Here is a 127,822-nt window from a genome sequence, read left to right on the forward strand (position 1 = left end):
GGAACTTCTTTTTAAGGAATGCAATTTTAATACATTGAACCACAGCTCAAATCAGAAACAAAGACACAGAAAGGAACTGCTAAGGGAAATGAATGTTAATGAAAAAAAAAAAAGACTAGGCCTCCATTATGTAATCACACATTGCAAACTAAAAATATTTTTTTAAACGCACAAGCCCTATTTACTGGAATTAGAAATAGAATCAAAAGCTCTAATTTGTACTGAATAGTGATCGTGTTACTCCGCACCACATCTGAATCTCCTGACACTGGAGGGACTAGATCAATGCGGTTTTATTGAATGTTAATGCATCCGCCCCCCAAAAAAACCCTCCAGAACAAAAGCAAAATGGTTGAGCACCTACTGTGTGCAGTGCATTGTACTGGGAGAAAGAACAAAGGCCGCAGTACTTCTTCTGACAGCATAGGAGACCCCTGCCAAGGGAGCAGGACAGACTGTATGTTCTCTAGAAGGACACGGGCTTTGGAGAGGCTTAACTAGTTAGACGAGAACAGAGCAGGGCCTGCCAGGATGGTGGAATTCAGCAAATGGGAGTGGTGGGGTCCTGGAAGAATGTTCCATGGGGGCTCTTCAGTCCATCTTAGTAGACAGCGTCTGAGGACCAGTCTGCATGGAAATTAGACCGATGAAGTTCTGCCCAGGCCGTAAGAGGTGCCTTGACCCTCCCCGTATTTCTAAGGGTCACCTCCTCCTCTGGCTGGCCTCCACTGACTCAGTTTACCATCTAAAAGCTGTGAGGACCCAGGATGCGCCCTGGACCCTCTGAACCTTCCTGTTTCCTGTGGATAGAGGTTGTCGTATAGAATCAAGCACAGCTGACCCTGCCTGGTACACGAGTGTCTGCTCTGGAGTGGGGAATCTCTAGAACCTGCATGGGTGTGGGTGTGTGTTACATGGACCACGCTCCGTTAGGAAGGAGATGGTGATCGGAACCCCACGGAAGGTGCTGTGGGGCTGAGGGCGAAGCAGGTAGGCCCACCCTCAGAGACTGACTCCCTTCGTACACACTTATCCACCAGGAAAGCCAAACAAAACGGACGGCAAGGAAAAGCCAGGTGATACCCTTCTAACAATAGGCCACTGTTGATTTCTTTCCTGTCTGCTGCCTTGTCAGCCCTGGTTGGTTATAGGGCCAAAGGCAGCTTTTCACAGTTGGCCCCGTCCGAGGTCTGGTCACCATGGTTGGTGGAGACCTCTCTGCCCCTGCCTGCCCGGGGCTGTGGTGTGCCCCTCACCGGGCAGGGGTGCCACGCTCCGTCTGCGGCCGGCGGAGTCTCTGGGCTGGGCTGTCCAGAGTCACTTTAGAAAGAGATGCTAACTAGCACAGTGGTGGTCCTGGCTGGCCATCCCGCTGTCATCCAGGGGACACGTGTGCCCACCCCACTGCCAACGGCACTTAGCTTGACCTCCAGGCCAACCGAGCGTGTGTTTTCTCTCCTGGGACTAAGACACAAGCTGAGTGCCCAGCTCCCGTCCTCTGGCCCTGCCCCATCTGCTGGGGTCCTGATGCGGCCCTCCTAGGATGCAGTTCTAGAACTCGGTGCCGGGGGCCAGAGCCGGCAGATGGGTGAGCAGCTGTGCTTGGTGGCAGGTTCGTGTCGGGAGGAGCTTTTCCGCGTGCCGCTTGTGGGCCCCGGCTGCCTCGCTGATGAACTAGCTGTCCTTCCCATCTCGTAGGCCGGTCACGACAGTGGGATGAAGCAGTGACGAGGTGAAAGTGCTTTGAAGTGGGGCTGCTTATGTTTTTTGCAGCCCAGTGGTTTCCATCCATTCATCAAGTTGGGCTTAATTAACCGTTTGCTTCGTAGGTCATCTAACAGGTCCACATGGTGTGGGCTCAGGCCTGGGTGCCTTTTAACAGGGTGGCCGCACGGCCCAGTTAGGGGCCTGAGGCTTAGCTGGCGACCTATATTCCGGAACTCTCTGGCCCGCCGAAGCAAGACCCTCAGCTGGCAGTGGGAAGAGTCGGGCTGCCTGGGACCTTAGGGAGCCTGGACTCTGCTTCCATCCAGAGCAGCCTGGAGACACCCACAAATCTAGTGAGAATCTGAAGGCTGGTCGTCTTCAGGAAGCCGTCCACAGTGGGTCCTGTTGTTCAGAGCTTCTGCCCTCCCTTTGCAAATATTTGCCCAGGCGTGGGGAGAGTGGATGTAACCACGGATAGGAAAGGATGGAGGATGCTGGGAGTCAGGGAGCGCGGATGTGTGTGGTCAGACACCCGTGGGCTTCAGTTGGTGTCAATACAGTCAGTTCTCATTCCCAGAGAGCCTCCCATGTACGGAGCCCTGAGCTGCGAGATGGGGCCAATGTTACCATCCTTCACTTAGAAGTGAGGAACTGAGAAGCTAAGCAACTCGCTCAAGGTCACACAGCCGGTCAGCGTAGAATCAATCCAAGCACGGGCGCTGGGACAGCAGAGCCCCCGCTCTTAAGAGGGTCAGCCATGCAGCACTGGTGATGCTCCTTCATGCGGATGGAGCTCTTTGCCGTGTACACAGCCGTCCGTGCTCTGCTTTGCAATCTTTACGGCAGTGAGTGAGCATTATGCTGGGGACTATATACCTGACGGTGCATAGTAAATGAAATTACGACTGAGGAGACAGTTGGGAAATTGTACAATGCTCTACAAATATGGAATAATTGTTGACTCCAATTTACAGGTGAGGAAAATAAAGTCAGAGAGGTTCACTGGCTTGCCTGGGGACACATAGGTGACAAAGGGCAGAGTAGGGATGCCAGCGCGGGTCCTAGGACCTCCTAACTGGTGCTATTTGTTTCCTTGACATCATCAGGGAGACTGGTTCTGAGTTTATCTGTCCCTTCTCCGTCCCCGTCTCTCCTTCCTGCCCGCCACCACCAAATTGGCACCATATGAAAATTAGGCAGAGAATCTAAAGGAGACTAAGCTCGCTTTCCTTAGCTGGCTTCCTTGTCCTAAGTGAAAAGGAGAGTGAAGTTAGGGGTGGAGCTGGGGAGGGTATCTGTCAGCAGGGGGACGGGGGGCGGGATGCAGGAGCTGCACGGAGGGATCCTCTGTGTGCTGCTACCTCCTAGTTGGCGGAAGAGCCCTGGGAAGGGGTGGGCAGGACAGGCCATTTTGCCCCCGTGGATGGGCCAGCACGTATTTTATGATCTCATGAAACTGTGAACACAAATTTATTTTAAAATTGTGAGTTAAGCTGGAATCCAGGGTCTATCCCTGGGGCTTGTGTGTTCACATGCAGTATTTATAAAATAAAGAAATCATAAATATTTTGTCTGAAAGATCTTAGGCTTGCTACTGAAAAGATGAAAAGAAAACTTCTGAAGCATCAGCTCTCCAGTGCAGCCTTTTACGACGTGGAAAACTGCTAGAGTTCTACCTCACACTTGAAGCAGAGGGAGGGATTCCTTCTTGCCAACAACATCTTATTTACTTGCTTGTTTATTAATTTTTGAAAAGATAAGAAATGAACATTTATTTCACACCTTCTAAACTGACAAAATTAGGAGAGGAAAAAGCAATCCAATGGAGGTCAGCCCTCTGGACCTAGAAGCCCACGCTGTACCTAGAGGCTTCTGGGAGCGCCCCGAACAGCTCGTGAGATACCTCATGGAGGAGCAGTCCTGGCGTGGCTCACCCAGCGGAGACTTGTTCTGTCCAGCACCCACCCACCGAGGACGTGATGCCAGAAGGAGCATTGACCAAACAGGAGGAGGAGATTTTCAGGAGCCATTTTATCTCTGAGAGTTTCCAGGCCGGATGTAGAGAGGACCACTGAGCCCAAGGCAGCCTCCACCTCTCCTCCGCCTTTGCCGCCTCGAACCCCTCCATCCTCTTGATCCCACTTCTGAATAACTTAGCATCCACTCACCTGTCCCTGCTCACCTGCTCCGCCCTGGCCAGGACACACCAGCGTTCGTCTGGACTGTGACATTCCCCTAACGGGTCTCAGTGTGTCCACGCCCCCTCCTCCCCCTCCTAAGTTCATTCCCACAAGGAGCCCAAGTCGCCTTTTAAAAATGCACGTCAGATCCTGTCTCTTGCAGCCTTTGGGTGTAGCTTCAGTGATTTCTCACGGCTGTGTGGGTGGAGTCCCAGGTCAGCATTAAAGTCAGAGATCTCATCCCAGAGAACAAAGCTTAATCCTGCCACTTCCCTGATACCAGAGGAAGGTGGGCCTGCATCTCCCTTAGGGGCCAGGAAAACATTTCCAGGGTCCCTCCCACGAAGCCCGTCTCCTATCTCAGTGGCCAGCGGGGGATCAGAAACCCACCCCCACCACCCTCTGGCAAGGGCCCGCACTTGCTTTGACTGGATGGGGCCGTGAGCTGAGCAGGTCGCTTATTACCCTGAGTGATGACCAAAATTGGAATCTTTTTGGAAAGGAGGAAGGGAAAAATGAGTGATATTAGGCAGGCAACCGGGGTCTGCTACAAAACCTGACCAGACCGCAGCTGGTAGCTGATTTCAGAAGTGCCAGGAGGAAAGTTAAGAGGCTTCCAGGGCGTCCTCTGTCCTGAGATCTATAATGAGTTACTTGAAGCCAAACTGAGGACACCTTCCCTCTGTGTGTTCTGCTGGCAGGTCCCGCCCTGACCACAGCTGCCCTTCAGGAGACTGGCCTGGAGCCACGGTCGGGCCACTGGGCTGCTTGTCAAGGGTGGGGCAGTGGCGACTTGCCGCCTTGCCTCGTCAGCCCGGCCTGGGGCTCCACCTGGCACTCGGTGCGGCCACGGAGAGAGCTCCAGGAGGAGCCCCGGCGCAGCAGGACCCCGGAGACCGGGATCCAGAAGGAACCGCAGGAGAGACCAGTCAAGGTGAGCTGTCCCCACCCCTGCCCACCCCGCGCGTGTAGCTGGACACGAGGCTTCTTATGGTGAGAATCAGAGGTTCCTAGAGGCAGGTATGGTACGAGCAGCCACCTGCAGGGAGGCTGGGCCGAACGAGCAGAGGTTCTGAATGATGCCACAGGAAACAGTATCTCTCGTCTTCTGTAGCCCCTCTTCAAAACTGTTGGTCAGCTTACCAAAGTGGACTCCCAGACCATGTGGCCCTTGTGTTTGCTGCGCGCCGGGTTTGTGGAGGGCTGCAGAAAAGGCTCACTGTCCCTCCAGGGCCTGCCTCTCTGAACAGAAAAAGGAAGTGCGTGAGCAACCAACGTGAGAGCCTTCGCTCAAGGGTGGCAGATGAATGTCACAGACAACAGTGGGCCTCCGCGGTGGGCTAGAAGTTTGAGTTCCAGGCCAGGAGCAGGGGTGACAGCTTCTAGACGTTGTCTGCTAGCCTGACATTCTAGTTTCCCCAGTTCTTCGGCCAAAAGGAAATACAGTAGAACGTGGAGTCCGGATGGCAGCACAGTGGGGTTGAGTTACGGGTGACCTACGTAGCGTCCGCTGGGGGCTGAAGTCATGCTTGTTTGGCCCCTGTGATGTGTGTTGTTACGTTCTATGTGTCTGTCTCAAATCTTCAGATTGTCGACTCCTTGAGGGCAGTCACAGAATACTCTGCTTCTCTTATATTCTTCACGGGGTCGGCACTCAGTAATTGCGTACTGTTTGATTGTTCGCCGTATACCTATGCGATAAAACGTGGTCGGTCAGGGCATAGAATTTTCATTCATTGGGCAGAGTCGCCATCAGCATCTCCTGAGCACCTCCTGAGGTGGGAGAACATCAGATGCCTTGGCCACTAGCGCTGGCCTGAGTGTATTCATCCCTTAGGGCTGCCCTAATGAGTGCCGCACACCGGGTGATTTAAAACAGCAGAAATGTGTCGTCTCACGGTTCTGGAGGATGGAAGTCCAAAGCCAAGGTGTCGGCAGGGCCCTGCTCCCTCTCCGACCTGCAGGGGAAGTCCTTCCTGGCTTCCTCCTTGTTCTGGCAGTCGGTCGGCAATCTTGAGCGTTTCTTGCTAGGCTTGCAGCCGCGTAATCCACGCCGTGCCAGCGTTTTCAAACGAGTTATCCCCGTGTGTCTCTGTCTTCACGTGACTGTCTTCTTCTGAGGACCCCGGTCATATCGGGCTACCTTCTGAGGTCCTGGGATTTAGGACTTCACTGTGCCTTTTCTTGGATCGTAATTCAACCTGGGACACTAAGCGAGCGATTTTCAGTGACAAGACTAGGACGTACCCGGGGCCGGGGTGAATAGTTACTGTGTCCCTTCGTGCAGGTGGAAGGAACAGGGAGATGAATCAGTGGGCCGTGTCCTCTGTTCTCTCGGCGTCCTTCAGGGAACGTGGCTGGGCCCAGTGGAGCACACATGACGCTCTGGCCAGTGGAGGGACACCACGCTCCTATCGCTGCACCTTTTTTATAGGACAAGTCAGGGAGAGGCCTCAACAGAAGGGAGCAAACAGACCGTCTGCGTTCCGGTCAGCCTTAACTTTGGAGGAAGGTGGAGAAACCCAAGCTCAGAAGGGGGTGGAGAGCGGCACACCCTTCTCCTGGGAGAACAGGAGCTCCTGGGCCCAACCAGCTCATTGCCAGGCAACCCAGAGGGTGTTCCAGATGCCAGATTTGAACAACCTGCTGGTCTTCAAACCCAATACAACTTGGACCCCTTGCTGCCAACTTTCTGCCTCCCGGTCGGGACCCCTTAGTGCAGAGGTTGTAAAGCTGAGGCCAACAGGCCATGTGTAGCCTGTAGATGTGTGGTGTTCACAGTGGCTGGTGTTCACATTGTTTTTATATTATTTTTGGAGTAAGTGCTATATTCACATAGCTCAAAAATCAAATCATTATAGAAAGATATCTAGTGACCTCTTATACCAGCCTCCATATGCCCATCCTGCCCCCTCCCCAGTAACCATTTTTATTTGTTTCTTATTCACCCTTCTAGACTTTCTTATTGCAAAGAAGAAGCAGTACAAACATACATTCTCCCTCCATCCCATTCTTTCGTACATAATTATAGCATACACACTCTACTCGCTGTTTCACCTCTCTTTTTTCGCTTCACTGATCTTGGCGATCTTTCCCTATCAGTGAACCAAGAGCTTTCTCCTTCTTCTTCACAGGGGTGTAGTATTCTGTTATATGTATCGCTATGAACTTCCCTCCAAGAGCTGCTGCATCCCATAGAGGCAGCAGTGTTTTGTATGGTGGTGAGTGTTCTGTTGTAGGGATGCACCGTCATTGATTCAACCAATCCTTGCTGATGGACACAAGCTGTTTATAGCTGTCTGGTGTTTATTACAAGTAACGTTGCAGTGAATAAAACTGTATTTCGTCCTGTACCTGAACATGTACAACATTTTAAAATTTGGAAATATCTTTGAATGATCCAAAGGGCTGGAAACACTGGGTTCTAATGACTGTATGTTGACAGCTGGTTGGAGCGAGTGGCAGCTGTCTCTAAGGGTCCCTAACTGGGGACCAGCCTGCCCACATCCAACGTTTTCTCCACCCCCTCTCTGTCTCTTCCACTAAGGCTAAGTGTTGACTTTCACGGAGCACATGAGGGTGCTGCTTTTCTCATAGTAGATTAAGAAGGAAGGGAAATTGCTCTCGTCCTAATGTCTCTTCAAAATAGAAAATGAAAGCCAGGGAGGCTGTCTTTTTCCAGAAGAAAGGGAAGGGCAGACGTCTGCGTGGATGTGATTCTGCTTCATTTGCACCTGATGGGTCGGCCCCTGTGTGTTATCGTCTGAGCGCTTGAGTGCACCCCTGCCTTGCCAGGCCCCGGCCTTCTTCTCATCTCAGAGTAGGAGGGAAGGAGCTCTGCTCACTGGTTGCTTTTGCTCTGCTTGGAGAACTTTAGCTGCTCAGAGACCAGCAGTAAAAACGAACACGACAGTCAAGAGTACTGTTCGATGACATATATCATCTCACCAGAACCCCACGAGGACACGGTATTCCTACTCCTGTTTTATAGACAAGAGAACAGTAACGGAGTGAAGTCACTCGGCCAAGGTTCATAACTTGTACACGGCAGACCTAGGACCTGACCCAAGAATTTCAGGCTCTAGAACCTGTTGTTTTAGCCGATATATTATGCTGCCTCCAAAGTCTTAAAAAAGAGGTGTGGTTCACGGTTACACCTCTCACCTCTGTGACTGTTGTCAGTGGCGGCATGGTGAGGACGGTCATGACAAAGAGAACATCTCTGAAAATGGGTGAGATGGCGACGTGCCCCAAAGAAGGCACATAAGGAGGACACCATTTCGTTCTCCTGACAAAGGCGGTGGCTCATCCTTTGTGGTCTGTCACATTGTGTAGAGAGGAATTGGCTTCGTTGCCCCCGAGGGTCTTTTATACCTTTTATACGCTCCACAAGGAGCGCCTTGTGCGCAGGCCCTGTGCCTGGCGTGAGAGACGAGACGAAAGAGCCACGTCCTGGTCGGAGGGGCCGAGTGAGGACATGTGGACCGAAAGCTGCAGTGCCACCTGGTACACGGACGTGTCAGGCTGGGTCCTGAATTTCTTGACAAAAGAAACAAATTCAGTGTGGAGCAACGAGGTGGGTGGTTTCCTGTCTTGGGTCCGCCGTTGCCTGATGAAGGAAGGAAGCAGGGCCCGGAAGTGGAGGCTGTGAGTTCAGGTGTTGAGCCACCCTTCTGCCCGCAGCCTTCGGGGAGGCTGTCGGTCCTCCTCTCCGGAGGCCGTGGGCTCCTTGAGATGGCCTCGGCCGGGGTTGAGAGGCGGCCGGAAGGAAGCCTCCTTTCCCCTCTCTGTCCCGCAGCTCAGCTTTTCTCCTTCCTGGTCATCTGTTGAGCAGCTGAGCTGGGCTTACCTCCCTGTGAGGCACTGACTCTCTTCCCCAGTGAAGGACCGGCTCGGCCAGCCTGGGGGCGGGGATGGGGCCGGGAGGGCACAGTTCGCAGGCCGCCATCTGGGACTTGTGAAATCACACCCCAGCAGAAGGATCTGCAGGCCGGGGCTTCTTGTCGCTGAGACGCGCCTTCCTTGGTTTTTTATTGTCACTGTCTGTCTTTCATCTCCTGCAGGTTTGCAGCATCTGTCATCTCTGTGGTTATCTTAGAACAACGGGCTGGGGGTTGCTTTCTATTTATTCTTTCTCGAGTGTGACTCTAACCACAAGGGCCTACAGGCAGGGGGAGGGGGAGGGATCCAGTGCCTCTTCAAACCCTGTGGTCCTCCGTGCAGCTGGGGCTGGTGGTGAAACTGACAAGACCGAGCTGGTATATGTGCCCCAGTGACCGTGAGGGTGGGGGGGATGTGGCCTGTGCTTCTGTGGACGAGCAAAGGGAGCAAGTTGCTTTCTGGGTACAAAGGAGAATTTGGAGTCCAGAGGGAATACAGACAGCAGGCATTTCTAGGGCCACAGTTGTGTGGGCTTCTCCGTGCTGGCAGTCGGGTGGACATTCAAGAGAAGAGTCTTGTGTCCTTCTTGTCCTCAAGGAACTTAGTGACAAGGAGAGGAGATAAATAACAAGGATTTACCGTAGAGCCCAGGGAACTATATTCAATATCTTGTAATGGAAAAGAATCGAAGAAAAAAGAACATAGATATATACATATATACGTGTATATGTATAACTGAATCCCTTTGCTATACACCTGAAACTAACACAATACTGTAAATCAAGTAATACTTCAATTGGAAGAAAACAAAAAGAGGAGCAGGATGTACAGCTGACGTGCGCTCTTGGGCCCGTTTTCTCATTGGAGAAGTGAATGAGGTTGACGTTGGTGAGGATCCCTAATGGGGTCGGTGGAGTAGTGCCTCGCTGGGTTCCGTGAGTGGATGAATCACCTGGGGGTCTCCTTATAAAAGGAACATTCTGATGCGGTAGGTCTAGTCCAAGGCTGAAGATCCTGCATGGCCAACAGACTCCCAGGTGCTACTGCTTGTCCCAGGACCACAGTGCTTTGAGTGTTGAAGCCCCGCAGGGCATTCTGGAAGTCTGTGGGGTGGCTTTGAACTGCCATGAGACTAAGAGATGCCCTTGGCATTGACTGGGTGCGGGTTAAGGTTAGGGTTAGGGTTAGGGTTAGGGTACAGGTTAGGGTTTAGGGTTAGGGTACAGGTTAGGGTTTGGGTTAGTGTACAGGTACGGGTTAGGGTACGGGTACGGGTTAGGGTGCAGGTTAGGGTTAGGGTACGGGTTAGGGTTAGATTTAGGGTTAGGGTTAGGGTACGGGTTAGGGTACGAGTTAGGGTTAGGGTATGGTTTAGGGTACAGGTTAGGGTTAGGGTACGGGTTAGGGTTAGGGTTAGGGTACGGGTATGGGTTAGGGTTAGGGTGCAGGTTAGGGTTAGGGTACAGGTTAGGGTTTGGGTTAGGGTACGGGTATGAGTTAGGGTTTGGGTACGGGTTAGGGTGCAGGTTAGGGTTAGGGTACAGGTTAGGATTAGGGTTAGATTTAGCGTTAGGGTACGGGTTAGGGTACGAGTTAGGGTTAGGGTACGGTTTAGGGTACAGGTTAGGGTTAGGGTACAGGTTAGGGTACGGGTACGGGTACGGGTTAGGGTATGGGTTAGGGTTAGGGTTAGGGTTAGGGATACTCCTTGTGGTTCCACGTGCAAATCGACCCCATCAGTGAAGAATTGTTACCTGCCCTGCCAAACTCAATCCAACACAAAGAGAAATCAGTTAGTACCTTTGACATAGTACTGTGAAACATTTTCAAAGAAGTTATGCGCAAAGCCCAGTGATTTAGGAGCTGGTTGTTTTGGGACGAGAAGCCTAAATGGAATAACGGCAGAGTCCTGCGGTTATTGTATAATTTCCCCACTCCACGCGTTCTGTCTAGTTTAGAGCATTTCCAAACATACATTTAACTAAAAAGGGTTTCAGTGCAATGTGGAGTTACTGCAAAGGCAAGGAAGCCTTTGTAACAGGAGATTCGAGACTCCGTCTTACAGACACAGACATAGGGCAGCACATTATTGAATTAGCAGGCACCTGAGATGCCACCATCTCAGTGAACTTCTTTATAGAAGCTGTTTTTGAAATAGTTTATAGTCTACTGTATGTATATGTATAATCTAATCTATCTATCTGTATACATATATATAGGGAGTTCAATGATAAGAAACCTCTTGCAAAATTTATACATTACAGTGATTTTCTTTGGGGTTGCCTGTGTGTTTCACTCTGACTCTGATGTTCTCACTAGAGATCTACCAAACAACTTTTTCCAATCCATCTTCCTCTCCCCTCTCCCTAAAGGAAAAGGATAATGTTTCCAAGGCTTTTTTAATGCTAAAGACTGAACAATGGGATTGACATATATACACTAATATGTATAAGATGGATAACTAATAAGAACCTGCTGTATAAAAAAATAAAAAATAATAATAATAAAAAAAAGACTGAATATGTGTGCCTACCCCCCTCCATGGGTGGAGTTTCCAGGTTAGAGACTTGCTCTCCATGATACTTCGTTCCATGTCTCAGCACGCTAAAGTATATTACATCATACTTGTATATAAGGCTTAGCTCAGTCACAAGAATAATTTACTTCTTTGTTTTCTCTATTTCCACACTTGTAATTTAATTTCACAGTGAGGTGATTTCCTTCCTGTTATCAGATGCAGACAGGTAAACGGGTTTGTTACTTCTCATCCTGACATGTCTTATTCTGTCGTCCTCTGCTCTTTTATTTCCTTGTGGTCCTTATATGGATGGTTCAGCCTAACCTCACCCGTCACGAGTAGGTATAAGCCTTGTCTGCCTCATTCTGGGTTCCAGGGCATGAGTACTTCCTTACTGGAAAAGTTATCATTTTGTTGTAAATGGCATTCCCTCTTCTCCTTCAGATTACAATTAGAGCTCAATGATGCATATGGCTCAACTGATTTATCTAGGAGTTTCATTTCTGGTGGCGAAGGGGGCGTTTCCAAATATTTGTTATAAAAATGGGGTGTAGATTGGAGGGGGCGGGGCACCATGGACGAAATGATCTCAGAGGTCTCTGACCTTCTTTGTGCAACATTGAATAAACAATAGATGACAGGCAGTGTGATTTGTGAGTAAACTGAAAACCATCCTCTCAGTGAAAGCTGGTGTCACCCATGATGTCTGCTTGGATGGGAGGCTGTGAGTCCTCGAGCCTGGGAAACTCTAAGGCCTTGTTCCCCTCCCCGACCCCACTCATCACACTTTGACCCCACTCGGGACCATGTGAAACTGTCCCCAGATGATTCTAATGTACTGAGAGGTTCTGGCTGTCCCAACTACCAGAACCTATGAATGTGAGCCTATCAGCAAAAGGTTTTTGCAGATGTCATTCAGCTACAGATCTCCGGGTGAGACCATCCCGATGATCCAGATGGGCCCTAAATTCAATGGCAGGTGTCCTTATAAGAGGCACACGGAGAGACGCAGAGAGGACAAGGCCGTGTGAAGACAGAGGCAGAGCCTCTCGTGATGGAACCACAAGCCAAGGGACACCGGGAGGTGCCAGGAGCCAGAAGAAGTAAGGAAAGGACTCTCCCTAGAGCCTTCGGAGGGAGCATGGCCCTGTGGACACCTTGATTTAGGACTTCCGGCTTCTAGAACTATGAGAGAATACATTTCTGTTGTTTTAAGATACCTAGTTGTTTCTTTTTTAACATCTTTATTGGAGTACAATTGCTTTACAATTGTTGGTTTCTGCTTTATAACAACGTGAATCAGTTATACATATACATATATCCCTATATCTCTTCCCTCTTGCGTCTCCCTCCCACCCTCCCTATCCCACCCCTCTAGGTGGTCACAAAGCACCGAGCTGATCTCCCTGTGCCATGCGGCTGCTTCCCACTAGCTATCTATTTTACATTTGGTAGTGTATATATGATACTGAGTTTTTTTTTTTTTTTTTTTTTTTTTTTTGCGGTATGCGGGCCTCTCACTTTTGTGGCCTCTCCCGCCGCGGAGCACAGGCTCCGGACGCGCAGGCTCAGCGGCCATGGCTCACGGGCCCAGCCGCTCCGCGGCATGTGGGATCTTCCCAAACTGGGGCACGAACCCGCATCCCCTGCATTGGCAGGCGGACTCTCAACCACTGTGCCACCAGGGAAGCCCGATACTGAGTTTTTGATCATTTGTTTCGGCAGCCCCAGCAAACGAATGCTCTGCCTATAGGGTGGATAAAATTTGGCGAGATGGGGACTTCCCTGGTGGCACAGTGGTTAAGAATCCTCCTGCCAATGCAGGGGACATGGGTTCAATCCCTGGTCCGGGAAGATCCCATATGCTGAGGAGCAACTAAGCCTATGCGCCACAACTACTGAGCCTGTGCTCTAGAGCCTGCGAGCCACAACTACTCAGCCCGCACGCTACAACTGCTGAAGCCCGCATATGCCTAGAGCCCATGCTCCACAACAAGAGAAGCCACCGCAATGAGAAGCTCACGCGTTGCAACAAAGACCCAATGCAGCCAAAATTAAAGTAAATTAAATAAATAATTTTTTTAAAAAAAGAACCATTTAAAAAAATTTTGGTGAGATGGAGGGAGTAAAGGAGTTTTTCAGAAATGGAAGCAAAATGAATGAAATTGAGAAGGCACGGCCAGAGGTAGAATAGAGGCAGAGTGGCTACCACAGAGGGCTGTTCCCAAGACGAGTGGGCACTCCTCTGTACAGAGCCCCCCCAGAGCACCCCAGAAGTTGACGATGCCTTTCCTCTCCACCTCTCCTGGCATATTTCAGGGAATTGGCTTTGCCACACCTCCTTGGAGCACAAAAGGCCCAGGAACCTGGGAAGTGAGTTTGAACTTCCTTCCACAAGCATGGGGGCTACCGAGGGATGCTGAGGAGGGAGCAATGTGGCGATGTTTGGAGGCCTGCCTGCCTGGCCTGGGGTTGCACGTCTCAACACTGGGTCCCTTCTGCTCTCCGCCCCTCCTTGCATTGGGGGTGGGTGGGTGGGGAACCTCTTTCCATGGCGGCTTCGTGAGTTTGAGTGAAGCATTTGTTTCCTAGCCCGGGAGGTCTGGGTGACTTCACCAACATCAGCGGGTGGATCTGCCGACGTCTTAGAAGTTGATCCCTTCTGCAGACCCCTAGATAAAGCTCCGTCCCTTCTGATGAACCCCAGAGGGACCGTCCTCAGCCCACCGCATTGGAATGAGAGCAGCCGGCTTCCAAGCACGCACAATGCCAACTGTACTTTGTTAATAACCAGCCAGTTATCTTTTGGAGGCATCTCGTGGGCACTGCGTTGAAACCCAGACCCAAACCCTACTTTCTGCCAACACAAGCAAGGGAAGCGTTCTTTATGGAGCCTGGGAAACCAGAGTCCTCCCTGACTCTCTGGCCAGCCCAGCGGGAGCTGACGGGTGAGAGTGTTTGTACTGGAGCTCACTAATCACGTGACTGGATCGCGGGTGTGCATTTCCCAGGCATCGTTTTGAATAGCAGACTCAGAAAGGACCAGTGGCACGGGAGCAGAGAGGTCACCCTAAGAATGATTGCCTTAGGGGTGGAGAAGCGATTAAATGCTGCCTGGCAGGAGCTATCTAGGGACTACAGTGCCCTGAACTGGGGGTGGGCAAGGGGGCCTGGATGGGATGCAGAGAGAAGCAGAAACAAGGGAGCAGCAACCCATCAGCCGTGTTGGGGATTTAATGTCACCTGGTGTCCCAGATATGAAGGAAGGACACAGGAACACCTTCATTTGATTTTGTGGGGATGAATGTCTTTAAAGAAAGCAGGTCGGGCTTCCTTGGTGACGCAGTGGTTGAGAGTCCGCCTGCCGATGCAGGGGACACGGGTTCGTGCCCCGGTCTGGGAAGATCCCACATGCCGCGGAGCGGCTGCGCCCGTGAGCTATGGCCGCTGAACCTGCGCGTCTGGAGCCTGTGCTCCGCAACGGGAGAGGCCACAACAGTGAGAGGCCCGCGTACCGCAAAAAAAAAAAAAAAAAGAAAGCAGGTCACTTCCTCCATGGACACCGCCTTTGACACTGTGAGGTCAGTGGCTTCTGTTTTAATGCCAAGGGCAAGGCTGCAGAATGCTGGGTGCAGGTCGGAAGGCAGCTGCTGACCCGAGGTGCAATGTTGGGGTCCCCTGGATAGGATGCTCTGGTAGAGGTCATTCTGGGCATCCTCCCGCTTCCAGGACCCCCTGCCCATTATGGATTGTGAAAAAGAAGGGCATCTTCAAGTGAGCGTGATGCTGAAGCCGGGGACGGAGGACCACTGCTGCCGCTAAGCCTCCCGGGTGCTGAGCTGCCCCCTCTCGAGCCTTCCTCTCACTCTGATCCTGAGAGAGGGCACCAGTGGAGATGTTTTCAGTCAAGCAGCAGAGTATTCTGAACGCAGACACACAGATTGCTTCAAAGCCTCCACCTCCGATGTCGTCCTATTGGCAAGAAAACCGGAGGGATTTTCCCGGGGTGGGTGGAGATCACCCACCGATCTGACACTAACTGGCCCCCTGAGCTGTGGGGAGAAACTGGACCCCAGGGAGTCATGCCTCCCGGAGAATCCCTGCTGTGATGGGATGTCTAGGCCTGGCTGCCTTCCCACAGGTGGGGACAACCCGGAGAAGGGCGGCCCCAAGACCAGCCACAGGTCCGTTCAGTGGACAGACACGGGGTGCGGCCTCGTGCTCAGCACTCAGGACAGGCGAGGGTGCTGCTGGGAACAGGCCACGCCGCCCGTGGGGAGCTTAGGTCCCGCAGGAGAGAGAGAGGTTAACTGACGTTACACATTGTTACGATGGGCATACACGCTAGAGAGGGGTCGAGGTCCCTGAGAACCTGCAACAGTAAACCTAGTCTGAGGGTCTTAAGGGGCATCTGCCCCTTTGAGATCTGCCCTGTTTACAGATGGACCCTCCCCATTACAGATGAGGAAACTGGCTCCCAATTCTGTGTCCACCTCGGCCGGGGGAGTTCATGTCTGCTGTGGTCGGGGCCAGTTTGACGGACATTGTCGGGACAGTGTCGAGGTCCAGGAAGTCGTAAAGCCCAGCGGTGGATGGGGGAGTGGCAGGGGTGCCTGCAGCCCGGGCTGGCGTGGGGCTCTTTCCACAGGCCCTATTTCTGAGAGGCGGGAGCTCTTCCAAGGGATGGGTGAGTCCCTGTGGAGCTGTTTGTCCCTGAGTTGACATCAGAAATAACAGCATGCTTGGGAGGCAGCCGAGACAGGATCTGTGCTCAGGTGTCAGCACTGCCTCCAGGCTCCCTCCAGCCTCTCCCTCCCCTCCCTTCCCCTCCCCACCCCTCTCCTCCCCATGCTGAGCCACTGGGCCAGCCCAGGTCACCACAGCCCCTCGCTGCTCTAGTCTCCTTGTTTCTACGAGGTTTCTGTCTGACTCCGTCCTCCACACTGTCTTCAAACTGTCCTGGTTCTCTTACCCTTGGCTGTATGACCTCAGGCAGGTGACTTGACCTTTCTGAGCCTCGTGTGTAAACGAGGGCGGTCGACATCACACACGGTTGTAAGTGGGATCAGTTAGGACAATGTCCTTGCACCCAGCACAGCGCCTGGCATGTGCGTAAGTTTCTGCAACCCATGATAAGTCCTTATCACCGACGAAATAAAGAATGACCCCCTTAGCATTCAACTCATCCAAGAAGCTTCTGTGGACTCCTGTTCTGTGCTAGTGGTTGTGCTAGTGCTATGGCTACAGAATGAGTGAGCCGGGATCCCTGACCTCCAGGAGCTAAAAATTTAGTGGGGGGATAGATTTGAATAGAACCCAGCGTAACGCAGTGTGATGAGTGATGTACTAACAGCAAACACCAAGGGCGATAGGAGTACAGAATAAGCAACTGAGTCCGTTTGGCCTGGCCTCCCAGGCTCCCAGGCCCCCAGTCCTCGACGTGAATGCCCAGGCATAGTCTCCTCGTGCTCATTACCCCAAATCGGCCTCCCCCTGCTGCAGCCTGGTGGGCCATTTCATGCTGGCCCCTTTGCCTGGAATCTCCTCCCCTCGTTTCCTCCCTGCCCAATTCTCCCTATCCTGTAGGGCCTATGTAGGTACCCCATCCTCTGCAAAGTCTTCACTTCTCACCAGATCACACATATGTTTATCCTAAGAAGAAAGATCTGAGAATGTAGCAACCAGTAAAGAAGAGAAAAAAATCACCCGTAAACCCAATAAACAGAGATAATCACTAGTAACATTGGGGTATATTTCCTTCCCATCTTTCTTTTTTCAGTACACACTCACACACACACACGCACACACACTTATTACCTTGCCCCGTTCTACCTCATGTTTTAGGTTGTCACATGCATCTGTCTGCGTTTGACGGTGAGCTTTCTGCGGGCCCAGCTGACGTGTCACTCACTTTTTATCCCTGTCCCCTAACCCAGCATCTTGCACTAGGGGCCTCTGTAAATGTTAGCCCACGAGAACTGCCGGGTGAATTCATTTGGCCTTGGGATGCAGCACGTGATTATTCTGAGGAGGCAGATGTGCTGTCCTGGGCTCTGCTGGTTGGTTAACACTCACGTGCGTTCCTCAAGCACCGGCCACTGCTGGCCCGTCAGGCGCTCTGCTGGGTGGCCGGGAAAGGGGATGAGAATCCGTAACGATTCAGCGGCTGCAACACGGGTGGGTGATTAAGTGCGGTCTGCGTCGCACATCGGGTTGAGTTGAGAGCAGCTCTACTCCTGCTATTCGATGGAGGTCCTTTTCTTGCGTTAGAATGACACAGTTGATTCTGGCCAATCCTTTATTCTCTCTGATCAAAAATAGTGTCGGCGCGTCACCCGGGAAGGTGGGAGTGAGATTTTTCTTGTCTGAGATATCAGTTTTGGCTCTAAAATACCTTTGCTCAGATAAAACTCAAGAGACTCTTGACCTGGGGTTGGAAGTAGAAATGACAGATGCTTCCAAGAAGCTCGGTTTTGAGGGAGGTGGGTGGCGGCAAGTCAGGAGGAGACCAGAGGGGAAAGTGGAGCAGAGCAGAGCACGCCGGAAGGTTTCACGGGAACAGAGGCAGCAGAAAAATGTTCACGGAACATCAGGACCCCTTCAAGGCGTACGTGGAGACCATGGGCGGCTGGAGGCGTATTGACTACCTTCCTTCTGGGGAATAAAATGTAGGCCCTTCATCGGTAAAAATGGCAACCGAACAGGAAGAACAGATATAAGGGCGACAGACCCACTTGCCTTCTGAGACTTGTATGTGAACGTGGCAGGATGCTTGTTATTTAGATGTCCTTTTTCTTTCAAGGAGATGTGGCAGAGCAGAGGCTGTTTCTAGAATCAAATACCTCTGAGGGAATTTCATGCCAAGATCGAGGAAAAAGTCTACAAGGTTTTGGCTTCTGATGAAAAGTATTGAAACCCAAGTGAAATGAAAGGGAACCTTAAGCTAACACATTACGGATATGGGTGACGTGAAGGCATCTCAGCCAGAGAGGCTCTTTGGGAGCCAAAGCGTGGAGAGGAGAGCATGGAAATATTTAGGGCTCAGGCTAAACGCCAGGATGAGACGTGAAATTGAGGGGCCCTGGTGGCTGCAAAAGGGGCGCTCAGGAGCCCGAGGCCCAAAGCCAGGACACTGGTGGTGCTGGAAGGGAACGTGCTTTGTGAGGAAGTCCAAACTCTAGTTTTCTTTCTCTACTCTGCATTGCTGTGGGTGGTAAAGGGATTTAGTAGGAAGAACGTAGGTTTGGGATGCACTGGATTTTGCCGTTTGGGGATACGGATACGTTCTTAATATTTTCCTCAGACTCAGCGTACTCCTGTGTATGACTCCCAAACTGCCCCCGCCTCCTCCAGCTGACCTCCAGCTCTGAAAGCTCTCCTCCAGGCCTCACACCTCCCTGTGCTCATGCATTCAGGGCCTGTCCCGGGGGGCTGGGGACGCAGCAGTGGACCAGAGCGACAGAGCCTCGGCTTCATGGAGCTCGTGTTCCAGATCAGGACCGTGCAGCCGAAGTATATGTGAGCACACGAACTTTCTAATATTCTAGTTGCCACTGACGAAATTAACTGTATTAACATTTTCTTTAACCTAATATACTCCAAGGTTATCATTTCAGCATGTAGTCAACCTAAAACTTTATTAATAGACATCGCACATTCCTTTTTTGGGAACTAGGTTATTCTTACAGCGCATCTCGTTTTGGACCGGCCACATTTCCAGTGCTGGACAGCCTGGTGTGCCTCGTGGTGACTGTGCCGAGCAGTGTGGCTCTGGGGCTCAGGGGTGACAGTCCGCCATCCCCACCAGCCATGGAAAGAGAGGGAAGCGTTTGACTGCAGGCCCCGCTGCTCGCAGGAGGACGCTGCCAGCCGGGAAAGGGGGACCCCTTCCCTGGGTGCTCTGCCCCTCCCCCCCGCTGCTGATTTCATCCAGAGAGAGGAAGATGCCATGCCCCAGGGTGCTGCCCTAGTCTGTGGGTTCAGGTGAGGGAATGACACTGAGCTCTCCTCTCTCTAATAATAATAATAGTAATAATATAACTAGTACTTAATGAGTACTAAGCATAGGCCAGGCCCTGGGCTAAGCACTGTATCTTTTTTTTTTTTTTTTTTTTGCAGTACGCGGGCCTCTCACCGTTGTGGCCTCTCCCGTTGCGGAGCACAGGCTCCGGACGCGCAGGCTCAGCGGCCATGGCTCATGGACCCAGCCACTCCGCAGCATGTGGGATCTTCCCGGACCGGGGCACGAACCCGTGTCCCCTGCATCGGCAGGCGGACTCCCAACCGCTGCGCCACCAGGGAAGCCCTGTTATCCGTGTTTAACAGAGGAAAGTGGCTCAGAGAAGCTAGGAGCTTGCTGAGGGTCACACATGTTGCAAGTAACAGACCCGGGGCTTGAACCCAGGGCTTCCTAAAGCCAAAGCCTGATGCTCTTAACACAGAGAGAGCGCAGAATGAGACCCCGGATGAACCCAGCTTCTCCGGCCTCCGCTGAAGGCTCTCTTCCTCTGCTCGCAGGCCTTGGAGATGAAGGTTTCCCCACGGGTGACTCAGTGTCCCAAGGAGAGGTAGACGGGAGACGTCCAGCACCCCGGGCCTGGCCCTCCACCAGCTGTTGTCCAGAAGCCATAACCGCTGGCATGTTCTTATGACAACTAAGACAGCACGAGCTTCGGGTGCTATACAGTCATGTCTGTGTTACAAATACGATGTTGGCCGTTAGGCTTAGATGACAGACATCTTTGTTGACTCTGAAGCGCCGTACGCAGCTTGCTGTCATTGTTGTGTGGTTATCACCGTTGTTAGGGGTGAGTCTGTGTGGCTGGCTCACTTACCGTAGCCCCGATCACCGCAGCAGTGCCTGTAATGTCAAATGGCAACCAACACGCCTTGAGTTGTCTGCTCCGGTGGGTCCCAGCACCTGGCGGTCCGGTAGTTCGCTCATGCGTGTATCGCAGTAGAATCCGCTGTGCAGGTGACCTAGTTAGCCAGGTGTTCCCAGCATTTGCCAGCTCGCCCTGTGCTGAAATCTTCTTTACGTTCAGCCTGGGGTGGCTAGCAGCATGTCTGGCTCTTCAGAGCAGAGCGGGAGAGACACTTAAAAACCCTCTGACGTGCTGGAGCGTCCGGGAAGCCAGCCACCAACGTCTGGAGGAGGAAGGGCCCACAGGCTGTGCTGGGGGTTTTCCGGGCATCCTCGTGGTCTTGCTGAATGGGATGACCTTGAGGAACATCCAGATCCCATCCACTCTCTGAGGCCCACTTTAAATGTCCCCTCCTACCCTGAAGACTTTCTTCCTTGTTCAGCCCCTCCCATCCTGTCCCATCTCTAGTGTCCTGTAGTGCTGAAGGCCTGGACCCTCACTTAGATCTTGCATTGTTAGCTACACGTTTTCTGTATGGCCGTGCCCCTTCTTTCTGTGGCTTCTCCCAGTGACGATCACGAATTGACTTGTGACATCCCTGGTGATCTGGTTGGTAAATTCTGCTTTGCTCCAGAGAGGGTTCCAGGGCCTGTTCCATCGCTGTGAGTGCCCGTGCTGACCCCCCCCTTTTTTTTTTTACTTTTCGGCCGTGCCACACAGCATACGGGATTTTAGCTCCCTGACCAGGGACCGAACCCACTCCACCTGCAGTGAAAGTGCGAAGTCTCAACCACTGGACCGCCAGGGAGGTTTCCCCACGCTGCCCGTCATTAAGTTTTCATCCGGCTTTGTGCGCTGCCTCTCCATCCAGAATACACATCCTTTGAGAGCTGTGCTCTTGTGGTCTTGGCCTCCAATTAGGATGTCTGCCTGCCTTAGACTCAGTGATAATGTATTGCTCCATATGGAGGAAGGGCGAGTGCCCCGATCCAAACAGCTTCCTCTGATGCTGATCATTTGCATAATACCCTTTACTTTTATTTCACTGCAATGACCATGATCTGTGGTATATATTCACTAATTTGGTAAAACCTCTCTCCTGCACTGGACACCTTTTCGGCTCTGCACTGTATCCCAAGACCCAGTTCAATACCCCTAGAACCTGGCAGGAGCTTGGGGAAGACTATAGTTTAATAACGTGTGGATGAGTCAATCAGCTTGGTCACTGCAGGAGAGGCAAAGGCGGTGGTGGGGAGAGGAGCCGGAGCTGGGGTGCTCAGCGGCTTTTGGAGGGCTTCAGCTGTAAAGAGAAGTGAGGTCAGTTACAGAAGGACAGGTGGAATAACAGAAAACACATTGGCCTTGAAGTCAGGGCCCTGAGGGTCAGGCATTTTCCTGTACTGAAGTTTATTTTCTATGTAACCTTGAGAAAGTCTTGTGAGGGTCGAAGGAGGTATTTATTGTGAAATTGCTTTGTAAACCGTAAAGTGGCCTGGAAGGATATTACTCATCACCCTAAGATCTGGTCCGTGCCTACCTGTCCAAACATATTTCTTATTCATTTGCTTTAGCTAGAATAATCTTCTCATTTAAAAAAAATATATGTTTTTTCCTTTATTGCAAAAATAACACATTGAAATTACAAAAATATTAGAAAATTCAGTGAGGTACCACCTCACACCGGTCAGAATGGCCATCATTAAAAAATCTACAAATAACAAATGCTGGAGAGGGTGTGGAGAAAAGGGAACCCTCCTACACTGTTGGTGGGAATGTAAATTGGTGGAGCAACTATGGAAAACAGTATGGAGGTTCCTTAAAAAACTAAAAATAGAGTTACCATATGACCCAGCAATCCCACTCCTGGGCATATATCTGGAGAAAACTATAATTCGAAAAGATACATGCACCCAAATGTTCATAGCAGCACTATTCACAATAGCCAAGACATGGAAGCAACCTAAATGTCCATCAACAGATGAATGGATAAAGAAGATGTGGTATATATATATATACAGTGGAATACTACTCAGCCATAAAAAAGAATGCCATTTGCAGCAATATGGATGGACCTAGAGATTATCATACTAAGTGAAGTAAGTCAGACAGAGAAAGACAAATACCATATATCACTTATATGTGGAATCTAACATATGACACAAATGAACCTACTTACAAACAGAAACAGACTCACAGGCATAGAAAACAAACTTATGATTACCGAAGGGGAAAGGGAAGGGGGAGGGATAAATTAGGAGTTTGGGATTAGCAGATACAAACTACTATATATAACCTAGAAACTGTCATACAGTGAAGTAAGTCAGAAAGAGAAAAACAAATATCGTATAATATCACTTATATGTGGAATCTAGAAAAATGGTACAGATGAACTTATTTGCAAAGCAGAAATAGAGACACAGATGTAGAGAACAAACTTATGGCTACCAAGGGGGGAACGGAGGGTGGGATTAATTGGGAGATTGGGATTGACAAGTATACGCTACTATGAACAAAATAGATAACTAATGAGAACCTACTGTATAGCACAGGGAACTCAACTCAGTGCTCTGTGGTGACCTAAATGGGAAGGAAATCCAAAAAAGAGGGAATATATGTATATGTACATAGCTGATTCACTTTACTGTACAGCAGAAACTAACACTGTAAAGCAACCATACTCCAATAAAAATGTTAAAAACAAAATAAAATAGGTAATCAACAAGGTCTTACTGTACAGCACAGGAAACTATATTCAGTATCCTGTGCTAAACCATAATGGAAAAGAATATGAAAAAGAATGTGTGTGTCTGTGTGTGTGTGTGTGTGTGTGTGTGTGTATAATGGAATCACTTTGCTATACACCTGAAACTAATACAACATTGTAAGTCAACTACACTTCAGTTAAAAAAAAAGAAAATTCAGAAGAAAATCAAACATCTCTTAAGGTTATCATCTAGATCTAACACTATTAACCTCTTATATACAGCCTCAATGAGTTTTTTTCGGAATACATGTGACCGAAGTTTGCCAGGTGTCAGCAGCTGGGAGCAGACACGGCGACACTCCTGTGTCCTCCCAGTGCCCTGACTTTGCTGACGGCTCTGCCTGGGAAACCACTAGAAGGAGGAGCCTCCCCAGTCTGCTTTCTTCCAGCATCCCGGGGGGCAGAGCTGGCAGCAGTGCCAGTGAGGGTTGTAGAGGGGTGCTCTAGGGATAGGCTTATCTTCCTCCAGCACTTTCTATCATCTGAAAATGCTGACTGGGTTTAGAGATTTACTGTTTGCCTCTCTCCACTGGAATATAAGCTCCACGAGGTCCAGAGCGTGCTGGGTTTGCCTGTTGCTGCCTCTTTGGCACCTAAAACAGTGCCTGCCCAGAGTAAATATTCATTGAATGAATGAATGAGTGAGCACCCACATGCTGTACAGAATAAGAAGGATTTGCTTCGGATGAATTGTGCATATTTTGAGCTGAGCAGAGGCCACAGTCACTGGGGACACCCATCTGGTCTGCAGTTGCGGCTGTGGCTGGAGCTTCGGCCGGGTGTGGCAGATCACCCTCGCCCCCTTGGCCATCACCACTGCCTAACACTGTAAGCAGCCATCCTCCAATAAAAATTGTAAAGTCAGTCATTCCAAGCATGCCACAGACCCTGTGACTTAGCACGTGGCCAAGGCATTCTGCCAAGTCCCTCTCCAGGTTCACGGTCTTAGCATCCCCAAGCTGCCCCAGGCCAGGAGCCCCATCCTCTCCCTGTCCCAAAGCCTGGTCCTCCCCCAGCATCCTCAGCTGGCTCTCCTCCTGGGGCCATTGTGCTCCTCTGACAAACACTCTGCACGTCTCACTTAGGTAGGGATGCCACAAGTCTGCATCTCAGTCTTCAAGGCTGAGCTTCAGTGATGCAGACGACATTTGTGGGTTGCATGCACAGAGCTTCACAGCTGAGAGCTGGGGCTTCTGCAGGGGATGTCTAGTTTGCCCTGAGGCCACCCCCTTCTCACGCACAAGGGTCTGCCCTCACTGGCCTGGGGACAGTCTCCAGACTCCCGTGGCTAAGCAGACAGCCCACTGCTACCCTCGTCCTCACCTCCTCGTCCCCCAAACCTGGAAGAGGATAGGGCTGAGTCCGTTTTCTTCTGAGACATTGCAGCCCTATCAGGAGGGGCTTTTTCTGCCAGTTTTCTCTAAATCGTCGTAAAATTGCGGCCCCAGTGGAAAGTAAGGCGTTCTCATCTCTGTGTGTTTCCTAGGTGGGATTTGAGTCACCGGTAGCAAAATTGTCCCCCAGATGTGAGGGTTTACCCATCCTCTGAAGAGCCAGGACCTTCATCCACATCCCACAGCCCTCAACACCAGGCCCTGTGCTGGTGCCTCTGATGCTGTGTTTAATATTCATGAGGATCGTCTGTGGACGCTTAGACTGGAGAAACCAAGTTCATCAGAGTAGCCATTTCTTCCAAGCTTTCTTGAGCACAGCTTCTTTCTCTCTTTATTCCCCCAGCTTTGTTAAGGTGTAATTGACATATATAACATTATAGAAGTTTAGGGCGTACAACATAATGGTTTGGTGTATGTTTGTGAATATATGTGAAATGAATCCCACACTTACTTAAGTTAACATCCATCACCTCACGTAGTTATAATTTTTTCTTGTGATGAGAACTTTTAAGATCTGTTCTCTTAGCAACTTTTAAATATGCAATAGAGTGTGATTAACTAGTCACGCTGCTGTACATTACATCCTCAGGACTTATTTATCTTATAAGGGGAAGTCTGTACCATTTGACCCCCTGCACCCATCTCCCCACCTCCTACTGTTGGCAACCACCAATCTGTTCTCTATATCCACGAGTTAATTTTTTTTTAGATTCCACATATAAGTGAGATCATACAGTATTTCTTTCTCTGTCTGACTTATTTCACTAAGCACAATGCCCTCAAGGTTTATGTTGTCACAAATGGCAAGAATTCCTTCTATTTTATGGCTGAATAATATGTGACTATCTAATTTCCCAGCACCATTTATTTAAAAGACTGTCTTTTCTCCATTGAATATTCTTGGCTCTCTTGTTGACTATATATGTGTGGATTTATTTCTGACCTTCAATTCTGTTCCATTGGTCTATATGTCTGTTTTTTATGCTGGTACCATACTTGTTTGATTACTATAACTTTATAATATAGTTTGAAATCAGGAAGTTTAATGCTTCCAGCTTTGTTCTTATTCCTCAGGATCGCTTTGGCTATGAGGGGTCTTTGTGGTTCCAAACAAATTTTAGGATTTTTTTTTTTAATTTCTGCAAGTAAATGTCATTGGAACCTTGATACAGATTGCATTAAATCTGCAGATGGCTTTGGGTAGCATGGACGTTTTAACAATACTAATTCTTCTGATCCATGAACATGAGCTATCTTTCCATTTATTTGTATCTTCTTAGTATCTTTCATCAGTGTCTTATAGTTTTCAGTGTACAGATATTTCACCTCCTTGGTTGAATTTATTCCTTAGTTTATTGTTTTTAATGCTATTGTAATTGAGATTGTTTATTTCTTTTTCAGATAATTCACTGTTAGTATATTGAAACGCCGCTGAGTTTTGTATGTTGATTTTGAATCCTACAACTTTGCTGAATTTATTGATTAGATCTAACAGGTTTTTGGTGAAATCTTTAGGATTTTCTATATATAAATTTATGCCATCAGCACATAGACAATTTTATGTCTTCCTTTCTTATTTGCCTGCCTTTTATTTCTTTTTCTTGCATGATTGCTCTGGCTAGGACTTCTAGTACTATGTTGAGTAGGAGTGGTGAGAGTGGGCACGCTTGTCTTGTTCCCGATCTTAGAGGAAATTCTTTCAACCTTTGACCATTGAGTATGATGTTAACTGTGGGCTTGTCACATATGGCTTTCCTTATGCTGAGGTATGTTCCTTCCATACCCAGTTTGTTGAGAGTTTTTGTCATGAATGGATGTTGAATTTTGTCAAGTGCTTTTTTGGCATCTCTTGAGTCGATTGTACGATTTTTATCTTTCGTTCTCTTAAGGTGGTGTATCACACTGATTGATTTGTATATGTTGAACCGTCTTTATAACCCAGACATGAATCCCCACTTGATCATGGTGCACGATCCATTCAATGGTGCTGTTGAATTTAGTTTGCTAGTATTTTGTTGAGAATTTTTGCATCTGTGTTCATCAGGGATATGAGGGCACAGTTGCTTAAGTATTAGATGACAGAGGTCTGTCCTTGCCCATTGGGGAAGTTGGTGAAACAAGTGGATATCACTTAAGTTTGTTTAAAGGAGGCCTCTGGAAGAGGAAGCTTGTCACTTTTCCTAGATCTTTTTGCCCTGCAGTTACATGTGGGCAGAAGAGCCTGGAGCCTTTGCTGGCCCCTCTCCACGAGGATCTGGTGCCAGGCACTCGCTTCTCGTAGGAGTCGATTCCCCGTGGAGCATGCCCGTCTCTCTGCCCTTCTTCCTCTGCTCTCCGCCCTTCCCCATAGCAACGGTGAGGATGCGTCTGCGTTTGTGTACAATATCACTTTTCACTTTCATACTCAGTGTTCCATCTGACCCTTGTCCCATGGGACAGGTGGGAAACAGTTCTGTGTCCACCCTAATGCCCCTAGCTCTTAGCCCTGTACTCTCAAAGCCCCTGTTTTCCCTTCGATCACGACGTTCCATCTGCTTTGGAGACTTGGCAGGGGAGGATTGGAACTAAGGGGACTGGGAGCACGTATTTAATAGAAAACACGCAAAACATTGTCATTCATGCTGAGTCGAGAGAGCTGACTTAGGTTGGGTTCCCTGGAAGCAGACCCCGAGAGAGGGCTGACCAGGCAAGTGGTTTATTAAGGAGGTGCTCCAGGAAGACCTAGTAAAGGAGTGGAACACAGGACAGGAGAGGGGAGGAAGCCAGAGTGTGATGTGGGGCAGAGCTCCAGCTTCAGCCTGGCCTGACAAAAGTGTAAATCCCAGCTCAGAGTCTTCCCCACTGAAGCAGGGAAGAATGGGCTTCCCTGCTTCTGCACCAGGCAGGTATTGGCCAAGGGCTGTTTAGGGGTGACTGGAAAACTTCAGACACTTCCGGCTCTGTCCATGAGACAAAGCAACTCCAGAAGCCCAAGGATGTGCCTTCTAAGAGTCACAGGCGCAGGGAGCTAGAACAAAGGCGGGGACGGTGGAGGGGGTGGGTAGTGCACAAATATTGGAGGGGATGTGGGTGGGGCATCCATAGTGTCGCCTTGGTAACTGCATCCGTCACTGTGTACAGCTGTACCACTTTGCAGTTTCCTCATCTGTCAAACAGGGATCGTGTTAATTTTACTTGCCCATATCATAGAATGATTGTGAAAACAAAATAAAATGAGAACAGGGGGCCCAGAACCATGCTGACAACAATCAAGACATTTTACAAAGCCAGGTGCCATTATGGAATCATTCTCTTCCAGGCCCAGAGGATATATTAGCTCTTGGTCTTCGCTCGTCTGTCAGACATCAGCACTGACAGTCTTGGGAAAGAGCTTGTTCTGTTGGGAAGAAAGGAGGCACTTTTTTAATGTTGATAAATTTTGCAGCAGTGTCTTTAATATATACCAGACGCCTTGAAATACATCTGATTAACCACCAGATCTCACGCTGAGCCTGTGTTTGGCTTTGATGTACGCATCCGCAAGGACATATTGGAAAGCTAATCATGATAGGACTTAGCGCTTATAAAACGCCTTTTATCTTCAAAGTGGTTTACAACCACTAATTAAGAGACGAATTTGTGTGAACAGCAACCGTGTCACGGGAGACCTCCAAACCATTATCAAGGCCTTTAACGTATCTTATAATATAGCAAGAGAAGTGTGAACGGTGCCGCTGCATATTAGTTGGAAGAGTTATTTTATAGCGGTAGAGACAGCTGTTCCCTGTCTCCCTTGAGGCCAGACAAGGAAATTGGACCTCATTCGAGGAAAAAGGAGGCAGAACATAGTGGTTGCGTAAGCCACAGCAGGCAGAGTGGTGAGCTGCCCTCTCAAAGGTGCTTCTGTACAGCTGCCCCTTTAAATGGGCTGGTGGGGCCACATGTGTGTCCTAGGATACAATTCAATTCTAACACTGACACGACCCCACAGGGTAAAGGCTCAGTCCCACAAGACTGTCCCCATTCAGATGCCCTGTTGTGCTCCACCCTGCAGACCTGCAAGCCCTGTACTCGCCCAGCCTCAAAACCGAAAAAAGAGCCTGGAGACAGCAACAGAGACATCAGTGGTTTATTGAATAGCGGATTTTATATGTCGGAAGCAAAAGGGTCCTGGAGTGACACCCCGCCGTGCACGGCAGACAGCAGGCAGGACCTGGCAGCGGTGTTGACTCCCAGGGCAAGCGGAAGGTTACCAGTTATAGAGGGGATTGCCATAGGTTGGCCCATCAGTTGGTTACCAGGAAAACCAGCAGAGGGACACACCCCTCACCACCCCTTTGATCAACTATCATAGTGGAGACGTTCTGATCTAAAGATGAGAACAGTCACTAGCTGGGGCTAGGGGCAAGTACTAGGCATTTATTGATTAGGCTGTATGATTAAGAGGGAAGGTCAGTCATGTGAGTAGGTGTGGGTGCAGCAGGGACTGGTCGAGCAGGGGATGTACAGAGAGCAAGAGAGCAGCCACCTTGGGGGGCCTCATCATACACCCCCATAAGTCTGACCGACTAGCTGTAAATTCTGAGTTTCCCACCACCCCTCCTCAGGTTCAAAAGCTCTCTAGCGCACGGAACTCAGGAAGGTGCCTTACTTATTATTACCATTTGTTATAAAGGCTACAACTGGGGACCAGCCAGAAGGAAGAAATGCCCAAGGCAAGGGAAGATAGGGTATGGCATGGGTGTGGCAACCCCTAGATCTTCCACGGGGTCACCAACCCGGAAGCTCCCCAAGCCCCATCCTTTGGGGCTTCTTATGTAGGCAGAATCGATTAAATCATTGGCCATGGGTGATTAACTCAAGCTCCGGCCTCCCTCTCCTTCCTGGAGGTTGGCGGTGGGGCTGAAATTTCCAACCTACTGTGGAAAATATGTCACCATTTCAGTAATCAACAATGTTGAGACCATCAAGCTATCGGCCACTGCAGCCACCCCCAGCCGTGCACCCTGAGGTGATGCAGGATGGTGAAAAACAAGATACTGGCCCTAGATATTTACGATGCATATGAAAGGAATAATTTCAATGAGCCCAGACTCTTGCATCTTCCCAAACATAGAAAAGTCCTAAAATCGTTAACTTGAGATGTCTGTTGTTTGCGATTAGCAGTAATCTTTCGATCTTCGACTACAAGTTTTATTTTTCAGCAAAAACTCCTATGTGTCCTGGCTCCTTCCTTTCCTCTTTGGAACAGGGCGATCTGAGAGGCTGCCTTCCCGTGTAGGGCCCTCAACAGTGTCCTCAAACAAAACATAATTGTGAACTTTTAGGCCGTGCATTTTTTTCAGTCGCCACTTCTAATCACACGGTTGGTTCCTCTGGCCACCAGCCCCCATTCCTGAAACCCACCCAGAGTCACTCCTTAGCATGAACTCAGGTGTAGTTGAAAAGGGGCTCATTGTAAATGACAAAAGGCCCTTCTTTCATTCAGGAAATTCTGAGGGTTTTAGGAGCTCTGCACCAGGAACAAAGACCAGATAGATATTTTTCCTTGTACCACCAATACGTTCCCTTCTCAGCCCTCACTCTCAGTGGCCAGTTAGGAAGCCAGCACACACTTACTGAGCACCTGCTCTATGCAAAGTACCAGGCTGGGAATTTGTTCATTTAAATGATCAAATATCAATTTCACACTTACTGAGATTTACTGATAGGACTTCTGCTTTTGCAGAAGAAATGAGACATATCATGTGCACTTGAAAATCTAGCCAACTGGATCAAGCCGGGTGTTCTAATGCATAAAGCATGAAAGAGTAAGTACTCAGAGGGACAGAGGCCAAAGCAGTCCAGACCAGGGAGTCAGGGAAGACTTCTTGGAGGAGGCGGACTCAGAGCTGGGCCCTGAAGGCACATACAAGGCTGGGAGTTGGCGCAGACTGTGGAGTGTTCTTACAGGGAGGGAGGATGAACTGAAAACTGCCCTTCATTGAGTCCTAGAAAACAAACGCAGCCCCAGTATGCCTCTGGTCTTCTCACGTACTCTCAGGGGTGGTAAGTTCGAGTCCCAGCTCTTCTTGATAACCCTGGACAGGTCACGTAACCTCTCGGAGACTGAGATGTTCATTACTAAAAGAGGGAAAAGACAGCCAGTCCTGACAGCTTCACAGGATCACTATGGAAATGGGATGATACAAGTGAAAGTTCTTTTTCAACTGTGAAATATAATTAGCATCATTATGAGTTTATATGTCTTTCATTATTTTATCACCTCCCAAGGAGTCATCTCACTATCAGAATTTCGAACTAAAAAGAATAATACTGGAAATGCCCTAGAAATCATTGTAAGAGCTCACACTTACCAACCGCTTTCTGTGTGCCAGGCATCGTTTCCAAGTGTTTTACCTGTTTATACGTTGCCCGGTCCTCACAGGACGTAGGTACTGTCACCTGCTTTTTTACAGATGGGGCGATTGAGGGTTAGGGCCTGTGTGGATGGCATGTGGGTGGCCCAGAGCCTCTCCTTCCCCCACGTCCTATGTACCAGATGCTTTGGTGGCCTGCCCTCATCACGGTGGGAGGACTGACCATTTCCTTGTCCTGTGGCCACATCCAGCTGCTGGCCTCTGTCCCTTTGCCTGGGGGCTTTCTCCAAAGCCATCACCCGTGGCCCACTGGAGCGCTGGGGGTTAACACCCTCAGGGGCAGCCTCCCCATGACTGAGGGGTTGACATACAAGTAACCTGACCCTTTCCCCTGGGGTTGGATCCCTGAGACCTGTGATCTACCCTCGAGTTCCTGGGAGGCCCCAAGCCCCAGCAGCTGCTTGCCCGTTGTTGGCTGGAGAAGGTGCCTCTCACAGGCTGCTTCCCTTCCCACTCCCTGGACAGTGTTTCCCGCGTCCCTTCCAAACAAGCCACTTTCACCCAAATCCCTGTCTCAGTGTCTTCTAAGACACCACCGATTAGAAGCTGAATTGTGTCCCTGAAAGGTATGTTGAAGCCTTAACCCCCAGGACCTCGGAATGTGACCAGATTTGGAAGTAGGGTGATTATGAATGTAATTAGTCAAGTTGAGATGAGGTCATCGAATGGGCCCTTAATCCATACGACTGGTGATAAGACAGGAGGAGGATGGGGGCAGACACGGGAGGGGAGAGGCCACGTGATGAAGGAGGCAGAGCTCACAGGAGAGATGCAGCCGAAAGCCGAGGACTCCAGGGTGGCCGCCACCTCCAGACGCTGGGAAGAGGCAGTCAGGATCCTCCCTGGAGTCTCAGGGAGCACAGCCTGCTCTGAGACATCTGGATTTTGGACTTCTAGCCCCAGAAGTGAGAGAGACTAAGTTTCTGTTGTTTAAGCCACCCAGCGTTTGGTCCTCTGTTGCAGCGGCCCTAGGAGACTAACACACCTCCTGTCTGAGGCCTTGATTCTTCCTTAACTTGTTCCCTCCCAGGGGTCCGGTAAGACCTGTGAGCATCTCTCGTCCTTTGCTGGTGCAGTTCCCTTTCAGATCCTTTGCTCAGCAACCCTCCTGTGTCTTCACAGCTCAACACAACTGGCCTGTCCACCTCTCTTTGACACAGCCAACGCGGAGTTAGTGGTGGACATGTGTGGCGCTGCCACGTAGAGAATATTCCTCCATTGGAGCCTGGGTAATTCATGGGATTTGAATGAATCCTGAAGATGCTTTGGGGCTCTTGACTTCCTAACTGTCTGCTGCAGGAGAGATTCAAGGGAGATCAGGGTCACTTTCAAGTCAGTCTCGGGCGTGGTGTGCCGCAAGGTATCAGCCATTCTCCAGCTCCGTGGAGCCCAGAGTGACGGGGAAGGGAGCTTAGGGCCTTCAGAAGGGATATGGGCTTGGTCCGTGAATGTTCTGATTACAGCAGTTACTAAGCTGTGAATTACTTTGGAGGTCTGGGAAGTGTTCCTGGAAATATCTGAGGGCTGGATAATTTCCATCTGTGTATAAAGACTTTCATGGAACCATTCTGGAGGGAGAGTGGCAGTTTCCCGGCTCTGATAGAGACGGGCAGATAAAAGTGGGCTCTTTTTTCCCTTTGTGATCGTGATGGCCTTTGCCCTTTGCCTCTGGAACGCATCACACCCTTTTCCCTTTTATGGGTGTACTGTCTGGTGGCCAAAAAATCTTGGAGACAGAAAGCTGTGTCCAGCCGGGGCCCAGGACATCACAGGGCTTCATCCAAGTGTGAGGCAGCCAAGCCCATCACAGGGCTTCCACTTTATTTTGAAATGAAAGTAGAAGCACTTCTGTTGTTTTGTCTTCCCTTCTACTTGGAAACCCCACAGATGCTGTGGGAAGATTGCAGGTCAAAGCCAGGGGAGAAAGGAGGCGAACTCATAAAGGGAAATTGTCTGCAGGAGGGACTCTGCCCTGCTCCCTTACTTTCCAAGTTCATTTAGCTCCCCACACTAAGGGACTGAGCATTTTCACAGGGAAATTACTTAATTTTCAGCCATTTCTGGCTTGCCAGAGTTGACGGTAAGAGGAAGAAACAGGATCCTGGGAATAAACACAGTAGGCAGGCCTAGATTTGCAAGTCCCGGGGAATATGAGAAGGGTCTGGCTGACCTATTCTTTTTTTAAAAAAATAGATCTAGTCAACTATTGACATACAACAAACTACACATATTTAAAGCGTATAATTTGATGTTTTGATATATATTTGTATCTACATGTATGTACGTTTGAGTATGTGTGTCTGTCTGTATGTATATGTATATCTCCATGAAACCATCACCACAATTAAGATTTCGAACATATCCACACCCCCAAAAGTTTGCTCTTGCCCATTTGTCATCCCTCCTTTTCACCCTTCCCCACCCTCCCTTATCTCTTTGCTGTCACTATAGGTGAGTCTTCATTGTTTATAGTTTTATATAAGTAGAATCAAATAGGATGCACTCTTTTAGTCCAGCTTCTTTCACTCACATGATTATTTTCAGATTCATACGGTTTGTTGCTTGGATCAACAGTCCCTTCCTTTCAAAGCTGAATAGCATCCCTTTGTGTGTTTATACCACAATCTTACCAGTTCACCTGCTGATGAATATTTGGGCTGGTTTTGGCTACTACAAATAAAGCTTCTGTGAACCTTTATGGACAAGTCTTTGTATGGACGTATGCTTTAATTCTCTTAGGTAAGTAATATTGAGGAGTGTCATGGCTGTATCAGATGGTAGAAGTTTGTCTGACTTTTCTAGGAGACCACAAAGTGTTTTCCGAAGGGATTGTACGTTTGTGTACATTCCCACCAGCGACATGTGAGTGTTCCATCCTGTCACCCCACATCCTTGCCAAGACTTGGTCAATCTTTTTCATTTCAGACATTCTAACAAGTGTGTAGTGGCATTTCATTTTGGTTTTAAATTTCATTTCCCTGATGACTAATAATGATGAACATTTTCATGTGGTTATTTGATATCCACATGTCTTATTTGGTGAAGCGCCTGTTCAAATGTTTGTCCATTTAAAAACAACTGAGTTGTTGATTTTCTTTTAAAATTTTTAAAATAGATACAGTGTTGTTCGGGCTATCTATTTCTTCTTGAGTGAGCTTTGATATTTAGTGTGATATTTCAAGGAATTTGTCCATCTCATCTAAATTGTCAAATTTATTGGCATAAAGTAGTTCATAATATTCCCTTATTATCCTTTTAAATGTCTGTAGAATTTGTAATGATGTCATCTTAAATTCCTTATACTATAATATGTATCTTCTCTCTTTATTGATCTTCTTAAAGGCCTAGCTTTTAGTTTTGTTGATTTTCTCCACTGTTTTTCTCTATGGTTTTATATTTCATTGATTTCTGTTCTGATTGTTATTATTTCTTCTCCTTACTTTGGGTTTAATTTACTCTTCTTTTTCTAGTTTCTAGAGGTAGAAGATGAGGCCATTGGCCTGAGACCTTTCTTCCTTTCTAATATATTTGTTTAGGGCTATAAATTTTTTCCTGAGCACTGCTTGAGCAATATCCTACAAACTTTGAAATATTATACTTCTATTTTCATTTAGTTCAAATTATTCTTAAATTCCATTTTCATTTCTCCTTTGAGCCGTGGGTTTCTAGAAGTATGTTACATAGTTTCCACATTTGGAGATTTTCCAGAGGTCTTTCTGTTATTGGTTCTAACATAATTCCATTGTGGTCAGAGTACCACAATGTATGTATGACTAAATCCTTTTAAATTTATTGGAACTTGTTTTGTGGACCAGAATATGGACTGTCTTGGTAAATGTTCCATGTGCACTTGAAAGTGTGTTCAGGATTTTTTGGGTGGATTGTTCTATAAATGTCAAGTAGGTCAAAATAGTTGACAGTTTTGTTCAAGTCTTCTGTATCCTTACTGATTTCTGTCTTCTTGTTTTATTAATTATTGATAGAGGGATAATGAAATCTGAATGTGATTGTGGATTTGTCTAGTTCTCCTTGAAGTTCTATCAGTTTTTGTTTCATGCATTTGCTTTTTGCACCTGTTGTTAGGTGCATATGTGTTTAGATTGTTTTATCCTATTGATGAATCGCCCTCTTTATCATTATGAAATGACTTTATCTCCATTAATATTCTTTGTTCTATAGAATCTACTTTGCCTGATATTAATATGCAGCTTTCCCTTGACTAGTGTTAACATGCTATATATTTTTTCAGTCTTTTACTTTTAACCTATTTGTGTCTTTTTTTTAATATAAATTTATTTATTTATTTATTTACTTTTGGCTGCGTTGGGTCTTCGTTGCTGCGCACAGGCTTTCTCTAGTTGCAGCGAGTGGGGGCTGCTCTTTGTTGTGGTTCACGGGCTTCTCATTGCAGTGGCTTCTCTTGTTGTAGAGCACGGGCTCTAGGTGCGCGGGCTTCAGTAGTTGTGGCTCGCGAGCTCTAGAGTGCAGGCTCAATAGTGTGGTGCACGGGCTTAGTTGCTCCTCAGCATGTGGGATCTTCTTGGACCAGGGCTGGAACCCGTGTCCCCTGCATAGGCAAGCGGATTCCTAACCACTGCGCCATCAGGGAAGTCCCCTATTTGGTCTTTATGCTAAAGTACATTTCTTTTAGGCAGCATATAGTTGGGTTGCCTCAGTTTAGGGTGTCTGCCAGGCTCCACCTGGGTTTCCCCTTCCTGTGCCATGAACTGAAAACTCTTTAGGCAATAATGGGGCATATTTCATTTGTTTCCCATCTCTCAGGAACAAAGCTTAGACTAGAGGGAGGCAAGTGTGGGCCCTTTGGGAGCAAAATTTAAAAAGCTAGTCACTCTCAGATACACAGCTTCGAGAGTGGAATCCTCTACTTGAACCTTAAGAAGACGTTCTCAAGAGTGGGAGTACAGGGTCAGGACCTGAGACTCAACGCCTCTTAATCTGATACTTTAGGGACCTCCCTCCACTCACCCTAGTCCCAGCCCTGCTGGTCACTATCCTTCATTGCCTGATATCCAGCGTCTGGAAAACCATTAAAATAATAATAATAATAAATAAATAAATATATATATATATATAATCTGGATTTTGGGTTATTTCAACTGGGAGGATAAATCCAGTCCCTGTTCTTCCATCTTTTCTGGAAACAGAAGTCTGGACTTACTCTTTATGAGATGAAAATCCCATACAAAGAGCTTCCTGACTGAAATACCAATGGTTTCAGGCATCCCTGCAAAGAATCTACGAAAGAGCTGTCTTCCTTCATTCAACAGGGAATCAATGAGCACTGACTTTACACCACCTTTGGGCTGATACCTGGGGTTAAAATCAAATAAGAGGAGGTGCCTCTCTCCTAGTGCTCATAGCCGACCTCTTTATAACTGTGAGATTGCCTCTTTCATGCCATGCATCGCCTGTGACATGGGCCAGGGAAGCTGGGAGCCAGAGAAAGTCAGACCTAGAACGGAGAGATCAGGTTTACTAACTCCCAAGCCCAGAATGGCTTTGGGGCTCGCTTAAGCTCACACGGCTGGTCAGTAGTAGTGGATTGCCATGCACTCTATTTTGAGGGCTATAGAGGAGGAACCCAACCCCAAAGACCTTCCTCCACTGCCGGTCACCATGACTGAAATCCACCATTAAAGGGCGAGGAAATGGGAAAATGTATATAGAGACCACGGTGTGGTGTCTGCCTCCAAGTAAACACTCCAGAAATGGAAGCTGATCTATCAGCGTCTGTGTTCTTGCCGTTGATTTAGATCGGGAGAAATTCTCTGGCCACCGCCTTTCAAGCTGGAAATGTCTGTTCTCCTTTCCCCCTTCTTCTCTGCTCTCTTTGATGGGCTGATCTGTTAATGATCAGGGCGCATTTCCCCTTGTTCCGAGCTTGTGCTGATGAAGAGAGAGACAGGCACTGGTGAGCGGTCCTCTGCTTCCCTCCCATCCCCTCTCATCCTTTTCCAGCCTTCCTCCATCCCTACCATGCCCACTCCTCTCTCTCATCTTCCACCTTCAGGTTCTGAAACGACTCGAAGAAATTGACAGATCTGGATGGCCACGCCCGACAGGAGAGTGGTCTCCAGACCCCGGGGACCTGGCTGGGGGCACCAGGGGAGCGGGGCCTGCCTGGGCTCCCTGGACGACCTGCCGCGTGAGGGGACCCAGGAGCTGGCACCGGCACAGCTGACCATGCTGAGGAAGGCACAGGAGTTCTTCCAGACCTGTGATGCCGAGGGCAAGGGCTTCATCACCAGGAGGGATATGCAGGTAAGAGGGTCCCGGGTTGCACCTGCCCACCTGGAATGCCACTTGGAATGCATGGGTCTCCCTTTCTTGGGCTGGGGCCTGCCCCACGGGAGGTGACGTCTTTATTTTTTTATAAATTTATTTATTTTTGGCTGTGTTGGGAATTCGTTTCTGTGTGAGGGCTTTCTCCAGTTGCGGAGAGCAGGGGCCACTCTTCATCGCGTTGCGTGGGCCTCTCACTGTCACAGCCTCTTCCGTTGCGGAGCACAGGCTCCAGACACACAGGCTCAGTAGTTGTGGCTCACGGGCTTAGTTGCTCCGCGGCATGTGGGATCTTCCCAGACGAGGGCTCGAACCCGTGTCCCCTGCATTGGCAGGCAGATTCTCAACCACTGCGCCACCCAGGAAGCCCTGAGGTGACGTCTTTAACAGAAAAGGTGCCGTCAACTCTGTCCTGGAAGGAGGCATCGGCCTAACCTCTCCTGGGAGGTAGATCTCCTGGGTTCTTTCTTTTTCTGGCCTTCACTTGGTGTCAGGCTCGGGAGCTATTTTCTCTGAGTCAGTAACTCCCCAGAATTGTGGAAAATGGTGGCAGCAATATAAGAAACTTAAGTGAGACACGGAGAAGAACCTTCTGGAACAAAGGTGGAAAGGCACTGACTTGTTACTTTACAACACAGCTCTGAGCTCTGCCCAAGCCACTCCCACAAGGTGCCATGACTCTCGATCAGCTCTGTCACGGTGTCACCGAACCAAACTTGGATCTGTTCGCCCATGCACAGTAAAGCCCATCTACTGACCCCAGACTGTGGTGAAAGAAGGGACAGTGCTTATTGCAGGCGCCAAACAAGGAGTCCGGGGCAGCTAGTGCTCAAAACACCCAAACTCCTTCAGACTTCCCTGGCGGTTCAGTGGTTAAGACTTCACCTTCCAATGCAGGGGGTGCAGGTTTGATCCCTGGTCAGGGAGCTAAGGTCCCACATGCCTCAGGGCCAAGAAACCAAAACATAAGGCAGAAGCAACATTGTGACAAATTCAATAAAGACTTCAAAACTGGTCCACAGTAAAAAAAAAAAACACCTGAACTCCTCAATGGTTTTCAGCAAATCATTTTTAAAGGCCAGGTGAGAGAGGGGAGTCCCGGGGTATGTGATCAGCTCGTGCACAGTTCTCTGGTTGGTGGTGGTCCCAGGGCGGTGTCACAGGGGTTCACACGATCAATCCTTAGGCTCCAGGAGGCCTGGGGGCTATGTGCTCGTGGTCATCAAGTAGCTAATGTCTTCCGTTTGGTGGTGGTTTTAGCATCTGGAAAACAACTCAGGAAATGTACATCAGATACTATTATCCAGGCCCTCCAGAGAGGAGCTAAAGCAGAGGGTATGGGGAAGCGTCTGTCCCGCGAAGGCCCCGTAAGGTCCTGCTTGGTTACAGCAGCGCTAGCAGCCACAGGCAGTGTGGAAACAGCAGAGCGTGACCTGTTCCCAAACAGCTTTACTTACCTACACTGAAGTGTACATTGTATGTCATTTTCATGTGTCACCAAACATTCTAATCCTTTTGATACTGTTTTCAACCATTTAAAAATGGAAAAGCGATTCTTAGCTCTCTGGCTGTGCAAAAACAGGCACTGGGTCCCATTTACAGGGCGGGGTGTGGTTTGCCCACCCCTGGTCTGGTGCCTTCCCAGTGTCTTCCTTAAGTCTCTCATGCTGCAGTCATGATTTCACCCCGAGAATAAAGGAAGCGCGGGCTGCACTGGAGCTCTGACAGCCTCTCTCCACACCGCCCTCCCATCACTCGTACGTCAGGGGCATTTTGGGGAGGGACACACAGCTGCACAAAGCGGGGGAAGACTCGCGATGGGCAGGTTTTCTTTTCTTTTTTTTTTTTTTGCGGTACGCGGGCCTCTCACTGCTGTGGCCTCTCCCGTCACGGAGCACAGGCTCCGGACGCGCAGGCTCAGCGGCCATGGCTCACGGGCCCAGCCGCTCCGCGGCATGTGGGATCTTCCTGGACCGGGGCACGAACCCGTGTCACCTGCCTCGGCAGGCGGACTCTCAACCACTGCGCCACCCGGGAAGCCCAGGTTTCCTTAAGGCTGGTTTTTCAGAGTACGCTGAAGTTGGGCCATGAAATGCAGACCCTCGTTCGTATCCGTCCCGCCTCCACTCGCTGTGTGAGCCTCGTGGCCCGGAGGCCTGTGACCTGGATGGAGCACCGCAGGCCTTTCTCCCACCAGCCCACGGGGTGGAATATTCTGGCTTCTCCCAGACTCTCCCCCGTCCAGTAGGTGCTTCAGGATTTGAGGGGAAAGACCTGGGAACAGTGGTACCTTAGCCCACAAGAGAGCCTGGGCCTCTCTGGTTTTCAGCAATTGACACCTGGTAAATTTCTGCCACTGATACTCATCCCCAAAGCCTCATCCCACCTAGAAGTCCAGCCTAGGTGTGTTTTGAGAAAACCTTAACAACCCCAGCCTGGGAATTCATAGTTGTCCTTCACAGGCCTGTGGCCATGGTGCTTGTAGGAGTGGTTTTAATGGCATGTTTCATTTGTGCTTCTCCTTCTAGAAAGAAAGAAAAGGGAATTCTCTTTTATTGAGGGTCAACCGTGGGTCACATGCACAGTGCAACTCAGCACTCTCACTGAATATACCCCCATTAACCTGCGCCAAAGCCCTCTCTTTAATGAAGGCCGGGATAAACCGTAAAGTGTCAATTGTTGAAGAAATCATTTGCGTTGGGCCCGGCATGAAGTCAGAAGCACCAGATCCCAGAGACGCCACAGCAGCCTTGCTCCCTCCGGCCTCACCCCTGGTCCAGACAGCAGGAAGAGGGCGGGGCCTCCCACCAGCCAGTCTGCTGGGTCCGTGGCATTCAGCTCTGCCGGCTGCGGTTTCCTGAACTTTCTGCGTGCCTGTGGACGGCGAAGCGTTTGAAAAGTTCAGCTCTTCTAGCTGAGAGAATGATATCACGAGAGAACAAAACTCGTCATCGAAGGGCCGCCTCTCTGCCGCTTTCACGGTCACGTCTGGAGGAGGATGGGCTGGAAGGAGATTTGGGACGAAAGTCACCCTCTTGTTGTCCACCCTGGGTTCCCCATGAGGTCCATGCGCCCTTGGTCCTCCTGGCAGGACTGAGGACACCTGCCTACTGCTGTCACCCCTGCGCGCACCACGGCAGCCGGCGGCTGGCCCCTGGGTCCTGGCCACCACCTCCTTTCTCACCCTTGGCTCCCAGCACAGCCCCTCGGGGCCTGGAGAAGAGCTCACAGCACGCACGCACACCCAGATCCAGATGCCGGGAAAGGCCTGTTAAGGCGGAGAGTGGCTGGGTCAGGGTGGGGAGCCTGGGCAGGAGGGGCCGGCGGGCGAGGGGAGCTGGCACAAAACTGCACACAGTTGCCATCCTTTGAGGGAGGGGGAGGGGCAAGGCTGCTCCCCTCGTGCCCCCATTCTTCTTTCTCCTGAGTAATGGAAGAACTCCACCTGCAGGGGGTGACAGGCTTCCAGCCATCCGAGAGGTGGGGAAACCCAGGCATCTGAGAGGTGATCGGAGAGCAGCAGCCGTGAGCAAACAGACACCCTGACAGAGCAGGACCACAGACGGAAAGGAGCAGGTCCCCCGGCCGAGGCCAGGATGCAAACCGCCCGGAGCTCGGGTTGCGCACGAGCAGGTCCTGCTACGGGACGTTGGATGGATGATACTGACCTGTGAGCGCAGAGTTTAGGCAGGAGTTGGAGGGTCTTCAGCTCCACCCATGGCCCCCCAGACCTCACTCCCTCCTCCACAATAAACCCCTCTGTGTGTCCCATGGAGATCATTCCAGGCAGAACTGGGGTGAAGATTGCTTTGCAGGGAGGGGTCCCCTAGAGAACACAGTCGTGAGCCGGAGGGTCCCTAGTGAGAGGCAGAGGGACACGGGAGGACCAGGCTGGAGAGGGCATGAAGGGACCCCTCCAGTTGGGAGAGGGAGATGGGGACAGGTCGGGCAGGAGATCTCTGAAGACACCAGCAGCCTCCTAAACCCTGTTCCTCTGATTTCTTAGAGGAGTGTAATGGTTATTACCAACGCCAAGTACCCACCCTGCAACACTGCCTGGAATTCCTGGATTAGCCAAACTGTGAAGAACCATCTAGGAGTTGGCCAGCCAGCCAAACCTGGCTCGCTCGCTGCTTCTGTGAGTGCCGTGTAATTGGAACGCAGCCGGGCTCTTTCCTTCTCATGCCATCCACGGCGGATTCCAAGTTGCAGCACGGACTTGGGAAGCTGTGACAAAGGGCTGCAAAGCCTCAAATATGCACGGCCTGGCCTTTACAGGGGCTGCTAGTTGACGCCTGATTTAGGCGAACAAAGAGACGCTTAAGGAATTCTGTGGTGCGTTGCCCTGAGTTTTAATCCTGAATCTGCCACTTACTAGCAGTGAGCATTTGTGTAAGTCTCTTAAGCCCTCTAAGCTGTAGCCCCTCATCTGTGAATTATTTATAACTAACTCCCAGCGTTAGAAGAGACTCAGGCGCGTGTGTACCCACAGAGCACTTAGCCCCGAGCTGGGACCTGGAAATCTCTCCGTAAGCGCTCACTGTGTGTGTGTGTGTGTGTGTGTGCGCGCGCCATTGGGGTGGGGGGACTTATACCCCGAGTCTTAACACAATTCCTAGTGTCCTCCACTCTGTGATGTTTCCAAATTGTGGTAAAATACACGTCACAGAATTCCCCATCTGAAGCATTTTTAAGTGACTATTTCAGTGCCTTTCAATACATTCACATTGTTGTGTAACCCTCAACAGAACTCTCCTTATTTTGCACAGTAGAAGCTCTGTCCCCATTAAACACTGACCATCCCCCAGGACCACCTCCTACTTTCTGTCTCTATGGATATAGCTCCTCTGGGGACCCCGTCTAAGTAGAATCATACAGTATCCGACCTTTGGTGACTGCCTTATTTCACTTAGCAAAATGTCTTCAAGATTCCACATGGTGGCACATGTCAGAATTTCCTCTCTTTTTAGGGCTGGATAAGATTCCGTTTTATCTATTTACCACATTTTGTTTATCCATTTGGCCGTCGATGGGCACTTGGGTGGTTCACACCCTTGGGTGGGGTTGCTGGGTCATATGGCAATTCTATTTTTAATATTTTGAGGGATCCCACACTGTTTCCGCAGCGGCTGCACTGTTGTACTGGGAGGTCAAGTGCAAGTCATCTGTCTGCCTCAGAGATCAAGAAGGGGCATTTCTGCTGGAGAGGGTCCCTTCTGTTCGTCTCTAGTTGGTGCTGCTCTTGTTTGTGTCCAGTCTACATGAGCGAGGCCAGTTTGGCTTCTTAGAGGACATTTGGCCATGTCTAGGGACATTCTTGGTTGGAATGACTGGAGAGGGAGATGCTACGGGCGTCTACTAAGTGATGTCCGGAGATGCTGCTAAATGTCCCGTAAAGCACAGGACAGCTCCTCCCCCACCTCCCTCTCCAGCAAAGAATTCATCCCGAGATGTCAATAGCACGGAGGTTGAGACTCCCGTCTGCACCCAGCCGTCAGCCTGAACCAAGCACATCAAGGCACCAGGCAGAATCAAGGGAGATCCCGCCTCTGGACCTCACAGTCCCATCCTGAAGATGTCTGGTGCTTCTGGGCTCTACCGCAGGGAAGAGAGTGGTTGGTGCTGGGAGAAGGGTCTGAACAGGAGGCTTTGGGAGCCTGGAAAGAGGGAGAGATTAATCTGGCTGTAAAGGTGGATCTCCTGGTTTTCTCTTTAATGAGCATTTCCCTTAGATGCATTTGCAGCTGTGCAACCCTTGGCTTTCAGCTGCACGAGGCATGTTGCGGGCTGGTGACCAGGAAGGTAGAGGGTCCAGCTGGGCTGTAGCGGGAGACAGCGTTTTCCCCGGCTCTGGGAGCCTGCGCCCTCAGCATGGCTCCTGCAGGATTGTTTCCTGTTCCACGCCCCAGTTTCTAAGACCTCGCCGAGCATCCCTGGGTGGGGGATGGGACTGGTCAGGATCTAGTGGATGGGGTCTAGACCAGTGCTCCGTGGACAGGAGCTCAGGACCGCCTGCTGTCACTCGTAGTCACTCGTTTATTGATGCACTTGTTCAACAAGTATCTAAACACCACCTGGCTGTCGCATTGGGCTAGACCCTGGGGCCATGGCAGTGGACAAAGTGAGCGGGGTCCCTCTTCCCAGGGCTTCCAGGCCACTGAAGGAGCAGACGTGCGTTCACTAATCGCATCCATCAGTACGTACAGTGCAAAGTGAGGTGAGACTTACGAACGAAAGAAATGTGTTTGGGGCGCGTCTGGATCGCTGGGGGGCTGCAGAGCCTTCCTGAGGAAGTGATGCAGGAATTCAGAGCTCAGAGGAAGCAGGAATTTAGAGTGAACAGGAAGGCGGTGGAGGGAGGCCACGGGTGGAGGGAGCGTGGAATCGTGAAGAGCCACTGGTTGGGCCGTGGACAGAGTGAGGAGGGCGAGCCTGCCTTCTCCCCGACTCCCTCCCCCCCACCTGCTCTTCCAGGCGGGAGTGGGAGACAGGATCCACCCGCGAAGCAGGATTCTGGAAGGCTGGCATGGGTGGTGCTGGCCGGGCTGACTTTTGGTGGCAGGGGTGGGATAGCAATGAGAGAAAGGAATTAAGGATGCATGGACGCACGGAGAGCCCTTAGCTGACAGCGAAGCCCCGAAGGGGAAACTGCTTCTTTATCCCAGCCTGGCCTCCACTGTGACTTTAGGGAAATCTCAGAGCTTCACGGGTCATCAGCACCATGGAATGAATCGTCGCGTCCCTCTCCACCTGGCTTGGCTCCTTTAGTTAAAAATGTAGACAGCGCTAGGTACCCAGGGGACAAGAGCAGAATAAGTTGGTTTTACAGGGCTCTGCAGGCCCAGAAGAAAGATAAATAAGGGGTAATTATGGTTATGAAGACTAAAGGATTTTTCGGGTAGGGCCAATAAAGAGAGGGTGAGGCATCAGGCATGTGCAGTTTGCAGAGAAGGCTGGAGAAGCCCTCGGTACTACTTTGGCAGGACGTGAAGAGGGAGGATGACTTGGAGAATGTCATACTGCCCTCCCCAGCTTCAGTGACAGCAAGAGGAGGAAGCTGGTTTGAGACAGAGACAAGGAATGGGATTAGAGCATGGGAAGGACTTGGGGTCAGAAGTGTTGTTGGGTTCAGGGATGGCGCCTGAGGCGGGGTGTGACCTAGCTTTTCCTGGGTGATGCTAACAAGAGTACGGGTGCCCACGTGTGGGTATTTTGGGCAAGAAGCAAGTTGAGGGGCCCACTGACTCTGCAGTTCCTTTCAGCCCCCTTCTGGGTCCAGCACAGAGTGAGAGACCACATTTTAGAGATCACATTCAGGCAGAGGGTAGGGAGGGGGGCAGGATTATCCCAAGGAAAGGACTGGAATCTTGGGTTTTCACCCTGCCTCCAATGTGATGCCTTTAGCGTCAGATGGAGCTAATGAACTTCCTGCTTGCGAACTTGACTCCATCCTCGCCCTGCATTCTCTGCCTTTGGCTTTGACACAGCTGGTTTATGGATTGTTGACAAGACAGAGATTCTGCTGTTCGCTCAGCAGACGCACTTCTGGAATCCTTGCACACACTCTCACTTACCTTCCTTTTTAAAAACCTCATTCTTATGTAATTCAGTGACTCTAAAGGGCTCCCACATCATCCTGTCTCCCCACGTTGTAATGCATCATCGTCTCTCTTAATGCAAGTACCTGCCAAATTAATCGTTATGGCTTCTCAGCTAGAAGGGTGCCTGAGGGTCAAACCGAGTGTCTCGCAAGTTACGTTATGGGCTTTCACACCTGCCAGCTCTTTCTGACTGTTCAGATGGGCGTGTACCTTCCTTCCTGTGGCCCCGTGGTCCTTGTCTTCAGCTGTCAGTCACTTCCACGGTGGCAATTTTGTGCAGTCGTCCCTCGGGGAGCTGGGAGGATGGGGGAGGGTCAGCTGGGCTGTAATGAACTCCCTTGGGGAGTCTTCATTGGGAGGATTTGATTATTAGGGTAGAAGAGGGTACTTGCTTCAACGATGCAGATTAACGTTGGCCCGGGGCCGCCGGTGCATCAGGCAGAGGCCAGAGGGAAGCAGCCACAGCTCAGCCACTTTGCTCCTCAGCCATCAGTGTCTGCCCTTCTCTCCCTGCGTGGTCTGGGGCAGCCCAGCACTCAGGTCCAGTGACCTCACACCCCATCTTGGCCAGCTCGCTTTTACAACACAAATACTCTTTTTTTTTCAAGTTTTTTTTTTTTTTTTTTTTGATGTGGACCTTTTTTAAAGTCTTTATTGAATTTGTTACAATATTGCTTCTCTTTTACGTTTTGGTCTTTTTTGGCCGCGAGGCATGTGGGATCTTAGCTCCCCAACCAGGGATCGAACCCACACCCCCTGCATTGGAAGGCGAAGTCTTAACCACGGAACCGCCCGGGAAGTCCCACACAAATACTGTCATCCATACCTTAAGGCAGTGGCAGTTCATGTCTTTTCAGGAAGTAGTTGAGAGCCAGCAGGGAGTAGGAGTGGGGGGCAGGCTGCTATGATGGGTGCGTGTCACCCAGTGGCCTTGTCCAGCTCCCCTTCAGAGCTAAAGGACCATAGTGTGTGTCCACAGAAACTGCAGCCCTGGGACATGAGTGGCCTCCATCAGGGAAGGCTTCTGAGAGTGTGACCCACACCTGCATGGCAACAGGGGGACAGAGGGAGGGACTTGGGCAGAGCAGGTGAAACCAGAGTGAAACCTGGCTGTGCCGTTCACTCACTGAGTGACCTTGGTGGGGACCTTCTGCTCCCCCCTTTCTTTCTCTACCTCCCTCATACGTTTTACTGAATGCCTTCCCTGTGCCGGGTACTGTGCAATATTCTTTACATTCATTATCCCATCATCCCACTGGACCGCACCGTGTCATGCAGGTATTATCCTAAACGGGATTCAGTCCCATGAAGTTCTGGTCCTTTACGGCTGTGAGCAGTGCCAGTTTTGAAATCAGACCTGGATTTGATCCCGGCCGTGTCACTTAATGGCATGGACAGGTCATTTAACATCATGCTTCATCTGTAAAAGGGGGATAGTAATGCCCACTTCAAAGAATTGTCGTGAGAATTAAATGCAAACATATATGTAATAAATTATATATAAATATAGTAATAAATGTACACATATTTACTTATCAATCATCCCGCAAGTTGCCTACCACGTGAGTAGGCAACCAAGAGATGGTGGATGTCCTGATATTCAGAGGAGGAGAAGGGTGGTGAGGTTTCAGAGTCTGGCTTCTGGCTTTTGTCGGTGGGGCGGAAGGCGCTGCCCCCCTCGGCAGCCGTCCGTGATGAGCGGTGTTAACCAGCCCGGTCTGGATCGTTTTCAGAGGCTGCATGAGGAGCTGCCCCTCAGCCTGGAGGACCTGGAGGATGTGTTTGATGCCCTGGATGCTGACGGCAATGGCTTTCTGACCCCAGCGGAGTTCACCACTGGATTTAGTAAGTTCTGGTGGACGCTGGGGCCCCAGGGTATGGGTTGGCCTAAAGCCATATAAGGGGCATCCCTGCCCCACCAGCTCCGAGGGTCCATGAAGCACAGGCTTTCCTGCCTCCTGAAGGTTCCAGGCTGCGGGTCACTTGCTCTCTTTTCATGGTCCACCTCCGCTGCTCACACCACTGCCCCCTCGGTGCCCACCGCGCTGTCACTGCCAGGTCCTCTCCTACTGGAAAGTGGCGAGGAATGAGCGGAGAAGCTCTTGCGGGAAGGTCAGCTTAAGAGGGGGCTGAGACGGGATTTCCAACCTGTCCGTTTCTGCCGAGAAAGCAGTGGACAAGAGTGGGAGGCTTGTGCGGCTCGTTTCAACCTGAGTGTGGCTGAGTCCTCCAGGTTGAGGGGCAATAGCTTTCAGAGGAATTTGTAAAGGGTTGGAATAGACCAGTCGTTCTCAAGGTGACCAGGAGGAAAAACAACTGAGAGGCGTGAACAAGATAAAAAAAAAGAAAACCAGATACACCATCAGATCCAATACCGATCAGATACTGATTACAACAAGTATGGGTCAGACAAGTCGCCATGCATGTGCCTCCTTCAAGGTGCCACGCATTTGCCTGGAAGTATCTGAGGCCTTTCCTGACCTCCAGGAATTTATCATTGAATTCATACCACTGAATTCACTTCCATTCGTGTAAATGTGAAGCACAGTGATGCTGGCGGCCAGGATGACTAGGTGATAACACAGAGCACAGGCAGGCGGGCTGCTCAGTGCGACAGGGGAAAGGTCTTGTTTAGAGAAGAAATCAATGAAGAGACGATTCTAAGCCGGCCTTTCAAAGGTTAAGAACCACAAAGGTGCCGTAGTACCCGCCATGCGCTCTGCCCTTCCCAGATTCTAGCATCTCTGGCAGAATCTCATCCAGGTAGCAGAGACATGAGATCCGGAGCACGGCCTCCAAGGAGCTTGGCTACAGGGAGTCTGGCCTCCCCTTTTCTCCTCTCAGCTGAACCTCAGTCGATTCCTGGCAGCTGAGGAAACACAGGTCTTCCCGGGCGAGTGTTGCCTAATCCAGATCTTGTGCCCGTGCGTCCCCCAGGTCACTTCTTCTTCAGCCAGAAGAAGCCGAGTGAGGAAGATGGAGCTGAGCACCTGGCCCAGCTCCAGGAAGAGAAGGTGTATCAGACCAGAGGGTGTGAGGATCTGGGTGACATGGACGGAGATGAGGAAGGCCAGTTCCAGATGCTGATGGACAGGCTTGGAGCCCAAAAGGTTTGGCAAGAGTAAGTGGCGACTGTGGTCTGGGGGATGGAGCCCAGCCTAGGGGCAGCCTCCCCATCTGTTCTGTCCAACCTTAACGCCTGCTAAGCCCTCAGCCAAGCCCTGGGTCCCTGCTTCCAGCTGGGCCACCGGCCCGTGCAGCCTGCCCTTGGCCATGACCTGTCTGCGTCAGGGTCTAGGGCTCTGCCTCTGCTTTTTGCATTGTTTTCAGGGAAACGCTCCTATCCCCTCATCTCCCACACGCCTTCCTCAGCCCCTGCTGTCCACAGTCAGTACAGTCTTTGGCTTGGCCTTGCTCCCTGAGGGCTGCCCGCCCATCAGAGGGCTGTGCAAGGGTTGAAACCCTTGAGGGTTTCGGTGCGTCCCGCCTAAGGCTTCCTGTCACCATCAGCTCACCAGCATCTCCACCTCCGCTGGGTCTCTGGGGCCGCAGTGCGTCCCACGTGCTGTGCTCCCGCCAAAGCCACCTTACACGGAAGCGTCTGCGCGTCAGATCCCTGAGGCGAACCAGCCCTGTTCTGGAAGCCGAGGTGGGAGGTGAACCTGTTTCTACCAGCTGATCACTTGGGTGGTCAGTAACTCAGCGAAAATTTTAGGTGGCTGCCGCTTCAAACCAAACGTCATACCCCCATTTTTTTTTCTTTTTTGCAAAAAGTGTTTTGTAAGAAAGAGACGCATAGATGTAAACCCAGACCTTTGCCATTAATTGAAATGAAGTCAAGTGATGTTGTAGCTAGTGGAAACCAGAGAGTCGCCCGAAAAACATGGAGTAACTTCCGCCCCTTGCCTTTTTGTGTTGGGGTCTCCAGGTCTTGGGTTGGGTGTGTGTTTCATGAGTGAGGGGGGAATGGCCTGATGGTTGGAGCTGGTGTGTCTGGAGCTTGGGAAGAAGAAGACTGTGGAGGAGAATGATAAAGGGGACGCGAGAGAGAGGGGCCTTCACACAGCATGCAGGCCAAGAAAGCATGTATAGCTCCCGGCGTCTTTTAGGTTGTGGCAGCGTCGAGACAGGCTGGCAGAAGCCTGGGCAAGCCAGAGGGGACACTAGCTCCACCGCTCCAAGGACGAGAGACCAGAGCCCAGTGACCATGCCCAGACCCCATGAAGGCTCGTCCTGGAGGAGGGGCAGGAGAGGGCAGTGTGGGCGAGCCAAGGGACTGTCATGAAGGACAGGCATCTCTCTGCCCACCCATCACTTCTGGACCGCCACCCTCCTGCAGGGCTCTCAAATCAGAGTTCACCAGAGGTTTCTCTGAGGACGTCAGACAAAGGCCCGCGCAGGGCCGAGCCAACACGAGAGCTCCTGGAGAAGAGAAGGCTCTGGGGAAGGTTCCAAGAGTGGTCGATAAAAACCCACAAACAGGAGATGGTGCCCGGCCACTGTCATCCTCCTTGAAGTTAAACAAGAAGGAAGTGGGCTTTTGCTGCAGCGTGAGGGAAAACGGTCCAGACTGTAGGACCCCAGATGAGGAAACAGAGGAGGCTGGAAAACTTCAGAGGTCTTTAAAGATCTCAGCGACCACGATGGTTTGCGTACTGTTCTGGAAGCAGGGAGATGGATGGACTGACCACCCGGAACCCTCTCTCACCCTGCACCCCTGTATCCTTCCAAGAGAGTGGCCTTGGCTTTGTCCAGAAGTGGTGGACAGAGCGCCTGGGCTCCCGGCTCTTCTCGGTGCTCCGACTGGCTGAGTGATTAGACAGCTCATCGGCCTTGGCCTAATTTTCATCCAGCGTTGAGAGGCTTATCCCTTCTCCAGAAATCTGGCGGGAGGTGATGTGGCCACGACCAGGAGGTCCAGGTAGCTTTGGAAGAGCGTCAGGTAGGTCTGCAAATCTCACTGGAGGCCCTCACCCTAATGGTTCTCTGCCAGGCTGCAGCAGGAACCCAGGGGATGGGAGCAGACAGACCTCGGCCAGCAAGGTGCATCTTGATTTCATAATGCATTTACCTTGTGAGGGGCAACCTGCCACAGTGATGGGAAGTCATCGTGGTATCTCCCAGAGACCCTTTATCTCGGAACCCTTTGTGCAATCCCCATTGTATCTACAGCCCAGTAGAGCGACAGCCACAGCGTGTTCTGTATGGGGGAAAATGGAAATTATTCTGGGAAACAGGAGGCTCCTTACCTCCCCTTCTCTCGTTTTCTAGATCTCTCATGTCATCCAGATCAGTGCTAGGTTTTCAACAAATAATAAATACTTGTTGGGTGGATGGATGGGAGGATGGATGGAGGGTGGATGGAGGGATGGATGGTTGGTTGGATGGATGGGAGGGTGGATGGATGGATGGACGGGAGGGTGGATGGGTGGGTGGGTGGGTGGGTGGATGGATGGATGGATGGGTGGGTGGATGGATGGGTGGGTGGGTGGGTGGATGGATGGGTGGGAGGATAGATTGATGGATGGATGGATGGATGGATGGATGGATGGTCTAGATGAGTTGGTGGATGTTTGGGTGGAATGGAGCAAGGGAAGGAAAGAGGGAAGGAGGGATGATTGGATAGATGATCAGGTAACTGACCAGAAGCAGGTTCATTTCTCGGTGGGCCTCTTCTCTGCTGGGAGCAGAGAGTAACACTTACACCCCAGGCACATTACTAACATGGCACTATCAAGTATCACTTTTGAGTAAAATTTCTCAGATATAGTGCTTGTTACACAGCACAAGGGATTTTATTCTTTATCCTGAGGGTCCCTAGTTGTAGCTGCCTTCAGATCACAGTGGTTTTAGAATTTAATGAGTGAGATCAGATGCCCCTCTGGCTGTCTGTCTGATCACTGGCTGTAGACTGTTGAGTTTCTCCAGAGGCAGAGCAGGTCCATGGGTGTGCTGCCTCCCGCCCCCACCCCCATCACCGTGACCGTGGCCCGTGTGTCTCCTCTGCTGAGCGCCAGCGTGCCTGTTGGGGAGGGAGCGGTTCTAGGCACGCCACTCTGTGTCTGTGCCTCTCTGCCAGGCTCCGTCCTCCCGACTCCCCACCCGTCTCTCCGTGTGTGCACACACATCTCTCAGGCTTGCTCCTTCCCTTGCTTTCTCCTGTCACGCCCGCTGCCTCCGGGCCCCAGTGGGCTGCTGCATCTTCCCTTCCACTCCCTGCGGTGACAACCGCTTCCTGCCATCCGTCAGATGCCACGTCCTTCGCTCTCAGCTGTGAGGCCCATCCCTCCTGGGGCGACAGGCTCGCTGCTCCAGCTCCACGGCGCCTGTCCTCACACGCGCGGGGCTCCCGTCCTCCCGCTGCCTCCTGGCGTTTGCAGATGCTCCTGGCCCGCGGCTCCGTGTGCTCAGCAGCACCAGCTCATGGCGGGAGACGGAAAGCAGAGCTGTTGAGTGTGGTCATTAGGAGGCCGGCATGGCTCCTGGCTTCATCACTTCCCAGCGGAGTGATCTGAGACCGCTCGCCTCACCCCTCTTCATCCGTCCCCTCCCCCGTAAACGGGGGTGTTAGCAGCGCCTGCCTCACTGGAAGGTCAAATGAGCAGACGTGCATAAGGCAGCCAGCATGCGGCAAGCGCTCAATAAATGTCAGCCCCTGCTGTCACTGTACTGACGGTGATAATGATGCTCTAGCCATCGGTGTCACACCTGGGGCCTCCGTGTGTCCCACGAAGCCTCATGTCCACGCTCCCACCCTAACGCTCCTTTTTCTCTCACAGTGAAAATGACGTCAAGCAACTCTGGCTGCAGCTGAAGAAGGACGAGCCTCACTTACTGTCCAACTTTGAGGATTTCCTGACCAGAATCTTCTCGCAGCTCCTAGAAGCCCACGAGGAGAAGCATGAGCTGGAGTGCGCCCTGAAAAGGTGGGTACCGGTCTCAGCCGCCCTCTGTACAGACGCGTGCAAACCAGACACACCTCTTCTGTCTTATGTTCGGTGACGCCGCCTTATGACCACCCTCCAGAGCGGGGGGGGGGCCTGTGGCTGTCCCCGGGTATCTATTTCTAAGCCCTCGCTCACAGGTATTAGGCCCTCACCACGTGCTAGGCGCGATCCTAAATTCCTACACAGCCCATTGGGATATTTATCATTATCCACAATTTACCAATGGGGAAGTCGAGGCACTGAAAGGGTAAGGAACACGCCCCCAGAACACACAGTGTGGAAGTGGCAGAGCCAGGACTCAGAGCAAGATGGTCTGGTGTCCGAGACCCATTAGAAACCACTGTGTCTGCCTTGGGGCGGTAAGGCCCCGGCCTACGGCACCTACCCCATCTCTGGACCAGCCCCCGGCCCTCCTGCCGTCTCACTCCCGTCACGGTGTTAAGTTTCTCCTGCTGCCCTCCTGGCCCCGGGCTCTCTCCAGATATTTAGTGCTTTCTAGAACTCCTCCTGTACTGGAGGACGCCGCCCCAGGCAACGTGCTTGGGGCCTGAAGAAGCTGCTTGGGAGCCGAGCCCGAGTTGGCCAGGCCCCGGGCGCCGCAGGGGCGGGCTCGCCAGGTGGGCGTCCCTTGGCCTGCGGGGACGAGTGTGCCAGCAGGGCACTGTGCTTGTCCATACTCATCAACGATCGTTACCGCGAGGAGCTCGATGTTGTGACCCACGGCGTAACTCAGGACAGCTTACCGTCCTGAAGCCTCAGCCAGAACACGGGCTGGGTGGGGGGCGAGCTGGGAAGCACCCTGGGGAGATCCTCCCAGGGCCCCTTGTCCCACCCGGAGATTTGCTCGTGTTCCATAGGAATCCTCAGCGATTCCAACAGAGACCACAAGAAAGCACACAAGCCCCTAATTTAGAGAGAGATCACCACGCGTGCGGACCGCTGTCCGGGCACCGCCCTGAGCTCCCTTTCATCTCATGCCTCCCCCCATCAACTCTAAAGTAACTTGCTGAGGCCCACTGGCTATACACAGGTCTGGAAGAGGACCTTTCGGACCCTGAATTATGAGCAATCGTGGCCGTGTGGTGCTGGAGGGAACACGGTCGGGCTAGAGGAGTGTTCAGAGCATTCTGGGGTGAGGCTCCCAGGGCTGGGAGAGAGAGGGGTTGAGGGTATACGCTATAGAGCCTTTAGCTGAATAAGCTGTGAGTCAGAGCTGAGTCCGAATCTTGGTTCTGCTGCCTACTAGCTGTGTGACTTAGGCCAAGTTACTTAACCTCTCTGAGTTGCAGCTTCCTTATGTGTAAGATAGGGACGGTAATACCCGTGTCATAGACCTGTGAGGATTACATGTCAGCATTTAGAACAGTGTGGGCACTTAGTAAGTATTCGATGAACGTTAAAATAATAACATTTATTACTATTTTAAATAAGTATGTCTGTGAGTCTTGGAGGATTTGCCTGGCTGAAGTGGAGAGCTGGAGGTGAAGTATAAGGATCCCTTTATCCTTCCAGACAACACAGTGTAGAGCTTTGCTGTCGAAGTCTAGTCTATGGAATCACCTGGAAGCTTCTCGGGAATGCAGAGCCTCAGGCCTCGCCCCAGGCCTACCGACTCTGCGTTTTAACAAGATGTCCAGGTGCCTCTTGCGTGGATGTGAGAAGCAGGCCCAGGGAATCAGGAGCTCTGGGTCAGAGTCGTGTGTGCTCTCCAACCAGCTAGCTCTGTGACCTTGCTCTGGTCTCTTAGCCTCTCTGAGCCTCGATTTCCTCACGTGTAAAATGAGGCTTATTTTCTGCCCCTCACCACCCTCCTCTCTGAGTCCAGCACTGCTCACCCCAAGGAGCCACAGTGAAAGTCAGGGGCACCCCCAGAGGGGACGGCTCCCTTGTTTCCGAAGGAGACAAGGGCCGGAATGGCTGCAGTGACCCAGCTCGGGGCCCAGAATCTTACCTGCAGGGGGCCCCTCTGCTGGCCTGCACCTCCGCAGGGAGAGACTTACTGCAGAGCCTCTTGGGCCATACATCCATCTCTAAGTGGCCTGCATTCGTGTTTTGGTTCCAATTCAATGATAGTTAAAAAGTTCTTGAGCTGAAAGTCAAGGTCACTCTCAGCTGCATGGTCGAAACTAGCTCAGCCAGGATTTCCAGTCTTCTGTGCCCATCCTCCGTTCATATGCCTGCCAGCTACCCCTGCCCCAGGTCAGCTGATGGAGTCCACTCTGACCGGGGGACTCGTGTGGGCTCGGGGCTCACTGAGCTCTCTGGCAGTCCTTTTCCCAGAGACCTGTAGCGAGCAGAGCACTGCAACAGGAGACAGGAGCAACCTGAGGTCCTGCCCAGGCGCCGCCACTGACCAGCTGTGTGACCTCAGGCAGTGTGCTTCACCTCTCTGTGCATCTGTTTCCTTACCGGCGACATTCAAGAACGGGATTGGTGTTGTTCAGACTTTCTGATTGTGACTGGCCAGAAGACACGCGCTTGACTTTGCAGCTCCCACACATTTGTGTGTGTGAATAACTGAGACAAAAGTTTCATGAAACGTGTTCACCCTCGTGACATGTGATGGGCTCTGAGGTTTTCTCTCAGAGTCTCTTGTGTTCTCTTCTCTTCTGTTAAAGAAAGAAAAAGGTTGTTCACATCTTGTTTCCAGGTTCCTCCTGGACCAGGGGATCCCTGAAGGTCCTTGCAGCGTAGAAGTCAAAGAAAAAACTGAAACCCCAATGGGATGCAGAATAGTTAGATGGGAGGTTTACAAATGGCTCAGCACGAGGCTGCGTGATTCTGGGACATCTAGGAGGCGAGTTTGGGGGTTTGGGCTTGTTTGCAGGAGGGGCCCACTCTGGCTGGTGAAGGGAGAGAAGGGAAGGTCTGGGGCATCGTTTGACTCGGGCAGCAGTCTGGGGAGCCCTGACTGTCAACGCATCTCCCGGGCTCCGCCATAAGCCGGCTGTTCAGTCCAGGGGCTAACATGTCACTCCATCTGGGAAATGAGCGCTCATCCCAGAGAGGGCGACGAGACTTGACTGCTGTGCACAGCCGAGGGCTGGGCACCGGGCTACTGTCGCGTGTGACTAGTAGCTGCCATGTAACGGGCACTTACTCTGTGCCAGGCTGAGCTGAGCCAACGGAGCACAGAGTCCCCGTCTTTGAGGAGTTTACGATCACACCAGTGAGGCAGAGCCGTAAAAATTCTGCCGCACAGCCGACCAGGAAATCCCCGTGCTGTTGAAACACCTGACAGCGTGGCCATTGGCAGCAGTGGCCTCAGCTGCCTCCCCCTTTTCCTAACCACACACCTCGTTTCTCTGTCTCACGGGGCCCAGAGACTTGCGACCGACCTGGGGGGAGTCCTGGTCCCAGGTCCCCAGCCTAGCCGTGTCCCTCAGGGTTACAGTTTCACTGCAGTGAGTGAGAAAGGCCCCCCTGCGGCATCCTCCAGGGTCACCTCCAGCCTCTAGGAGGGAGGATGCAGCGGGGGCAGTGCTTGGGCTTGACATCTTGAAGCTGATGTCCAGAGGCGCAGGCTCTAGGGCAGTGTCAGAAGCAACTCCCGGCCTTTCCTCCCGGCCGTGTATTTTATTTTCTGACCCTGCATGTCGGGAGCAGAGGAAAGAGGCAAGCCTGGGGGCCTTCAACCTCCCACCCTCTTGCCTTTGGGACAGAAGTTGAGAAAACCTCAGATCTGAGTTAGACTCTGGGTTCCGTGTTTGACACTGGCGCGTGTCCACCGAGAAGCAGCCACGGCCCGGCGGGGTGAGGTGGGGGCCAGGTGGAACGCAGGGCCCTGGGCTGGTGCCCAGCTCGTCTGCGGCACCTCCAGAGTGAGTGCATTCCCTCCACTTCCCTCGGAGGAGGAGAGGGTCAGATTGCAGCCGAGCCGCTTTTCTCTGTGTGCACCACGCGGAGGCTTGGCGAACCTTACATTTTACCGTGGGAGACGTGGTTTGACGTGAGGAGGAACTTCTGGCCGTCAGAGCTACGAATTCCTTTGCCACTGAAAGCACCCTGCCCAATTATGTTGATCTGGAAAAAAAAACTTGAGCTCTCCAGAAGTAGAACGATGCTGCCTGGAGGCAGCAGGAACTTCAGACCTTTCACCAGTAGGGGATGCTGGGGCCCTGCTCCAGGAGGGCCTCGTTGCCTTGGTCTGGGGTGAGGGCTCCGAGTCTGCGCGTATAAAATATCCTGGGGGATTCTGACTTTGGACCCGAGTTGGAATCTGCCAGAGGAGTTGCCCTGGTTGAGTTCCTTACCAAGATCTAACGTGGAGGATGGGGGTAAGAATGGATTAGGCTGTGTCTGGGGAGTGCTTTGAGCTCTTTGAAGAAAAGTGCTTTCGAGATTAAAGGCAGCCGTCTCTCAGTCTTCTGCAGCTCAGTAGCCTGTTCTGCATCCTCGGTGGACCCCCCTTGGCCTTGACAAGTTTTGCGAAGCTCCCCACACCCTCACGGGCATCAGTCCCTCCTCTGCACAGTCTGTCCTCGTCCAAATGATTCAGGCCTCGGGCAGTTTCTCGGGAGCATGGGGGGTGGGGCTCTGGGAGGGCTTCGCCTGCAGCTCCCACCCGGCCACTATCCTGCTGCTTTCTGTCTAGACCAATTTTCCTCGGCTCTGCAAGGGTGTCCAGACCAGGAGGGAATGTGTCTCACAACCTGACAGGCAGCCCAGCCGTGATCCCGGCACCTGACACAGCCTGGGAACTGGTGTTCTGTGATGTGTGTGTGTGCGGGCGGGGACGTCATCATTTCCTTGGCCTTGCTTCCAGGTAGGGCAGCAATTAAAGCATCGTACACATGGCAGGTGGCCCTTATGTACCACTTGCGAGCCTTAGCTGTGTGGTTCTTGAATGTTAGCTTGTTGCAGAATGACCAGGGACTCTTGATTAGAGAGTAAATTCCCAGGTCCCTCCTCCAGGGGGTCTAAATCAGTGTGTTTTGGGGGCAGGGGACCCAGCAATGTGCATCTTAGCACACGTTCCCCTGGGGTTCTGATGCAGGCAGACCCCAGACCCCGCTGAGAAATGCTGCTCTGGCCTGTTTCTCCAGAAGGTACCAGCCTGCAAAAGGCGTGTCCAGGAGCCCTTCCAGTCTATAATTCCACTCCTGTTCTCAGCGTGGAGGGACGTTCTCGGGGAGGGCTCCAGGCCATAAGGCCACAGCTTAGTCACGCACGTGTCCTTTTATTGGTGTATTATTATCGGAGGCAGAAGCACATTGTTAACTTGGCCCCGAGAGCGGATGGAAAGGGGAGGTCGATTCGTGCGCTGTGTGCGCCGCGGGCGTGATCTGTAAACCTGACTGATGAGAAATGGTTTGCTTTATCGGATGGACTAGAGCTGCAAAGCTGGTTTATACAAGGCAGCAGAATCTAATTAGGGAGAAACCATCCATCTTGAAGATCCAATTGGCGATTTTACAGCCTTTGCAGAATTTTCTACAAACTCTTATGTTTGCCTTTCATTCACCCCTACCCTAATCGTGTGGGGCAGTGTGCATGTGAGACAGAGAGGGACAGAGACAGAGACAGAGAGGCATTAGAGAGACTGAGAGAGACTGATTTCACTGAGAGAGACTCATTTCAGGGGAACAAGGGAACCCTAACTGGGTTTTTCTAGTAAGAGCCTCCCTTTGCAGCCGGAGACCGCAGTTGCGTGGGGAAGGCGGCAGGGGGCAGTGGTGAGTCTGAGGCCCTCACGACTGTTCTCATCCCCACGGCAAAGCTGGCGGAGGCTGAACTTGCTTCCATTTTCTTCTCCGGCAAATAGCAGACTCGCTGAGATGTTTCTGGCCCAGGGTCTTCACTCCGTGATCAGAACGTGAGGGGCAGGGGCGGGGCGGGGGGAGACCCGGCAAAGGGAGCAACCTCCAGACATTCGGCCCCATTCCTCACCCCAGGGCGTGCTCACTCCACAATTGACAGACCCCAGATGGAATTTAGACGCTGACAATCCTATGCAGAGGTTTGGAGTTGTCAGGGTTTTTTTTTTCTTTTCTCGTCTTTCCTTCTTTTTCTTTTTTTAAAATTTTTATTGGAGTATAGCTGATTTACAATGTTGTGTTAGTTTCAGGTGTACAGCAAAGTGAATCAGTTGTACATAGACATAGATCCCCTCTTTTTTAGATCCTTTTCCCATATAGGTCATTACACAGTACTGAGTAGAGCTCCCTGTGCTATCCAGTAGGTCCTTATTCGTTATCCATTTTATAGATCGTAGTGGGTATATGTCAATCCCAATCTCCCAATTTATCCCCCACCCCTTTCTCCCCTGGAAACCAGATGTTTTCTACATCTGTGACTCTATTTCTGTTTCGTAAATAAGTTCTTTTGTATCTTTTTTTTTTTTAGATTCCACAAATAATATCGTATGATATTTGTCTTAAAACTGAGGATGGTGGGAAGGCAGTGCGGTGCTGTAGATGCACATGGGGTGGGAGTCGAGGCCTGGATCCTTCCCCCACTCTGGCCCAGGGAACCAGGTGACCACACACAGGCCGCTTGCACTGCCCCGATCCTCACTTCCTTCACATGGGATACAGGACACTTGTCTGTGATGGGAGGGGAACTCTTCCTCTCTCGGCATCTGCCTTTCCCCAGGCTTTGCAAACCAGAGTCCCGTGGATCAGACCACTGTCGGTCCACACGGAACCACATGAGATCGGAGCGACTGCTCTCCAAGGCCAGTGGCCATTTCTGAAGCTCTGCTTTGAGTTCAAGCTTCTGAAATTTATCTGAACTGTAGAAGAATGCCATTTGTTCTGTTCAAGGTTAAGACTATCCTTTCATTTAGGGAAGGAAGATGCTACTTTTCTTCCTTGAATGATTTCAACATACCCTGCCTAGAGCCTAGAGGCGGGACCAGATGACTTTCTGAGACCCTTTTGTTCCTAAGTGAAGGCAAAGGAGAGAGGGAACAGCAAAAAAATATGTTGACCAAGTAATATTCTATAGCAGAAAGGCTCGGCCTGTGTGCCATTAGCTGGAACCCCGGTGGAACTGAGTATTAATGCTCTGTTCTAGCCTAGTACCTTGACTCTCTGTGTGCAGTGCACTTTGTGAAGCTTAATTAATTTCCACAGTACCTGTGGGAGGCTGGCAGGGAAAGTTCTTGCTCGCTGCAAATTCTCTCTGAAGGCCTCTTTGAACCTAAGCCTTGTATTGACATGAGCGTCACTATTCCCAGCCCATTTTGCTTCCCACGTGTCCCATCCTTAGATCTCCAGTACCCCTGACACCATGCACGTGCACACTACACAACCCCCCACACAGTCATCCTTCTGAGAAGGGTCATCCACCACAGTCAGACGTCCTGGGTGGCATTGCATCCTCGAGGTCAGACCTGGGCCTCTCACCCTGGCTTCCAGTAGGTTCCATCCTTTTCAAATCCATCACTACCCTTGCAGCATCCTCAGTATATAATTGTTCTCCTTCCCCCCACTGTTGAAAATCTCCCTTTTCTGGACTCAGCCTTTCTTAACTTTTCCCCTGATAGCTCTACACCTGCCCCACTGCCGGAGCAGGTAGCTTCCTCCACTTAACTCACCAAGGCTGTGTGGTCACAGAATTGTGTCGGCTGGAGCTCAGGAAGGCACCATGGGGTGGGGTTGGCACCGTGGGGCAGTGTGTGGCCTCTTCTGCCTGTTCCTTTCCTCCACGCCACTTACGCACAGACTTGGAGTTCATAAATGCTGAATTCCTGGTGGGCAGAGACCATTCGGTAAGTCTAAATTATGTTGCCCAGAATGTTGTTTTATGAAGTAGTCAATCAGTACTTGTTAATGCTGGTGGTGACGTCATGGGCCTGCTAGACACTTCCACATGCATGATCTTACTAAGTCCACGTGATTTCTTTCTTTTCAAAATATTTTTATTGGAGTCTAGTTGATTTACAATCTTGTGTTAGTTTCAGGTGTACAGCAAAGCGAATCAGTTATACACATACATAGATCCACTCTTTTCTTAGATTCTTTCCCCATATAGGCCATTACAGAGTATTGAGTAGAGCTCCCTGTGCTATGCAGTAGGTCCTTATTAGTCACCTATTTTATATATGTGGTGTGTATATGTCAATCCCAATCTCCCAATTTATCCCTCCCCCCCTTAGCCCCTGGTAACCGTAAGTTTGTTGTCTCCATCTGTAACTCTGTTTCTGTTTTGTAGATAAGTTCATGGGTACCCATTTTTTACACATGACTTCTTTCTAATACAGGTATTACCATCTGGTTGCTCATTGACGTAATGTGACTCGTCCAAGGCCAGAAAGCTTATAAATGTCAAAAGCAGGATTTGAACCGAGAACTTCTCACTCTGGCCCTAATGAACTCTGAGCCCACTGTAGGTGTCAGCAGGGGGTTAAGACCTACACGACCCTGGACTACACAAGAGAGGCTCCGCAGCTGTCATAGTGAGACAGAAGGGAGAGGATAAATAATTAGTGCTCGTGACTCTTACTCACTCTCCCTGGCTCCTTCACACATATGTCGCCCGCCCCCCTGAGAACTCTCATCTCTCTCCCTCCTTTCTCGTATCTATCTCTTCTCTGTCTCCTCCCCCCTGTGTTGTTCAAAATAACTAGGCATAGATATCATAGAATGAAATCATTAGACACTGCCCTGGGGGAAGGGAGTGGTTAATAGAAGACAGGTGTTACATGTTATGCTCACATGTAATTAATTGATAGCTCAGAGAGCTCTATTACACACTGTTCTTCTTGTGTTCAACATGTTTACCAATGGCATGAATTAAGGGAGATATGGAAGAATATTTTGTAGTAATAAAAAAAAATGGTCCATCCATAGAGAAGATAAAACAAATATAAACCTGTATGTGCCAAACAACATAGCAAAACACAAAAAGCAGAAACTTAGAAAAACAAAGAAAATTTGATAAAAACAAGACTTTAAAAGTGTTTTAAAAGTTTAAAAGACATCAACAAACTTATCTCAAATTTGACATATCAGTCAAGCAAAAAGCACATCAGAGCTTCCCTGGTGGCGCAGTGGTTGAGAGTCCGCCTGCCGATGCAGGGGACACGGGTCCGTGCCCCAGACCGGGAGGATCCCACGTGCCGCGGAGCGGCTGGGCCCGTGAGCCATGCCCGCTGAGCCTGCGCATCCGGAGCCTGTGCTCCGCAACGGGAGAGGCCACAGCGGTGAGAGGCCTGTGTACCGCAAAACAAACAAACAAACAAAGAAAAAAAGCACATCAAATATACAAAGTGTTTGAAACCATCAACCAGCAAGCTTGATTTAAGAGATGAATGGGGAGTTGTGTGCCTTGCAGTAGAATACACATTCTTGTTATAGAACTTATGTAAGAATTGACAATATGGGGATACAAAGGAAAGGCTAATAGATTCCAAAAAGTAATCCCTTACCAATAAAGTTTCTTACTATAATACAATAAAACTAGAAACCAACAGTTTATATATTTTTTAAAATGCTCTTCCTTTTTTTCTTTTTAAAAATATATTTATTTATTTTATTTATTTGGCTTCACAGGATCTTCGTCATGGCACACGGGAGCTTTAGTTGTGGCATGTGGACTCCTTAGTTGCAGCATGCGGGATCTAGTTCCCTGACAAGGGATCAAACCCAGGCCCCCTGCACTGGGAGCTCGGAGTCTTAACCACTGGACCACCAGAGTAGTCCCTAAAATGCTCTTCTAAGTAAATCTCAGATAAATTAACTAATCAAAACCAACATTATAGGTTATTTAGATTACATTATGATTGAAAACTTTAAGTATCAACAGAATTTGGAAGGTCATTGAATACACTGGGCCACCAGTTGGGATCCATTAAGATAGTGACAGTTGAGAAAGATGGACTGAATCTAACAGGCATAAAATCTAACAGAATTACATTTGAGATCTTGCCCAAATCCAAAACACCAATGGCCAAAGCACAAGGTGGGAGAGATATGATTCAGTCACACCATCTTTTTCTTTGTTTTTTAAATTAATTAATTTATTTATTTTGGGCTGCTTTGGGTCTTCATTGCTGTGCGTGGGCTTTCTCTAGTTGTAACAAGTGGGCTTCTCGTTGTGGTGGCTTGTCTTTGCTGTGGAGCACAAGCTCTAGGTGCATGGGCTTCAGTAGTTGTGGCACACGGGCTCAGTAGTTGTGGCTCGTGGGCTTGGTTGCACCGTGGCATATGGGATCTTCCGGGACCAGGGCTTGAACCCACGTCCTCTGCATTAGCAGGCGGATTCTTAACCGCTGTGCCACCAGGGAAGTCCCTCAGTCGCACCATCTTTAAAACAAAAACCATCACTCTGCCATCAAGTTTCGAGGTTTCAGTCGACAGATGGGTTCAGCGTTCATCAGCTATGTGATGTGACTGCCCAGAAAAGTGAATGTGCTCTTAGGCTGCATGAATAGGTAGGCAGCAGCTAGAGCGAGAGAGATCTAATCTGCACCGACCAGCCCTCATACACTGGGCGTTCAGCTTGCGACTCGATGGCTTGAGAAAGCTCAGTTAGAGCCCGTTCAAAGAAGAGTAAAGGGGATGGTGAAGGGACTTCCAAAAGAAAACTTCCATGGCTGGAGGAAGTGGAGAGGCATGACCGCAACCCAAGGCTACTCCTTGACGTCTTAATGCTGTTTTAAAATATATGAAGGGTTATTACACAGAGGCAGGATAAGGTCATAGAAAGACACATGTCTATGAGCCAGAATAGTCCATAGATGAAAGAGCTGCTTAGAGATCCAGCATTCCCTCTCCCTGGAGGTGTTCTAACCCAGGCTGGGTAAATACTTGCTGGAGATGTTGTGGCGAGGATTTTAACACTGGAAAAATAGATGGTTGGATTAGACAAGCCTTCCAACCCCGAAATTCTGCAATTCCCCTGGAATCTGGTATTTCCTGCCATGTGGTCCACCCATGGACTTCTGAGTCTGGTATCCAAAGTCTTAAATTTATTTCTTGCAGATTTTCAGCATTAACATTTTGAGCACAGGCCCTGTGGGTGACATCAATGTCTGAGTGTTCGTAACCTAGTGAAGACAGCATAAACCAAAAAGAAAGAGTAGTTCAGGACTTTGAAATGTTCAAATAAAGACATACGGTGTCCTCCGAGGTCAGAGAAGGGTGTCAGTGCGTTGGAACGGACTCATGGAGAAGACTTCAAAGTCTGTGTTTGGGTGCGTCAGGCAATCTGAGTGGTTTTAGAAATAGTGGCAACAAAGGGGTGTATAATAAGCAAACATAATCCGTTGCCTCTTTCCTCTGATGGCAGAACGTGGTAAGCCCGGCTGGAGCACCGTAAGCCATACGCCCAGATATTTTTTTTTTTTTTTTTTTTGCGGTACGCGGGCCTCTCACTGTTATGGCCTCTCCCGTTGCGGAGCACAGGCTCCGGACGCGCAGGCTCAGCGGCCATGGCTCACAGGCCCAGCCGCTCCGCGGCATGTGGGACCTTCCCGGATCGGGGCACGAACCCGCGTCCCCTGCATCGGCAGGCGGACTCTCAACCACTGCGCCACCAGGGAAGCCCTGCCCAGGTGTTTTGAGAGTGTCTCTAGCCATTGTTTCTCCAGAAAAATAATTTCTCTGCAGCTCCTGCTCACACACAGCCAGCATCTTGAATGGATCTCGCTCCGACAGGAGGTTTGATTGACTAAGCTTCCTGTTCTTCATCTTGCTGATTGCTTCTGACCCTTTCCAAACCTAGCAACCCTTTTATTCTTGAAACAAAGGCCCTCCTCCCCTTGGGGAGTGTTAGCCCTTGCCCCCCGCAGCCCATGATAATAATTACGATAATAAATAATCCCTTACCTCCATTTAGGACTTTGCAGTTCAAATACCTTGCACACCTGCTCTCTCGTTTGGTCATCGAGATGATGCTGGGAGGAACCGGGGGTACAGGTGCTACTTTGGGATCGGAGGAGGTCTTCTGCCCTCTGAGCTGGTTTGGTGATGGGAGTGGTGTGCACACCTTAATGATCTCATCGCCGGGGCTCGGGTGTCCGGCCCTGGGTCAGGGCTCATCCTCTGAAGACATTCAGGCCTCGGCAGCCTCCCGGGATGCTGGCCGGTTTTGTTCAAGAGCGTCTGCAAAGAAGGAGCTCCATGTCTGATCCAGTGTGGGCCCAGGATCGCGGATGCCCGCCTGCATCCCAGGACTTCTCTGTGGTGGGCGCATCCTTCGTGCTGAGGGTTGGGAGCAGATGCCATTCAGAGGCTACATCTCTCTTCCTCCCATTTGTTTGTTTGTAGCAATTTGCAAAATTACTTCACGACTAACAGACTGACATGTGAGCACGAGAAGCCTAGAGTTTCTTAATTTAATCCAATAAAACTTCAAGTTAATATAACACATTTAATGATAGTGTGGAATTAATGCTCTGCATGGTTATTAGGCCTAAACGGGACACAGCTTATGTGCCTGACTGTAACTAGTATTGCTTTAGCAGCGTCAAATCCATTTTTAAGTTTTTCTCATATCACTTTATTAGTTCCCTGGTGCTCATATAGCTGGAATCACTGTCTCTAAAATTTTCCTGGATACCGTTTACCACGTAGCATTGGAATTTCTTCCAGCACAGGAAGATCACTCCAGGCACCAGGGGAAGACCATCTCTGTTTCTGAAATTTCCTTTCCACTGTATCATTTCTGTCCCTGAGGTGTCCCTATGCAACAGCAGGAGCCTCGACTCCTTATTTCCTGCCAAGGTTTTCTTGTAATTGTCATGGGGTAGCTAAGAACCAAAGTAACAATCCAAACATTTGTCATTTACCAAGAAGAGAGTTCTCACTCTTCACCAGAAAGGCGTTTGTTACTCCTGGGATGGGAAGCCCAGTGGTGAACACAGAGCCTTGGCTTGGAGGAGTCTTGGAGAGCTGTGTCCTCTTGCGGAGCACACCCTGGGCCAGTGCCATACTCACTCAGAGTGGGGTTTGTGGTCTTGAGGATACAACAAAGAAAGGGAACTCAGACAGGTGAGTGACCTTGACCGTGCAGATCCATACCGGTTCCCTCGTCTGGGTCAGTTGTGTGGTTTCTGTGGAACTGGAAGGATGCCAGTCAAAATGGCGGCCTGTGCATGTGGTGCACAGGTAGCGAGTGAGGGAGGGGCAGCCTATGGGCTGTGGTGCAGCCTCGGGCGGGAGGGGAGGCCTGGCGCTGGACTGGAGTCCCGGGGGACTTGGGCTTACAGGGAGGTGGGACTTTGAATGACGGAAGGCTCAGGGGAATGAATGCTTTCCTATCCTTGATGTTTTCTTCCGAAATCTCTCTGGTACCTCTCAGAACCGAGAACCAGGGCTGTTTGTTCAATTTTAAAAGCCTCCTTTGTTGAATAAAGAACAAGGGCGCGCCAGCATTTGAGTTTAGAATGCCAGGTGCCAGAATTGGCAGTAGGTGTGTATATTGCAGGTTCAAACCAGCCCTGGAGAGCTATGATGTAAGCCTGCTGGCTGGAGCCTAGAGTTTCCTTAACAGGACAGAGGGCAGGGAGCGAGGGGCAGAGAGGGCCTTCCATGCCCGGTCAGAGAAGAGGTGTAGAGGTGCAACCCCCTGGGAATGTCACATGTGATCGTCTCCAGTCTTGGTTCGAATGCTAATACCTGGTCCTTCCCGTTTGAACTTGGGGGAGTACTTGAAGGAGGATCTATCACTGGGAGAGAAAGAGGAGCCGTCCCGGGGTGACCCACAAACCTTGTCCCCAGAGCCGCATCTGTCCTCATCTCCATGTAGGAGCAAAGAGGCCAGCTACGTACTTCCTATCCTGCGGGGTTCGTCGGAGTAGGAGGGGACGCTGAGAACCCAGCGTGTCACTATTGCCATCAGCATTTACCCAGCCTCACCCTTCCCATGGCCCTGTGCCGAGATGGGTGAGCCCTTGGACAGGTGTGGCCCCCTTCCTTTCTAGGGGTGTCGTGATGGTGGTGGTGGTCGCCACCATGGAACCTTTTGAGATCCTATGAGAAATGAGGGTCACGCAAAGTTCAGCACATAGTTTCCAGGAGAGTACAGTTCAGGTGGTACTGATGGAACCAGGTAGAGAGAAAGTGCCCAAAGTGGGAAACAGATACACCAAGAAACCAAGCAGAAAAGAAGCCCACACCGCACACCTTTATGCTGTCAACAAGCGTATAGGGGTCAGTGGGCAATAGGACGGTGAGTGTCACAGAGGCTGCGTGGATGGGTGCTGAGATAAAGCAGAGGACAGGAAGGTGGAGCCGGGGATGCCTGGGAGGGACAGCTGGGAGACAGGAGGATGAGAGGGTCCTGCTGGGCCCCAGTGGTCAGCTGATCCTGGGGAGCTGACCCTGCAGCCTTGGCTGACCCGGCCGCCATGGTCGCCCACGCCACCCAGAGCTCCACTGGGGGATAAAGGCGTCTTATCACGCTCTCTTTTTGTCACCTGTGCAGGAAAAGTGCTGCCTATGATGAAGAGATCCAGCACCTCTACGAGGAGATGGAACGGCAAATCAAAAGCGAGGAAGAGCAGTTTCTCCTGAAGGCAAGAGTCCGTTCCCGGGGCTTGGCTCTGCGGGCCGGGCTGCAATACCACCTGCTCTGAGCATGCCCTCTCCCCAGCCCCGGATCTCAGATTGCAGTGCCCCATGGCACTGTTGATTTCCTGTTTCCCTGCTTTATTTTTTTCAAGGCCGTTGTCACCTTCAAATATGGCATATAATTTCCCGGGTTATTTTTATTGATTGTGGTCTGTCTCGTCCTACTAAGATGTAAGCCCCAAAGAGCAGGGATCTTTACCTTTACGTGCTAATGTACCCTCAGCACTTCCACCGTGCTTGGAGCACAGCAGGCAGGCGTTCAACAAGGAGTTGTTGAATCAGTGAATGAATGAACAAGGAATCAGTGCAGAGAAGGATGCAGGGGCTTTACCAGCTGAAGCAGCCTGAAGCCTGGCTCGACGCTGGCTGCCCCCGAGACCTCCACGGCAAGCCTGCATGAACGCGGCAGCCCGTGCCACTCCACGCCCAGCAGCTCCCCTAAGGGGACCCTTGTTAGAGCCGATGCTTCCCATCCTTTCCCCTTGGAAGCCTAGAAATTTTAATTCCCAAGACAACTCAAGTGCCACTCTTCTCGAATTCCACGGGGGAAAATGTAAAACTCACATTCCTGCTCTCAGTCAGGCACTCAGCCTTCCACCAAGCCCCGCCGTTTGTCTTGGGAGCTCAGAACTGGTGAAATCCCTTCCTGTTCCAGGCTAAGCAGGATCCTTTCGGGGAACATATTCGTCAGACGGAGCTACAGGAAACTCCCTCTCATCCATTTTCGGATTATCCACTTGTTGGGTTCTCAGCGGAAAAGTCTTGGATTTGAAAGGTGGCCTCCTGTCTTAGTTCGGGCCGTTACAAAAATATCATAACCTGGGTGGCTTATAAGCAACATTCATTCATCTCTCACGGCTTTGGAGGCCGGAAGTCCAAGATCAGGGTGCCAGCGTGGTCGGGTTCAGGTAACAGCCCTGTCCCGGGTTGCAGGCTGCCAACTTCTCTGTGTCCTCACGTGGGCAAGCTGGCTCTCTGGGGTATCGGACAAGGGCACTAATCCCACTCTGGTGGGCTCTGCCCTCGTGACCTAATCACCTCCCAAAGAGCCCACCTCCTTGGGGTTAAGTTTCAACGTATGAATTTTGAACAGAGACCCCATCACCGGCTTGCGGAGCCGCTGTCACATCACTTCCCTGCTCCTTAAGGCAGGTGGGTCCAAACCAGCGTTTCACTTCATGCTGCCCATTATCCACACCAGGGCCCCGTTTCTTATCAGAGATGCCCTTCCAGCTGAGAGGGCGTCAGAATGCTTTCCAGAAAAAGCCGGTTGTGTTCTCCACCCAGAGCCCTCTGGAGGCTGGGCAGTATTTCCAGACCTCCCTCTCCCCTTCATTTTTAGAGCGCTAATGCATCCTGGCTGACCCCGCCCTCCCCTGACTTCCAGCCTTAGTGAAGGCGAACAGAACAGGCAGAGAGAACACGCATCTCCTCACCGAGCAGACCCTACGGGGGTGGGGGGTCTTCCGGGAGCCTCAGCCTTACGCCCACCCCCCCCCCCCGCATCCCCTGCAATAGTAGACCCGCTCCCTTTACCCCAGTGGCTTTGTGCACAGAGGGGCCGAGTTCTGGCGGGGGGGCGGCATTCGGCCCCCTCCCCCCCACCATGACTACAAGTCAAAGGTCATCGCTAAGGAAAGATGCTGCTTCCAGAAGCAATAGGTGGGTCAACGCCTGGGGACTGGAACGGAAAGAGGTCGGGGCGGGGGTGGAAATTCCAGGGCAAATCTGCCCCAGTTGGGGGGTCTGACCCCGCTGCCGCACCCCACCCCCCCAGCCCGGCTTCTCCCTTCTCAAGGCCTCTGAGCCCCAAACGCCTTTTAGGCTCAGCGCTGCGATGTATGCTGTTTGCGTACGCGTGGGAGCCGTGAACACGTGTTCGGCCGTGCTGTGAAGCCTCGGGGCACGCAGGCGTGGCCTGGCCACCGTGTGAGGCTGGTGGTCCGCAGTTCATGACAGCGTGAGAGGCTGCACCCTCTGGCCAGGGCTTGGCGCTCGGCATCCCACTGGCCGTGACCCCCTCAGCACTCTGTGCCCGGCAGGGCCGCTAAGACACTCCGTCTGGTCTTTGTGGGGCTGCCGGCATCAGCTGGGGGTCCTGGAGCTGCTCGCCCCACCCCCAGCCAGTGGGGTGGACAAGAGTCCCTGCAGCAAACGTTGGGAGCAGAGGCTGCCTGGTCATACCCTGCCTCCACCGTCAGGTGTGGCCGACACGAGGACGGTCACGGGCTCCCCCCGAGCCCCGCTGACCTGTCCAAAATGGGCAGAGAGGGCTTCCCTGGTGGCGCAGTGGTTGAGAGTCCGCCTGCCGATGCAGGGGACGCGGGTTCGTGCCCCGGACGTGCCGCGGAGCGGCTGGGCCCGTGAGCCATGGCCGCTGAGCCTGCGCGTCCGGAGCCTGTGCTCCGCAACGGGAGAGGCCACAGCAGTGAGAGGCCCGCGTACCGCAAAAAAAAAAAAAAAAAAAGTAGGCTGAGGAACGAGGTGGCGTCCCCAGATGAGGGGCTGAGGAAGAGCCCTGGGCTTTGACGGGGGCTGCTGTCCCCTCACCTTCCTGCTTCCAGACAGGGCTGCCCCCAGGGCTGCATCTCACCACTGTCCTCCTTGGGGAGGTGTCGTTCCGCGGCACGGAAGGCCCGCGGGGCTCCTGTGGTGAGTTACATGGAGGCTGTGACGCTTTCTCCTCTTCCTACCTGGCCTGCGCCGCGGCCATGCCTCGGACAAGCAGAGAGCATGTTTCCCAAGAAACAGCGACATGGAAGGAAAAAGCAGGGAGGCTGGGCAAGGCAAGGGCTGGACCCCGAGTCTCCCGCTGCCCACTCAGGGCCCTTACACCAGATCAGGCTCTGGTGAGTGTCAGGCATCCTGCCAGCTACACACTTTCCTCTTTGTCCCACGACCAGGCCCCTTCCCGCTTGCATCACTGGGGTCTCGGCATCCCTGAGTGGGGAAGGCCGGTTCTAGGGCAGGAGGGAGGGGCTGTGGAGCTCACGGGAGAGACCCTCCCCGGGACTTGGGAGCCCTCCGTCCCAGCGGGGACACAGCGAGGGCGTAGACCCACCTGAAGGAGGAAGAAGTGGGGCCCCTGTGTTTTCAGAGGGAGGGCAGTTTAAAGGATTGAATGACTGCGCCCAACATGGACAGAATATCCCAGCCGGAAGGACATTCCATCTTCCAGTGGACAGACAGGAGCCTGAGGCCTGAGATTCCAGCTCAGCCCCTGTTCTGTTCCCCGTTCGGTACCCGCCCACTAACCGACGCTGCCTCTCTCGTGAGAGGCGGTCATCCGACATGTCATACGTGGTGGGAGCTGGCGTCGTGCACACTCTCCATCCGCCAGGGCAGGCGGGTGACCAAAGCCCTGGGATGTTGTGAGAAGACCCCAAAGGATGGGCGGGCCCCTCCCTGCTGTTGAGCAGGTTCAAGGTGGGGGGAAAAAAGTCTCCCGGTGCATCTGGGCCTCACGTGTCCTTCTTCCTGGCTTGGCAGGACACGGAGAGGTTCCAGGCGTGCAGTCAGGAGCTGGAACAGAAGCTGTTCTCCAAGGAGCAGGAACTGGAGCGGCTCATCCAGAAGCAGAAGCGGGTATGTTCGTGTCCATGTCCTCAGAGCACCTGTTGTGCACTCCATCCCCTCCTCTGGCGCTTGCCCGCTTTCCCTGCCGTTCACTTAAGGACTTTTTTTTCTTAAATCTGAGAAGAACCATTTAGTTGTACAAAAGAGAGCATCTGAAATCACAGGTGATCCCAAGATAAAGCCTTTACTCTCCAATGCCTGGTGTTTAACTTGGAAAAAATGCCAAGAGTTCTCCCAAGTACCCTCCGCAGGCGTTGTGGTATAATTATGCCCAGGAGCCGCCAGAATGCCAAATCGTTACTTTGTTTCCTGCATCCTGTATGAGAGATAAGGGGGATGCTGCGGTACAGGGGTCACAGACACTGATATCTGGGGGGAGGCTGCAGACTGTGATGTCTTCCTGCCAGGAGGGCCAGGGATGCCTCCAGCTGTGTTCCTGTGTGCCCGTACAAGGTGCGTCAGCCTCCTTTGGGACAGTTCCCGTCACCCCGCAGGGTGGATGCAGACACCAGATGCGCCCCTGGTGCACCTGAGTCCCCAGAGACAGGCTGGGTGGTGTCCCAGGGTCCACCCACTGTGGCTGGGAGTGCGTGGCTCAGGACCCCAGGGAGACGGGTTACCTAGGCAAACCTCGCGCCCGCAGCCTCGTCTCCAAAGCAAGGGGCTCGTAGGAGAGAGAGGCCCGGATGCCGCTTGGCCTCCTGTTTTGTTTTGTCTGGTGCTGGAAGGCATCCAGCCCTGGACAGACGCAGAGACATTGGTTCCATTTGAATAGAAAGGGATATTTTTAGCAGCACATTAAAATACACTTGAAGACACCCCCATGCTAAGGCTGGAGACGGTTCCAGTCCTCCGAGTACCCAACCTGTAGATTTCGGTTTCTCTCCTGCAGCAAGACACTCTCACTGCCAGCTGCCTCCCCCTCCCCCTCCCCCACCCCCGCCCTGCACAGTGTGCCTGGCTTCTCCTCCTCTCCTTCCTCTTCACTATTATGCATTAAGTTCTTACCAATTAGATTTATCCCTCCAATGAATGATTGCCACTCGACTTAATTACTGCATGCCTGCCTGATTACTCAGGAGCCTCTTGAGAGTCACACACAATTCCTTGTTGTTGCTTCCTTCTTCGCTGACTGGCCACATTCATTAAACTGAACTTATCCTTCCTGCCTCCAGAAGTGTGTGCGTGTGCATTAAGGGGCAGGACAAAGCTGACTGAGGCTTGAGGGCAGTGAGGGGCAGTAGCATGGGTTCCCGCTCACCAGGTGGAGGAAGCGAGACGCGGCTGGGAAAGGCCAGCCTGATGGGGGGGCGGAGCTCGCTCATCGCTCCCCTCTGCACAACGCCCCCGTTCCTTTCCAGCTGGAAGGCCAGTGCACCGCCCTGCACAACGACAAGCATGAAACCAAGGCTGAGAACACCAAGCTGAAACTCACCAACCAGGAGCTGGCCGGGGAGTTGGAGCGGACATCCTGGGAGCTGCAGGATGCCCAGCAGCAGCTGGAAAGCCTCCAGCAAGAGGCCCGAAAACTCCACCAGGAGAAGGAGATGTGAGTGTCACCCTTGTGCCCTCCAGATCCGTCCCCCGCTGTGAGCGTGTTAGCCCGCCCCCCAGACCCTTCTCCTTGCTCATAACATGGGGATGGGGCTCCTTGGTCCCTGGGACCTCTTCTAACCTTCTAGGATTCTGAGACTGTGAAGCAGACCAGTTCTGTGCCGAGCACTCCCTAGGATTGATGAGAAACGTACAGCCTCATTCTCAGACAATGTATTATGTGATTAGAAAGACGTTATCCAGCCAACAAATAGGGGGCAGTCTGGGGGGAAATCCTGAGGGAGTGGAACGACCAGACAGTGACTGTCATGGTTCGGAGACCTGGGAGAACAGGGTGGGCCAGGAAGACTTCCGAGGCCAGCATGTAGTTCGACAGGGCGTGTGACAGTGCCCTGGACGCTTCACCCCAGCTCTGCCCATTTTTTTCCTTCCTCCTTTTCCTTCCTTTTTCAACCTTCCTCTGTGTGGGCCCTGTGTGGGCAGCCCCACATCTCTGGGGACTGGTTTGCTGATAAACTAGGTGTCCAGCCATTGGGTTCAGCTTGCTGGATGGAGGTGCCCCTGGGAACAGTCCCAGGCTGGGTCTGCACCTGACCCAGAGAAGTCAGTGAGGAATCGGTCTCAGGAGTGTTAGGCTTTGAGAACAAGGGCTCTCTGAGGCCCCGGAATCTCACTTGCTTATCTCTTCACCCACGTACCAGTGCATTCACTGCCGGGTTCACATCAGCAACATTTGTTGAAAGCTACTCAGTGCTTTCAACACTGTCTTGGGCACTCAGCGTACCTCACTTACGTCGAAAATCTGACATTATCTCATTTGACCTTCTCAGCACCCTGATGTGCCAGGTACCATTGTTATCAACTCTAATTTATGCATGAGGAAACTGAGGTTCAGAGGTGTTAAGTACCTGTCCTGAGACGCTAAGTGCTGGACACACGCTGCTAACTCCCCACAGTGACAAATGAGTCAGCCGGGAAACTGTGCCCAGGACTAGGACTGGCCACCCTTCACTCACTCGTTTGTTCGAGGACTCATGTAGTCATTCTGCAGAACCTGGGTGCCTGGTCCTGGGTGAGGTAAGGTATAAAGTCTGATTTCAAAAACAGGGCAGTCTTACCAATGCTTGACGTTTTACCTGTGTTGACTCTCTTTGTTCAAAAGCCCTGACTGTCTGACGGCTGGCCAATCGTCGGTGCCTCAACCTAAATCAAATTGTTCTGCTGGGGCTGCCCTGGTGGCGCAGTGGTTGGGAGTCCGCCTGCCGATGCAGGGGACATGGGTTCGTGCCCCGGTCCGGGAAGATCCCACGTGCCGCGGAGCGGCAGGGCCCGTGAGCCATGGCCGCTGAGCCTGCGCATCCGGAGCCTGTGCTCCGCAACGGGAGGGGCCACAACAGTGAGAGGCCCGCGTACCGCAAAAAAAAAAAAAAAAAAATTGTTCTGCTGTCTGCCTCACGTATGATGTCCTGTACTGTTTGGGAATGATCTAGAGTGAGAGGGAGGGGATGTGTTTGGATTTGGAGTTTTACCCTAGGAAGACATCTCCAGTTGCAAAAGATATGTCTTCCCAAGCAGCTGACTAAAATCAACCCCTCCATTCAAGGCTTGGATGCCCGGCGGAAGGAAAGTATATTTCATTGTAAACAAGCAAAATCCGTCCCTCCCCGTTGAGATCAGGTCAACCAGTGCTTAACTTTATATACAGAATTAAGGAGTCAGGCTCTTAAAATTCAATCAAGTCCTGAAGGCGACAAACATCTGAAAGGCACAGGCATGAGAACCGCAAATGGAAATGAGCACCGGAGCCGGCACAACGAATCACAGCGTGAGGATTAAAATCTTTCTGAAGTCTTATCTTAATTAAGCAAGCCAGACACACAATCTCTGGAGGCTGGGAATTGAAAAAGAGGGAAGGAGGGTTAGGAGGGAGAGATAAATGAGTCCAGAACCTTCGCGACTTTGTTTCAATAAGAAGCTTGCAGCAGCTGTGCAGCTGGGGAACCTGCTGGAGCCCGGGAGAGCGTGTCTCGTCCAGAGCGGCCCAGAGAGAAGGGCAGGGGGAGGCTTAGCTTGTCCTCCATAGAGCAGGATCCCAGACCAGCAGAGCCGACAGGACCTTTGTGCTGGAAGCCACCTCTTCATTTCACAAATGGAAAACAAGCTCAGAGAGGGGTAGTGAGCAACCCGCAGCCACCCAGCTAGTTAGTGTCAGAAAACAAGGTCAGAGCCTCGTCCTCCTGATACCCTGTGCTTCCCCCATGATGTCCAGCTGCCGGATGCTGCTGGGAGGGGGGAGAGTGGGCCTCTAGATCAACAGACCCCGTCATGTATCAGCTGGAGTTCTGAATGGACAAAATGAATTTTCCTGTTCTCTGAAGACGCCCAAGGAAGGAGAACTAGATTTTAAAATCAGATAAAGAAGGAGCAGTCGAGCAGGGGAGACAATATAAAGATGAAGGTCGGCTGGAAGGCAGCACCTCTATTTTGTTAATTAACTTGTATCTGGGGGAGAGGTGGTTTATGAAAAGGCACGAAATGTGGCAGAAAGAGGTTTGCCCCCCACCCCTGACTCCCAGCATCCCGTCACCCAGAGGACACCAGTTCTGGCTCCTTCCAGAGTGTTCTGTACATGTGCGCGTGCACACACACACACACACACACACACACACGCACACACAGACCCCCCCACACACACAGACACACTCACACACACAGAGACACACACACTCACACAGACACACTCACACAGAGACACACACTCAGACACACATGCACACACACAGAGACACACAGAGACACACACATGCACACACAGGCACAGACACACAGAGACACACACAGACACACACTCACACACACACACACACTCTTTACAAAGCGACAGCACACACAGTTCTACATTTGCCTGCATTTTCCACTGACGGATCCTTTGGAGAACGCTCCATATTTCTTTCTTTCTCATAAAAACACAGCCAACAGCCCTTCCCTCCAGCAGCCAGAAACCTCTCACCAGTTACCACCGCAAAATGGCAAGTTCTGTGCCTTTCGCTTCACCTGATAGCCAGACATAAACTTGTAGAACATCTAGGTTAGAAGGACTTTCAAGGTCATTTTAGTCAAATATCCAAGTGTCTTTTTTTTGCAGAAATGCTTTTCTATTTGTTAACACAAAAAATCTATCTGAATATACATATGTGTGCATGCTTAGACAGATGTGTGTCTACTAGACAAATAGACGTAGGTTTGCACCGATGCATACCACGTATGTGTGTGTAGTTGTGTGTGTGGGCACGCTGCCAAGGTCCCTGGTGCCTCGTAAGCAGGGCCAGAGGAGGCTTGGACTGAGGTCCTCTTGGTTGTAGAGGAACTGGCCACTCGGTCAGACACTGTGAGGACCCATTAGGTTAGGTCTCCGGTGTGAGTGTCTGTCCTCAGCGGGGAAAGCCCTCTGCTTTCGGCTGCCCCAGGAAGAAGCAGGACCCGGGTTGGGGGTGGCGGAGCCCCAAAGCCCGACGCAGGTAACCTGAGCTCCCAGGGCGCCAGGCTGCGACCAGACAGCTGTGCTCACCTGGTGCCCTTCGGAGCAGAGTCCCAGACGGCGTTTAGGGACCCAGGTTGGATAATAGGGAAGACATTGTTTTCCCTCCAGTTGACATTAAATATAATTGGTAATAAAATGTTGGGGTTTGCAGCTCTGCAGGAGCCAGAGAAGTTCTGTTACTGAATAAGCATTGTCTGAGGTGAACTTGGTATTTGAGACAGTCTGTTACTGTCGCAAAGTGACTTTATAATTCTGCTATAAAGGGGGAAACCCCACAGATACCGCTCAAGGAATAAGGCGATTGCGAGCCCTGTGGCCCCAGCAAGCTCGTGGTGACGCGGATGGGCTTTGCCAGGGGACCGTCCTTACGCAGCTCAGCCTGCGCACAGTCAAGGCAGCCCTGACGGCCCGTGGCAGTGACGCATTTACTAGGCTGTGGCTTGGAAATACGGGACCCTTTGCAGTAAGTTTGGGGGAGATTTAAAATCCCTGAACTGTGGTGCAGAGCACAGAGGGAAGGATGGAAGCAGAACTGTGCAGTTAAGCAAGATTTATTTTCCAACATCACCCCATTCTGCTTTTTTTTTTTTTTTTTTTCCGGTACGCGGGCCTCTCACCGCTGTGGCCTCTCCCGTTGCGGGGCACAGGCTCCGGACGCGCAGGCTCAGCGGCCATGGCTCACGGGCCCAGCCGCTCTGCGGCATGTGGGATCTTCCCGGACCGGGGTACGAACCCGTGTCCCCTGCATCGGCAGGCGGACTCTCAACCACTGCGCCACCAGGGAAACCCTGCTTTATTTTTTTCCTTTCTTCTCTGAGTGGTGCTGGCTTCCTCCTAAACGCCCCCTCCCCCTCCAGCTCTCTTCCTCCCTCCATCCCTGCCATCTGCCCTCCCCGCTCCTCCTTTAGCCCTCTCTCTTTTTTCTCTTCCCACTGCTGTTTGTTGACTGCACCTCCAAGCCAGCCACTGTGTCGAGGGTACAGATGTAAACAAGGCACACACAGCCCCTGTCTCGCAGCCTGCGTTGCCCTCCAGCCGCCCTGTGTATGTCTCAGCTTCTCTCTCCCCTTCCTCAAAAGTCCTGTGATTGACACGCTCACACTGTGATGTAAATGACGGATTATGATTGATACATTAAATCTCTGCTTTGTAGCTAGAGATAAGAAATTTTAGTCAAAGAAATGAATGTGCAACAGTGGAAATTCCAGATCTCCGGGAACAGATTGGAGACTGTTGGGGGAAAGTGGGGAAGGAAAGATAGGTCTTCAATAGCTCCTGCATACAAACTAAACCAGCATGGGGGGAGGACGGGGGAAGGGAGAAACACCAGCTCTGCTCTTACCCTCCGAGGCTGGGCTGGAGAAGAGTATTGATTCTGATTCCCTGACCTCTGGTGGGGGCGGGGCAGGACCACCGGGAGCCTGAGAAAACAGTGCAGTCATCATCAAACCGTATCCTTGGGACAGGGAGTCGGGGGTCTAGATTAGGACCCTGGCTCAGTCCTGGGTTGCCAGGGAGAGTTATCAAACCTACTTGACTATCTGTGTCTATAAAACAGGGATCGGGCTTCCCTGGTGGCGCAGTGGTTGAGAGTCCGCCTACCGATGCAGGGGACACGGGTTCGTGCCCCGGTGCGGGAAGATCCCACATGCCGCGGAGTGGCTGGGCCCGTGAGCCATGGCCGCTGAGCCTGCGCGTCCGGAGCCTGTGCTCCGCAACGGGAGAGGCCGCGACAGTGAGAGGCCCACGTACCGCAAAAAAAAACCACCAAAAAACAGGGATCATTTCACCTTCCAAATAGGGTGTCTGAGACGACTTGGTGAGACCTGGCTATAAGGCCTGCACGAGGCCGTGCTCTCCAGAGGAAGGCCAGCCCGGGCACCACCTTCCGGGTCCAACTTCATCACTGCCTCGTGCCCTGGTAGCACCCCCTCCCCCCACATGTCACTCATCACTGCCATCTTGCATCCCCTGCAGGGAAGTGTACCGCGTCACGGAGAGTCTGCAGCGGGAGAAGTCAGGGCTCCTGAAACAGCTGGATTTCCTAAGGTGCGTCCGCATCCCAGAGCCTTGGGTGGGAAGGGGCACCCCCAGAGTCTCCCCTGCCTGCTGAGGGAGCACCCACATTTCCCTGGTCCCCAACATACTGTTGGACAGCTGAGCACCACCTCTCCATTATGTTTGGTCCATTTACACAGGTGCCCAGCCCCCTCTCCAGTTTGTACCTCTGCAGGCAGGCGCTGCCTCCTCCTGCTTGCTTGGTACCTGGCACGGTACTTGCTCAGGTAGGAGGAGAACTGAATTTATGGAGCGTCTAGTCCATGCCAGAGGTAGTATCTCCTTCATCTTCAACAAAACCTGGGAAGTAGGGCAGCTGTTAATACAGGGGTTAGCCATCAAGGAAGCAGATATCAGAGCGATGGAGTAATTTACTGGAGTGACCCGGACGCTCGCGGCCAGAGCCGGAACTGAGTCCCCAGCTGGCTGGCGCTCTTTACTCTGCCGTGTTCTGTTCGTGTTTGTTGAATGAGTAAGTGAGTCACAAACAGAGCAGCAAGAATGGCGTTCGGAGAGTCCTCAGCCTGTTACACTACCTGTAGATTCAAAGCTCACTGGTTTGGTTTGGATTATCCCCCCCCAAAAAACAACCAAACGCAAACGGGTGTGGGGAAAATGGAATGTTCAGTTTTGCCTCTGAGCTTTCTAAGTTACTATACGTGCTGCCTGTCAAACGCCTCTTGGGGAATAGTGATGAAATTCGGGTCCTGATTTTTAAAGTGCAGGTGGGTTTGAATTGGGTACCTTTTGAAGGTTTTTAGGTTGTTTTTTTTTTTAATTTGAAAGCAAGGTAAGATCACTGCATCTGGCATCTTTGATGCCACCAAATAGAAAAGTTCTTCAAACTGAATGCATTTCAGATTTGTTTCCCTCAAGATGTGATTCCAAAGGCCAGGGAGATGGAAGTGGTTCTTAGGGGCCAAGTTTTAATCCCTGTGAGAGAAGGTGTGGATTCTCAGGAAGGCTTTAGTGAAGGCAGAGAATAAGATGTACAAGAACGAGTTTGGTTGGGTTTTTTCCCTTTTTTCTATTGTACTTAGAAAAAAATACAGAGGCAGATTCAGTGTGAAGGCACAGGGGAGGATGACGAGGCAGCACTCTGCCAGCACTTGGGGGTCTTTTTCATGGAGACCAGCGTCTGTGCAGAATCCCAGCCTGAACCTTGCTGTGCTGTTGCCTGGTCTTCGAGCCAGCCGGGGAGAGCCCGGATGTGGCGGGAGAGCCCGCGGCAGACTCTTCCTCCACAGTGAGATCTCCGGGTAGAGACAGAGAGCCGGGGGAAATGGGCATCAGGGAGAGACAGAGAGAGCTGGGAGCAGATGGGGTGGGAGGACAGCGGGAATTGTTGGTGGGGGGGATCGGGACCATGGCCGGGGTGGGGCCCAGCGGCGAGGGGCTGCCGTCCTAAGGGAAATGGGGGCACATGGAAGCAGTTTCAGGGCGCTTGGTAGGAACGTGCACTTTGGAGCTGGATCTGGTTCCAGACTCAGCCCAGCCCCTCAGCACCTGTGCAACCTTGAGCAGTTTGTCAACAACCTGGACATGCCTGTGTCGCAGGCTTCCTGGGAGAATTGGGTGACTGGTGCGCGGCCGTCGCTACAGAGCCGTGCCACGAAGGACAGAGGACACATGTGCAGAGCAGAACGTTCCCTTGCCTATCGGAGCCTCTGCATGGAGATGCTCCAGGAGACAAGAGACGAAGGCGTGGCTCCCCAGCTTCCCAAAGAGTCGTTTCCATTTACACTCGGCCGCCTCCATCTCCCAGCCTCGCATTCTCAACCCTCCACCAGGCTTTTTCTCCCCCTATTCCACCGAACGTGGAACCAATGACCTCCACGTTGCTTAAAATATGGGCCAGTTCTCAGGGCCCCATCCTGTCCCCAGCACATCACTCTTAGCCCAGCGTTTCTAGGGTTCCTTTTAAAACTTGAGTCAGGTCAGGACACTCCTCGGCCAAAGCCCGCCCCCCGCCCCATGGCTTCATATCCCATTGGGATAAATTCAGAGTTCTGACAGTGGCCCACAGGCAGGGGATGGCAGGTCCCCACCTCCCCCATCTTTCCTCTGACCTCACTCTGAGCATCCGCTCCCTCGTTTCCGTTCCGCTGGACGCACACCACGTGTCTCCCAACCCCAGTCCCTGCCCTTGCCGTTCCCTCTGCCTGTGACGCTCTCCCCCATCCCTGCTGGGCTCTCTCCTCCGCACCCTTTAAGCCTCTGCTCAGATGCCACCTCCTCAGTGAGGCCTTCCCTGACCACCCTCCATCTCTGGCCCTCTTTATGCCACTTCTCCCCCACTTTATTTTTCTCAATAGCAATGAAATACAAATGCCCTGGGGGCAGGAACTTTTTCTTCCATTCCTTGGTGTAGCCCTGACAGCTGGAGCAGTGCCCGGCACACAGTGTGGGCTCAGGGAGACACGTGTGGCATGCAGCCACACATGCACTCATGAATGAAAGGTTTGGCGGGGGGCACAGCAAGTTCAAGGCGGAGCTGGAACACCTGGTCAGCTCTGTGGAAAGCTCCCTTAGTGATCAGATGGACCAATGCAGGATCCTGAAGGGCCCTGGGTGTCACAAGGCCATTCTGTGTATCCCCTTGCCTCTGACCTGACTTATACACAATTACCCTTAGCCACAATCACTAAGGAAAGCGGTTCCGCGCCCTCCCCGGGCCTTCCATGCCCAGCCTTCCTCTGTACCCATCTGACCGTCAAACCAATGCTATTGGATCTGTTGACTGCAAGCCCCATGTTTGAATAGATTCCCCTTTTCCATCCACAGGGAAAGGAACAAGCATCTTCGGGATGAACGGGACATATGTTTTCAGGTAGTTGGCCAGTGCCCCCTCCCCTGGGGGAAGACGAAGACTGGGGTCCAGTGGCAGCCAGACCTGCGCTGGGACTGGCCCAAGAAGATCCTGAGGCTTGGAATCTGGTCACTCCTTGTGTGGGCAGGACGGTGGCATAAGATTTTTTGAAAATAGTAAAAATTCAGGTTGACCTATAGGGTCATAGTGTGTTAATTCCCCGTGAAGTGACACACTTTCCTCTTGGCATCACGAGACCAGGATACTTGGGAGGGTCCCACATTTCTTGGATGTAGAAATGATCGTACCATCCATGAGACGGTGCAGTTGAAATGGCACCATGACTTTTAAACCAAAATGCTCAGTTTTTTTCTTCATTAACATGTTGATCGCTTGATGAAAATTTTTCATTTTTACACACTGTCGTAGAAAGAATTAAAAATGTATATTTCGGGCTTCCCTGGTGGCGCAGTGGTTGAGAGTCCACCTGCCGATGCAGGGGACCCGGGTTCGTGCCCCGGTCCAGGAAGATCCCACATGCCGCGGGGCGGCTGGGCCCACGAGCCATGGCCGCTGAGCCTGCACGTCCGGAGCCTGTGCTCCGCAATGAAGAGGCCACAGCGGTGAGAGACCCGCGTACCGCAAAAAAAAAAAGTATATTTCACCATTTACATAGTTGATTTTATGTACAATTTTTTTACCCTGTGGGGACCGATGCTTCTCTGACCCTGAGTGCCACAGTTACAGACTTTCCCAAATAGCACGAAAATCCTGTATTTATTTAAAGAATCTCACTTCCGGCTGCGTTAAACAGAATCTAGGATTTCTCATTCCCCTAACATCCTCCCCTTTAGACCGTAGCTGTGGAAGCCGTGAAGGGAAGAAAAAGGCGGGCAGGATGGATTGATGTGACATTCTGATTTTCAGGATTATCGCACGGTGAATTTCACGTGTGTCCTCGGGCAAATCGTTAGCCTCCTTGGGCCATGACCCCCATTATCACATGAGGAAGGAGATTCTCTATCCTTTTTTCCATACTGTAGGGATTTTTGTGCGTGTGAAAAACTCTTGGAAAGGAAGGTCTTGCGCTGGACTCCCAGCTGTTCAGTGCCCTAAATGTGGTTAGTACACGGCAGCTAGCTTGCCGCGGATTCGGTGCAACCTAGCTTAGAAGTGCAGATCCTTTAGGGACCTTGTACATCACAATGTCTTTTCTACCACTGGCTGTCAGCAACATGTCTCTGCCGCCCACCTATGTGTACTATCAGAGCAAGGCTTAAGCCTACACATGTTTGTTTGATGGTGGTAATGGTTATAATTGTTTAAGAAGTAACACCAAATTTATTTTAAAACTTCCTAACAAATGTCACCTTAATCCCTTGACCTGGCTTCCCTTCACCTGCCAAACTCATTCTGCTTTGAGAAGGGAATGGAATTAAGGGAGTAAGAACCCTTGTGGGGAATGGAAGAAAGAGGGATAAAATCATGTTCATGCCGAATCACAATTAAAGATTAATCTGGGATCACAGCCATACCTGCGGGGGCCCTGGGGCACTGCAGCCCCTCCTTCTTTCAGGAAGAATCCCTGGGAACCACGGGGCTGGCTGGTTAATGAGAGATTCTTCCTGTGATCTAACCCCCCCTTATCTGGAAGACATCTGTCAGGGGAGCCCTGGCGAGGCAGGTGTAAGCCCCCCACTCCACCCAGTCTCTCCATTGCAGATACGTGAGCAATTTACCTACAGCCAGCCTACTTCCACAAAAGATCTGAAGTACCCTGTCTTGGCTTCGTAGCTGTGGACAAGGCTCTGGGTTCATTGATCCTCCTATCTGGGGGTTTGGAAATAAAGAGGGATTGAAACCCCACTGCAGAAGGTGTGTGATTTAAAGATGCACAGCGTTTTTTCTGCCCATACATGTTTTTCCAGTGCATCCCACCTTTAGCTTGTCCTCTTGCAAATTAGCACTACTCCTGGGAGGGGTAACCTGGCAGACCCCAGGCTCGGAACTTTGATTAGCTTATTAGATGGGAGATGGAGGAATTATGGTGAGAGATGACAGCAGAAGGGAAGAGTGGGTGAAGGCTAGCTCGCAGGGAGCCCAGGCCATCGCTTGCTTCCTTTCGAGTTTTATTTGAAGCCTGTACTATGAGGTGGGGGAATTGAGCCCTTTTCTGCTCCAACGTTGGGACAAATCAGTAGGCGTGGATCTGAGGGCATTTTGTGTTTCTACAGAAAGACAAGGCAGCCAAGGCAAACACAGCTGCTTCCAAGGCAAGCCAGAAGCAGCGATCTGGCTCTGTGATCGGCAAATACGTGGATGGCGGAGGGGTGCTCAGAAGGTAAGGCGTCCCTGCTGTGCTCATTCATCACCTGTTCCTTGGTCTTGCCAGGTTGCGAGCAGGCTCTGAGCCCAAGCTGAGTGCAGATTGGCCCTGGCGGGAAGCCTGGGGTCAGCCACTATCGCTCCCCTTGAGTCTTGGAGGACGCGTGCCTTCCTGTTCTGACATCCAGGTGCAGGGCAAGCACTTAGGACAGGCCGTTCCTGCCAGGGGGCGCTGAAGAGGGGCTGCAGGTCAGGGGAGGGACAGAGGGGTCAGAGAGAGGGAGGGAGTGGGTGCTGGGCGGGCTCTGCTGTCTGTTGAGCAGAACGGATGCTCTTGGTTTTCCAGGGACAGGACTGCGTGAGTCTGAAGGGTAATTAGAGTATGGAATCTCCAATCGTTGAAGTCCTTTACAGATGAGAATGGGGCCTGTACTTGACGAGACTCCTTTCAATAGTTCATATTTAATTAACTCAGGGATAACATGCTTGGTTGTTGTTGGACAGCACACGATTGCATTTAAGTCCCCAGAGGGGTGGCCTGTTGCTCCCCGAAGGAGGCACGCCAGCCTCCCTCCCCTACCCCTGCCCTGTCTTCTCTGGGGCACGTGCTTCTTCCCATGGATGTGGCCACAGAGAGGTGGAGACTGCCAGATCCCCACGTATCAAACCCGGGGCAAAGTGTGTAAAGCTGCTCATCCGGGAGACCCTGGGGACAGCAAGCATGAAATAGACATGCCAAGCGGAGGTGCCCTGGGGATGTCAATCCGCTGACGGCTCAAGACCTTGAACCTGACCATCGTGAACTCCTCTTCTAAATCGCTGAACCAGGAGACACAACATGGGAGCCAGATTCCTGCATCAACAGTTCACCTGTTGGTTCCTCGGAACGGAATATGTGCTTCCAACAAGCAGAGACTGATTGCCTACTCTGTAACTGACATTCTCTGAGTTCTGGGAAGTCTCCAAAGATCGATTAGACACGAGGCCTGCCCTTAATATCCATTACTGAGTGCCTGCCCTGTGCAAGACTCAGTGCCGTGTGCTGGGGATACGGAGTGAACAAAATAGACCCCGTCTCTGCTTTCATGGAGCTTATAATTGAGTGGAGGACACAGACAATAATTGATGAGTAATCGATAAATTGCAAACCCCGAATTCCCATGCAGACTTTGTCAGAGGTGACTGCTGTCTGCCGCTGGTGCATAGCATTTGGTGGCAAAACCAAAAAGGAGCTTAGTCATGCTAAGCTGAAGGTATTCTGGAATGTAATAGTGCTTGAGAATTTCCCAAGTAAGAAGCTTTTGCCAAGAAACGCTTCATTTAGGGTCATTTCAGTGTCCATGTCTTTTCTAGTTGCAAGGGCTTTGAAAAGCCATGCTCTGCATCTGTGCGCGTGCATACATGCTCACAACACGTGTTCACACACGTGCACTCGTGTGTGTGAGCAGAGTGAAAGCAGATGGGAGCACCAATTGTGTGCCGACGTGGCTAGGCACTTAGTAGGCTCGTCAGAATGTAGAAGAAATTTGTTAGAAAGATGGCAGTCAGTTTCCGTAAAAAGCTGATTTTATAAATAAGTGTAAGAGTCCTTGAATTGCTGCAGACCCTTTATTTTATATCAGGGGATCCGAGCTAAGTCAGCACTTCTGTGAGCAAGCGCTATACCTTAACTTATCTTAGAAGTGTCCGGAGTTCAGAACAGTGATACACGCATTTTTTTCTCTTTTTTTCTGTTTTTGGTCCTTAGGGGCCAGAAATGCTAGGAGCGGGGGGGGGCGGGAGTTGGGGCAAAGTGAAGGGGCTTTCCCTGTGCTGCATATTCTGTGTCCGTCGCCCACTTCCGCCTCACCACCGCATCCTGCTCGATTTTGTAGTTCTCGAGAGTGTGTGTGTGTGTGTGTGTGTGTGTGTGTGTGTGTGTGTGTGTGTGTGTGTGTTTCGATTCTGGACTCAAGTTCCTCCCCATAAAACAGTCCTCAGCTTGACTTGTTCATAAAGGCCTGAGAGGGGGCTGCACCAGGAGGGCCCGTGGGGCCTCTGCTCACAAACCTTGGGGACACAGCCCGTGCCCTGGACCCACGTCTGGTGCCCGAGTGCTGCACACCCCCCCGCTGCTTCTCCTTGTTCTGTTGCTCAGGTGTTTCTGGAAGCAAACGTGCACGCAGGCCTCTGAGGCCACTCACTCCTGATCCTAAGGAGAAAGGAAGGAGAAGCGGGTGGAGGGCTTCCTTCCCACCCTGAGCTGGTGGTGGACGCTTGCCGTGCCAGGGTCCCTCCCAGAGCAGTGGTCTCCCTCGCCTGCATCCCCGAGGGCTGCTTCCCTAACGGGTCTGGCTTATGCACTGGCTTACTGGGGAGGTGGGCAGGGCGGAAGGGTGAGGAAACAGGCCTGGAGAGTTGGTGTCTTACCTGGGGACACACAGCTGGTAAGGGCTGGCATGGGACCAGGGCAGAGGCCACCGCCCTTTAACCCAGGAGGCTTTGTTTCCACATCTGTTGTCCTTCTTTCTTCACCCTTTGCTTCTCCTTTGTGGCACCTCCCACAGTCTGGGACAGCGCAGTGAGTGTGTCATGACTGCTCTGGCCCTGCTAAGCTAAGCGCTCCACGAGGACGGGGCTGGTGCACCTGTTGCTGACTGTCGATAGCTTAATACCTGGGAGCCGGCATCACCTTCACCACCTTCACCTTCACCTTCACCACCTTCACCTTCATCATCACCTTCACCACCTTCACCTTCACCACCTTCACCTTCATCATCACCTTCACCTTCGCCACCTTCACCTTCATCATCACCTTCACCTTCATCACCTTCACCTTCATCACCTTCACCTTCATCACCTTCACCTTCACCACCTTCACCTTCATCATCACCTTTGCCTTCATCTCACCCTCATCATAAGGACATTGAATGAATGAGCTGAACAATGCTGGGTCTGGTTTTCCCTTTCTTGGTTCCTCTCTGCCCCCAAAAAGTGTGCTCCTCAGCTCTCTGTCACAGACCCCCAGCTTCCATTCTGATACATTTTACAATCTTCTCCCCACTCTTCATTCTTCTCCAAAACAGCCAGTCAGAGGAGGAGGAAGATGTGTTTGGCATCCTGCGGAGGAGAAGCTCCCTGGGCCTGAGTGGGCACCCCCTTACAGAAGAGGGGCCGGGGACCGGGGGTCTGCTCTCCCGGCCGCTCCGCAGAATCATCTCCATTGAAGAGGACCCGCTGCCCCAGCTGCTGGGGGGCGGCTCTGAGCAGCCACTGGGCCAATGCCCGGAAGAAGGGGAGGCCTCCGACCAGGGGGCGGAGGGACAAATCGGGCCGTCCCGACCTCTGGAACTCATGCCTGCGTCTCCCCGAGGGCAGCCCGTCGGAAAAGAGACCCCGTCTGAGGTAAGGGTGCATCCCTCACTGGCTTGCAGGTCACCCTGGGCCTTGTCCCTCGAGTGTGAGCCCAAGAGCCCCAAGGCCGCTCAGGAAGCCAGACTCAGCAGGCCTGGTGACGCGGCAAGTTTGTGTCCCTCGGGTACCGCCCTTCTCTGCTCTGCCGAGTGTCATGGTGGAGACTCGGGCGTCTGGGGACACTCTCCTAACAACTTCTGTTGTTGGCCCCTATGTGTTTTGTTCTGATTCAGATTCTGCATTTATAGAGTCGGACCGAGCCTCTGCTGGGCAATTAGCGTCAGCTGTCACACGCCTTAAAAATGGTACCTCTTCCGGTCCGTTCTGTAACCGCCCCATGCAGGCCAGTCCCTGCGGGGAAAGTCTGCGCACCATCGCTTTTCTCTCGGTTCCTAATCAGCTCGGCCCTCCCGGCAGTGTGACGCTGCACTCCCACCCTCCATCCCCGCGACCCCCACCAGCTCTCCCTGCTGAGTTCCCCGGGAGAAGGGGGCCGCGCGGACCGTCCTCCTCTGGATCACAGGTGATACTCCTTACCTTGTTTGTGACCCAGGCCTTGGAACTGGCCCCTCAGCCCTCCCCCTGCCCGCCGCCGGACCCTCTAGAACAGTTCCCTCACCCTGTGGCGGCCTTCAGAGCTGAGCGGTCCGAGTGAGGCGTTGGCGTGCGTGCCGGTGAGCCCTCTCCAGCCCCTGCACGGGGACTTCTTGGCCTCGGTTATCATTCTTGGGCCTGGATTAAGATTCATGCCTACAAACCACTCCTCTGAAGGGCCCTTGGTGGGTGGGGCAGCCCCCCTACACCCCCTTCTACATCCCCAAAAGTGGACAGACTACACTTGCTGGCAGTGGGCACAAATGGGGCTTTAAATACCCCACGATAGCCCCCCAAATGTGAAAGAAGTGTTAAGAGGGCCACGGGAGATGGGGTGAAGGAAGAGGCTGAGCGTCCGTGTCTGCCGTGGCACCCGATCCTTGCGGTTGTTGGATGACGGGCATCAGAGATCTGTTCTCCCCTCAGGCGGGTGGGGAAGTAGAGCCCAGAGCGAGGAGGCCCACCCAGCCCGCAGTGAGGGGAGCCCAGCCTTCGCACCCACCGCTCTGCATCCCCACCGGCTGCACCGGGATGCGGTGCTGTTTAGCTGGGACAGAAGCTGCAGCAGAGAGGAAGTGTGTCTGCTGGAAGCCAGTCACACAGCAGCCTCCACAGAGGGCCCCTTGCAAGGCCGCTGAGCCATCGATTGGTACCAGCTTTCGGGAAAGTAGTTTGATAATAGGAATCAAGAACTTTAAAAGTCCGCCTCCTTTGAACCAGCCCTCCTACCTCTAGCAACCTTTCCTAAGGAAATAACCAAAACCAGACAAAAATTTAATCCAAGAATGTAAGTGCATAAGAGCAAATAACTGAAAAAACAACAGTAGGGACATAAATGAGACTATAGTAATTTAATAGAATGTTATAGTGCTATTAAAAATCACATTTTTGGGAAACTTCAGTGACTCAGAAATATTTATATATAATTCAATAACATAGGAACAAATAGAAAATTATACATAAATTTATATTATATATAATAATATAAATAAAGTATACATAGTATCTCAAATTTCTCTCAAAAAAACATATATTGATTCATCTATATAAAAAAAACCTGGAAGAAATGTATTCAAATAGGAATAGTGACCATTTCAGGGTTGGGGGTAAATTATGAATAGTCATTCATTTCCTCTCTGCTAAGTTTCCTAATTTTAGAAATTAGTGTGTATTACTTTCATTTTTTAAAGCGTTAAAAAAATAAAAACAGTGGTGGGAAGGAGAATGAGAACAGATCCCCTGACTTGCCAGTGGAGGGAGCCTTTCTCCAGCCCCTCCCCACAATGTTGTTGTCTCACTGTCGTTCGCGGGCAGGTGGATTGTCCCCCAGGTTAAGGGCAAGAACTGGAACAGCTTCGCTGCTCCTGTGAGGTGGGTCCTTCCCCAAACCGAACCATCACCGGGTTGATCATATCCTGTCTGCGGAATAAGTGTCCTGCCGCAGGCAGGGGCCAGGGTGAGGGGAGCACAGAGAAGGTCCGCCACTGCGTCTGCAGCCAAGACCATCTCCTCCCACCGTCCCCGGGCCTGGGGTGGGCCAGTGGCTGCACTGAGCTTTGGTCCCAAACAAAGGACAAACGGAGCACAACCCTGGCAGAGAGTGGTGCTTGTGCATGCAGGAATAAAGAAACTGGGGCCGGGCAGCGTTTCTGAGTGTGGGTTTCTCTCTCTCTCTCTTTTTTTTTTTTTAAGTTGGGTTTAAGTTTCTGTAATTGACCTTGAATTCCCTCCTAAGTACAGCATGGAATTGATTTCTCCCCAAAAGGCTGTTAATGGCTTTTCTCTGAAATTCAAGTACTGCTAATATCTGCTGCTACTCCGCTATAGTATTTGCTCGGTGAGAGGAGCTAATTCCCCCCAAATCCACTTCCAAATAGATTCTACAAAGCCTCCTCATCTGGCCTGGCAGTGCTGGGGGAGCACGCGGCTCTCTGGACTTAATGACCATTCGGAGGAAGGGCCCTGTGCCGGTCCTCACTCTGCCTCTCACTCACCCAGCATCCTGGAGCAAGTCCACTTCCCGCTGGGCCGTACACGCCAGAGTAACAGGCAGGCCAGTTCCCAGTCTGTCCCGCTGCCGGGTGGAGAAGGACCACCATGACTGTGTTCTGGAACGTTCTTCCCGTAGCCTGGCATCTTGGGATTTCCCAAGCTACTGAGTGGAGACTGTCCTGCCTTATTTCCAGGGCAGACAGGGACCCTAGATGGAAGGTGAGCTGGGACAGAAGGGCAGCATGCAGGGAGGCGAGCGTGTCCTCCATCCAGTCCAGGCTTTCAGTGACGGGGCAGAAACGAGAGGCCCGACCCCAGCCTGGGATGCCTCTGCCCCCGAGTTATAGATAAGCCTTCTGTATCTTCTATATCTCCCCTTCCCCTTCAAACACTCCACCTTGTCCTCCCCACCCAGCCCCTGCAGAGAATCTCTGCTTCCTCCTTAAGCCCCAGCCCAGAGCCCCCCCGCACCCCGAGCCCCTTGATTCCTGGTCCGTGCTCTGGGCACTCGGAACATCGTGCCGTGACTATGTGTACACGTGGCTGCCTTCCCTGCACCACATGCCCGGCCCAGCGCAGGGCCTGCGGCGCAGCACGTGGGCAGCAGTGGTGGTGGAATGAAAGTCTCTCTTCCCGCTGCTGAAGCTGGAAGGAGCCTTGGTGCGCTGAGCCCAGAGCTTCCTGCCTCCGAGGCCCGAGCAGCCTCCCCGGTGCTGGTGCAGGTCCCTCCCTGGACACCGCAGGGACAGGTCAGGGGCAGGGGTGGCCGGCGGCCGTCTCAGCATTTGACCCTGCTGTCTGTCTTCCACAGGAGGAAGGCTCTGTGTCCACCCCAGACCGGCTCTTCAAGGTCGTGTTTGTGGGCAATTCCTCCGTGGGGAAGACGTCCTTCCTGAGCCGGTTCTGCGACGGCAAGTTCTCCCGGGGTTCAGCAGCCACCATGGGTGAGTTCTCGGCCCTGGGCTGGACCCCAGCCCACCTCTGGGAAGGGGCGGCTGTGAGAAGGGTGCCCAGGGAGGGACTTGGAGCCCTGTAGGAGGGGCTGAGGGCTGGGCTGGTAGGCGAGGCCCCCCTCTGCCTGGTGCTCCACGGCTATGGGACCACGAACGGTTCCTATGCCCAAGATGAGGGGCTCTGAAGTTGGCAGAGACGGACTTCCAGCCCTTTGTCCCCTCTCTGAGCCTGTCTGTCTTCAATCATCCCTTCCCCACTTTCTGTGTGTGTGTGTGTGTGTGTGTGCGCGCGCGCGTGCATACACACTTGTATAGACGGGCAGGACGGAGGACAGTGCTCTGGGGGCTTCTTTTACCCATCAAATTTCCTCGTCTTGCATCCCGGGCCTGCTGGGTAACAGCTGGAGTCCACTGTAGACGCTCATTAAGCTCAGCTACTAATAGCTGATCAGGGCTTCATGCGCCTCCATTATTATCTCGGTAATTCTGTATTTAGACAGGAGCCTTTGCCGCTTCACCCAGAGGTGCTCCTTGCATTGGAGTGTGTGGGAAGACGCAAGGGCACATTGACCTTTTAGTTTCTCCCCAGGTGAATCACTCGAGCAAAACAAAATGAATCCTTTGGGTGCCTCCTATGTGCCATTTAACCACGCTAAGTCAGCTGTATTAAAAATACACTGAGAGTCCGCCTGCCGATGCAGGGGACACGGGTTCGTGCCCCGGTCCGGGAAGATCCCACATGGCGCGGAGCGGCTGGGCCCGTGAGCCATGGCCGCTGAGGCTGCGCGTCCGGAGCCTGTGCTCCGCCACGGGAGAGGCCACAACAGTGAGAGGCCCGCGTACCGCAAAAAAAAAAAACCAAACAAAAATACATTGATATGATCTGAATGTTTATCGTGGGTTTTGATATTTATCATTTCCATCAGTCTTCCCAACAACCCTGAAAGGCAAGCACTGCTATCAGCCCAATGGACAGACCAAGACGCTGAGGCCCAGAGACGGGTCCTCATTCCCACCAGCTGGCCGTGCTGATACTGGTCCCCCCGCAACCCCACGTGCACCTCTGCTGTCCCAGCCCACTGCCTCCCTAACAATATTGCGCTGTGCGTGCTCAGAGCCCAGCTTCTGCCACAGGAGGCGGGCAGAGGCTAGCACGGGCAGGGGAGGCCGCTAAGGTCCCATGGGGCATCGGAGGTCCCGGGCCTTCATCTCAGCGCTGCCACTGGCCAGCTGTGTGACCTCGGGAGGAGGTGTTTCCTTTTCGGCTTCAGTCTTTCCTCACCTGAAAAAAATGAGAGATTTGAACCGGGCCAGCCAAGACTGCTTCCAAGCCCAGGGCTCTGTCCAGACCACCTCTGACCCCTGGAGGTCTCACAAGCTGGCCCTCCAAGACAATCCGAGACAAACTTTCCTGCCCCAGAGCCTGCCTGGGGAGAGTCTGGTCTCTTCCTCCAGGATAACCTGAACGGGCCGTTCCTTCCAACTTTCTTCCTGCAGATGGGTCTCTTCCCACGACTGTAGGCGCCCTGTTCTTACTGCTGAGCTGTAAGTTTCCAAACTGCAGTTTCCAAATCCGGAGCCCCCTCCTGCCCCACCCCGCGCCCCATTCCACCCAGAGACTGGGTGCATCCCACGGTGAAGAATCGGGACTCTGATGGGAAGACGGCTCAAAAGAGCCTGGCCTCGTGCGGCTGGAAGGGATGGCTAGGAGTGACCCCCGTGTGCCGAGTGTGGTGACACAGGAAACAGCGGCTGCAGAGCTGGACTGGCCCTCCCTGGAGCGTTCCATGGGGAGGCCCCAGAACCTGAGGTCACAGCTCGGGCATAGGCTGTGGGGGCAGGGGAGGGATGCTGTACCCCCGGGGGCGGCCCTCTGGCAGTGCACCTGGTGCCTCTCCTGTTGGTAAAATCAGGGAATCGGGGTCTGCTTACACCTCCAACTGATGCCCCCGAGATGGAAAGCTCTGAAAAAGAGAAAATCAGACTAATTCGCACTCCCCAGGAGGCCAATTATGGAAACACCTACAATTTAGGAAGGGGAAAAATATCAAAGTCTCCAAATCTGGGACGCCCTTCATCGAGCTGTGCAAAACGAGCCAGAGTAGCAGCTGGAATTAGCCTCCCCGGCACACGTGTCAGGGCGCTGATGTCACACCAGCCGCCTGGAAGATGCTCCCTTTAAAGACACAGATGAGCCACCGAGTCCTGGGCTCCCGGGGCTCAAGCAGGCCAACCCCTGTCGAGCACAGCAGCCCTGGACCCTCAGCACAGCGCCAACAGGGGCGCAGTGGTGCCTTAACGCTCTCCTCCGTCACCGAAGGGACTTCGCGATCGCCCGGCCCCTCAGGAGCACGTGACCCGTCCTCGACCTCCAGCTTGTGCGTGAAGTGGCTTCCATGATGCAGCAGTCTGTCTTGGGGCGCCCCTGCCTTCCCCACCTTAGCACCAGCGGACCCCTTGTAAAGCAGGTGGGTGGGCCCTGCGGGTGTCCTGGAGACGTCAAATGTTCTTGCAGAACATTGGAGCTCATTTTGTTAATGAGAAGACTGACTGTTAGAGGCTAAGGCTCTAGGACCCAGGACTCTGAGTCCAGAGCTCTTCCCGAGGCCCCGCCTTGGTTCATGGCCCTGCTTTAAACCAGGGCCCATGGCCCAAGGTGTTTCTTCTGCCCTCTCCTGGGCACCAGTCCGTTGCCATCCCTCTCCTCGACTCCGCAGAGAAATCCCGAGAGCTTCCCCTCCGGGACAGCTCACTGGCACTCCCCGCTCCCAAGCCCTCTTGCTTGGAATGACCTGTCCTGTCCAGAAAGGACACCCTTCCTGGGGTCCATCACCCACAGCTCTGACCCACACACAGCACACTCCACGGTGACGGGGCCCCCGAGGTCCAGTCCTCATTCAGGAACCACTGAGGTTGCAAGTCGGGGGTCACCTCCACGTGTTTGCCAAACGCTACAGCTGGACGTAAAACCATGGACACCCGACTCCCCTCCAGCACCCGCGTCACACCTCAGTTTACAGATGGGGAAAGCGAAGCCTCCCAGATGGGGGGCAGTCACGTCGTCCAGGTCATACAGCTGGTCAGAGGCAGGACTGAGGCAGGAACATGAGGTCTGGGCTCCCGGACCGTTGGAACGGGTGCGGGGGGGGCGGGTCTCAGAAATGCCTCTGGTCCCTCGTCACTCTGTGCAGCCTGCTGGACGCTGACTCCCCGTGTCCTCCCAAACCCCACGCATCCCTTGGGCTTGTTGGTCTACTTCCCGGCCTGCAGGTCTGAGGCTGCAGGGAGGGGTACCTCGTGGACCAGCGGACACTCGCCAAGCTCCCCGTCCACCAGCAGAGCGATTACCAGTGAGGTCGAGGGACCCAGCCGTCCCTCCACCACCTGCCTTTCCATCAGAGAGAGGGCTCATCCTCGGGGGCTTCAGATCAGGCCCCGAAGGTGTGATGACTGAGGCTGGCTTTCCCCTGGGTTGTTATCAGGCTGTGGGCAGCCCCCCGGCTGCCTCCCAGAGCACAGGTGGGGGAAGCCCTACCGCTTTAGCTAAGAAAACACCCTTGGGTTTGGTTTCCATCTGTTCTGACGGGAGCATTTAGCCTTGGACTTTCTAGGTGAAACGGAGCTGCCAGGGACCCCGTGCCCAGGGTACTGCTATGAAAAGAGGAATGAGCCTCAGAACTGGGTTTGCAGCTCACTGAGGCGGCTGGCCCGCTTGGGCGAGGCTGGGCTCCCGCTTCTTTATCCTTCTATGGTTGAGGAGGAGAAGGGGGGTGCACGTGTGTGCACGTGTGAGGATGGGTACGTGTGTGTGTGCGTGTGTGTGCAGTTAGCAACCCGCACACGGATGTCCCAGGGGAGCGTGGTGAAGAGGGAGAGGTGGCACATGGAAACCGGGGATGCCAAGCATTCTACCAATGGGACACGTCCCTCTTTTCCTCACCCAGACACGCGCATCCTCTCTCCGACTCTCTTCTGTGAGCCCAGGGCCTCTGCAGTCCTGCTAACATTCTAGGAGCGGATGACCCTCCCATCTCTCCTCCCCTGCCCGGCCCCTCACACACTCGTCTTTGCCTGGAGACCGTGGCAGGGATGCCCTTTTCCATCAACTGCCTCTTGGTTGTCTGTCTGTCAGTCTGTCTGTCTCTGTCTGGCCAGGCTGCTATTGCTGTCCCTACCTGAGCCCTCCAGAGTAAGGACCCCAGAGGCTGGGCCTTTTAGAGGTTGGGAGGGGATGCCCTCTGGTTCCAAGATCTGATGCCTTAAGGGGGAAAAACGTTTTAAACCTGGTTGAGCATCTGTGAACATTCTCACAGGGTGTAGGAGGGAGGAATGTTTGTTATCAAAGCACCTGCATTTAGGTCCTCTGTCTGAGGGCTGCTGTGGGACCTGCCTGCCTGCATCCTCTCTCTGGGACCCATGACTCCAGGTAGGGTCACAGCCTCAGAGGGAGGATTGCAAGTGGCTTGATGGCTGGGATTAGGAGCTCTGATTCCATCTCTAAGGGGGCTTTGCCTCTGATTCCCGCCCCCACCGCTTTCCTTCTCTTCTGTCCCTCCCTCCACCTGCCAAGCCCTCCCCTCCCGCCCCTGGTTCCCCACCTACCTTTGCATCACCACAGTGGGAGTCTGGAAGTGCGATCCATCCCCCAGGGATACTCGGATTGTACTATGGGAACTTTGAAAAGCATTTTAGGGAGAAAGAAGAAAAGGGAGGGAGTGAGGGAGGAATCTGAGGACAGTCTTTCTGTCGCTTCATCTTCCCAAGGAGGGAGTAAATGATAATTCTTTGCGTTGGTAGATTGCTTTTCCATATGTGATCTCATTCGATCCCTAAAGAGGGTCTGGATTACACTGCAGGGAGCAGCCTGCGGTTCAGAGAGGTTCCGTGACTGGGTCAAGGTCCCACAGCCGGTCAGTGGCAGAGACAGGACCAGAAGCCAGGTCCCAGGCCTCCTGGTCCAATGCTCTGTCCCGCGCACACCACCTGTCAGGAGCTGCAGGGCGAGGGCCGCGCCCTCGGGCTGATGGGATTCCAGGCTGGGGCGTGGGTTCCGGACTTGGACGTGATGCTGGGCTCGCCCCACAGGCATCGATTACCGCATGAAGACCGTGCGTGTGGACGACTCGCGGGTGGCCCTGCAGCTGTGGGACACGGCGGGGCAGGAGAGGTGAGGATCCCCACCCCCACCCCGGGAAACCCCGCCTCTCCTCTCCCCGCGGGGGCGGGCTGTGGCGGCAGAGGAGGCCGCACACCTGACCCGGCCCTTTGCGCAGGTATCGCTGCATCACCCAGCAGTTCTTCCGCAAGGCCGACGGCGTCGTGGTCATGTACGATCTCACAGCCAGGCAGTCCTTCCTGGCCGTGCGGCCGTGGCTGAGCAGTGTGGAGGTGAGCTGGGGGCCTACGGGCGGCCCCTCTTCCTGGGCCTGCTGCCCTCTCTGGACACCTGACTCACACCCCACCTTCTCCGGGAAAAAAACGGTTCAGGCGTCCATGCGTCAGTCCACCCAAGTGCCCGGCACCAGGCTGGTTACTGGGGACCCAAAGGTGAACACGAGAGGTGCGGTCCCTGCCCTCAAGGGGGGAGGGGGCTGGGGGAAGGACACAGGACAAACACCAATTAAACCAATAGTGGTGGCATTAAGATTGTGAAAAGTGGGGTAGGATCAGGGGACGGAGTGTCAAGGATGGGTGGGTTCCCAAGGCATTTAAACTGAGTCACCACCGCCTCTCCTGCATTTTTCTAGCTTCAGGGGGTCCCGCCGTGACCAGCCCAGGACCGTTGTGCTCACGGTTTGGGGGCCTGGGTCACAGCCCTTCGCAGGAGGGGAGGCTGATCTGCAATGTGTGGGACCCAGGCTCACCCCAGAGTCACCTCAGGCCGGGCCCTGGAGACATGGGGCTCTTCCTTGAATTCTGGATTCTCTGTAAGACTCCGCTCTCTCGCTGTTATCCCTGCAATATGCTGCTTTGTAAGCGCTTTCTACTTCCCGACCACCTGCACGTCCTCCTCTGCCACTGAATGCAGATGTCTCAAGGCCAAGGGCAGTGTGCCAAGCCACTTATTATTTTTACAGGCCCCCTCCCACCCGATTCTTTCACAGACAGTCAAATGGTCCCAGCTCCTTCCATCAGCAGGACCCATGCTTTGTTCGTTTATTTGTTCTAAACACTGCCAGGCATTGTTCTGGGGTCTGGGCATTCCAGCACCAGATAAAAGAGACAGTGTTCCTCTCCCCATGGAGCTTATGTTCAACCCTCTGCTCAAGCCCGTAGGCCTTGGCCAGCCCCTTACCTACTCATCAGTCAGGCTGCCACACTGCTATCCAGGACGCAGCTGCCAGCCCGGGCCCCTGCTGCCCGCTGCACATCTTTGTCATCGTGACCGGTATTTGGGTCCCCCAGTGCTGGGCAAGTGTTGGACGCGTGCGTGGATGCCGTGTCACCGTGCAGGCGGGATACGGGGGCTGTTCATTTCACTTGTTTCAACCCTAAGATTTATGCTTCCTCGCACCAAAATCTGTTTCTCTTGAAGTTTGGATTGGATGGGCCGCTCCTTTCTCTCCTGTTAATCTACATCCTTGTCGTTACCAAGAAAAATGAGGAGCAGGAATGGAAGCCAGATGCAGGAGTTTCTCAGAAATGTGCTCGATACAAATTATTTTTCAAAATTATTGCGTCTAAAACACAATAGAGAAAATGGACGTTTTGAAATGTAGTGAATGGCTCTATACCGAGCTAAGAGTGGAGACAGATGGTGGGGTGATCTGGAAGTGAACCCTCTTTAAACTTTGTAATTTATGACATGATTTTTTTGTTTTTTTTGCGGTACGCGGGCCTCTCACTGTTGTGGCCTCTCCCGTTGCGGAGCACAGGCTCCGGAAGCGCAGGCTCAGCGACCATGGCTCACGGGCCCAGCCACTCCGCGGCATGTGGGATCCTCCCAGACCGGGGCACGAACCCGTGTCCCCTGCATTGGCAGGCGGACTCTCAACCACTGCGCCACTAGGGAAGCCCTATGACATGAGTTTTGATAGCACCAGCAGATTTCTCTTCCTCGCGGAAGCTGAGCACCAGGAGAGACTTCAGGGATGACCTAACCCGGCGGTTTTGAAACTTTCCTCCTTGGAGCCCTGGAACGAGGCTGACCTTTCCCACAGCCAGAGACAGGCAGGGAAGGGTGGTGGTCACAGGTCTGGGCCTTCTCCCCCCACCTCAGAACCCCTCTATGACTTTCAGTTTTGCTTATTGGAAGTTCAGCCACAATTTTGTTAGACAAGAGGGTTTCCTTCTGAAAATGACTGACATAATACAGCCATCTCATTCCAGATGAAGAAATTTAGGCCCTGACCTGGTCAAGGTCTCCTGTTCTTTTCCCAGCCACAGACATTTAATCGTTCCCCGTATCTAAATTTTGGTAAATGCACGTGCACTGAGCCCGAGGACGCAGGGCCTGCAGGTTCCGGGCTGGGGCTGACCGTGCCACGCCATTTTACATAAGGGGCTTGAGCGTCCGTGGAGTTTGCCACCCGCGGGGGTCCTGGAACCAATCCCTTGCAGATAGGGAGGGACAACCGTATACTAGAGCTGGGAAGAGGCAATGCACATAGTCTGGGATTAGTAGGGATGGATGGAGAGAAACTTACAGAACTACACCTTCTGCCATTAGTAGGGGGCTGTAGTTTCTAAGGCCCCTGTTTTGCAGAGAGCCCGGGATCTAGCCAGGAAGTGGAGCGTCTGGTTGAATTGGAAGGTGGTGGTGGAGGTGAAGAAATGTCAGAGGGCCATCGTTGCAGCTTGAAGCATGAGCTCGGCCATTCTGCAGAACGCTGGGTCGAGCACTGCGTGGCTGGCCTGTTCCTGCCCAGGGTAGGGCTGGGAAGCGTCTCCGGCACGCACCCCGCCAGAGCCACTCCCCAGTGGAAGCTGAGCTGAGATGGCAGATCCACCTGTGGCTAACTCAGAATTATCCCCATGTGGATGGGGCTCCTCTGTACACTTTGTAGTTTGCGTTTTCCTGCTTTAAAATTTTAGCAGAAGGTACCGGTAAATTTTAAATGATGATTCCAAGCTTAGATGGACATCAGGATCACTTGTGAAGCTTTCGAACAAAACAGACACCAGGGCCCAAAGAGAACGATTCAGGTCCCGGAAATGCAAAACACAAAAAACCCCAAAACAGCAAAAGTCCCCCAGGTGGTTTTGTTTCTCAGCCACCACGGATTCCAGCCTAAACAAGTGCTTCTCAAACTCTAATATGCATGAAGCCTCTCCTGGAGACCCGGGCTGGGGCCTGAGATGCTGCATTTCTAACAAGATGCTGCATTTCTAACAAGATGCTGCATTTCTAACAAGTTCCAACAAGCCAGCGCTGCTGGTCCAGGGACCACACTTTGAGAAGCAAGATTCTAAATCCTTTTCAAAGATGTTTGTGTTCCTTCAGCAAGAATTTGCAGGGCACGACCCACGTGCCCAGCCCGCGCCACGCGCTCTGGAGGACTCAGTGTGATGCACCGGTGCAGCGGCCCCAGGGTTCTGCGAGCAGGTGCTGGAGGCTGTGTCAGGTGGGGTTGTGTGTTGAGGATATGGACCCGTGGCGTCATAAATGCAGTTGTTCTCAAGATTCTTGAAAAGCTGAGTCGTTCCGCCTTGGCAACCAGCCATCAGAGACGTCAGGTGATAGATTAAAACTTCACACCTAATTGGATCGGAGGGGAACTGAAAATAATCGGCCCTTGATGTTTGTGGCGCACCTTGAATTTCCGTAGCACCCCCAGCGCTTCGCCAGCCCCTTGCCAGGAGAAGGGAGGGTGGAGGGGGAGCTTTAATGACAGGCTTTGGGTTCAGAAGCCTTATTATTAAGTGAATCGCGGCCAGCTGTTCCCAGCGCCCCTTCCCCCATCAACCTGAAAAGCCGTACCCAAGGAAAGGGCTGACATTGCCACGGATTATACACGGCAAAGACTGACTCCCAGATTGCGACGGGCAGGAACAGCGGCTGGGGAGGCGTGGAGTTCCCTGCAAAGGATATTCTCATCGTCCCAGCCCAGCCACCACCTGGCCGTGAAACGTGGGCCAGTCACTCCACGAAGGGGTGGACCAGAGGGTCTGGAAGGTTTCTCCTGGCCCCCACGCTCTATAGGGTCTGGCACCTGACTCTCTGGGGGGCCGGGATGGAGCAGGTGTGTGTGTGGATGGGAGAACCCTGCCAGCCCAGAGGGAACCGAATGCCTTGGGCACAAGAGAAGGGGCGACTGCTCTGCCTTATGAGGTGTCCTGCCCCACAGCCCCTCCTCTCCCACCTCAGCACCTTTACCTGGCCCGCAGGTCTCCTGCAGGAAAGACCCAAGCGGGGCCCACACACGCTCTGTGCTGATTCTCCCGCCATTTAGCTTTCCTGTGCACGTCCAGGGAATCGAAGCAGTTAGACCTTCCTACCGACTCAGCATCCCCCACTCTCCTGACCACCACATCTCGGCTGCGTGGTGCTGGTTTACCCAGTCCAATCTAGAGGAGAAACTAAGGGCCCCATGTTTAGACCGTGAGGCACCCTGGACATCTGAAGACTTTGGGGCCTGTGTCAGGTAGAGAAGATAGGATATGGTACAAGCCCGATGGGCTGGTATTCCTCCCGAATCCAGATGTTTGGTCCGCACTGTCTGTAGTCCTGGCTTCTCGTCTGGATCTTTCTGTCGTCCCCAGGAGCACTGTCCTGTTAGGCCTGTACATCAAGGAAGTGGCATCTGACCCAAGTCATCAACCAGCAGGACCAGTGCCTCTGAGCCAGAAAAAACCATGGAGATGAATCTCACGCAGCCTCTTGTTTTATAGCTCTGCAGCTTTCCTCTCCCTTCCTGGACGGCTGACTGGCTCTCACTCTGTGATCTTTGCCACCGGTGACAACGTACAGCACACGGCAAAAAACAGCGGTTTGATTTTCCTTTTCCCCACGTTCCGAGCTGAGCTCAAAGTGCTGGCGGTTGAGAACGAACTACGCAAATAAACCTTGTTTTGACTCATCGTCCGGGGGGGCGGATAAATATGGAAACCCCCAATATATAATTTTGCAGTCATTTTCTTCTGAGCATAAATGCATGCTTTAATGTGCTGAGAAATTTTTTTGTTCTGCCTCTGGAGAAATAGCAGCACTAAGTGCTTTTTCTTGCCTCCTAGCAAATAGATATTAACACACACGCACACGCACGCACGCGCACACGCGCACAGGCACACGCGCACACACACGCACACACGCGCACACAGCAACCAACCAAATGCAACAGCTGCACGTCCTGAGCTGAAAGCCAGCCCTTGCTCTGAGTTGACAGCTTCTGTAAGCGAAAGTCAGAGACGGGGAATCTTTTGCATTTCAGCAAGTCTGTCTTCCACGAAGTTCAAGTTCAGAGAAAGGTAACTGAAGTGGTGGAAGGTGGAGAGACTTGCTTGTGTGTCAGACCAGCTCTGGAGCCCACCTCACAGCTCAGGGAAGAGGGAAGGAAGAGAGGAGGGATCCGGGTGGGTCCCACGGAGAGACGTGGCAGAGCCAGACAGAGCCTGGGCCTCCTGCACAGAGCCTGTGCCCAGCCCGGAAGCTGCCCTCAGACCTGTCCCTCTGACCTGGTGTGCCCATGGGACTTCAGCAACTTCTATAAAAATGTCTACAGGGCTTCCCTGGTGGCGCAGTGGTTGAGAGTCCACCTGCCGATGCAGGGGACGCGGGTTCGTGCCTTGGTCCGGGAAGATCCCAGATGCCGCGAAGCGGCTGGGCCCGTGAGCCATGGCCACTGAGCCTGCGCGTCCGGAGCCTGTGCTCCACAACGGGAGAGGCCACAACAGTGAGAGGCCCGCATACCGCAAAAAAAAAAATGTCTACAGACATTGGGTGGCCTTAGACTTAGTCACCAAAGGAGGTGTCCTTTGGACTTTTAAAAGTAAGTGTGGCTTCATCTGGTGGATAATTATGAGCCCCTTTGTCCAAGCAGCGGACAGGCCAACACCCTCGTTAAGTAGGTGAATGATGTAAAGTGTAGGCAAAAAGCTCACGTCTCGAGGTTCAAGTCAGAGAGGACCATGAAGCCCCCAGCCCAGCCCCAGTGCCTCCTGTGTCGAAGGGCGACCTGGGGCCGGGGTGAGGGTGCCTGGCTGCCTGCAACGGGTAGCACACGCCCTGGCCTTATGTGTGTTCTCACTTATTTTTGCCACGTCTTTGGAGATAGGCCTGATTCTCCTACATCAGCACAGGCCAGGGCCCTGGGAGGGGAAACGAGGGGTCCAGAGAGTCTGTATAAGAGGGGAACACTGCAAAGGGCAGAAAACCACCACTCCAGCTGGGGCCAGGGCTTTTTTTTCCTGCTCCTTCTAAGCTCTTTTATTTTTATTTTCTTAGCCAGGAAGCACTTTAGGAAGGAAGACTGCCTCTCCTTTTCCAAGAGGCAGCCCGGCTGCTCATGGTGCGGGGCCCAGATGCTGGGCTGACTGTTCCTACCTCATCCTATTTGGTCGTTCAGGACCTGGCATCCCCTTTACAAGGGAGGAACAAGCCATCGCCCGTAACAAGTAATACCAGGTTCCAGGCTAGAATCCCACCCTGGGATTTCAAGTCTGATGCTCTTATTTTCAGAGCATTTCCATGTCAAGAAATCCCACCAGCCTTAGTCATTCCTCACACATCAATCTACAAATATCTCTCTCGCGCGTGTGCTGCAAATAGCAAGTCTTCTGGCCCACATTCCTGATTCTTCCCCTTTTCTTCCTTTTCTATGAAAAACTCTTCACGCAAGTTTCTGCGGCACAGCACAGGTGGGGAGCAGGGTATTCCCAGTACCCGCAGTCCGGTTAAGAGGGAGCCTTATGGTCCACGCACGTAGCCATCAGTGGGTTTCTTACTTGCAGATAACTGGAATGTGGCCAAGTCTACCCAACACATCCACCACCATGTGCGTAAGTCAATCTACTGCTGAGGGCACTGTAAGATCTTGGGCCTCTGAGTCATCGTCACGAATGTTCATTACCATCTCAACACGAATATGTGGAAACACTGCCTTTAGAGAGTTCCGGTTAATGAGACACTAAATAGCAGAGAGGTCATTGGAAATAGTAGTTCAGAGCGAAGGATTAGAGAAAGGTGGCCCCGTGCACTAAAGGGTGGGTGCTCAGAGCGCTGACTTCGCTGGGTGCTCCTGGATTCTCTGAGCTTTAACGTTCTCATTTAATACGTGAGAGGCTTTTCACTACTGAACTACAATAAAAATGAATGTGTAGGGCTTCCCTGGTGGCGCAGTGGTTGAGAGTCCGCCTGCCGATGCAGGGGACATGGGTTCGTGCCCCGGTCCGGGAAGATCCCACATGCCGCGGAGCGGCTGGGCGCGTGAGCCACGGCCGCTGAGCCTGCGCGTCCGGAGCCTGTGCTCCGCAACGGGAGAGGCCACGGCAGTGAGAGGCCCGCGTACCGCAAAAAAAAAAAAACAAAAAAAAATGAATGTGTAGATTGAGGAACCACGGACGCTTCATTTCGAATGTGATGCTATTTAAACCCAAATCAGGTGACCTGTCAGATGGACCATGGACATTTATTTGATGGGGTCTAGGGTAAAGCAGACGAACTGTTGGCGAAAGTAGCCACCGGCAGGCTTCTGGTGTCCCACGGCCTTCTCTACTTAGTGAAACAGAGCTGCAGTGAATAACTGTTTATTACCGAATTATGATTAAAAGCCCCTAATTAAATATCTCACAAAGCAAAAATAACAACCTGCGTAAATGTGAACATTACCATATTGACTCACTCAGTAGCTATGCGTCCTGGGCCCTTGGGGTGCAAAGACCCTGGGGTGCAGGGACCCTGGTGTGTAGGGACCCTGGGATGTAGGGACCCTGGGATGTAGGGACCCTGGTGTGTAGGGACCCTGGGATATAGGGACTCTGGGGTGTAGGGACCCTGGGATGCAGGGACCCTGGGGTGCAGGGACCTTGGGGTGCAAAGACCCTAGGGTTCAGGGGCCCTGGGTGCAGACACCCTGGGGTGCAGGCCCCTGGCTGATATGACACAGGACAGCCCCTGGAGGAGTAAGTAGGGTTGAGCCCTGGAATAAACCTGTCCTTCTGGCCCATGAAGTGCGACTGCTGTGGCTCCCGTTCTTCCCGATCAGGGCTCCTTCAGAGCCAGGGCACCCAGCACAGGGGTCCCCATGGGGTGACCTCCAGGGAGGCACATGACAGTCACGGATCACGTGCTGTGGACCCAAGACCGTGACTCGGATGTGGACCCAGCCCTCGGGAGCTACGTGCCCAGTTCAAGGCCGCCAGAGGTACACTGCTGACCGTGCAGCCCCTGGGCCTCCTCAAAAGCCCCTTGAGCAACTTCTTGTTCACTCTGGTCACATCGATCAAGTCTGATCACCTGGGGACGCCCTCGGGGGCTCCGTACGGACACCTATTGTACCAGCGCCAGCTGTGCCCTAGCCTGCTCCCAGTGCCAGGTCATGGGGAGCGGGGTAAAGGGGGGGGTCCCTGCACTGAGAGGGCTGGGAGGCACCCAGAGGCAGCCTTGAGCACCTTGCAGAAGCCCGGCAAACTGGGGCTCTGGGAGATGGTGGTCCCCTCTGTGCTTTGGGGTGACTCTGCTACCACCAGCCTTCATGGCAGCAGTGGGTTCGCAAGCTAGTTTGTGTCTTTGCAGCCAGTGTTTCCACCTGCCCTTCCCGGTTCTCCCTAAGGATGCTTCTCTCAGTTGGGGGATTATCTGTTCCGCAGGAAGCTGTGGGAGACCGCATTCCCGTTCTTCTGCTGGGCAACAAAGTTGACAACGAGAAGGAGCGGGAAGTGCCGCGGGGCCTGGGAGAGCAGCTGGCCCAGGTGAGGGGCGCGCATCCCCGTCTGTCTGGACAGGGAGGGACCCCGAGGGGAGTCGGGCATGTACCCCAGAGGAGAGCAGCTGGCCCAGGTGAGGGGCGAGCATCCCCGTCTCTCTGGACAGGGAGGGACCCCAAGGGGAGTCGGGCATGCACCCCAGAGCCGGAGTGGGAACCTTCTCTGGGAGCCCCCTGTGAAGTCAGCAGGCGGGCTGGGTGGTGTCCTGGCATCGTGGGGCTGGTCCAGCTGCCGCACGTGGAAGTTTCCGCAGAGAACTTGACTCAGGTGTGGGGAATTTCCCAGATTCTCTTCCTTGGAACTCAGAACTATGAATCCTCAGATAGTAGGAGGTTACTTATTTCAGTCCCCCAGCTGATCCTTGAATCCCATCATCAGTGTTTCCCTACTTGGTTGCCTTCAGGGATGAAACACTCACTGCCTGTCGGGCAGCGTGCTCTTCCTTGGGCAGCTCTGTTAGAGCATCCATCCTTCCTACCGAGCCTGAGCGTCCAAGCTGCAAACTCCAGATAAATTCAGGGCGGGCACTGCAAAGCCAGCCATTAAAATGAGCATCGACCCTCTTGCCCAAGCAGGGAACTGTCGCGGCGTGATGGCAATCAGGCAGCAACAAAAGCCATGCTCGCTCCTTGCTTCCTGTACTGCTTCAGAGTGGTTTTTGGGGAACTGTGTGTCTGGGGAGACAGGGCTTCCCAGCCCCAGGATTCCATAATTCTCCGTGTGCTTTGCTCCAGACAGGGACTCAGGACCTCAGAGGCTAGGAAAGCAGGCACAGGTGGTGAAACTCAAGGGAAAAAGGAAGAAGAGAGTCCCACAGCTGCATGTCCATGGGCTGCATCCACAATTCCCAGTCCAAGGAGCTCTGAGCACAGAGGTTTTTGCATTGCGTTTGGCAGAAAAATCCTGACCGGAACCGATGTGAGGCTATTTATGGGTTTTGTTTACCTCACTTTGAATAAATATTCAAATATTTCACTGAAGAATTATTAATATATTTGATTATAGCCTGCTATCCCAGATCCACAGAGGCTATTATATAATATGTATTATAGACAAGTATTCACTTTCTAAAACTCAAAAATTCTGGATTCCAAAATGCATCTGGATCCAAGGTTTTTGATTAAGGAAGTGCAGACCTGTGTTTTTAGTTTGTCATCCCATTTTCTTTTCTTTTCTTTCTTTCTTTCTTTTTCTGTCTTTCTGTCTTTCTGTCTTTCTCTCTTTCTCTCTTCCTTTCTAGTGGAAAAAAAACCCTGTGGCTCTGAGAAGTTAAGTGATTTATTCAAATTCTCACCCGGCCCCAGGGGTGGGGTCAGGACTCGAAGCTGGAAGGCAAATCACATCTCCCAGTTCTAGGTCCTGCATGCTGCCCGCACGCACACAGAGCCTTAAACCTTCCACAGATGGAAGGGGAGTCAGGGCCCAACCGAGGCGTGCAGGGACCAGACCAGGTGAAGGCAGAGGATGGAGCTGGGCCAGCGTTCGCGGGGCCTCCTGATCTGCAACCACAGAAGTGTCTGCACTCAGCTACCCGTCCCCCCAGGGCGTCAGCCTCCAGGGCTCATGCCAGATGCCATTAGCATTGTCATTAAGGAAGCAGGAAACCTATTAATGGGAGTGACAAGTGGAATAAGATGGGCCTTGGCCACGACACCCCTACCTCCACTCTCACAGTCCAGCTTCTGCCTAGCAAAGTGATGGACAATTGTCCTGTGAAGCCAGTGCGGATGGCGCGGGCAGCGGCGTATTAATTAACTGGTGTATGAATTAACTGTGCCCGTGTCCTGGGGAAAGCAGGCTGCTGGGAGCCCCGCTGTGACCCAAACAGGCCCACCCGCCATTCGTACCCTCCTGAGCCTCAGTTTCCCTGCCTGTAAAGTGGGACGGATGTTGCCCACCCTGGCCTCTGTGTCTCGGCCTGCATCACAGGCTGGTGTGAAAAGAAAGGAGCCCGTACATCCCGGACAGCAATTCCAGAAAGTGTAAAACACGAAGGCAGCACTGTAGGTCCTATTGTTTTATAGTTGTTACGGCTCCCCTGAGAGATAGTTCCAGAGCCTGCATCAGTCAGGGAGCAGGAGGGACAGAAATCAACCTGGTACAGAGTGGGGAGGGGACGACACAAGGAAGTGAGGGTGTGGTAAGTGCAGAGGGGCATTCTCCCATGCCCCCCATGGCTCCCTCCAGCCCCCCCCCCCCATATTCTCCATCATGCCCTCTGTTCTCTGATTCCAGGAGCACAACCTGATCTTCTACGAATGCAGTGCCTATTCCGGTCACAACACCCAAGAGTCCGTGCTCCATCTGGCCAGGTAAAGGGACACCACTCAGCCGGTCCCTCTGTCCATCTGAGCCATCTGGGTAGAGCGGCTGGAGGCCTAGGCCTTTGTGTGGGACCCCAGGGGTGAGGGACAGCCCCCCGAAACACAGTGACAAAGAGAAAGCCTCGGTGCCTGTCACCCCGCCCGCCCCCCAACTGCAGTCTTCTGAGCCGTAAAGCCTGCCTTCTTCCCAGGGATCCTCTATTGAAATGCAAATCCTCCTGGGAAGGGTCAGATCAGAGGCCCCTCAATGCTGGCTACTATTTTAGCAGGGATTAGTTGGCAGCCAGCTGGGTTATACCGTGGGCTCCTGGGGGAGGGGGAGGGGAACCCAAGGAGAGGGGCTGCGGTGGGGGACACAGAGGCACCCGAGAGGACAGCACTCAAAAGATCGGCCCCACTCTGCCTACACTGAGGGTAAAGAAACAGAACCACACAAGCCCCATCTCAATCCTTGGGCAATTCACTCGTTCATCCATCTAGGCATCCATCCACCCCTCCCTCCATCTATCCATCCCTCCCTCCATCCACCCCTCCATCCATCTGTCCCTCCACCCCTCCCTCCATCCATCCATCTATCCATCCACCCCTCCATCCATCTGTCCATCCCTCCCCCCATCCATCTGTCCACCCCTCCCTCCATCCACCCCTCCATCCATCTGTCCATCCCTCCCTCCATCCATCTGTCCATCCATCCAGCCGGCAAATACTGACTAGCGCTCATTTTGCGCTCAGCCTTCACCTTGGGGCATCTAAAAAATATTTTTATTTGAGTAACTAAGAGCTCAGGACAACTTCTTCAATGCACTGGAGAGGCGCTGGGGTTATGGAAGACGTAGGGAGCTATGGGGAAAATTCTAGGGTTTTCTCTGCCACTGATTCCCGGGGCAAGTCACCCTGCCTTTCTGAGCTTTGCCCCCAGCATAGGAACATCCATCGTATTTTCCCTGCCCACTCAAGGGTTGTGAAAATCAGAAGACATGCTTCAGGTGAAAGCTCTTGGAAGGTATAAAGCAGGGATAAGATACTTAATGCTATTTTTAATCCTTCACCTCTTATAGTTAATCTGGAGCTGTGCTCATGCGGGAAGCCCCACCATAAAGTTAATAACCAATAAATATAATTTCTGAGCCTCTGCTGTGTGCTGGGTACTGTGATAGGCTGCAGAGACAAAAGATACAGTCTCTGCCATCAGCCTCACCCTCTGCTGAGGGAGCCAGCACAGAAGCAGGGCATTACACCCAGTGATGGGGCTATAATGGAGAAAGGATCCACATGCTATCAGAGCATCAGGGGAGACTTCCTGGAGGAGGTGTTATGAAGGACGCATATTGACTACACTCTGGCTTTACAAATTATAGTCGTGCACCTGTGCTCGCCGGGGGAGACTTGGAGGACTCTCTGATGCTCTGGGGAGGGTGGGTCCCTCCTCATGACCCAGATGGCCTGTAACCTGAGGTGCCTAGCAGCTTCTCTGCTGCTGACACTCTACCTTCCCCTCTCCCAGGATCCTCAAGGAACAAGAAGACACAGTGAGGGAGGACACCATTCAGATTGACCGCCCCGCCAAGAAGAAAGCCTGCTGCGGCTGATACAGGTCCCCTAGGACTCCCACCCAGGCCTGAGGCCACAGGGCCTACCCTGCCTCCTGCACAGATGCCCTCACCAGGGCCCACCCAGACCTTTATCCTTGTCAGCGATGTTCCCCCCCCCAAAGGAAGGAAAACACATCCCGTCAGGAAAGCTGCTCTTGGAGCCTCTTGGGGTCTTTCTCCCCCTTCTCTGTCTAGACCCAGTTGCCTATTCCTTTCTTGTTTCTCCCCCCAGCTTGGTTTCCTGGGGAGACAACAGATGGGCTTTTCCAGAGAAGCCACCACGTGCCTTTCCCACCTCCCTTCTCGCCCCCTGCCCTTAGGAGCCTCAGCACTGAGGTTGCCATGGCAACTAAGCAAGGCAGACTTGCTGCTTCCTGTAGGCCAAAGCCACAGCACTGGGGCAGCTGGTCTGGCCTCGGAGCCTGTTCTCTGGATGGCAGTGGGATACCCTTGGCAGGTGCTTCGTGGACGTTGAGATGCCCACAGGTGTTGAGAAGAGCACACCGGGGCACCTGCATCCTGTCCCAGCCTCTCCCCGCGCTGGTCCTGCTCCTTCCCAAGCTCCCGGGTCCCTCCTCTCTCAGCAGCCACCATGCCTCCAGTGTTTGTGCCCTGGGTTCTCTGGAGCCGCGCCTTCCAAAAACCACAGCCTTTGCTCCCCGCCGCCCACCCAGACCCCCGACGCGAAGCTGGAGCGTGGGTGACAAATGTGCACCTGGGGTCAGCGAGTGGCTTCTAACTGCTTGACTTTGACTAGGAGACGGAAAGAGAGCCAGGGCGACAAAGCCACCTGTTGCTGAGCAGAGAGGCCATGCCTGAGGGTACAAATAAGGGTATATAGCTATGTAAGAGCCATTTTCTAGATGTTTCTCAAGATAGCTCTTCAAAATTTGTACATGATGAATTAACAGGGTAGATTGACAGGCGGGCAGGGGGGCCCAACACCAGGTCCGCAGTTACTGATTTCACTTTATGTTACTTTTTTCTAGAAGGCTCTATTTTCTTTTTAAAGTGTGGCTGTGATGTTGACACTTTGCTGGGGTCTGAGCGTGAACAGAGGGTAGCTGTCGGCCTTGGCACCCCTGTGAGGGCCCCGGCACAGGGCACTTGGATGGAGGGGACTGATCTGGGCCCGTGTGTGGGCCCGTGCGCTAGGTGGTGAGGTCCCAACCCCTGGCAGCGCTCCAGCGTCCCTGGCTGGTGTCCAGTGGGTTGGCAAGGGCACTCTTGCCCTGGCTGGGGGTTTGAATGCAATGATCATAAACATCACTGCCTATGACCATTCTAGGGCTAGACCCAGGCCCCCCGTAGGAAATCGGGTGATGTCCATGTGCGGTGGGGCATGCAGGAAGGAAGGGAGCAGAGAGTATCCACGGGCCTCCAAGAAAGTGATTCAAGACACCTGCACACAGCCAGCCCGACCGCGGGGCGGGAGGGAAAGCCACTGGCCAGAGCTCCCAAGGGTATTCCTGTGGCCTCTTTCCCAAACCAGCCTCAGGGTCAGAACCCATGGGCCACAAGCAAGCGGCAGCCGCCGCGTGCAGACTTTCTCTCTCGTCCAGCCTTCGTAGGCCCCTGGGAGCCCACAGAGGTGGGGGACAAAAGCAGCACTGGGCACCAGGAGGTGCCCAGGACCTTGGGCAAGCCTGCTCCCTCCCGGGCCCCCGTCGCATCAGTAAAATAAGGGGTGGGCTGTTTCACGCTTCAGGTTCTTCCTGTTCAGAGGGCTTGTGTCTAACTTATGCTGGCCCCCAGTCCGGGTGTGAAGGGACCCACAGGCAGCTCCTTTCCCTAAGAGAGGGCACTGCTGATGGTCTCACTAGTGGGATGGGTCACCCAGAAGTGGCTCTCCAATGTCAGTGTGTGTGCATGTGGAGGGCAGGTAGAAGAGAGGGGACAGCGTGGAGAAAGTGAACAAGCTCTCCCACTTCTGACAAAAAACAGAGCTGTCAACGGGACTCATGGGGCCAGCAGGCGGTAGCCGGGGCTCCCTGAGCCCACAGGTGCCTGTGTACCCAGACAGTAGTCCCTGGCTTGGGTTTCGAGCAGGGTGGGCTGGCCCTAGTGCCTGGCCTTCCGGCATGTTCGGTAAATCCCCACGAACCCGCAAAGATCCAGGCAGAAAGAGGGGCAGGAAGGGTCATCAGTCCTCTGCTGCTTCCTTCTCCAACCCCACCTGAAAAAAAAATGGCAGAGAGGGACCTCAGAGAGACTCAGACGTTCTGTGTCCCTGGGTCTCAGCTGCCCCTTCCCTCCCCATTCCTTTGAAGCAACCCCAGTGGCCGCCAGCCCGGCCCAGAGCCTAGCACCGTGTGTCAGAAAAGCCTCCTAGCTCCACCCCCTTGCTGCTGGCATGACCCTGAGCAAGTCCCTTAAGCAGGTTTCCTGTCTGTCTGTAGACGGGAGGTTTCCATGTCTACCTCACAGGGATGTTTAGGGATCACGGGAGGCAGTGCGTGTGAAGTGCCCAGGACACATAGGTGCTGACAAGGAGGGGCTGTGGTCATGGTCAAGGTCGAGTTTCTGCCCAGACCCCTTGCCTTGCCTCAGTTTCAGGTTGAGCAGCAGCTAACACTAAGCGTCCTCCCATAACTGGGAACTGCACGGACACCACCTCGTTTGTGCGCCTGCTTGTCCAGCCCATTCCCCCGGCTTCTGAGCTTGTGTCCAGCGCTGCCTCTTGGCCCTGCCCGTCTTTGTCCTGCGGGTTTCCTGGTTCTCCAGTCGGGCCCACGTCCCACCACCCTCCCTCCCTGCCGTGGTTCTCCCGGACTCAGCCCGTTCCCGGTGCTTACGCAGGGATGCCCCATGCTCGCTCCCCGATTCTGACTCCTTGGGCTTCTCCCGGGTCTGCTGCTGCCTTCACCCTGAGTGGCCCCCGCGAGCTCCATCACCACACCGACAGCCCTGTCGCTTTGCTCCTTGTCCCGCACTTATTCCCCTCACAGCCCCTCTGGGGTCTTTTCTGTTCCTCTGTGATACCCCGACTTTCTCCCACTCTCCCCGCCCTGTACTCTTTCCCCAGTGTTCATACCTCTGCCCAATCTTGGAGTCCCCTCCCCCCTTCTCTCCCCCAGGCCCACAGGCGGCGTCTGCATCCTCCATCATAAATGGCTCAACCCTTTGTCTCTGTCATGAGTGGTTACTGCTCCAAATGGTCTTAAACCAATTTCAGCTAAGGTGTTAATGCCAGTGGTGTTCAGGGCCATATTGATACTCTAACAAAGAACTTTAAAGGAGAGAAAACTTTAACTCAAAGGAGTAAATCCTTAGTGCTAGACTATTAAGCACCCTAATGAGTCATGGGGGTCAAATATTTAGGACAGAGCTGCTTCTCCTGTATCCTCTTAAAGATCTCAGTTTGCTTCATGTACTTTGGGGCTCTGTTTCTAAGTTCTTATATATTTTAAAAAAATGTTTATTGGAGTATATAGTTGATTTAGAATGTTGTGTTAGTTTCTGTTATACAGTAAAGTGAATCAGTTATACCTATACATATATCCACTCTTTTTTAGGTTATTTTCCCATATAGGTCTTTACAGAGTATTGAGTGAGTTCCTTGTGCTCTACAGTAGGTCCTTAGTAGTTATCTATTTTATATATAGTAGTGTGTATATGTCAATCCCAGTCTCCTGATTTATCCCTCCCTTGGTAACCATAAGTTTGTTTTCTACATCTGTGACTCCTTGGTAACCATAAGTTTGTGTTCTACATCTGTAACTCTATTTCTGTTTTGTAAGTAAGTTCATTGGTACTCTTTTTTTCAGAATCCACATATAAGCGATATTATATGATATTTGTCTTTCTCTGTCTGACTTACTTCACTCACTTGTATGTCTATAATTGTATCTCTTCTTGAGGAATTGACCCTTTATCATCATAAAATGTGCTTCTTTGTCTTTAGTCACAATTTTTGCCTTAAAGTCTATTTTGTCTGATGTTAGTACAGCCACTCCAGCTCTTTTGGTTGATACATCTTCCGCATGATATATCTTCTCTACCCTTTTACCTTCAACCGATTTGTGCCTTTGAATCTAAAGTGGTTCTCTTGTAGACAGCATGTAGCTGGATCACGTTTTTAAATCTTTTCTTCCAGTCTCTGCTTTTTAATTGGAAAGTTTAATCTGTTTATATTTAATGTGATGGGTAAAGTATGATTTGTGTCAGCCACTTTGCTATTTCTTTTCTGTATTTCATATGTCCTTTTTGTTCCTCTATTCCTCCACTACTGCCTTCTTTTGTTGTTTGTATTAGTTATTTTCTACTATACAACTGTAATTCTCTTGTAATTTTATTTACTATGTATAATTTATTTGTTTTCTTGGTGGTTGCCCTGGGGGTCACCATTAATATCTCAATTTACAACAGTTTGGATTAATAATGACTTAATTCCAATAGTATAAAAAATTTGTTCCTGTATAGTTTCCATTCCCCCCTCCCTGTTATTATTATAAATTACATCTTTATACATTTTATGCCCATCAACATAGATTTGTATTTATTGCTTTATGCAGTTGTCTTTTAAGTCAGTAGAAAGGAGTTACAAATAAAAAATACATTTATAGCATCGTAATTTATTTATGTAATTTTACCAGTGCTCTTTATTTTTTCATGTTGACTGAAGTTGCTATTTAGTGTCCTTTTATTTCAGTAGTATTTCTTGTAGGGCAGGTCTGCTAGAGACGAACTCTCTCAATTTTGTTTATCTGGAAATGTCTTAATTTATCCTTTAGTTTTGAAAGATAGTTTTACCAGATATAGAACTTTTGACTGACAGGGTTTCTTCCCCGCCCCGGTCAGTACTTTGACTTTACCATCCCACTGTTTCTGGCCTCCATGGTTTCTAATGAGAAATCATCTGTTCATCTTATTGAGGATCCTCTGTATGCGATGAGTTGCTTCTTTCTTGCTGCTTTCAAAGTTCTTTGTCTTTGTCATCCAGTGGTTTGATTTTTATGTGTCTAACAATAGATCCCTTTGAGTTTATCCTACTTGCAGTTCACTGAGCTTCTTGGGTGCATAAATTAATGGCTTTCATCAAATTTGGGGGGGGTTGGTTATTATTTCTTTAAATATTATTTTTGTTTCTCTCTCCCTTTTCCTTCCTTATAGAACCTGACTGTGCATATGTTGGCATGCTTGATGGTGTCCCACAGGTTTCTGAGGCTCTGTTCATTTTTCTTTCTTTCTTTTTTATTTGTGTTCCTCAGACTGGATAATCTCAATTGCCTTATCTTCAAGCTCACTAATTCTTTCTTCTGCCTGCTCAGATATGCTGTTGGGACCCTCTAGTGAATTTTTCATTGTACTTCTAGTGAATTTTATTATTGTACTTATCAACTCCACAATTTCTGTTTGATTCTTTTTGATAATTTCTGTCTCTTTATTGATATTCTCTATTTGGTGAGACATTGTTCTCACACTTTCCTTTAGTTATTCAGACATGGTTTCCTTTAGGTCTTTGAACATATTTTAAATAGCTGGATTTAAAATTTCAAAGACCTCACGCTGGTAGCCCTCTGCCCTGTGCACAAATGAAGCTCTGCTTGCCATCCCTGCTTTCTTTCTCCCACTTCACACAACATAGCCAGGACTCTGGTCTCCTTCCTTAGCCCCATCCCAAACCTCCCCCCCAAAGTCTTTCTTCTCTTCTAGATTGGAGGAGGGACCTTAAAATCAGAAGTTGTTTAGATCTGAGAAACCCTCCCCTCCACCTTGAGCCTTTGGCTGCCCTGCTGAAGATGAGCCGCTCAAGGAGGTGTCCAGTTCCCTGGGGAAGTGAAGGGAGGCCAGAAATCCTCACGCAGTGTTCCCCCTCCTGCCAGGAATCCAGACATTCCACAAAGCTTCACTCACAAGGGATAGGTGTGGGAAGACTGCAAATCAGAAGCTTATTTAAAAAGCAGTTTAATTACTTCAAAATAATGAAATCACAGTATATAAGCATACAAAAACCATGACTCAGCTGTCCTGTTGCTGACTGGCCCTAGGTTTCCTGCTATTTCTCCTCCTGTCATTCTGGGGAACAGAAAGTGGCTCTACAAATTCCAACCAATTCAGTCAAAATCCATACTCGTTAGTTATTCCCTCCCTCCTTATCCTGGGGTGTGTGTTGGTGGGGTGAGGATGATGCTGGTCGGCAGGATAGGGAGCTTTCTAGACCTCCCCACTTCCTAACTATGAATGTTTCTATTAATAGACATGCTAATTAGCAGCAGCAGTAACAAAGAACACCATAGCTCTACCTTTCACACAAATAGGGCACATAATCGAAGTGCCCTGTTTAGGAAGGACCCGAACGGTGCGTGGCAGAGGACCTGAGGTCAGTGTGGAGCCTGAGGAGCGCTCGTGAGGCTGGGCCATTTATCATCCTTGGGCAGGACTGGGTCAGGTCCAGGGACTGATCCCCTCCAAGGGCTGCGGCTTTATCAGGGCTCGGGCTCTGATCCAGAAGTGGTCATTGCAGGCCCTTGTCACAGCACTGGGAGATTCCACTCCCCCAAAATAAGGACTCCTAGGTCCAGTGAGGCCTGTGCTATCACAATGATTATGACTGCACCCATCTGACCTATAAAAATACATACTACACATAAAAACACTGCCCTCCTAAGCAAAAATGCCCAAAGAACATGGAGAGAGGGGATGGAATCTTTTTTGACTCAGAAAGAAGAATTGAAACATGGTGCTCAAGGGGCATAAGAATGAGTTGGCGTCATGTGACTGTGGAAGTGGGGTTCAACGAGCAGGTGTAGAGCTAGGTCACGGGCAGAGGGTTGGGGTGATCCAACATGGCAGTCCATGGGTTGCCGGGCTGTTCTGTAAAGTTTGGGTGTGGGGTTTATCTATACACAGTGTCCACGGACCGCTCCCCTGAGGGATGAACATTCACCTCTGTCACCTCATTTTGGGCACAGTGTCTGGCCAGCAGTGTTTGCCTAAAGGTCCAGTTAAGAGCAGAGCATCGTGTGTCGAGAGCAAGGCCCACCACTCGGTGGATCACTCCGCTGGACCCCTGGACCCCTGTGGCCTAGTAGACCCATGGGGTTTGCCCGCTGGCTCCAATGAGGAGCTGCTTCCGGCTTTAACACAAAGCGCTGAGGATCGTTCCAGCTGCTGCGGTTTGATTGCCTTTCAGACAGTGTGAGGCCCATCAAAGCCTCTGTCTCATTACCCTGCAGCCGCCGCGGCTCCCCCTGGCAGCTCGACAGCTCAATCTGACTTGGGCTCCGTGCCTCTGAGCATTAAAAGATACTTCTGCCCGGCCCTCTTCTTTCCTGGTGTGGAACCAGCCACCTTCACCCAGGCGGTGCCTCTCCCAAAGGCTTTCTCTAGCCCCTAAAGACCTGTGCAGAGTGAGAACCTACATACAAGTTTGTGGCATTGGGCAGAACCTGGACCTGCCTGATTCTCTGAGCCCCAGCTTCCCAGGCTCTAAAAGAGTTCTCTCTGCCCGACTACTGTCACCAGGCGTGTGTAGGTCAAATGAGAACCCTGGGGACAGGGCTTAGTCAACTGAAAATCTCTAGGCAAACTAGTTATCACATCTATCTCCTGTGAAGAGACCAGAGCAAAACACAATAGGCAAGAGAGAAAATCCTTCAAGTCTTGGCACTGGGAGCAGCTGGAGTCTCACGCAAGAGCATTTCCCATTTCCCTAGGCTAATAAAACAAGGAAAGCCTGCATTCCTCCAAGCTAGACACTTGGCCTAAGAACGCTCTGTACCTCCCCCGTCTGCGTTGAAGGTGGACAGGGGGGCCAGCATCCAGGCTCCAGGCTCCCCCTGGCAGGGTTCAGGTCTCGTTCACTTTTGTATTTACTAGGGCCTGGCACGTAACAGACACCGGAAGGGTGGATGGGCAGATTTAAGACTTTGGCTACCACACTCCTAATCGAACCATCTCTACCCTCACGGTTTATGAAACACTTTCACTTTGTGATGAGGCATAAGTTCTGGCCTTGGGGGGCAGTGAGTGACGGCTGCACACACGGTTGTGACTGTACTTAATGTCTCTGAATTGTACATTTGAAAATGGTTCAAATTGTCACTGTATGCTGTGTCTATTTTCCCACAATGCATTTCTTGAACAAGCTCTTTCACAAACGTTTATGTTCCATGAATGAGTAAAGGACGGATCCTCTTCAGTGCCACCACGGAGGCACTAAAACACCCGATGTTTGTGTTGGGCTGTGTCAGGAGATGAGGGAGCGGGAAAGGAAGACCAGCTTGCTGACAGCCCTTGAGCTTCAGGGCGCCGAGGGGAGGAAACACCTGGAAACCCACAACTATACATTGACGCATCATAAAAACGGGCTTCCCTGGTGGCGCAGTGGCTGAGAGTCCGCCTGCCGATGCAGGGGACACGGGTTCATGCCCCGGTCCGGGAGGATCCCACATGCCGCGGAGCGGCTGGGCCCGTGAGCCATGGCCGCTGAGCCTGCGCGTCCGGAGCCTGTGCTCCGCAACGGGAGAGGCCACAACAGTGAGAGGCCCGCGTACCGCCAAAAAAAAAAACAACACCGGGACAACGACCCCAGGCTCCCCTCCCTGCAGGGCCCCGAGTGAACTCCCCCAGCCCACTCTGCCGGCCTTGCTGCCCCTGCGCACCTGTGCACACCCGTCTCTTTAGGAGTTTGGCGCCTCTCCCTGGAGACAAGCTCCTGGGGATGAGGGGACCTCCATACACCGAAGGCCAACGGTAAGCATAGCCTGGCCCCAGAGTAGGGGCCAGAGTGGGCTGGATGACAACAAAATTGAATGACAGAGTCTTTTGTCGTTCCTGGAATTTTGTTGCATTGGAAAATATGCATTCCTACAACAGGAAATACATTAAGTTAGCACCCAGAAATGTTTTGGTTTTGCAGAGATTTATGGGGTAAGTTTATGGGAAGGAGACTAGGCACTGGTACAGAAGCACTGGACTGGGGGAGGGAGCTGAGTACCGTCTTCAGGGGTAAGGGGCTGACTTTGGCATCATGCCAAGAGGACAAGATTAGGACTAATCAACGCAGAGGACGGGGCTTTCACGTCATCCCAGGGAAGTTTACCCAGTGACTGCCGTCTAGCAAAGGAGCAGGCTGCCTCGTGAGGTACCGAGCTCTCCGACACTAGAGGCATTCAAGCAGATGTTGAGGTTCTGCTTTAAGGAATGCAGGTGAGAAATTACATACCATGAGCTGCCAGGCCCTCACCTCCAGCCCACTGACCCCAAGAGTCTAGGATTCTTCTGAGCTGAGGTCGAAGTGAGAGTATGTAGTATAAGTATGTGACAGGGGGCCAGGATGGGTTAAACCAGGAGGCTCCCCTGGCCCAGGAGAATGTTGGGCCAGTTCACATCTCGAGTTCAGTTTCCCACTACCCCCTCCCCTCCCCCGCAGCCTGTGTTGCCCTCCCCCAGTCAGCAGGGAAAGCACCTGCCTAAAAGCACCACAGAGAGCCAGCCGTGTTCCTACAGCTTCCCTGGCGCAGGGAGAGGCGCTGGATCCTCGCCAGCGTCCTGCCAGCTCCTCCACCGTGGCAAGCGAAATTACCAGCTTCATACTGCAGATCTATTTAAGTCAGCCTTTCACGTCTGATGGATTTAAAAATATGCTAGAAGTCAGCATCTTGAATATAAGAAACACAAACAAGCAGATGAGGCTGCGTTTTCCTTCCTCTGTGCCAGCCCCGCCCTCTTTCCCTCCTCCCCGTCTCCTGCGCCCTCCCAGAGCAGTTTTCATTCATGAGGCCCATTTTCCCCCTCCCCACCCCTCCCCTTCTCTCAATGGCATGGAAGTCTGCAGCCTGAGCGGTGGCTGGGCGCCCCTGGGGTCTGCGTTCCCTCCTCAGCTCATAGGAGACAAGGGAGACCACCCCACGGGCATGCGGGGCGCCCTCACTCCCAGCTCAATCCCTGCCTGGCCAGGGGGTCATCTGCATTGGCCGTTGTGTGCAAATGCAGTGCCAGGCTGACCCCAGAGCTGGGCTCACCAAGCCCCCTCCTGTCCCAGATGAGGAGACTGCAGCCCACTTACCTGGCGGTCACGGCCAGCCTTCCCAACTCTCCACGTTCTGTTTTCCAGGAAGGCTGTTTGCTCTCTCCAGAGCCCACAGCTCCCGCTACGCCACCTGTGAGCACCTCCCAGGCTGCTGTCACCGCAGGCGTCACAGTCTGTGCCCAGACATTCTGGAGCCTCGGCCCACTTCGGTTGATCTAACCCAATTTTCTCCTGCTGTAATTTAAGCCATATTCCCTCTAATCTCTGAGCGTCACCGCTTTGAGTCTTCATGAGCAGACCCGGCAGCATGTCCTCCACCTACAGGTAGGCGGCCAGGATTGCAGGGATTACAGTGGTAGAATCTGGAGAGCTGCTTTCCCAGAAACGACCCACCTACCGCTCCACCCCAGTTGCACGAGGAAGGCGAGGCTTCCAACTTGAGGTTCTCAGCTTTGGATGCCCGTTGAATCTCCTGGGGAGTTTTTCTTTATTTTTACTATTTGTTTGTTTATTCTCCTTTTACTTGTTTTATTTATTTTGTTATTTTAAAAAGTAATTTTAAAATAATTTTTGTAAAAGATAATAATATTGTGCTTCTTTGGGGAGGGGTATTATTTGGTGTCTCTTTAGTGTTTGAAAGTGTTCCTTTAATGTTGTTATTTTACTGATAATACATTGGTGGATTATTTCTTTCAACTCACTTGGTTGGTAAGTACCAAGAAAAAAAATAATACCAATCCTTGTATCATTGGACTCCCCCCACAAGAAATCCTTATTTAATTAGAAGTTAAAAGACCTTTTAAAAAATTGTTTACTATTACCAATATTAACAATGGCATGGAGTAGTAGAAAGTGAAAAACCCACCTGTGTGTGAACTCCTCCTCAGATCTGCTCTCTCACCTCTGTCTCCACCCACAATCTTCCCTCTGTCTGGATCCTTAAGGGCATTTCAAAGGTTTACCTCTGTCCACACAGCTGGTCATGAGCGAAGCAGATGGCCTAACAGGGTTCTGAGACCTCCCCAGTACTGCAGACCCTCTCATTACCAGGCCTGGACAGTGGTCAGTGTGGGTGATCCCTACACTCAGGGGAAGAGTTGGGACTCAGGTGCTGCACCCCATCATCCTGTGTCTGTTGGTCTATAGCACATACGCGAGCGCGCGTGCACACACACACAAACGCACGAATCCACACACTCCACCTATTCCAATTTCATCCCTGACTCCCTTCCCAATCGTCCGACTATTACCGACCAGGGTTCTTGGCCTCCTTAATCAATCGAAGTTGACCAGAGGCCAGACAGGAAATTCAGGCAAGGCTTTATTGGGGCCCCTGCTGAAGCAGGGGGGAGTGAGAACAAACGGCAGGTTCCCTTGCTTGCTGTGTCCCCGATGGGGGGCAAGCCTGTTTCCCATATGGGATGAGGGTAGGGGTGTGTCCAGGGGTCAGGCCAGAGGGGTGGCTTAGGTGTTTCGCCCACTCCTTAGGTGGTGTTGTGTGCAGGGGGCACGCGCAGTACCCTGCTTTTGCTCCAGACTCTTCAAAAGTGGCGGGTTTTTTTGTCTCTTTGTATCTTTTGGTCCAGAATTTGCCCCAACTGAGCATGCACTGGTTATTTTTAGTCCCGTGCAGTTTCTTTGTATTTTGTTGCTTAAGGAGAGATATGTCCAGGTGCAAGCATTGCAGCAGAGGGTCCCAGGTCCCAGCAAAGGGTCCCAGGTCCCAGCCTGTCTCACTACCATGATGGCGTATACAAAGAATGTCACCTGCCATCTCAGTGAACAAAGGATGTGGCGGCCATAAAGCTATCAGCCACTGCAGCCCAACTGAGGGGATCTCAGGACGGAGGAAAACAGGACACTGGCCTTAGGTAATTAACTTACATGTCAAAGAAATGACTTCGATGAGCCCAGACTCTTGCCTCTTCCCTTACATAGAAAAGCACTAAGTTCATTAACTTGAGATGTCTGGTTTTGTTTTTTCTGCTCTTTTTTTGAGTTAGCAGTAATCTTTTGATGTTCCAGTTCCTGGTTTGGGGGTTTGTTTTGCAAAAATTCTTATATATCCTAGCTTCTCCCCTACCTCTTTGGAGTGGGCCCTCAGAGCCATCTGAGAGGCTGTCTCCCGGGCTTCAGTCCTCAGTAAGTCTGCCGAATAAAACATAATTCTCAACTTTTAAGTTGTGCTTTTTTTTTTTTTTTCAGTTGACAATAGCTTAAACTACTTTCCATGAAACTTTGCATACATGCCATCCTGCCAAGCAATACGCTACCCAGGGGCTCAGAGCCAGTGAAGGAGCTACTAGCAAAGAGAGGGCTGGAAGTGACAGACTCTGGGCAGATGCTGGCGGAGGGGAGAGGTGAGCAGGGCGAAGTTGCCCCTGGGTTTGCAGGGGGAGGATGGGTAGAGGCAGCCGGGTTTTAACACAGGATTTAATCAGGGTCTGAGGACTGAAGGATAAGGGGAAGGTGGGAGGGGAGCAGCCCGGCTGTCAGGAAGAGGAAGTGGTTTGGGGTCCAGCAGGGCTGGTGCAAGTCCCATGGGCTGGAGCAGAGCGAGGGAGGAGGGCTCTGGGGCGGGGGACATAAGCAGAAGAGGCCGGAGCTCAAGAGCCTCCCTGAGCCTTCAAGGGGGTTTTAAATATCACCCGCCGGTGACAAGGAGCCACTGGAGGGTTTCGGCAGGGGAGCGGCGCTCAGATTTGCCATCGTGCTTGAAGAGGGTGGAGTGGAAGGATGAGGACAGGACTGGAGGCCGGAAGACAAGTTAGCATCTGTCACCCTGGTCCCGGAACACAACAGTGAAGGAGGCCAGGTGTGGTGAGGAGAGGGGAGGAAGGAAAACCTCAGAACGAACCAAGCTCAGCTCTCGCCGGGGTCCACATGTGTCCACCAGCCACCGCGCTGTCCGCCTTGGCCTTCCCAGGGTCCATGTGCGTCCAGGCTCCCCAGTACGTCCCCGCCCTGTACTTGAAGTCATTAAATCTCCAACTTAATTTGAATTTTTACTTGACATTTCTCCAACTAAATCCAGAGAGCCTTAGCAAAGGGGATTTCTCAGAATGAAGTTGGGGCTTAGGGATTACACACTGCAGACCTCAAGCCAGAAGAATTAAACTGTGTATCAGCCACTGCTTGGAATTCCCCAGGCCATAGTTCCCGCCACCATCGTGAGTAAACAAACCTAGCTGTGGTCTGTGGACTGGAAGAGAATAACAGAAAGCCCACAAGTACCTGGCACTTTTGAGCTTACAAGTCTCTTCTGTGACACCCTCTGTGGACCATTTTCTCTCTGTGGAAGCATGAGGAACTCCTCCAGAGCATGGCTGGGACTCATCCAACCCAGGACCTTAAGTCCGGGGCCAGGTCGCTGTTTAGATGTGATCGCATCTACTGGTCATCTCCCCCAGGCCTCCCCTGATCCCCGACGCCGGCCCGGTCCTACTTCCCCCTCTGGTCCCCTCCCGTTCTGCAGAAGCCCACCTCTCCAAAGGCCCACTCGTTAGGAGCACAGTAGGAGTGATGCTTGAAGGGGATCTAATCAGAGATAATCAATAGGCAACATTAGCAGAGCTGAATTAACACCCCACTGGGTGAGCGTCACCCAGCCCTGGCCAGCTGGCAGCCGTATCCTTAATTCCATTTCCGCTCAGTTATTAAAATGATTTTCCAAGAGATAGTCCCAGCTCAGCAGAGTCACAGACTCATAACGGAGCTGAGAGCCCGGAGGGACCTGGCAGCCTGGTCCCTACCGCCCACTCTGCTGCATGTTGGCAAAGTCGCCGTGATGTCGTGCTGCAGTCCTGGCGGGAACTTGTTTCCCCCTGGAGGCTTTATTTCTCGCCCTGACCCCTGACGGCCCAGCAGCTGTTCTACTCTCCCCACTAAAAAGTCTGGGGCAGGATCTCCTTGGAAAACTCTGAGTCCAGGGTCACAAAATAAGAGGCATAGAGTCGCAGAAGCAGGAAATCACAGCTTCGTCAGCTGGGTGGAGGCCTGGAGATGGTTCTAGGCTGGCACCTTCCTTGCATAGGTGAGAACGAACGCGGAGGCCTAGCAGGGAAGGTGCTGACCTCAAGGCCGCGCGGCAGGTAGGTTCAAGGGCAGGAGCGTCGCGGTCAGAAGCCGTCCTCGGCCCATTCGGCAAATATTCCCCAGCACCCAGAAGACCTATGATGGGCGGGGTCTGTGCTCGACACAAGTGAGATGCAAACCCGCCCTCCAGGAGATCACCATCGAGGGAGGCACGAGAACAGACGCTGACAGTACAGCAGGGTACCACGCCTGGGCACACATCCGCCCAGAGATGCAGGGAGCCAGGCGGGGCTCCGCGGGGCTGTGTGTCCCAGCCCTGGAGGGGCTCAACTGGACCCAGGTCAGAGCCACAGCTGCAAACACAGTCATGACAGCAAGCCCATGCCAGCTCCCCTTGTCCCGGGCACGGGTCCCACTCAGCTCCACCACTGTCCTCTGAGGAAGGTGACAGGTTACCTCCAGTGTGCAGGTAGAGAAAACGGGTGGAGAGGCTGCAGGTCACGCAGCCAGGAGGTTATGGGAGAATCGGGGTTTGAATGCGGTCCTCCAGCCCAGAGCGTGCACTCCACTGTGCCCAGGCTCCTCCCACGCGAGGGGACCGCGGGTCCTCCGCGACGACGCCGCGGGAGCCTCCCATCACAGGCAGGTGTGCGCTCTGGCTCCAACTCTGCACCACGTGGCGGGCGGCGTGCGTCCCATTTAACAGCCTGAGGTCCCCCAAGGCCGGGCCCTGCTCTGACTTCCCACCCCGTCTCTAGTCCGGGCATCCTCAAGCTTCCTTCCGAATCGTTTCCAGGCAACGGTGGATCCTGTGCCTTGGCCCCTTGGCCCCAGAAAGCAAGCACTCTGACCCATTGTGGGCAGAGGCTCTGCCTGGAGGGGCTTCTCCCTCCCAGGGGCACCTGCACATTCTTGCCTGGGACCCTCAGTCCTGAGAACAAGGAGCTACCGTCTCACTGCGCAGGATGCGTTCCCGGCCATCGAGTACTATCTCATCTAACCCTTGCCACAGTCTGGGACAGAGGTGTGATCATGATGCCATCTAACAGAGGAAGGTTTCACACAGGCATGAGCAATTCCAGTACCTCGCTGCGGGTCTCAGCCATTGGCTGGAGGAGCCAGGCTGCAGCCCCAGGTCTGTTTAGGCTGGCTGGAGTTCAAGGTGTCATCCGTGACTGTGAAGCTGAGCGGGAGCCTGAGAAGCCTGTGTCTTTGGCTTCAAGCTCCATCCAACCGAGCTAACCAACTGTGGCCAGGAAGCAATTGTCATAACATCAGAAACCCATTACGACCCATGGAGACTCTGAAAGATGCTCCAGGAATACGCTCTGTGAGTGGAAAGTAATGCAGAGCATCACGGTCCCCCGGAAACAGCCGCCTGGGGCTGGAAGACAGAAGTATCCCGGCGCACATCAGCCTGGTGCGGACCCTACGCGCCCTCCTGCCTCCCGGACAATTACATCCCTCGAGCCGTCCTTGTGGGAAGAACAGTACGACCTGACACCAGAAAGGAAGAGGCAGACGATCTCAGAGCTGCACAGATTGTCCCTTTGTGCTTCCCTGTTGCGGAGAGGCAATCCTACAAGGCAGCCATCTGAACTCCAGCCATTTTCCACCAGCATCTGGAGAAGCCTCCTCTCCACCCTCCACCCGGGGCTCCTAGGGGTCCTGCCGGGTGTACTTTGCACGTACATTTTCTGTGGCTGATTTTCTGAAATAGGCAATAAGTTAAGTCTATTGCCGTTTTCCAGGGGAAGCAACTGCTAAATTGAGTGCATTAGCTGGAGAGCATGTGTGGCCTGCAAACCTTGTCCCGTCACTTTCCTGTTTAAAGCTCCAGTGTCTTCTCAGTGACCGAGGAAAAAGTCTGCTTGACACGGCCACAGGCTCGCGACCGCGGACCCCGGCTGCATCCCAGGCCTCCCTTCTCCCCGTTCCCCCAGCCCCGGCCTTTTCCTTTTCTCTGCTCTTCTTTTCACACGTGCCTCCCTGTGTGGACTCCTTTGGGCGGGTCCTTCGCACCTGCCGTTTCTGCCTACGCATCCCCTACCTCTCTCTCCCTTACTCTCCCCTCCTCTTCTGCTTTGTCAAGTTTCCCTTTAACGTCATATCTTCAGAGCGGCTCTCTTGATCCCCTAACAGTCTCTGCTCCCTCGTAATACGTCTCACTCTTGTGGAGCGTCTGTTCCTGGCGCCTGCTTTGTTCTCTGCTCTATTCCCAGTGCCTGGCGTAGTGTCTGCTGCCCAGGAGGGACCGCGACAAGTTTATGGAATGAGGAAGTTGGAAGAGGCTCCTCACGTAGCTCTCCTGGGTCCACCTGGGACCAGAACCGGAGCCACTGTGCTGAGGATGGCTCAGCTCCCATGCCTAAGCGGGGAGCCACCTCCAGGTAACAGGTGGGGGTGTGTCTCCTTCCCCTGCCAGGTAGGTCTTCCACGTTTGGTGATCACACAGGATTCCTAGACCACACCTTCCTTCCCGCCTAGGTGTTCTCCTGGGAGACGCGCTCCTGGCCCTGAGCACAGAGAAGGACCCTCCTGTTCTGTTCTTTTCCCGACTCACCGCGCCGTCGTGGCACACGCCTCTGTCACGGTAATGACGATTTATGCCAGTGGACTGTTGGCCAGTTATTTTCTGTTCAGTATAGCCAGAAGCTCTGGAGCATTTCTGTGGACGTTACTGCAGTCAAGATGTCAAATGAGGTAGAGAGAGCCACAAGGGAAGGCCGTGCCCAGAGCACCCCAGGTGGGGCTCTGGCATCTCAGTAACTGAGGAGCTTTTCATTCTAACGGAAGGCCACGTGTGTCTCGGTGCCAGGCGGTCGCTGCCTGCCGAAAGGCTGGGTGACAAACGTCAAGACCTCAGCGAGCCGCGTGGGAAGGCTTTAATGAGCTCACGAGCAAAGCCACAGAGCAGGCCACTCCTGCCCAGGGCCTTTGGCAGAACTCTGCACGTGTGTCGCCTGCAGGGCCGTCCCCGAACCCGGGGCCTCAGCCTGCAACCCCAGGGCCTAGCCCGCTGCTGACCGTGCATGGCGGTGCCTGCTGTTCCTCCAGGGCCGTCAGAGGCCCACGGGCCTCAGGCGCTGGCGCCCGGCCGTACTTCTCAATGACAGGGCTGGATGCAGGCGGAAATGTTATTACTGTAGTAACCATAAGTGGAATTTCCATCGTACTTTCCATTTCCAAGCGTGTTTTCTAGTTCTTTCATTTCATCCGTGTTACCTCCTCTCAGTCTTACCTGGCCCAGACTCACGCGGTTAGTTAAGCACCAGCGCCGGGGTTCCAGCGGGTCCTTTGGCTCCAAAGCTGCGTCACATGGCAGAGTCGTCCAGGGATGGACGCTCGCCTGGGGAGGTGGGGACCCCGTGGGTCTGGGTCCTTGACGCAGCGCCCTGGGCAGATGGGGGCCGCGCGGGCCTGGGTCCTCGACGCAGCGCCCTTGGGAGGTGGGGGCCGCGCGGGCCTGGGTCCTCGACGCAGCGCCCTTGGGAGGTGGGGGCCATGTGGGCCTGGGTCCTCAACGCAGCGCCCTTGGGAGGTGGGGGCCGCGTGGGCCTGGGTCCTCGACGCAGCGCCCTGCGGAGGTGGGGACCGCGCGGGCCTGGGTCCTCGACGCAGCGCCCTTGGGAGGTGGGGGCCGCGCGGGCCTGGGTCCTCGACGCAGCGCCCTGGGGAGGTGGGGACCGCGCGGGCCTGGGTCCTCGACGCAGCGCCCTTGGGAGGTGGGGGCCGCGCGGGCCTGGGTCCTCGACGCAGCGCCCTGGGGAGGTGGGGACCGCGCGGGCCTGGGTCCTTGACGCAGCGCCCTTGGGAGGTGGGGGCCGCGCGGGCCTGGGTCCTCGACGCAGCGCCCTTGGGAGGTGGGGGCCGCGCGGGCCTGGGTCCTCGACGCAGCGCCCTGGGGAGGTGGGGACCGCGTGGGCCTGGGTCCTTGACGCAGCGCCCTTGGGAGGTGGGGATCGCGTGGGCCTGGCAAAGGGGACGCAGCGCCCTTGGGAGGTGGGGACCGCGTGGGCCTGGGTCCTTGACGCAGCGCCCTGGGGGTTCCTCTGCCCCGTGTGCTCTGGCTTCTCTCGAGGCCGAGTCATTGGCTACAGCCTAGAGGTTGGTAAAGACCCTTTTCACTTCTGCGGTGAGAGATGACCTATCGCTAGGGTACAGGAAGGGCTCCGGGCCTTCTCTGAAAGTGACAGGCTGGGCCGCCGTGGGCAGTTTGCGGAGAGCAGGGCAATTCAGCAGGGCCTCTCTCTAGAGCAGATCAGGCCCCCCCCCCGCACCTGGACACAGCTTGTGTCCCCTGCTGAGGGGGCCAAGACTGCAGGGGACGGGGGAGAGGCGGGCTGGTCAGGGAGGACGGCTGAGGGACCCCGCTTCTCAGTTCTGGGCCAAGCGCAGGCCCCGCCCACCCAGAGACTGACCAGCCTGCAGTGCGTACCTGGAGCCCCAAGGGCAGGGCGGTGCTGCGGACTCTGCTCTGTTATCACCAGTGCCCGGAGCCCAGGCCGTTTCCACTCCGTGTTTGTTGGCTGCATTTCTGCTCGCTGAGCAGGCCGTGTCGGAGTCTCAGCTGAACATGGGCTGTTTCCAACAGGATGGGGGCAGAGCGGCCTCGGAGGCTCTGGACGTGAGCCGGGCACGTCCGACGTGGTCAGACAGGTGGGAGGTGATCTCCCATCCCCAGGAAGCCAGACTCCTCCCGGCGGTCACAGGACCACAGGCCAAGGGTCTGGGCTCCACACGCCCAGGCGTGTAAGGTAGGACGCCTCACAGGTGGGGCTGTGCTCCAGGCATGAAGCCAGGCATGCAGGGGGGTGCCAGTCAAGACGCCAGGGAGGGAGCAGGGATCCAGAAAAGCCTGCCTTTAGGAAGCGGCCTCCGGAAACCAGGCTGGGGACCCGCCAAGTCGTCGGGAGCGGCGTCTGTGAAAGCAAGACGGAGCCCCTGTCCTGTGTGGGACCCGGGACTTACAGATGGGAGACGAGGCAGGGCAGAAGCCCACGGATCTGAACTGGCCAGTAGGCCAGGGACAGGCGCTTGAGCAGGTGACCGCCCTGAGGCACGGGGATGGGCTGAGAGGTCTGGCTTAATTTCGTTCTGTTACTGAGGCCTGGAACCACGCTGGGCTTATCGGTGCAGTACCAGGTGTGGTGCCCAGAGGAGAGGAAGGCTGCCGAGGGGGGACCAGGGAGGGCCTGGCAAAGGGGAGACGGGCATCCCCCGAGGGGCAGAGATCGCAGGGACAGGAGCCTGGGGGTCCTTGAGCAGTTCCAGGGCACGTTCCACGGGAGTCAAGCTGGTCCACTGTTGCCTGGTTCCTCCCACCTGCACCCCCATCTGTCCAGGGGAAACTCCGGCAGAAAGAGGCAGATCTCTGCCCTTGGAGCTTGTGGCCCAGCGGGGAAGTCCAAGCCTGCAGTGGGCCTCAGAGCAAGCGCAGAGGGGCCCATGAACAATCCAGGCCAAATAAGACCACGAAAGGGGCACCGCGGCTGCAGGCCTGGGGAGAAGTGGGGTGGGGTGGAAGGGAGAAATTCCCCAGAGAGGGAGGAGAGGGACACGGAGGAAGTCACTACTGAGTCGGGTACAGTCAAGGAAGGAAGGATGGAAAAAAGAAAGAGGCAGAGTCAGGGAAAAACAGTTTTCACATGTGAAGTGGTCTCTGCAGCATCCCTGTTGTTGAGCTGAGCCCTCATCCCATCGCGAACGTGCTCAGAACAGACACCGCTCACTTCCCACTGAATCAGGGGAGATGACAGTCCCCCTGCAGCGCCCCCACGGGCAGGAGGGAGGGGGCCGTGGTGGAGGTGCCCCTCCACACTCTCCCGACTTCACTCCTGCAGCCCAGGGGCAGAGCAAGGAGCCAGGGTGGCAGGTGCTGAAGACCCGGGGCCCGGGAGAGGCCGCGGGGCTGCCCGCTTCTCGTCTTCTGGCTGGAGAGGCCCGCAATACTGCCGGGCCTTTGCCCAGCCTGGGCCTCCCCTTCCGGCCCCCAGGGGTGTCAGGAACGCCTGCAGCTTCCAAATGCCCAGAGCTCCCGGAAGGTCATCAACCTTGCTGGCTCCTGGTGGCCATGTGGGATTTGGCCCTGTAGACCATGGATGGAATTCTCCAAAGCCGGATGGGCTCCCTGCCCAGGGATGGGCAGAATCCAGGGGCTCCCCGACTCCCACTAAGGGGTTCCCCTCGCGTGCCCTCTGGGGGACCCCCCGTCCTTCCTCAACCCCCTTCCTTCTTTTAACACACTCATTGTTCTCCCCGATTAAGTTTCTCTATTTTTCTTGTGCAAAACATGTGGACAAAAGCATTCCACGATTTGCACTGTTGTTTGTCTCTAGCTACAAAGAGAGGCCTCCCCAGCCGGGGGTGCAGAGGACTGAGCAGGGCAGCAGAGGACACGTGAGCAGGTGTGGAGATGGGGGCACAGCTCCCCCAGGACCCCACTCCTCCCCACCCCGGGGCCCAGAGGCTCAGCTACCATTGTGGGTAGGGCCTCCGTGCCCAACTCCCAGGGCTTCGGGGAAGCCAACACGTACACAGATGCCAGAGGACAATGAAAGGGCAGGGGCCGCTGCCACTGGAGTCCGTTGTCATTTTCCTGGGCACTGCCATTCCCAGGACACCCACGCACAGGCCAGCCTGGCTCGCTCCTTCCCACACCAGAGGGGCAGCCCTCAGCCTCCTCGGCAACTGAATCCTCAAGGCAGCTCGGTCTGGTCCCTGCCCGTGGGTGAGGCCCCATCTTTTCACCAAGTTATCGTCCCGACCACAGAGATCTCATTCCTGCCACGGCTGAGCGCTGGAGCAGCAAGGTGGGGAACGGGGACAGGTGAGGAACTCCAGAGGCCCTGCCTGGTCCAGGGCACACCTGTCCCTCAGAGCCGCATGCAAATGCAATCAGTGTGTGACCTGCAGACAGTGGGAGGAGGCACCCCTGCTGGAGGACCAGTTCTGCCTGCCCAGGGCTCTCCAACCCGGGAGGGCATCGGGGGTCACCAGGCACTTCCCTGAGGCCCCTGCAGTAGCTCACACCTGCTCCTTCCCAGGAAGGGAACATTCTGGGCCTTCGAAGAATCCCAGGCCTCTGCTGGCCCGGCAGGCCCCCCTCTGGCTCCGCCCTCTCCACGATGGGACCAGAGTCGAAAGCGGTAGAGGAGGCAG

The 127,822-nt window shown here is 52.7% G+C and overlaps 1 protein-coding gene across 1 annotated transcript; it reads left to right on the top strand.

Annotated features, from left to right (window-relative positions):
• The first annotated feature begins 4,748 nt into the window (after positions 1-4,748).
• On the top strand, positions 4,749-108,695 carry CRACR2A (calcium release activated channel regulator 2A). The gene is made up of 18 exons (XM_030834684.3): positions 4,749-4,821; positions 36,738-36,988; positions 46,344-46,455; positions 47,548-47,731; positions 51,390-51,536; positions 65,931-66,021; positions 69,566-69,661; positions 71,014-71,201; positions 76,725-76,796; positions 79,590-79,635; positions 81,849-81,955; positions 85,005-85,323; positions 88,730-88,862; positions 93,957-94,038; positions 94,145-94,259; positions 102,618-102,719; positions 104,970-105,046; positions 106,563-108,695. Exons 2-18 carry the CDS (start codon positions 36,773-36,775, stop codon positions 106,645-106,647), a joined length of 2,172 nt encoding a protein of 723 aa, XP_030690544.1. The 5' UTR covers positions 4,749-4,821; positions 36,738-36,772; the 3' UTR covers positions 106,648-108,695.
• The last annotated feature ends 19,127 nt before the right edge of the window (positions 108,696-127,822 follow it).

Source organism: Globicephala melas, chromosome 10, assembly GCF_963455315.2.
Source record: "Globicephala melas chromosome 10, mGloMel1.2, whole genome shotgun sequence".
Classification (NCBI taxonomy): Eukaryota; Metazoa; Chordata; class Mammalia; order Artiodactyla; family Delphinidae; genus Globicephala; species Globicephala melas.

Excerpts from the sequence above, each read along its gene's own strand:
- CRACR2A (XM_030834684.3), top strand. The coding sequence starts at position 36,773 with ATGGCCACGCCCGACAGGAGAGTGGTCTCCAGACCCCGGGGACCTGGC. Across the intron at positions 51,537-65,930 it reads CTGGAGTGCGCCCTGAAAAG|GAAAAGTGCTGCCTATGATG; the intron begins GTGGGTACCGGT and ends TCACCTGTGCAG. Across the intron at positions 102,720-104,969 it reads TGGGAGAGCAGCTGGCCCAG|GAGCACAACCTGATCTTCTA; the intron begins GTGAGGGGCGCG and ends CTCTGATTCCAG.